We start from the raw sequence: 129,253 nt of genomic DNA on the forward strand, positions 1-129,253 counted from the left end.
CTATGTGCTCTTCTACCACTTGTCTACATGGGGCGCAGAACCACATTGTGTCTGAGTTGCTTAATATATCATATTCAGTTTTTGTTTTATTTAAGCATTTTATGCAAAAATGATCTTTACATCTTTGACATCCAAGAAGTTTAGCGTCTTCATTTTTATATATCTTTTGGCATATTTTACATTCCCATGGGTCTTCCCTTTTTTGATCGCTTGTTGCATTTGAAGTAGATTTATTCCTTCTTGTTGCCATTTCTACTATTATAATTATTTTATTTTTAGATAGGGCTTCCCTAAATGAAAATATTTTAATTTTTTTTTTTTTTTTTATTTCATATAATAGAGCTTCTCTGTTATTAAAATAAGAAATGAGTTATTATTATTTTTATCTAGTATTTTAAATTAGGGCTTCCCTTAAATAAAAATTTCTCTAGATAATATTATTAATTTTCCTGATATTAGATATAAGGCTTCCTTAATTAAGCTGCGCAGATTAATTATTTCGGATCTAGTATGTTAAACAAGGCTTCCTTATTTAACTATTCTTCTTGTTTTTATTGGCTTTTGTATTGGCTATTTAATTAACATCCTTGCTCTGACAGTTCAAGTGCTAAATCTATGAATTTCAGCATCCACAATTTATTAACAGCTCTTATGGGATGTACTCCGTCCGATGTTAGGTTGAAATTCTTTCTATATTTAACTTTGGTGTCTCTTTTTGTCTTGTTTGAAAGGATAAAATCTTGAGAAATTCTTGGTGTAGAGTAAAGGCGGTTAATCAAATTTAGGTGATCGTTAAAGTAGTCAATCTGTTCACTGAGTTCTTTGTCTATGTTTGTTGCCAGTTGGACTTTTCTGTGACCTTTGGTGGCTTTATTGACCAGGAGTGACGGATATATCTTTTTTTTACTATTCACATTTAAGTTAATTGAATCTTTAGGTTTATTGGCTCTTGTGATCGAATAGTATGGACACTCTATGAAAAGCACTGTGGCTGATGATTTTGTTGTTATGATTTGTTGTTTGAGATCCCTATATTGTGTTAAAGTTTCTTCTATATTTTGATACGGTGATTTTCTAAACTGGATGGTTTTGTTTTTCTTCTGTGTAATTTCGCATGTACCTAGCCAGATCAGTATTATTGTGTGATCCAAGTCTTTCACCGTGTCTATGAGTGATTTAATGTGTTTTGTATTGTCGATCGATCCTCCTCTCTTATATAACACTTTAAATTTTTGCCCAATTGATTCTGGGATGTATTCTTTTAGACCCACCCCTTTGCTGTCAGTGAACAAGATAGTGTCTCTTCCCAGGTGTGCTCCCCTAACCCTTTGGTATATCTTTTTCCTCTCTTAAATAATCTTCCTCACAGACATATATATCATGATTGTTACTACGACTGTATATTAATTTAATAGACTATAGCACAAGCGGTGTAAATGAAAAATAGGGCTTCCCTATTTTTTTGTACACAAACAATATTGTTCTAGGCGAACGCAAAAAACGAAGTATATAAATACAAAATATAATAATAGGGCTTCCCTTATATTTTAAATATCGGAACGGAAAAGCGCAAAATACAGAATATAAATGTCAATTAACAATATGAATGTACGACTTTCCGGTAACGTGGTTTAACCACCAAACTTTGAACGATGGATTATATAGTCTACATTTTGGTATTGGGATGATCAAAATTTTGTATATATGCTATATAAAGGTTTGGATGATACGTAAATGATGTTTTAGTTTATGGATGTACACTGATTACCAACAATAACCACGGATTTAAATCTGATTTCTCTTAGCTTTATCTTTCACAACTTCTTACCGGAACCGGAAGCAGTATATATTGTCAATATAAATAATATAAAAAGTTATTTGAGCCTTATTTTTGATAGAAATTTATTTATAATGAATGGCAATAATTTATTTAGAATTTATTGAACCATAAAATTAGAAGCGGATTATGTTAAATGTGAAGAGTCAAAAAATTATTTTATGGTTCAACCTCATCAGGTTGAGTACCAATTGGTCTTTTAAGGTGGTACCCAACACTTTCACTAAAATTAATTTGGATCGTTTAATTTTCATAAAATTTTGTCAAAGTATTTACTTTGACCCTTTAAACAAAAAAATAAAAATTTAAAAAAATTTGAACCAACCGTTTTGTCAGAAAAATTACACTCAGTCTGGTTATATATCAGTTTGACAAACACCAATTTTGATCATTGAGGAGCTTAATATTCCCTTAAGAACACAACGTCATTAAAACGTTCTGCTGATTTTACAGAGTTATCTCCCTGTAGTGTTAGGTACCACCTTAATTTAAATTTGAATTTAAAAAAAAATCGTTTTATTTATTGCGTTGCATTTTTTTTTTACGATGATGCGGTAAAGTGATCAATTAAAAAAAATATGAAATAAACGCTCTTTTATAAAATCCGACTGGTACCTTCCCTGTCCCAAGATTATTTGATTGTCTACTAGTGTCAAGCAATTCTCATCCTGCAATTCTCTTGCGATAAAGCTATCCTGCAATTCGTCATCCTGCAATTGCGTTCGAAAAAACTACTTGACTGACAATTTTATTTTTTTGTTTATACGAATCACATCCTGAACTAAACAGATTATACTTTGTTTGAATCATCATCATGATATTATTGTAAATGCTAATTACAAAACAGTAAATATGAGTTAGAAATTTGCAAACTAAATCTAGAATTTTGTTAATGGGATATACAAATCTTTGATTTTCTATATAAATCTTGTTTTCTAACAAAAAAGTCAAAAATTATGATTTTTTTTTAAAAATTGTCGCTCAAGTAGTTTTCCAAACGCAATTTTTGGATGACGAATTGCAGGATAGATTTTTATAAAGAGAATTGCAGGATGATAATTGCTGGATAGCTTGACACTAGTTACGTGTATCGGCTGAATATACTTTACACATGAAATTATAGCAAATAAAGTGAAACCTTACAGGTAAAACGTTGCCTCAATAATGTCTGCAAAACTAGAGAATACACGAGGGCATTTAATGAAATAAATCCAAAAAAAATATGCACTATTCGCAGAATTGATTTTTAAATTGTCTATAATCGAACCGATTTACTACTCGATATATGGTATAGACAGTTATCGATTGTCTAAAACTGTGCGTTTAACTCTTTATGTCCTTTCTTGTATTGTTATATCGTTCGGTTACTGTTGATGACATCTGTTATTTATATTTCAATATGGATCGATGTTACTATAGTGTAAGTGTATACTTCGATGAGTCCAATGTGTGTTTTCACATCATTCTAAGCTTTTTAATACGTAAAGTTTACGGTAATTGTGACTTAATTTGTAATTGCCATTATATATCTTTTTTTTCAAATATAGATACATGGGATTTCGCATATATGTCAACAAGACAGCTATCCTAAATGGTGAAATAAGGAGGCAAAAAATAATTATATATGAAATATATGGTATGGGGGATAACTCTAAAAAAATGCATTGTAAGTGTACATGCAAATTCATTTGTTGTAAATATATTGAATATATGTTGGACTTTTATTACGTTGTATTACATAAATGAAATCGGTGACCTGTATAGCAAACTAAATATTCAGAATTTTGAAGACAATAATATACATATTTATTTTTTCCCATAAAGTATGTCTATTCGTTTAGTTTCATTAAACGCAAACGGTATGGGAGATAAGTCAAAACGAAATGCGTTATTCCAGTGGTGTCAGAAAAAGAATTTTGATTTTATATGTTTGCAGGAAACTCATTGTACAAAATTTGTAGAAAATGAATGGAAAAAAGAATGGGGAGGGTTAAGTTTTTGGTGTAACGGGACTTCCGTTTCCAAAGGGGTAGCAATTTTAGTGAAACCAAATTTAGATATAAACATTACTGAAAAATATAAAGATGCGGAGGGAAGGAAATTGATAGTTGAATTCAAATTAGACTCAAACGAAACTATTAGAATTTTTAATATCTACGCCCCTAATAATGGCATAGAAAGAAAACATTTCTTTAATAAGTTAAAAATAGATAAAGAAAATGATATTGTGAATTACGTTATGGGAGATTTTAATTGTTGTCTAAATAGCAAATTAGATAGAAAACATATGCCCAAACGTGAAGATGCGGGAAATAATGAACTAAAACATTTCATTTAAAAAAATGAACTGACGGTTATTTGGCGTCTCAGATATCCAAACAAAAAACAATATACATTTTCAAGGGGTCAATCATACTCGAGAATAGATTATATATTCACTAGTGAAAATATCGATTGTAGAGTAAACAATGCAAAAATTGTTTATTTTCCCTTCAGCGATCACAACGGCGTAACAATTACTATGAACATCGTCGAACCAGAAAGAGGCCCGGGTTATTGGAAAATGAACAATAGTATAATTAAAACCGACCTTTTCAAAAATACTTTTGAAACATTCTGGAAATCTTGGAAACTTAACATAAATAATTTTAAAGATAAAAAGGAGTTCTGGGATTTAACAAAAACTAAAATAAAGGACATAACAATAACTGTTCCAAAGAAACTTAGGTTAAATGAAAATGAAGTTGAAAATTGGGAAGATAAAATAGAAAATCTGTTAGAAAATGATGGAACACAACAAAATCTGAATGAGGTTGAAAAACTAAAAAATGATATAAATATTACTAACAAAAAGCAGAAGCAGCACGCATAAGATCAAAAATAAATTGGTATGAAAAAAAAAGGTGAAAAATCCACAAATTGTTTTTTCAGATTAGAACAAAAACGAGGAAAAGAAAAACTATGGTCAAAAATAAAAGCCGAAAATGGCACATACAAAAATAATATTAATGAAATCTTAGGTGAACAATTAAAATATTATGAGAAACTTTTTACCTCGGGTGGTTGTAATAGAGAGGCTGGGGAAAAATTACTATATAATGTAAATAAAACTCTATCTGAAGCACAAAAACGGTTATGTGATAGTGAAATTACAAAAGATGAAATCTTCAAAGCAATTAAATTAATGAAAAGGGATAAATCACCAGGGGAAGATGGCATAACTGCAGAATTTTATCAGGAATATTGGTTTTTGATACAGGATGAGCTTACGCAAATATTAAAAGAAACCTTTTTTGATTAAACACTTTCCGAATCGCAGAGACTTGGAATGATAAGTCTATTATATAAAAGTGGGGAGAGGGAGGATATTAAAAACTGGCGACCTATAACATTATTAAATGTAGACTATAAAATTTGCTCAAAAATTCTGGCTGAACGTTTGAAAATAGTTCTACCATCTATTATAGAAACGGATCAAAAAGGGTTTGTTAAGGGCAGAAATATTTTTGATTCTAATAGAATGCTGCAAGATATTTTCGATTTTATAGATATGGAAGACGAAGAAGGATCAATCCTTTTTCTTGATCAAACAAAAGCTTTTGACTATGCAGAATGGGAATGGTTAGATGCATGTTTAGAAAAATTTCAATTTGGGGAAAATTTTCGGGAATGGGTTAAAATGTTACTAAAAAATGCTAAAACTTGTTTAATGACTAACGGTTTTCAATCAAGATACGTCCCAATTTCTAGATCAATCCGTCAGGGCTGTCCAATATCGCCGATGCTATACATTTTACAAGCAGAGCCGATGGCAGCCACAATTAGGGCTAATCCGAAAATTCAAGGAATAAATTTACCCCACCCTGACATAGAAAATGAAAAGAAAGAGGTTAAGATTAACATGTTTGCAGACGATACACAATTTTTTTAATAGAACAGAGGAATCAATCGAGGAACCATTCAAGGTTTTATAAATATACGAGAAAGCATCGGGTGCTAAGATAAATTATGAAAAGACTGTAGGGGTATATTTGGGTCGTTGGAAAAATAAAACACCAAAATATAAAAAAATAAGGTGGTCAAGCGAACCAATTAAAGCATTGGGAGTCATGCATGGATACAGTGTTGATATAGAAGCTATATGGTTAGAAAAAATAAAGAAGATTAAGGCGTGTCTTGAGGTTTGGAAAAAGACGGGGGGAAATGGGGCTGAGGTGTCTAACTGATTTTTTTTTATTATATTGGTTGCAAATTTACAGTCCCTTGCAAGAAGTTTGAGATTAACATGAAAAGGTGGCCCGGAGGGGGGGGAGGTTCTTTCGGAAATAATATATTTGATTTTGAATTCTAAGGAAGAAACTCTTATCTTGGATAATTACCACAAAAAATAGTGTTAAATTTTAGAAAAAAAATAATTTGTCGCGCCGCATAAATTTAAATGGTCGGTCCCTACTAGTTAAAATGTTTATTTTTAAACAGATTTATATTCAATATCTTCTATATGTTTTTCTTTCAAACACATGCACCGTGGTTAATTAATAGATTGTCCACATGATTAAATCATGCTATCATTCCACGTGACTATCAAAAGTGTAGAAGGTGACCACCACAGGTATACATTTATACGTACTGTTCCGTTTTGATCCGTACATAGGCACTTCGGTCCGGTATATAATTTAAAAATACATAGTCTTGTATATATCCATCCTTATACTTGAAAGCTCGTATTGTATCGTTGCTTTCTCATAAAGGGGCTCTGCGGGGTGTAAAGGGGTATTTTAGTCGATTATTCGATTTTAATAAACTTTACCCAATATAAAAATCACTGCTCCTAATACGTTCGTTCGTCATTATTCGTCGGTTCGTGATCTCACCGGTTACCTCTAATAAACCGTAAATAATCCGAAAACAAAGTCGACTTACCGTAGCAAATCATTAAAACAATTGAAACAAATGCATCCATCATTTACGGTTGTTTGTTAGCCGTTTACGGGTGGTCAAATTTTGTTGCGAGTAGTTAACGAGCGGTTTCAAATACTTACGATTGGAAGCAGATATTAACGAAAAAAATTATTCTTGGACAAGAAAAATGTGCCGCTTCGTTCAAGGATCATTTAGAGTAAATCCGAATTATTGCAATTTGTAACGAGTTATTAACGGATACCAGCTATTTACGTACAGATGTATGGTATGACTACGAGTTTGGGACTTGTAAGAAAATCCGCGTATGTGAAAGGGGCATAATGTGAACTTTTGAATCCATACATTTTCAATATTACTTACCCATTCTATTCCATTTGCCTCTGCTGCTTCCATAGACAATATGTTTATTGGACACTTCAGCTCTTGTATTGTGATATATGCTGCTTCCGGGTCCGCGTAGAAGTTGAATTCTGCACATAAATGTATATTTCCTCGTCCTCTAAGATGAAAAAGAAGTGCACACGTTCAAATGTGTCGCATGCTTTTCGTGATTGATTTTATGGTTACAGTTTTAAAGAATAAAATGAGTACATCATAAATATTATCATTGATCCATGAGAGTGAGGTCAATGTCTTAAAACCAAATCTAAAAAATGTGTACACTTTACAATCATTACATACACTACATATACTTGAATAATAGTTTACAAGAAACAGACCAAGCAATGAACACTTATCTTTGAGAAACTATGAAAATGAAGTCGAGGTCAGATGATACACACCTTACAATCATTTCATACACAAAATATGGTAGACCTATTGCTTTTAGTATCTTAGAAATAGCTTAAAACCAACACTTACTAAACCTATGAATTATGAAAATGTCAAAAATGGGACATGAAAGATGCCATACTGACATGTACACCTAATCGTCATTTCAAAAACCACATACATGTCTGATCCTCCTTCCTACTGTTTTTAGAAATGGACCTAAACAGGTAACTTTAACCTTGGTCACTTATCCTTCAAATGAGGTCTAGGACATGTAATCCGTGTCTAACAAGCATGTAGACCATTCAATGAACCAATAAACTAAATACAGTTATCAAATTACGTATTGCACGAGGTATGAAAAATACAGGGCTACATCTGTCCTAAACATAAAGCTAGCTTTATACAAATAGTGTACGCCGCCGCAGATTTGTAATCCTTATATCTTACATTCTATGACTTTCACTGTACGCTTGTCGCTGAACCCGATATCAATAGTATTGTCAATTTAGATCTTACCTATCATTGTATGTGTTTTTCGGTCTTGATTAAGTCATAACAGTATCTCATCATGCTTACTATTTACTTTTTATATTTTGAACTTCAAAACATTTGATCTGAACTGAAGTATCTTTTTTTAAGAAGCATGGTGTGCAGAAGGAAATCATATCAAAATTAATTTCGAAAGTTGCAAAACATATTTTATTATGTTTATGTTTACTTTATCTGTTCTAAAGACAAAATAGTCAACCAAAACATACCTGAACGTAAAAATGTTAAATCGACTTTTGCCCATTTTTGGGGATTTTTTCCTAAACAAATGTCGACGAAGCCGAGCTGCATATAGATGCTTCAAACTGATCAATTTTATCTTTTGGCAGAATTTTTGTCAGAAACAATCAATCAACGACATAGCAAACAGGAAAAACGACACAAAAAAACAGTAGTATACAAAACATTATAAGTTTGAATATAATGAAACATTACTTTATGAATGACTCTTTTCTACTTTAAAAAAATATTTACATTGAGAGAAGTTTATTTGGCTTAGACTTATATACATTTTTACTCATAAATAATCAGATAAATCGTTCCATGATTTTACAGATCTCATTGCAAGATTATTGCTGGCATGAATCGAAGCATAACTGAAATATTACCAAAAGTTCTGAAAGCAATAGATTTTATTGAGACCGTTACCTCACACAAAATGATATAATGCATTTATAGCTTACCCAAACCCACTCAGGCATAGCTAGCATTAGAAGAATTAATGTATACTGTTAAGATCACTTTTGGTTATATAGCTCCTCATACTTTGTTCATGGTTAATACATCTTTTGCTTTCAAAAACGTGTTTTGAACCTTCATTTTGAAGATAAATCTAGACATGCTAGTAAAGCGATTCGGATGTACAAAATCTATAAAATTCTATTTTCATATAGAAGTAAGCACTCACCTTCAATGTTTCCTCCCATTATGAATACCTCTTTTAACTTTCCGCCAAAGTCTGGATCAAAACGTAAAGCCAAGGAAATATTTGTTAACGGCGCAAGAGCTATCAGTGTAATTTCCCCTAAAAATATAATTGAATTTTGCATGATTAGATTCGAAAAAGCTCTCAAACTTACATGTAGTGTAATAACAACAAACACGTTTGATATGATAGAACATACAATTATTTGATAAACCAGATTGAAATTAGTCTCCGTTTGGAGGAATATTTTTTCTTATAATTGCAAAATAGTATAGATTCGAAAAAGCCCTCAAACTTACAAGTAGTGTATGAACAACAAACATGTTTGATAAAAAGTAAAAACACAAAAATACTGAACTCCGAGGAAAATTCAAAAAGGAAAATCAAAAATCAAAAGGCAAAATCAAAAGTCCAAACACATCAAACGAATGATATGATAGAACATACACATATAAGATAAACAAGATTTATATAGGTCTAGGTTTGGCGGAATATCTGATAGCAAGTTAACTACTTTTATGATATGTTTCATTTTCTCGGATTTACTTCTAAGGTAATATTAGATCAATACATATGGTATAACCCTGCTGCATATTTAGCCATGGTTACCAAATATCATGTTTAATAATAACATACAAACAATCGTATATGATATTAGTACTCAACACATCGAATATTTACTAATTTAGATTTGATAAAAGTTGAACATAATCAATTTTCTGAGTGTGTTATATTTTACCGTTATCATATTTATTAGAAGAAAAAAACATTAAAATTACAAGAGGGCACATGTATTAAGGATGTTAGCTACTCTGCTTCAAAATAACAAGCTTTTTAAATGACTTTTCTAAAATTATAGTATAAATAAGGAACGTAAAAAGGAAGAAAAAAATGAAAGGTCCGTGTGCTTGTTTTCGATGCCGGGAAATGATTCTCCCTAGATTTTTCATACTTTTAACTTTGGCCATTTTTTTTTGTTTCAAACTCCATGAAACAATAACAAGGGTATTATAAAATTTTCAAATACACCTTTTTATACTATATGTAATAAAATTAAATAAAAGTAGGGGTTAGCGGGCAAAATGTTTTAATGGCAATACATGGATAAATCCAGAGGATTTCTTATATCTGACAAAAAGTCAAAAACAAGAGGAGCAAATATCCTTAATTCATATTATGCTTATGGTTTACATCAACAGTAAAAAAACAATAGTACGTTCCTGAATGTGGCTTATATGGTTTTATAGTTAAGATTATAACACAATGTTGACTGCTGTACCCCTAATTTTTACCTAATATGTCTGTTGGTTTTGATCACGCATCGTTGTCAATATAATGGAATTTGATGCAACTGTCATACAAGTGAGAGGTTTAGATAGCTATAAAACAAGGTTTAATCCTCCTCTTTATAAGAAAATGCCTGTACCAAGTCAGGAATATGACAGTTTTTTATCCATTCGTTTGATGTGTTTTATCTTTTGATTTTGTCATTTGATTAGGGATTTCCGTTTTAAAATTTCCTCGGAGTTCAGTATTTTTGTGACTTTACTTTTTTTCCCATATTTTCGTACTGTTAGATGCAATATGTACCAGGGTTCTCGTCAGTAATTTTCAAGATAGCCTTCACTGCATGTTCTGATTGAATTAGAGACATGTCAATCTTTGAAGAAAAATATACATTCACTAACATTTTTTTATAAATCATAAATTTTACAAAATTGTATGATTGATCGAAGAATGATGAATTTGATCAGTGGATTTATTTGAATTGTAGTAGTTGTGTTATGAATATTTTTGTTATATTTTTGGTCAAATTCATGGGCAGCATAAATAGTGGTTTTTTTTTTATTATTCTATACAATAAAGGGGACTTATTCCATAGTTTCGGTTATATAAAAAAGAAGTTGTGGTATGATTGTCAATGAGACAACTCTCCACAAGAGAGCACATGACACCAGGAATTAACAATTATAGATCACCATACGGCCTTCAACAATGAACAAAGCCCATACAGCATAGTCAGCTATAAAAGGTCATGAAATGACAAATGTAAAATGATTGAAACGAGAAAACTAACGGCCTAATTTTTGTACAAAAAAAGGAACGGAAAACAAATATGTAACACGTCAACAAACGACAACCACTGTATAACAGGCTCCTGACTTGGGACAGGCATGTGGTGGAGTTTTAGCGGTATCCCAACCCTCCCCCTAACCTGGGAAAGTGGTGTAACAGTACAACATCAGAACGAACTATCAAAATCAGTTGAAAAAGGCTGAACTCATTAGATGGATACAAATAGAAATACATCTTACAAAAACACAGCGTGGACGTGGCCGGGAACTTGTTTATCCCAACAAAAAAAAGACACTCAGTACAGATCTGAAAGTACTCGTAGTTACTGACAGCTAGTTCAAAGCCACTAACAAATAATTTTAAAAAATCATGCATCTAAGACTAAATTATCAATTAGTATACATCCATCATCTATAGGTTACCGTACAACATTATCAGTTTGTTCATATATAGATTATCGGCAATTATCCATGTATACATACATTTTTTGGGGTTAGGGCGTTCCTTGATGAAGATAAAACCAAAAGAGGTCTTCGATCGCACAAAGCCTATAAAGTGTTATTTTCCTTAACAAACGGATTCTTGTGAAAAAAAATATATATAACTGTTCCTTCCGGGGAGGCTCTTTGTAAAACAACCGGCAGGAATTAATGAACAACTAGCCTGCGACTTTTATACAAAAATCGTAAACAATCCGTTCCAAAGCACTCATTGAAGTGCCCTCATACTTACATCTAGTCGATCACAAACTTTCAGGACCCTCAGGGTATTTCTACATACGTTGTCAATATCAACATTACCATTTACGCACGTGATAGCAAAAATGTCTACGTCAGATCTCGAAAGAGCAAGCATTAATGCTTTTGAATCATCAACGCCAGTATCCACGTCTATAATCAGTTTCGTCGCCATATTTTCAATTATGTCTTTATGTTAAAACATATCTATCAACAATAAATGTAAATGTTAATATAAATATGGACAGTCAGGTAAATGCAAAACGTGTACGATAGGGCCCATATGATTACCTAAAGTCAAGTTAGGTATTGTTTATCTTCAATGTTATTGATATTCAGTTTTGTAAGTTACATTGTTCATTTATACGTTATAATAGTTTTCTATAAGACATTTAGGGCAGTTGTGTAATTACCGTTAGTATATTTTTTTTATCAAAATAAAACAATTAACAGTAATTTAACTGTATAAATAAACAAAAAATACGGTACGTAAAACTGAAATGTATATTTTGAAACGGCTTTAATTGCTTGTACATGCATCCACTCTCAATGAGGGGGGGGCAAGGTGTTTAACTGTTATGCTGTTATGGGGCATTTTAATTCTTTGTTATCTGTTATTCTGAAAATATATTTACTGTTAGCTGTTATTGTCTTATTCTTTGTTAGATGTTATAGGACTATTATCTATTTTGTTATATGTTATTGTGAGAATCTATTTGCTGTAAACTGTTATTGAAAATTGGAATGTTAGCATTTTGACAGCCAATCTTCCGTAGAAATTGAAGATAATTGAAAATTGTGATTTGAATGGATAATAGTCTCATTGGCACGCTTACCACATCTTCTTACAATGTATATCTATTGGGGTCTTTCTACTGGTAATATCGGGTGGCCCTGTATTTGCAGAAGAATTTCAGTAACATACATCACATAAACATATTAAAATAAATTGGACCCAGGACCATTCCAGTATATATTATTATTATCCTTTGTAATAAATTCCGTTGTCTGTAAACATGTAGCATTTTGTACAAATTATAATTCACTTATTACTTGTACAATAACTTATAGTATGGATTTTGTTATAAAAAAAAAGCATTGGTACACCCTATAGATTTTTTTTATTCAATGACCACATAATAATCTTTATGCTGTACTATTACACCACTGTCCCTGATTAGAGGAGGATTGGACACCAACTAGCATGCTTAAGTTGACGCAGTCACATTCTGTATGTGCCTATTTCCAAGTCAGGAGCCTGAATTCAGTGGTTGTAGTTTGTTACTGTGTAACTAAGTTTCTCGTTCACTATTTTGTGGATAAATTAGGCAGTTAGTTTTCTCCTTTGAATTGTTTTACATTACTAAGTGGTATGGGTTTGAATTATGGCTTTGAGAATTATACAACATCTTTTTCTTTTAGCATTTATATTATAAGTGCTACTCCCTCTCTTTTCATTTACATGAAAGAGAACCCTGACCCTCAAATACCCTAGATTAAAAATATCCGTATATCAAAAACAGAAACTAGTTATTTCGTTCAGAAAACATTCATGCTATAACTTATTGTACAAGTTACGGAAAAAAACACAACCAAGGCAGAACTGCCTCAACGGCCGAAACGTCTTGTTTACACAAATTACAATTTTCTAGGTCCATACCACAAGTTATATACTAAGATCTACGAGTCATCTACTGGATTGGTCCTGGACAGATTTATTTTCATATTTCAATTCCTTGTTATCTGTTTTTCACCAAATCAATTCACTGTTTTGCTACTATGGGACCCCCCCCCCCCTCAATGATACAACGTGAAAATACAAAATAGACATTCGCATTTTTTTAAGAATTAAGACACTTTATCTGTTTTTATCTTCTTGCTTTAATTTGAAATTACTGTCAAATTGCTGATTGAATATTTGTTTATTCTGTTTGATAAATTCTGAGACGAATGTGTAACGGACACAGTTCACAGCTCAAAAATGTTCAAGCTGTTGAATAAATATAAATCATTCTGTCTGGTACTCTCTTCGTAGATCTCTAAGATCACCCCAGTTAGTGTGGGGTTCCTGTTGTCTTCAGTGTTCTATGTTGTCCCACCGGTATCTTTCGCCCCTCTTTTAGTAAAAAATAACAAGAAATGCTAATTTTCATTCAACATATTGAACAATTAAAAGTACTGGCAAAGAAGAAGTATGGTTTCTTACACATAAAATAAAGCGTCTACGTCATAACGGTAAATATTAAGATTTACAAGATAGACAAATGTAGCAGCAGCATATGCTGCTTAGCTCTATTCATACAGATGAGTATAATCAAAACTCGGAAGATACTAGGTTCATGATTTGCACATTTCTACGGGCGTTTCATTTACATACGACTCATCGGTGACGCTAAAATCAAAACAGTTTGAAGGCCAAATCAGATTCGAAGATGGAGAGATTCTTCTCCGGTTTTTAGTGGGTTCTTGTTGCTCAGTCTTAAGTTTGCTGTGTTGTGTTTTGTATACTGTGGTTTGTCTTTTCGTCGTTTTCGTCTTTTTGCCATGGTATTGTCAGATTGTTTTCGTCTTTTTGCCATGGTATTGTCAGATTGTTTTCGTCTTTTGAGTTTGCATATCCCTTTTGTACTCTTCGCCTCTCTTTTTCATTCAATTATTTTCATAAAAAGCTTTATATATATGAGTTGCAGCTGATACCTTTTAATATTTGTCCTACTCTTAAGTGTTATATATTATATAAAATGTTTAATATAATATTTAATTTTACAGTCTTACACAACATATTTTGGTGATAAGAAAAAGAACAAAGATAATAATTCATCTTGTGTACGCATGTGTTCACTAAAACCAAAGGTAGGCAATGGAATAGTAATGTACATATGAAAGATTGAGGCATGATAATTTGACCCTTAAATTGTCAAAATTATTCAAGCCTTTCAAATTATGTTGATTTAATTAGTAAAAGAACAGGCGTGATAAACTTTGCAGAAAAGGCACTTTGTGATGTCGTAATGACGTCATAAACAGGTCGAAATGGTTATATTTGATTTATTATTGCCGTTCTACGCGTAGTTTTTTGTTGTTGTCAACATAGATATTAGCCAATTACTAACCAAAAAGATATTTAAGTGTATACCTACAACTGAATCTTTGTAAAATCTACCTCGTAGCAAAAGGTCTTTTTGCTGATAAGTCTTGGCTGATATCTTATGACACGATTTGGAAATAAGGCTTTGTTGGCAATTTTGCAGTTTTGAACTAAATGCAATTAAAATAGAATATGTATGACAAAATTCAAACATCAAAAAATTCTGATGATAGACTTTATAGACCACATGTAGATCTTCTTTTGCAACTTTCTATTATCCTTTGATTTAGATTTATTTTTTCAATTTAAACTCATTTTCTTCACAAAAAAGGTACGTAGAACTGAAATGTATATTTTGAAACGGCTTTAATTGCTTGTACATGCATCCACTCTCAATGATACAACGTGAAAGTACAAAATAGACATTCGCATTTTTTTAAGAATTAAGACAGTTTATCTGTTTTTATCTTTTTGCTTTAATTTGAAGTTATATTACTATTGACATAACTGTATGGAGGGATAACCCCTAACATATTGATTGATTGATTGGTGTTTAACGCCACTTTCAACACTATTGTGCTATTTCATGGCGGTCATTTTTATTGGTTAAAGATTTTAAGAAGCCGGTGTGCCCGGAGAGAACCACCAAACTTCGGTAGAAAAACTGACAATTCTAGTCAATTCAGATTAGAGTCGAGCTTACCTGCCACGTGCGGGAATCGAACTCACAACCTCAGTGTTGACAGGCTATTGATACAGTAGTTCGACTACTTAGAACACTGGGCCACCGAGTCCCCCCTTACAACAAATAATTAGACATATGTTGATGAGCATGTATCAATTCATGAAGCGCATCAGTTCTTGTGCATAGGCGAATCCAGGGGGGGGCGGGGCCGGAATCCACCCCCCCCCCCTTGTGGGAAAAAATAAGCATGACTAGAGCGGGCCCCCTCTTAGGGCAGTCAGTGCCCCCCCCCCCCTTTAAGAAAATTTCTGGATCCGCCACTGTTGTGTCTAGTTATAACTTGATGATTACCTTGCAATATTAAGGCTTCTTCAATTGTTTAAACAGTATAGAGTTACTCTTCGCATTAGGAAGAATTTATCAAGCTATTTCATGCATAGTTGATTTTTTTTTATCTCATGAAATATCTCTGGACGTATTTTACCGTTACAGCAGATAGATATTAGTATATGAATAAGAATAGGATGTAAGTTTCAAAATATACTTTTTTCATATTTCATATGTTCATTGCATTCTTAACGTATGATGAGGTAATAAATAATTTCCTGTTTTAGCTAGCAAACAAAGTGGATATCCTGTTTCTTGCTATATACTCTAATACATTTTCTGTAAACCTATAAGAGTACAAACCGTTGAGAGTTTACGCATTTTGATCTACTTTAGGTTGTCGTAATTAGTTTGACCTACCAAACTGCTAAATCCGAGCGCCACTTACGAGTCTAATGTACACGAAACGATAGTCTTGCGTATTAAAATATACGGCTATCTGTTGTATCTGTGGATATTTAACCTGTACTTATTTGTCTGTAGGGTTCAAATAAGATTTACTTTTTTTTCGAAAATGAGGGTTAAAATAATATTATGGTTATGCATATGTTCAACATTCAATCGAAAGGTTAAGTGTCCCATTTCTTTCTTAATGTATTAAGGAGAACAGAAACATCAATACACGTTGATATTGTTAACAGATAATCTAAATTGAAAATGAAATTCTTAAATATTGAATGTAATCCGTAGTGTTACAAAATGTCGATATTAACAATTGAAAAATTGAAAATGAGTAAAAACATATATTTTATCAATTCTATTTAAATTTTCGCTGTTTAGTTCAGTTTTACAAATAAGACACTAATTCTTGTGAACCCTGATTCTGAAGGAATAGACTCCTTCATATTAGATAAAGGAAGATATGGTGTGAGTGCCAATGAGACAACTCTCAATCAAAATAACAATTTAAAAAAAAATAAACCATTATAGGCCTTCAACACGGAGCCTTGGCTCACACCGAACAACAGGCTATATAAAGGGCCCCAAAATTACTAGTGTAAAACCATTCAAACGGGAAAACCAACGGTCTAATCTATATAAAATTAAAAAAAACGAGAGACGAGAAACACGTATAAATTACAAAAACAAACGACAACTACTGTACATCAGATTCCTGACTTAGGACATGTGCAAACATTTGTTTGCAGAACTGGTTATTAACTTTGTAATAAAGCTTATGAAAATAATGGTATTAATTATTTTTGGAGTGTTAAAAATTCTTTAGAGGTTTTAGATAAAATACATGCTTTCAATGGTCCTTACAATTCTGTTGACAGTTATTATTTGTCTACTCTGTACACTACACTTCCACACAATCTTATAAAGAAAAAGTTTTTGTATTTGATAAAATGGTCTTTCGAAAAATCGCATTGTAATTTTATTTGCTGTAACTCGTTTAAAGCCTTTTTCTGTAACGAAAAAGGAAAGTATGCTAGATACACTTATTTGAAATAGGTTTATATTGCAGTTAAATATGGTCAATGTAGACATTAATTTTCATTAACATTTAAAACACAGGTTATCTTACATATCTCTGATACCTTATACGGGTTTGGTTGCTTTCTGTTTTATCACCTTTTAAGTATTATTAGGATTTGGATTTAAAAATTTTGGCAGCGTGCTTCACTGAAGAAACATAAATAGTCGAAATGCACATATACCGCAGTAAAACTGGTATGTACTAAACTCCTAACGGGAAGGATTGTGCCTGATGTTCATATGATGAAATCCTAACCTTTCAGTCAGTTTAATTGAAGTCTGGAGCTGGCATGTCAGTTAACTGCTAGTAGTCTGTTGTTATTTATGTATTATTGTCAATTTGTTTATTTTCTTTGGTTACATCTTCTGACATCAGACTCGGACTTCTCTTGAACTGAATTTTAATGTGCGTATTGTTATGCATTTACTTTTCTACATTGGCTAGAGGTATAGGGAGAGGGTTGAGATCTCACAAACATGTTTAACCCCGCCGCATTTTGCGCCTGTCCCAAGTCAGGAGCCTCTGGCCTTTGTTAGTCTTGTATTATTTTAATTTTAGTTTCTTGTGTACAATTTGGAAATTAGTATGGCGTTCATTATCACTGAACAAGTATATATTTGTTTAAGGGCCAGTTGAAGGACGCATCCGGGTGCGGGAATTTCTCGCTACATTGAAGACCTGTTGGTGACCTTCTGCTGTTGTTTTTTTTCTATGGTCGGGTTGTTGTCTCTTTGGCACATTCCCCATTTTCATTCTCAATTTTATGTTAAATGTTATTATCTAAAACAAGCAGTGAAAATGTAATATAGAATTATATTGTCACACTATTTATATTTATGAAAAAAATGCGATGAATCTATAAATCGGAATTATGAATAAGGAAGTTACAATAACAATTGCAAAGTGTTTTTTTTTTTCTATAAAGGAAGTAAAAACGTCAATAAAGTAAACTGAAATCCTGTGATGCAATTTACTTTTACACATTATATCTGGACAAAACACAGAGAAGAAGATGATGATATAGCTTTGAATATAAATTATCCTACTAAAGGTCAGTATTAAGCTGTATTGTTTAAATTCTCCGGAAATTGAATTGTTATTGGTAATTGGTTTTATTTAAATAATTATGTGGTCTTTTAAAACTCATTTAGATAGACCGGACGGTTCTATCTCTTAATTAATTATCTTAGAATATGGGAGTTAGATAAACTTACTTAAATAATTGTTAACTGTGATTTATATATGTATTTATATATATATATATATATATATATTGGCTGAATTTATAACCGCGATCTTCGATATCTAAAATTGGAACCTGATATATCCATCCCGTGATTTTGGATTGTAATTAGGATACTGAATTTTAAATGCAAAATCATGAACTTGAAATATGTCGATGATTTCTTTCCACAAGTCTATAAAACAAAAGTATTCAGATATCAATTTGTTTATAAGGGCTGTCAACAAACTTCATCAACTTTGAAAGAGAATTTAAAAGCTTTAATAAACTAATCTGAAAATGCTTTTGGTAGTGGAAGCGTCGTTGACGAAGTCGTTTGTCAAACAATCATTTTCGATGAAATTAGTATAGCTTAACGTATCAACAAGAATTGAATTGTTCGATTTTTTTGTTGTTTATGTCAGGCTGATTGTGTTAAACAATATGGCATTATAAATAATTTAATATTTTTTACAGGCAAGTGCATGAAGAAAGATCGAAATGAACTTCATAGTAATTCTAAAGTTTTGGTTAGTGTTATGTTTCTTAATACATACAATCAAAACAGAGTCCGTGAAATCTGATCTGATATTCCCCTGTGCAAACTTTACCGACCAAGAAGAACTGTATGTAGACTGTTCTTATAGAAACCTAACAAGTATTCCACGTTTGCCAGACAATACTATTCACCTTTATTTACAACACAACTTCCTGATGCAAATACCAGATAATACATTCGAAAACATGACAAATCTTATTACGTTAGATTTATCATTCAACATATTGATATTATATACCAAGCAGACGTTCACTGGTCTTCGACACCTGCAAACTCTTAAACTCGGGAACAATATTATCAATCGTATACCAAATAAAACCTTTGGCGGTATGAAGAATCTTAGAGAACTTGATATATCATATTGCCATGTATCATCAATAAATGAACAAACATTTTATGGGCTAAATAACCTCGTACATCTCGCTCTCGAAAAGAATGGTTTGTATTACAATAAGAAACAACTTCCGAAGGGAAGCTTTCAGCCTTTAAAATCCTTGAAACAGCTCTCTGTTCGAAACAATAATTTTGGAACAATTAATAAAATTTTCCCAGATGAGACAATTGCAGATTTAATCCTGTTAGAAGTATTAGTATTAGATGTTAGCTGTGTGAATCATAATATGCAGTTATTTGGAAAGGGGTTTTCCTCACTTCAAAATCTCCGAACACTCAATTTTAGTATTTGTGATACCGTTTCCCTCCATAATGATACATTCAAGTATACACCATATCTGACCAATGTCTATATCAGCAAGTGCAACATTCTACGGATCGATGGGTTAGGAGCATTTATGAAACTCGGAAGACTGACAGTTTTAGAATTGGATATAGATATCACTGAAGGATTAATGCCAGCAGTTCATACATTTCCATGGGACAAAATAAATAATGCACTCTACAATACACACATTCGTGAATTGTATTGTACCAAGAATAACGACGTGCTAGTTTTCCCAAAACAACGTAGTATACGGGCCCCACCTAATCTTCGAAGTCTAGCTTTCAGTAATTTGGGTTTTAGTCAGCTATTGCTTAATCTTACATACGTGACAACCCTTAAAATCGATGGAAACAAACTTGGAAACTATTTAGCGAACAATACCTATATGATGACCAAATACAATAGACTTGAATTTATCTCGCTCTCAAATAATTCAATTTATAAACTAAATTCTGAATTATTCAATGACCAACCGCACTTGAAAGTCATTGACTTAAGTTATAATTTCCTTAAACATATCAACTTTCACTTGAAACATATAATTCATTTAGAGATGCTAAATCTTTCAAATAATTCAATAGTTTATTTAGATGATGATTCAATAGCGAATATAGATCAAATTCTTAAAGAAAATAATAATCTAAAAATAAATCTGGGTGGAAATCCCCTAAACTGTGGCTGCTCTTTACTCCCTTACTTGGAATGGATGATTAATGTTCGTGAACATTTTGTAAATTTTAATCAATACAAATGCGTTCTAGAAAACGGGAGCATGCCAATGTCAAATTCGTTTGAGGACTTAATACATCATCTTCAAACAGACTGCATGAATTACTCATATTTGATAGTTGGCGTGTCATTCACTTTATTTGGCTTCATATCATTATTGATAGCATCTCTCATTTATAGACACAGGTGGAAACTCCGCTATTTATTTTATACAGCAAAATTGAGATATGCCTCTCAAAATAACATGGACAATCGTGGACAATACGTCTACGATGCTTTTATATCTTACTCCGACGAAATTAGAACGTTTGTAACGAAAGACTGTATTGATAATCTAGAACAAGATGGACATTTGAAACTATGTATACATCATCGAGACTTTCTACCGGGCGCAGCCATAACTGACAATATCACCCAAGCCATCCAAAGCAGTCGAAAAACAATCTGCATCATAACGAGGTCTTTTATCGAATCCGACTATTGCATGTTTGAATATAATATGGCAAGAATGGAAAGTATTCACAGAAAGAAAGACAAAAGTCTAATTTTTCTTGTGTTTTACGAGCAACTGCAACCTGAGGAGTTACCTTTAGTATTATATGAAATTATTCAGAAAAAAACATATATCGAATACCCAAATGATGTGCACGGAAATTTCATTTTCTGGGAGAAAATCAAAGACGCTATCAATGCATAGAAGAGGAATTATCAATCTGACTACAATTAAAAACTACCGATATCAAATATATCCAAATGAGTATCAACACATGACAAATTAAATAAATCGTTTTTTTTAAAAAGCAAAATATTTTGAAGTTGGAGAGTTTGAGACAGAGCAGATGATACTAGGACTGAGTCTTAAAAAAATCGTTATTTTATTTATTTATAAGCTTAGAGAGGAGATTTAGAAAGAATATTTTTCGTCATAGTAGCTAGTAGAATTGGTACAGCTTTATAGTGTACTCAATGCTATTTAGGCAATATGGGAACAACTTTAGATATATATCATTTAACATGACACCTATTCGATGGTCCTTTTCGTTCAGATTCTGATGCTTAAAAGATTCATTATCGGAAACAATTGTTGAAGGGAAATTCATTTTGAAATTTATCTATCAAAACTTATTGCATAAACCTATCATTCATTTTGTCTCTGTTTTGTTATTTAGTGCATTTTTTGTCTTATAAATACCGTAATTTTAAACCGTGACGAAAAAGATACTAAGAAGTGTATTTCGATGCGACATTTTTTTTTATATGTATTTCATGTCAAAAAGAGTCGGGACAATCAAAATTCCCACGTCAAAGAAAGACAGACAAAAGCATGGAAAAAACGAAAAAAGACGAACAAACAATCAAGGAAACAGTCAAGAAAACACTACACAGAAAAATCAAGACTGAGCAACAAGAACCTCACAAAAAAGGGGGTGTTCCAACAGACAAAATGATCGTGGGGTTCAATTTTATCGACATTTTGTTGCATAATGCATCTAGAATAATTTGTTAATTCTAGGCAATGCATGTGTGTTAAACGCATTAAATTAACATGGAAACAATGTACCCGAACTAGAAATAAGGGAGCGTTCTTGAAATAAGGAGCAATTCCATCAGATTATGTTACCATTAGTATCATATCACTGAAGTGCATGAATCTTGTATTATATTTAAAACTCAATTAAGCGTTATTTTGGCGAGGTAGACTTGGTGCTAGTTTATGGCAAACGGAAAATGTTTGTCAGATTTGTTTAATCAATCATGCTTTAAAAGTATACTTCATGCTTCAATTGTACTAGCTTTCTTATATGTTCTTAGTCTTTCGTGTTTTATAAACTGTTAGTTTTTGCCATGGCATTGTCATAGTATCCTTTTCTATGTTTGTTTGTTAGAACATTAAATGTTTAGTGGAGTCATTACAATACTGTTTTTTTAAATAATAAGATTGTAAATTCCTGTAAGATTAAGCTTCACTGTTCGACAACGAAAATTGAGCATTTCAATGAAAGGTAAGAAGCATTATTATATGCCCCTTTTTCGGTTGCCTCTGTTATTTTCCTTTATTTGTATAATAGCTAATTGAAAAAGTGTGTTATACATGTTATATATACTGAAGCGGTACCTGTTACTGTAAATTCAGAAATTATTGCGAGGTTTTAATTAATGAGATTAATACGACTTGGTGAGTATCGCAAACATAAGAAATCTAATTCTGATATCAGATACACATAACTGTATGCAGATTTTCCTAAATTGAATCATCAATCTCGTATTTTTGTCTATTCTTCAAATTAAAATCGACATAATAAAATACACGCAATAATTTCTGAATACGTTTTAAACTTAAATTGAAATCCTCTGTTTTTGAACGTTTTCTTTGTTGTGTTTTATGGAGATTTTGAGTTTAAAATATGATAGGCATGTTCGTGTTTAAGAGTTGATGAAAAATTAAAAAAGAGTTGAAATTCATTGCTCAGTGTCATTGTGGCTGTGGTCAAAATAGAGGTTAAAAAATTTAAAAATTTAATTTCGGCTTACTTGGTTTTATTAAATTTTAAGTATTGTGACTATTGAACCAAGTTTTTATCTATTCAATGAACATGTCTTTTGTTTTTATATCCAGCATGCTTTGTTTACTATCTCATTGCGATATTAAACGAATCGCTATAAGCATTCGTTGAATAGCAGTGGGACATGAAAAAGCCAAGTTATATAGAGATGTCCATATACATTTGAGCTTTGGCTTTTCGTGAGTTGTTTGTTAAGTAGTTAACATATCTGATACCAGGTGCGCTACACCTGATATGTTTAAATCTTGATTTGTATGTTCTTAATTAAATTACGAGATTTAGTAAACTCGTCGATCAACTAATAGTATTCAAAGACGATTTTTCTAGATTAAAAAATAATGTTCAATTCAATCACAGCCAATTGTATGTAAAGCAAGAGGTTGAAATAAGATTGAAAAAAAATATAAGAATCACTGTATAAATTTCGCGTGTCCGAAGACATTTTTCTGGATTTACCTACGGGGTGAACGATCAAAGCCACAACTCTAAGAAATTCCGGGTTGTATAAATACTTAGAAACTTTGGAAGCAATATGAAACCAAAACTACAAAACAAAAAACCAACATGTTCTTCGAAAAATGTAAGATACCAAGACACAATTAGAAACCATACGTTAACGAAATGTACTAAACCAAGACACAACAAAATTAGAGAAGGTACTGCTTTAGGTACCAATCATATTACTTGTGCAATGAAAAATGATGCTGTTGATCAATTATGATGGTTGTCTTTCATTTAATGTAGACATTTAAAAAAAATTACCATTGTTTGACAGTGTAAACTTTATTCAATGAGTATAAACTACAGACTTACATTGGTTAAAGAACCATGGACATATAGTATTCTTTAGCTTTCTCGATACTAAATTTCTTTACTATTCTGACGTTTGGAGGATTTTTGGTTTTATTTCTCCAGTCAGAAATTAGCTGACCCCTGGTATGAACTCCACCCAATTCCACAGTTGACCATACATTTAAATACTCCGTAATTATATTATTATCAATAGCTAATGCCATAGCTAATAGGTCACACAACGAAAAGTCTTCTGTTTTGATGATATTTCTGTTCCGTTCAGCTGTCATACGGCAGATATTTTTAAAGAAACGTGCTTTATTGGTGTCCACCTCAACCCATTGATTATACCAATCCTGTGAAATAAAACCAGCCATGAAATTGTTTTCTATTTCATCAAATTTCTTAAGATATCATAATGATTTAATTCCATTTAAATAAATAAAAATAAATGTTGAATTATAAACTAAAACATAAGAGGGATTCCAGAAGTTTTAAGAACATAAATACAATTCATAGATAATCATTATCCAATATTATAAATAAGCTTATCAAACTAACGTGGGTGCTTATTCTTTGTAATAGAATTGTTTTGGAATGAGTAACAAATATATCCGAAAAGCTATCCGAAAAGCTATTATTAAATTCAAAGTTGTATATAGATCAAATATAAAACGTATTCTTTACATTGTATAAATCAATTTCAGGGAGGCGATTTATAGATTTTATACTACCTTATGATGTGTTAACGTAACACAAAACTTGTCGTGTAAAAGTTGACCCTCAAAATCACAAATATATAACTTACCCAAGAAACACCTGCACCTACAGATTTACACAGTTCCCAGGAAACAATCGTAGTTTGACAATGGAGCTCTTGTAATGTGACATAGGCCGCTTCTGGATCAGCAAAGAAATTAAATTCAGCTCCAAGTCTATCTCCTCCTTTTCCTTAAAATAATAAAAAGTGATCTTAATAACCACGTGTCGAGGAGGTTGTAATTATCCACTTCTGGTGTTAACGAGTATGTGTTTATTATATAAATTTTGTGTAATTTTTGATTTTATAAAAATGGATAATTACCACGTGAATCACTGTTTACATTTACTCGGAAGAAATTGTTCCGAGTATTCCTTATTTTGATTGGTCAATTTGTTACCTGGATACAGGACGCTCATATATATTTCTTTGTTTCGGGATTCGCGGTACATTTGAAATTTTTCATTGAAATTATTTTCATATTTTAACTATTGATCAGTTTAAGTCTGCCTATTGTAATTTAATTTCTACCGCCAAGTTGTTGTTTCCTTTTATGGTTATTGCTTTGTCTGGTATTCTTCCGCGTCCTGTTGATTTTGAGGAAACAGGTCAGAAGATAAAGGATGTTAATATGGCTTTGTTAAATTTATGTTTGAGTTATGAAGTCGAATTCATTCATTCGTATAGAAATTTTTTGAAATGTGGAAAGCCAAAGGTGGAGCTATTTGCGTATAAAGATGGTGGTTTACATCTCAATTGTGATGGTACAAGGCAGTTAGGTTTATATTTTAAAAGAAGGGTTGCTCATTTAATTTAGATAGGTTAACTTGTCATTTGAGATGAATTTCTCAAGTGGAGTTAAAGGATTAGATATGGTTGAATTTCATGTTTCTACCATACTTCCTTTGGTTTTTTTTAGTTTATGGTTGATATTATTTCTTCCATACTAAAATTTGGATTATTTTTATTTTATTTTCCTTAATATGTATTGGTATTATTTAAGATTGTTTGGTTAAGATGTAGTTAGGTTTATTTATATTAATATGTACTAATATTTTTATTTTATATTGCAGGTAAGGGACTCTTTTCAGTGAGTATTGTTCACACTGTTGGGTGCTGTTTCTTTTCATATGAGATATTGTTTCTTGTATGGAGAAAAGTTTATGTTCAGGGTTGATATTGTTTCTTCCTTAATTGCTTGCTTTAATTATTTAGTTTTTGCTTGATATTATTTCTTGCATGCTAGATTAACAAGCTTAAATTGTGTATTGTTTATATGATAGTTAAAATTAATCTGCTTAATTCTTTGTTCAACACAGTTGTTTGTTTATTTTTTTTGGCGGCCGTTGGCTTGGCGGCTAGCTCATGTGTTTATTCGAGCTGTTTGGATGAATATATTTATCATTTCTAATGGCTAGACGCTATATTTGCTCTTGAACATTAACTTTACATGTTATATGTGACTGTCAGTGGTATAGTCGAGTGTTTGTCCTGTGATGTGAAATATATCTGTTTGTCTTGTGTATATATTGTGCCGTAATAAAATTGAGTAACTTTGATTTCTTTTGTGAGAAGCCTGGTAATTGTGTAATTTTTGATTTTATAAAAATGGATAATTACCACGTGAATCATAGCCTGGGTCCTGGCTACTGATTAGCTCCGCTACATGTTAGCCTGGGGTCCTGGCTACTGATTAGCTTATCGACGCAGTATGATTGGGCCAGGTTTCCAGGCTACGTGAATCACTGTTTACATTTACTCGGAAGAAATTGTTCCGAGTATTCCTTATTTTGATTGGTCAATTTGTTACCTGGATACAGGACGCTCATATATATTTCTTTGTTTCGGGATTCGCGGTACATTTGAAATTTTTCATTGAAATTATTTACCCTCCCACCCGCCGCATACAACTGTGTTAGTTATGAATTTTAATGTATTTTATGTACTTATTTATAAGATGTGCTTGTGTATACTGTGGCTAGCTCATGTGTTTATTCGAGCTGTTTGGATGAATATATTTATCATTTCTAATGGCTAGACGCTATATTTGCTCTTGAACATTAACTTTACATGTTATATGTGACTGTCAGTGGTATAGTCGAGTGTTTGTCCTGTGCTGTGAAATATATCTGTTTGTCTTGTGTATATATTGTGCCGTAATAAAATTGAGTAACTTTGATTTCTTTTGTGAGAAGCCTGGTAATTGTTAGAAGATTCAAAGATTCAAAGAGCAGTTTGACATATATTTGCTCGATCTTGTCTTCAATATATAAACACGAAAGACGATTAAGAGTCCGTTGTATAAACAGGTGCATGTTGGCATATTTCTTTGTTGTTTTGGGGTTTCTGACTCATTGAATTTTACTTATCGCTCTTTTTTCTGTCTGATCTGAAATACTGCATTAATTATGTAATATTACACTTAACATAATGTATACCTTCTATATTTCCTCCCATAATGAAGACTTCTTTTAACTTGCTGCCGAAATCAGGGTCAAGTCTAAGGGCTATTGCAATGTTTGTTAACGGCGCCAAAGCCACTAATGTTATTTCTCCTAAAATCAGAGATTGCAAGTTTTAAATAATGAGTAATCTTTCTTCTTAGTTCCCTTGAATTCATCTGTCCAATTGTGCCTTACAACATTGCCATACGGTATCGAAGGTGTGAAAATCCTACACCTGGTGATTTCAAGTACTAGAAATTATAATTTATAATCATGATAATATAGTGAAGGTTTTTACTAACATCATATGTCAAAATAGGTGCATTCTTTTAAACACACAATAATGACAGAAATGGTATTTGTTTCGAAGAAAACATTTTAGAGAAGATCCGAAGATAGCAAGTGGCAATGAAAACCACAATCTCCGTACAGCGCTTGTTTCCTTTCCGTATACTTAGTACACTACAATACAATGTTTAGTGTAGTGATACGAAGTAAGTACGGAACGGATGTGAGCTCTGCGCCGGAGATTGTGAAAACCATAGGTTGATTAAAACATACATAACAATAGCCTACAGAGAAAACAAATATGTTCAACGTTCTATATTTGTTTTTTTGTATAAAACCCTTCACAAAAGGTCTTCGATTTCAGCAGCGCATGTTTATTTCTTTTGAAAATTAATAAGGTCTGGGGCGATATTAAGATTGTAGTTTGGTCAGTATGACCATTGGTTTATCGTCGTAATCTAGAGAATAGTAAGTTTTTACATAATGACATTGTGAGACAAGTGACTCTAGCTCGCCTGCTAAAGCGGAGGATACATATAACGTGATTCGTTCGTTCGTCCGTTCGTCAATTTGTCCTTCTGTACCACTTTTGTACCTGACTTTGTGATACTTTCACAGATTTTTACTCACAGGATGGACGTTTGCACCTTATTTTCATCCCTTCATCTGCATGGGTCTTGACAATTTTTGGGTTTACGTTGTATATATTTGTAATTATATAGAATATTAAAAATTGCCATAAACTTGTTGCTTGCTTATTGTTGAAGGTCGTACGGTGACCTATAGTTGTTAATTTCTGTGTCATTTGGTCCCTTGTGGAGAGTTGTATCATTTATAATCATACCACAACTTCTTTTTTTATAATGAATCACGAGAAGCATATGAGTCAATGTGTCAATTGCAATCCTTGTTTATCCTATATATTCTCTTGTTTGCCTCTATACGTACTTACCTGGATTCTCGTTAACCAATTGTAATAGAGCATTTACGGCATGTTCCGTTTTAATCATGGTAATATCTACAGGTTCGTGATTCTGCGCATCGCCTAGTCCATCGTTGCCATGGTAATGTGAAGCTCGTTCTCCTTCGCCCAAAATAGATTTCTCTACTCCTTTGTAAACTGGTATCTACGAGCAAATATGATATAAGTATAACCTGTTACCTGTTACCTGTTACCTAGTCTTTATCTTCCTCCTCTAGCAGGAGCTTCGATCGCTTCTATAGCGTACTTCTTATTTGCACCCTAACCCTTACACACGGGGCACTCATAAAATCAGTATACGTAATTATTATAAATTAATAAAAGTAACATATATACAGCATGCGGACTAATCCATCACCATGTAAACGAAGTTAACCTCATCAAAGATAATCAAATAAACCAGATGGGCGTCTAGTCTACAAAAGACTAATCAATGATACTCGAATCAAAAAGTTTAATTGGCCAAAAATGAAATCAAGTTAAAGAGCAACAATTTATTCATAAATTAATCATCTTAGAATATTGAGAAAGGATTTAATAAATGCTGATATGGTTACAATGTACAATTTTAATTATCGAAAGCTGTTTTTTTTTCAATAATCTTGATTAAGACTATTCGGTTGATTCTCATGAATCGCATGGTTGCTCAGAGGTATATAAAGAACAAGATATAATGGATATTATGGATGATGATACGTTGGTTCTTATCAACCAGTGGCAAATATAACGCATTTCAGTATGAGGACAATTTAAATGTGTTATATGAATATGAAACCTGAATTGACTCGGCCAGGGATAGAACCCACGATATCTAGCACAATTATATAAGTAACTTTTACATAGAGCTAAACAAAACTAAAAAAAAGAATAATTATGTAGCAATTTTGGGTAGACGTGAAAGAGACCAACTAGGCCTGAATCGTTTATCATCTTTGAACACCTGAAGGGTGGTAATGTTATTTAAACAAGAATTGCTTCCCCTTCCAGAGCGCCTACGTCCATTGTGCGTTTTCTATCAGATTATACTTGCTACTCATTACATAGCAAGTGTCCCGCCAAACTCCCCCATCGAGCGTTAAACGCAGTGAAAATAAAGAATTTCAATAGACAACTTTCGAGTTCGATGCATTTCCGTCAAAAACTATGGTTTTAGTGAACGTCATTTGTGTGTTTAGGGGCGTCGTCACTTCCATTCCAATGTTGAGCGAGTGGTTGGAAAACTATAATTCTATTTTTTACGAATTATTCGGCAAATTGAATTCTCAAAATTGACAAATCAGCATTGCTGTCATTAGTGAATTGTCATTAAGTACCTACAGAACAACCATTATTTCTAGTTAATCCTGCACAATGACGATCACTAAGACGCTTGATGAACGTAAATAGTGCAGGGATACAGGCGACCCCCTCTTTCTGGTAAATGACGTCATAAAGGCGCGTATAATTTTTTCCGGTGACGGATGAACTCGAAAGTGGTCTATTGGCATAGGACCAAGAAATAGAACATTTCTTTTTATGATATACATGTACTTACATCGAGTCTGTTGCACACTTTCAGAACTCTGAGAGTATTCCGGCATACGTCATCAATTGCAACATTGCCATTAACACAAGTTATTGCCACCACCTCTACTTCCGGTCTGGACAGCGCTAACATTATGGCTGAAGCGTCGTCTACACCAGTGTCCACATCTATTATCATCTTCATCGTCGCCATCTTGATTTAAGTTTATATTATCCTAATCGGAGGTTTAGATAATAAGAAAGTAATGTATACTAGTACAACATCATTGTTCTTATTATTCTATTACATATGTGGTATATATTATTGGGAAATTTAAATATTCAATCGTGTGCTTGTGAATACATTTCTATAAATATAAGTACTTCCTAAAAGTGTTAGCGCATAACGTGCAATCCGGTAGTTATTTTAATTCAATTTATTTAAGGAAGATTTATGGTATACCGCCATCTTGGATTGAACAATCACAGTAAAAAATCGGTCTAGTTATTTGCCTAAATCTGCAAATTTGGAGACAGATTTGCAATTTGATGGTTAGACTGTTTAATAATATAAAGAAAACTTGGCAATTTATTGTATAATTCAAAATAATTAAACAAATATCATTTTATTTTGCTTTTTGAATCATTTTTTTCAAATGAGCCATTTAAGGGAAGATAACTCTTTTAGTAAAAAATTTATACTGGACCTGTTTCTTGTAATAATCGACGATTTCTAATATTAAATTAACCTTTTCAACGTCAAATACATAATTAAAAAGACCTAGATATAGATACAATAAAAATTTCCAAACCATCATCCCCCATCTCTCAGTACGATACGCAAAAGAAAATCCAAACAATAATGACGTTTAGAGGTTACTTAAATAAAACTTTTATTTTGAAGCCTCCCTGTCAATTTAGTATCTCCAATGATTTTTTTAAAATACTGTCGTCCAACGTCATAATCATGAGGACCACTCATTCTTTAAGTTTCGCCTTAACATGCTTATGTCTTCTTTTTTCTAGAATCAAACATGATTGGTTTAGAAGTTTGGAATGCAGTAAGTTTCAGTTACAATAATCTTTGTCACAGATTTTTATCAAATTACCGAAATTACATAAACAACATATATTTTTATATATATATAAATATAAGAAGAAGTAATAAGAACCATGTGAAAGCTCTCACACAGGCAAACAACCTATAGTTGTAGAATATAAGGTCATACACCACAAGCATGGGTCAGTATGGGACACATTCTACGCACGACTTAACATTTGAGATTTGATCATTTTAAGACAAATTTATGAACTTTTTATACCAATGTGAGACAACAGTCCTTCTGCAGACTCTAGCATTGACCAAATGCCATAGAAGTTCGCAATTATACATCTCAGTATTTCCTTATTACTGTACCCTGACCTTAATGTCATAATACATTCAACTGTTCTACTTGACTAACAACTTTTAAGCAATCTCCAATATATGTACATTTTGTGGGTCATCCTAAGGTATTAGACTAGAGTGAAAATCTCGTCTAGATTAAGATTTCATTCATTTTCTAATATAGTTTATTCATCTTAACACAATTTTCATCATTTTATTTTTTAAACTATTATCTATAGTAATCATGTAAATCATTCTAGTGCTATATCTGTGTCATTGTAATTTATTGTATCTGCACATGTATTCTGTCAAATGCATACCTTTTATCTTGAATAACTATAACCCAAATGTTATTCGATGTAAAATTATCAGAAAAGATGTGTTGATTTAATACAGGCAACTATCTATAGTATCTAGTAGCTCTCATGACGCACCATAACTTTATTGTACACAACATTTATTTAATACTCGACCTAGTTAAAACTCTTACTTTTTGTGGTGACTATCGATTTATTCTTACCAAATTACTACTGTACTTTACAAAATCTTTTAAAGAGGCATTTATTCTTTTTAAATAGATATATAGGTAGTAAACTGAATTTGAAAATTGAGCACTGGTTACTAAATATATCAATAGCAGTTTACATGTCGTCATTTCTTTTCAGTTGTTTTCGACAATATAAACATAGTGAGATATGCATAATGTCATCACAATAAGTAGTATAGCAATATATATTTTGATACATCATATGAAATATATACTTTACCTTAACAGAAGACGCAGTATATCACATGTGGATTGTCAGTATCCAATCACAGGTTCGTCAATGGTCGTCAATCATCAACTGTGATCAACCTATTCGGAGACTTCAGCATGTTCAGTACGCACTGACTGAAGAGTGAATACAAATAATACATTATCGTTCAATACATCTTTTAAAAACTATCGATAGACCTGTCAATGTTCCAGTCATTAGACAAAGATTATATTGTAAGGGGTTGATCCTTTGATTTTCGGGAGGGGAAGGGGATGGGGTAAAAAAAAGGATTTTTTTAGCATGGACATCTTGGCCAGGTACGACCTGATAATCAATAATTGTATACAGAACAGGATGCAAAATATACTTAATGACGCCACATTTATAGACATGTTGTGCTTCTATTATAATCTCGATAATAATAATGTTACTCTTTGTGTTTTCCTAGTAAAAAATGTATCGTATGTAGGCGTTTAAAAGTGCAAAGGTCAACGTTGATATATATATGTTGAGATTTTTAGAATATTTCATCACAAATGATCTTTTTTGGAAATGGCGTTTTGCTGATATGCTTGTCTATATGTCTTTGTGTGCTTCTTTTTTTGCGTATTTATTTGTTTTTATAGTGATTAAAATTATAACACATTGTTGACTACTGTACCCCTATTTTAACTATTTTATATATATATATATGTTTATTTTGTTCACACATCGTTGTCAATATAATGGAATTTGATGCGACTGGTATACAAGGGTACGTACTGAAACCCGGACCGGACCGGACTCCGGACCCGGACTTTGGTATGAAACCCGGACCCGGACCGGACGCCGGACCCGGACTAAATGCCGGACCCGGACTAGGTAAAAATTATGAATTTTCTTAGAATCACCTTTTCTTTTTTTAATCAGGAGAAGGAAGATAATTTTTTGAGAACTGTAACACAGTACATTATAATAATGATAAGATAATCAAATTTTGCTCTTACTCTTGTATAGTCTAGAAGAGAAGACAAGCATGCAAGTTAGCCTTGCAATGATTCTGTATCTTCAATTTACAGTTGTGCAATTACTTTTTAAAAAATCATACATACAGTATGAATGTTTACAAATGACTTTAAAAAACATGGAAATATTTTTTTATAAATTATAGGGAGAAAGTGGATTTTCTTAGAATTATTTTTTCCGTTTTTTATTAAAATTATTCGGAAGGAAGTTAATTTTGGCAGAAATAAACAAGATGCATTACATATGTATAATAATTATGAAAATTAATCAGACCTGTATAACCGCATAAACCCCATATACTGATATATACCGTGACAGTAGCAGCATATGAGCAGCAGTGACGCGATGCATGAACACGCATTACGTAATTGTGTACTATATGTGTTTTAAAGTCCGACAGGAAATCACTAGAATACCTGGTCATGTCACCTCACAATAACTCTGGCAATAATTCCGTTAGTCATACTGATAATCAAATTAGGGAAGGACCGGATCATAAACAAATGTATTACATAAAAGTGTTATGAACGAAATGATATTTGGAAAACTGTTGAACTATGAAATGATTTAAAAAAATAATCTTATTTATAATCCCATACATGTATTTGCATCATAAACTTAGAAAAAAACCAGTTTAAAAACGACTGACTATAGTTGGCAGTAGTCCTTTTGTGACAGTTAATGTTTTTCAAGGGTATCATTTGCGCCATTTTTTCTTTCAAATATATCAATTGCGCCAATATTCGGAAATTATTTGCACCAGTTTACTTGTGACACATTTGTATCATACATAATAACGATAGACAAATATTTGATGATAGTGCGTTGGTTTCACCATCCGTAAGGGCTAAAATCCCATCTACCGAAAGACGTACAACTAATAGAGCAGAGGCATTCTACAACAATTACAATGAACTGTTTATGGATCCCATCCGTCAATATTTGTGTTTTTTTGACAAAATAGGCAAGCGACAAGCTACTACATATATTAAATTGCGAAATACGTCAAAATTATCTCCCCATTACGCCAGTTCATTTTCACAATCGTAGAAGTCATTGTAGGGATGACGCGCTACCAATTTTGCTCTTGGAAACCGATAAATTTATCCACATTGCACCATTACGATCCTTATATGTCAGTTGTATTTTAAAAGACAAATGTATCAACTAGCTAATGAGCATCAGTTAATGATCTAGTCTGCATTGGTTCAACTTAAAACTATTGTCTGATCGGTTTTCAGGTGGAATTTTCGAAAATTCATAAACATTTAAAAAAATTCTAATTTAATATTTCGTGAAAGGGCAGACTAGATTTTTTTAGTGGTTGAAGACTATAAACCCTAGTTATCACACACAAACAATTCGAATTTTTCGAAGATATGCATTTTCATCATCCAACTTGAAAGACTGTCGTCAAGTACTTTCAGTAAAAAAAATAGCTATTCGAACACACCTACTCTGTTTTTGTGATTCATTAATGGAGATGAGAGTATATCACTTGACCCATATATTTCATCTTTTAGTACTGTGATTTTTTTTATGTTATAAAGTCAACCTGTAGCTTTGATATATAAAAATGATAGAATCTGAAGCGAGACGATGTATGAAATATTCTTGCTTTGTACGATATCAAGACAAAATATTTAACTCAAACACGCCCTAACATAAAAGGGTGCACTCGATTTTCTCTTTTCGATACATTTGTTACCCATTTTTTTGATTTTTTTCTTGAATCACACAATGGAAGGGCAGACACGAAAATTACTGAACTAATAGATTGATATGTTTTCCGTCCGTGTTAATTTTATTTTAAAAATCGAAGATTATGCATTTTCTACATCCAACTTGAAAGATACCCATGTCGTCGACTTGATATCTAATTGTTTTGCTCAACTATGTACTAAATAAATTTAAAACTTATGCAAATGGTGTTTTTAAAATAAAACACTTCGTAATTGAGAAAGAAAATTGTAATTTTGTTTGTTTCTATTAACTTTAAAAAAAAATTTCACTATAGTAAACATTACAGTAAACATTTCTCGCCTTCTCTAACAAAGAGCTTCGATTCGTTTGTTCTATTTCAACTGGGTTTCCGACTGAGTAAGAAGTAAACATGTTTCAGAGTAAATGGGGAATGTGTCCATGGGACACAGACGATGCACCCGCTTGCATATCATATATCATTTTCATTATTCATTTGTAACGGAGTATAACAACTCCGGGATCCAGAACGGTTTCAGTGACGCTACCAAAATTCGAACTTATCTCTGTGTTGTGGTACTAAGCATAGTGTATAAGTTTCCTAACATTTGGTAAAGTCAAACCTTCATGTACGTAAGAAAACTGAAACGAAAATTTCAGCATTTTCCCCATTTGTAAAAGAACATAACTCTAGAATGGTTTAAATGACACCTACAAAATTTAAACTTGATCTGTGTTTTTGTGGTCACAAGCATTGTGTATACACAGTGTGGGAACGAAACTGCACGGTTTTCTCATTAGTTTAAACATATTTTATTGTCTAGATATACAATAGTATTGAATTCCAGTTATAACAAAAGATAATCCTCTCCAAATAAGTACAATCTACAAAGTTTCAAGATGACAGCAATTATATATTTCAGTCTAGTTTGAAAAATATATACAATAAATATATTATGTTTACACAATAACAGCTGGATACGAGTACACTTTAAAATACAGTAATATTAATCAAAGCATCTTTTTGTATGGCGAATATAACTATGTACATTTCTGAAAAGGATTGTGTTTTGTTCAACAGTAATTTCGTCTGTTCAAAATAAAATATGATTTATGGATATAACATCTAAGTGCTGACAGTTTTCTAATTTTTTTGTCATTTGGGAGACTGTCAAGCATAGCTCCGACATTTGAAAAATAAGTTGCTTGATGGAAACTTTGATGAACTCTAATATTACTTAATGACGTTTCTGCTTCAAATTTTGGTATCTAAATCATTTTCTGTGTAAATATGAACCAATTAGATAATAAAAAAAAGATATTTTCATCCAAACGTTTTTCTTAGAATGGTGGAGCTCCGAGTAAAACGATTGAAACTGTCTCACAACAGCGATCAAAAATGTCAAATAAACATCGAAAAACAATCGTTTCTACCAGACTTTTCACGTGTACCTTTTCTGATATATAGTCTCATCTGTCTGAAAGTTTCAAAGCCATTGTCCCCGAAGAATTCCAAATATATTCCTTTTCTCTATGTCAGATATGTTTATTGACTGTACAATCGCTTGCACATCTACTGTACAATCACTTGGAGCTTTCATACACAATCGATTGACCCTAGTTTTATTAAAAACATAGAATATGCATGTCATTGGTTGTTCCTGGTCTGTCCTATAATATTCATCTATGGTGTTTGAAATGAAAATTAATTTATTACACACAGGTATAGAAAACTTCAAGCTAGTGTGGGGTCATGTCAGGTCACAGGCCTGACTCACCTGTTCAAGATTGTGTATTGCATGGTTGATTGCTGCTTTAGTGTCTTTTATTGATCATTCCGATCATAGTCAAATAACTACAGAAATAGAGAAATAAATGAAAAAAAAAAAGAAAAAGGAAAAATGGAATAAAATCTTTCAATTAAACACTTAATACAGTATATGTATATATAACCCGTATACTCCCAGTCCGGGGTTATTTCAGGTCACGATCTGGACTCGCCTAGTATTATTTCGTTGCTTCTCGGATAAAAGTCTTTTGTTAATTTTTTCGATGACAATTTGATAAGGAAAAAGTTGAATGAATAAAAATGAATAAGTTCGTCTCATCAAATAATGTGTGAAGTTTTATATCTCTATCGATGTCTATAGTTTGCGAATACACCTAGTCCGGGGTTACTTCAGGTCACCATCCGGACTCGCCTATTACATTTCATTTTTTCGTTAAATGTCGGATAAATATCTTATAACTTTCTTATGTATTACATGCTTGATCAAATGTCCCGTCAATATACTTTACGACAATAAACAGTTTACATACAGTTAGTCGTCGTAATGCAATACACGCAGGTATAGTAAACCTCAAGCTAGTCCGGGGTCATGTCAGGTCACAGTCCGGACTCACCTGTTCAAGAATGTGTATTACATTGTTGAACGCCGCTTAAGTGTCGTTTATTGATTTTTCCGATGACAATCGAATAACTAAAGAAATAGAGAAATGAATAAAGGAAAAGTAAAAAGGAAAAAGGGAAAACAAATCTTTCAATTAAACAAATAATTTAGTATATTCATATACAATCCGTATACTCCTGGTCCGGGGTTATATCAGGTCACAGTCCGGACTCGCCTAATATTAATTTGTTGATTCTAAGGTAAACGTCTTTTATTAATGTTTCCGACGACAATACAATAAGGAAAAAGTTGAATGAATAAAAATGAATAAGTTCGTCTCATCAAATAATGTGTGAAGTTTTATATCTCTATCTATGTCTATAGTTTGCGAATACACCTAGTCCGGGGTTACTTCAGGTCACCATCCGGACTCGCCTATTACATTTCATTTTTTCGTTAAATGTCGGATAAATATCTTATAACTTTCTTATGTATTACATGCTTGATCAAATGTCCCGTCAATATACTTTACGACAATAAACAGTTTACATACAGTTAGTCGTCGTAATGCAATACACGCAGGTATAGTAAACTTCAAGCTAGTCCGGGGTCATGTCAGGTCACAGTCCGGACTCACCTGTTCAAGAATGTGTATTACATTGTTGAACGCCGCTTAAGTGTCGTTTATTGATTTTTCCGATGACAATCGAATAACTAAAGAAATAGAGAAATGAATAAAGGAAAAGTAAAAAGCAAAAAGGGAAAACAAATCTTTCAATTAAACAAATAATTTAGTATATTCATATACAATCCGTATACTCCTGGTCCGGGGTTATATCAGGTCACAGTCCGGACTCGCCTAATATTAATTTGTTGATTCTAAGGTAAACGTCTTTTATTAATGTTTCCGACGACAATACAATAAGGAAAAAGTTGAATGAATAAAAATGAATAAGTTCGTCTCATCAAATAATGTGTGAAGTTTTATATCTCTATCGATGTCTATAGTTTGCGAATACACCTAGTCCGGGGTTACTTCAGGTCACCATCCGGACTCGCCTATTACATTTCATTTTTTCGTTAAATGTCGGATAAATATCTTATAACTTTCTTATGTATTACATGCTTGATCAAATGTCCCGTCAATATACTTTACGACAATAAACAGTTTACATACAGTTAGTCGTCGTAATGCAATACACGCAGGTATAGTAAACTTCAAGCTAGTCCGGGGTCATGTCAGGTCACAGTCCGGACTCACCTGTTCTAGAATGTGTATTACATTGTTGAACGCCGCTTAAGTGTCGTTTATTGATTTTTCCGATGACAATCGAATAACTAAAGAAATAGAGAAATGAATAAAGGAAAAGTAAAAAGCAAAAAGGGAAAACAAATCTTTCAATTAAACAAATAATTTAGTATATTCATATACAATCCGTATACTCCTGGTCCGGGGTTATATCAGGTCACAGTCCGGACTCGCCTAATATTAATTTGTTGATTCTAAGGTAAACGTCTTTTATTAATGTTTCCGACGACAATACAATAAGGAAAAAGTTGAATGAATAAAAATGAATAAGTTCGTCTCATCAAATAATGTGTGAAGTTTTATATCTCTATCGATGTCTATAGTTTGCGAATACACCTAGTCCGGGGTTACTTCAGGTCACCATCCGGACTCGCCTATTACATTTCATTTTTTCGTTAAATGTCGGATAAATATCTTATAACTTTCTTATGTATTACATGCTTGATCAAATGTCCCGTCAATATACTTTACGACAATAAACAGTTTACATACAGTTAGTCGTCGTAATGCAATACACGCAGGTATAGTAAACTTCAAGCTAGTCCGGGGTCATGTCAGGTCACAGTCCGGACTCACCTGTTCAAGAATGTGTATTACATTGTTGAACGCCGCTTAAGTGTCGTTTATTGATTTTTCCGATGACAATCGAATAACTAAAGAAATAGAGAAATGAATAAAGGAAAAGTAAAAAGCAAAAAGGGAAAACAAATCTTTCAATTAAACAAATAATTTAGTATATTCATATACAATCCGTATACTCCTGGTCCGGGGTTATATCAGGTCACAGTCCGGACTCGCCTAATATTAATTTGTTGATTCTAAGGTAAACGTCTTTTATTAATGTTTCCGACGACAATACAATAAGGAAAAAGTTGAATGAATAAAAATGAATAAGTTCGTCTCATCAAATAATGTGTGAAGTTTTATATCTCTATCGATGTCTATAGTTTGCGAATACACCTAGTCCGGGGTTACTTCAGGTCACCATCCGGACTCGCCTATTACATTTCATTTTTTCGTTAAATGTCGGATAAATATCTTATAACTTTCTTATGTATTACATGCTTGATCAAATGTCCCGTCAATATACTTTACGACAATAAACAGTTTACATACAGTTAGTCGTCGTAATGCAATACACGCAGGTATAGTAAACCTCAAGCTAGTCCGGGGTCATGTCAGGTCACAGTCCGGACTCACCTGTTCAAGAATGTGTATTACATTGTTGAACGCCGCTTAAGTGTCGTTTATTGATTTTTCCGATGACAATCGAATAACTAAAGAAATAGAGAAATGAATAAAGGAAAAGTAAAAAGCAAAAAGGGAAAACAAATCTTTCAATTAAACAAATAATTTAGTATATTCATATACAATCCGTATACTCCTGGTCCGGGGTTATATCAGGTCACAGTCCGGACTCGCCTAATATTAATTTGTTGATTCTAAGGTAAACGTCTTTTATTAATGTTTCCGACGACAATACAATAAGGAAAAAGTTGAATGAATAAAAATGAATAAGTTCGTCTCATCAAATAATGTGTGAAGTTTTATATCTCTATCGATGTCTATAGTTTGCGAATACACCTAGTCCGGGGTTACTTCAGGTCACCATCCGGACTCGCCTATTACATTTCATTTTTTCGTTAAATGTCGGATAAATATCTTATAACTTTCTTATGTATTACATGCTTGATCAAATGTCCCGTCAATATACTTTACGACAATAAACAGTTTACATACAGTTAGTCGTCGTAATGCAATACACGCAGGTATAGTAAACCTCAAGCTAGTCCGGGGTCATGTCAGGTCACAGTCCGGACTCACCTGTTCAAGAATGTGTATTACATTGTTGAACGCCGCTTAAGTGTCGTTTATTGATTTTTCCGATGACAATCGAATAACTAAAGAAATAGAGAAATGAATAAAGGAAAAGTAAAAAGCAAAAAGGGAAAACAAATCTTTCAATTAAACAAATAATTTAGTATATTCATATACAATCCGTATACTCCTGGTCCGGGGTTATATCAGGTCACAGTCCGGACTCGCCTAATATTAATTTGTTGATTCTAAGGTAAACGTCTTTTATTAATGTTTCCGACGACAATACAATAAGGAAAAAGTTGAATGAATAAAAATGAATAAGTTCGTCTCATCAAATAATGTGTGAAGTTTTATATCTCTATCGATGTCTATAGTTTGCGAATACACCTAGTCCGGGGTTACTTCAGGTCACCATCCGGACTCGCCTATTACATTTCATTTTTTCGTTAAATGTCGGATAAATATCTTATAACTTTCTTATGTATTACATGCTTGATCAAATGTCCCGTCAATATACTTTACGACAATAAACAGTTTACATACAGTTAGTCGTCGTAATGCAATACACGCAGGTATAGTAAACCTCAAGCTAGTCCGGGGTCATGTCAGGTCACAGTCCGGACTCACCTGTTCAAGAATGTGTATTACATTGTTGAACGCCGCTTAAGTGTCGTTTATTGATTTTTCCGATGACAATCGAATAACTAAAGAAATAGAGAAATGAATAAAGGAAAAGTAAAAAGCAAAAAGGGAAAACAAATCTTTCAATTAAACAAATAATTTAGTATATTCATATACAATCCGTATACTCCTGGTCCGGGGTTATATCAGGTCACAGTCCGGACTCGCCTAATATTAATTTGTTGATTCTAAGGTAAACGTCTTTTATTAATGTTTCCGACGACAATACAATAAGGAAAAAGTTGAATGAATAAAAATGAATAAGTTCGTCTCATCAAATAATGTGTGAAGTTTTATATCTCTATCGATGTCTATAGTTTGCGAATACACCTAGTCCGGGGTTACTTCAGGTCACCATCCGGACTCGCCTATTACATTTCATTTTTTCGTTAAATGTCGGATAAATATCTTATAACTTTCTTATGTATTACATGCTTGATCAAATGTCCCGTCAATATACTTTACGACAATAAACAGTTTACATACAGTTAGTCGTCGTAATGCAATACACGCAGGTATAGTAAACCTCAAGCTAGTCCGGGGTCATGTCAGGTCACAGTCCGGACTCACCTGTTCAAGAATGTGTATTACATTGTTGAACGCCGCTTAAGTGTCGTTTATTGATTTTTCCGATGACAATCGAATAACTAAAGAAATAGAGAAATGAATAAAGGAAAAGTAAAAAGCAAAAAGGGAAAACAAATCTTTCAATTAAACAAATAATTTAGTATATTCATATACAATCCGTATACTCCTGGTCCGGGGTTATATCAGGTCACAGTCCGGACTCGCCTAATATTAATTTGTTGATTCTAAGGTAAACGTCTTTTATTAATGTTTCCGACGACAATACAATAAGGAAAAAGTTGAATGAATAAAAATGAATAAGTTCGTCTCATCAAATAATGTGTGAAGTTTTATATCTCTATCGATGTCTATAGTTTGCGAATACACCTAGTCCGGGGTTACTTCAGGTCACCATCCGGACTCGCCTATTACATTTCATTTTTTCGTTAAATGTCGGATAAATATCTTATAACTTTCTTATGTATTACATGCTTGATCAAATGTCCCGTCAATATACTTTACGACAATAAACAGTTTACATACAGTTAGTCGTCGTAATGCAATACACGCAGGTATAGTAAACCTCAAGCTAGTCCGGGGTCATGTCAGGTCACAGTCCGGACTCACCTGTTCAAGAATGTGTATTACATTGTTGAACGCCGCTTAAGTGTCGTTTATTGATTTTTCCGATGACAATCGAATAACTAAAGAAATAGAGAAATGAATAAAGGAAAAGTAAAAAGCAAAAAGGGAAAACAAATCTTTCAATTAAACAAATAATTTAGTATATTCATATACAATCCGTATACTCCTGGTCCGGGGTTATATCAGGTCACAGTCCGGACTCGCCTAATATTAATTTGTTGATTCTAAGGTAAACGTCTTTTATTAATGTTTCCGACGACAATACAATAAGGAAAAAGTTGAATGAATAAAAATGAATAAGTTCGTCTCATCAAATAATGTGTGAAGTTTTATATCTCTATCGATGTCTATAGTTTGCGAATACACCTAGTCCGGGGTTACTTCAGGTCACCATCCGGACTCGCCTATTACATTTCATTTTTTCGTTAAATGTCGGATAAATATCTTATAACTTTCTTATGTATTACATGCTTGATCAAATGTCCCGTCAATATACTTTACGACAATAAACAGTTTACATACAGTTAGTCGTCGTAATGCAATACACGCAGGTATAGTAAACCTCAAGCTAGTCCGGGGTCATGTCAGGTCACAGTCCGGACTCACCTGTTCAAGAATGTGTATTACATTGTTGAACGCCGCTTAAGTGTCGTTTATTGATTTTTCCGATGACAATCGAATAACTAAAGAAATAGAGAAATGAATAAAGGAAAAGTAAAAAGCAAAAAGGGAAAACAAATCTTTCAATTAAACAAATAATTTAGTATATTCATATACAATCCGTATACTCCTGGTCCGGGGTTATATCAGGTCACAGTCCGGACTCGCCTAATATTAATTTGTTGATTCTAAGGTAAACGTCTTTTATTAATGTTTCCGACGACAATACAATAAGGAAAAAGTTGAATGAATAAAAATGAATAAGTTCGTCTCATCAAATAATGTGTGAAGTTTTATATCTCTATCGATGTCTATAGTTTGCGAATACACCTAGTCCGGGGTTACTTCAGGTCACCATCCGGACTCGCCTATTACATTTCATTTTTTCGTTAAATGTCGGATAAATATCTTATAACTTTCTTATGTATTACATGCTTGATCAAATGTCCCGTCAATATACTTTACGACAATAAACAGTTTACATACAGTTAGTCGTCGTAATGCAATACACGCAGGTATAGTAAACCTCAAGCTAGTCCGGGGTCATGTCAGGTCACAGTCCGGACTCACCTGTTCAAGAATGTGTATTACATTGTTGAACGCCGCTTAAGTGTCGTTTATTGATTTTTCCGATGACAATCGAATAACTAAAGAAATAGAGAAATGAATAAAGGAAAAGTAAAAAGCAAAAAGGGAAAACAAATCTTTCAATTAAACAAATAATTTAGTATATTCATATACAATCCGTATACTCCTGGTCCGGGGTTATATCAGGTCACAGTCCGGACTCGCCTAATATTAATTTGTTGATTCTAAGGTAAACGTCTTTTATTAATGTTTCCGACGACAATACAATAAGGAAAAAGTTGAATGAATAAAAATGAATAAGTTCGTCTCATCAAATAATGTGTGAAGTTTTATATCTCTATCGATGTCTATAGTTTGCGAATACACCTAGTCCGGGGTTACTTCAGGTCACCATCCGGACTCGCCTATTACATTTCATTTTTTCGTTAAATGTCGGATAAATATCTTATAACTTTCTTATGTATTACATGCTTGATCAAATGTCCCGTCAATATACTTTACGACAATAAACAGTTTACATACAGTTAGTCGTCGTAATGCAATACACGCAGGTATAGTAAACCTCAAGCTAGTCCGGGGTCATGTCAGGTCACAGTCCGGACTCACCTGTTCAAGAATGTGTATTACATTGTTGAACGCCGCTTAAGTGTCGTTTATTGATTTTTCCGATGACAATCGAATAACTAAAGAAATAGAGAAATGAATAAAGGAAAAGTAAAAAGCAAAAAGGGAAAACAAATCTTTCAATTAAACAAATAATTTAGTATATTCATATACAATCCGTATACTCCTGGTCCGGGGTTATATCAGGTCACAGTCCGGACTCGCCTAATATTAATTTGTTGATTCTAAGGTAAACGTCTTTTATTAATGTTTCCGACGACAATACAATAAGGAAAAAGTTGAATGAATAAAAATGAATAAGTTCGTCTCATCAAATAATGTGTGAAGTTTTATATCTCTATCGATGTCTATAGTTTGCGAATACACCTAGTCCGGGGTTACTTCAGGTCACCATCCGGACTCGCCTATTACATTTCATTTTTTCGTTAAATGTCGGATAAATATCTTATAACTTTCTTATGTATTACATGCTTGATCAAATGTCCCGTCAATATACTTTACGACAATAAACAGTTTACATACAGTTAGTCGTCGTAATGCAATACACGCAGGTATAGTAAACCTCAAGCTAGTCCGGGGTCATGTCAGGTCACAGTCCGGACTCACCTGTTCAAGAATGTGTATTACATTGTTGAACGCCGCTTAAGTGTCGTTTATTGATTTTTCCGATGACAATCGAATAACTAAAGAAATAGAGAAATGAATAAAGGAAAAGTAAAAAGCAAAAAGGGAAAACAAATCTTTCAATTAAACAAATAATTTAGTATATTCATATACAATCCGTATACTCCTGGTCCGGGGTTATATCAGGTCACAGTCCGGACTCGCCTAATATTAATTTGTTGATTCTAAGGTAAACGTCTTTTATTAATGTTTCCGACGACAATACAATAAGGAAAAAGTTGAATGAATAAAAATGAATAAGTTCGTCTCATCAAATAATGTGTGAAGTTTTATATCTCTATCGATGTCTATAGTTTGCGAATACACCTAGTCCGGGGTTACTTCAGGTCACCATCCGGACTCGCCTATTACATTTCATTTTTTCGTTAAATGTCGGATAAATATCTTATAACTTTCTTATGTATTACATGCTTGATCAAATGTCCCGTCAATATACTTTACGACAATAAACAGTTTACATACAGTTAGTCGTCGTAATGCAATACACGCAGGTATAGTAAACCTCAAGCTAGTCCGGGGTCATGTCAGGTCACAGTCCGGACTCACCTGTTCAAGAATGTGTATTACATTGTTGAACGCCGCTTAAGTGTCGTTTATTGATTTTTCCGATGACAATCGAATAACTAAAGAAATAGAGAAATGAATAAAGGAAAAGTAAAAAGCAAAAAGGGAAAACAAATCTTTCAATTAAACAAATAATTTAGTATATTCATATACAATCCGTATACTCCTGGTCCGGGGTTATATCAGGTCACAGTCCGGACTCGCCTAATATTAATTTGTTGATTCTAAGGTAAACGTCTTTTATTAATGTTTCCGACGACAATACAATAAGGAAAAAGTTGAATGAATAAAAATGAATAAGTTCGTCTCATCAAATAATGTGTGAAGTTTTATATCTCTATCGATGTCTATAGTTTGCGAATACACCTAGTCCGGGGTTACTTCAGGTCACCATCCGGACTCGCCTATTACATTTCATTTTTTCGTTAAATGTCGGATAAATATCTTATAACTTTCTTATGTATTACATGCTTGATCAAATGTCCCGTCAATATACTTTACGACAATAAACAGTTTACATACAGTTAGTCGTCGTAATGCAATACACGCAGGTATAGTAAACCTCAAGCTAGTCCGGGGTCATGTCAGGTCACAGTCCGGACTCACCTGTTCAAGAATGTGTATTACATTGTTGAACGCCGCTTAAGTGTCGTTTATTGATTTTTCCGATGACAATCGAATAACTAAAGAAATAGAGAAATGAATAAAGGAAAAGTAAAAAGCAAAAAGGGAAAACAAATCTTTCAATTAAACAAATAATTTAGTATATTCATATACAATCCGTATACTCCTGGTCCGGGGTTATATCAGGTCACAGTCCGGACTCGCCTAATATTAATTTGTTGATTCTAAGGTAAACGTCTTTTATTAATGTTTCCGACGACAATACAATAAGGAAAAAGTTGAATGAATAAAAATGAATAAGTTCGTCTCATCAAATAATGTGTGAAGTTTTATATCTCTATCGATGTCTATAGTTTGCGAATACACCTAGTCCGGGGTTACTTCAGGTCACCATCCGGACTCGCCTATTACATTTCATTTTTTCGTTAAATGTCGGATAAATATCTTATAACTTTCTTATGTATTACATGCTTGATCAAATGTCCCGTCAATATACTTTACGACAATAAACAGTTTACATACAGTTAGTCGTCGTAATGCAATACACGCAGGTATAGTAAACTTCAAGCTAGTCCGGGGTCATGTCAGGTCACAGTCCGGACTCACCTGTTCAAGTTTGTGTATTACATGGATGATCTATAGCCGCTTAAATTTTATTGGAGCAACTCCAACTTTGTATCATCCAATCAGGAGCCGCAGAAGATTTTATTCAGAGTACCATCTTGGGGTAAAAAATATCCCGGTTAACGTATACGGCCTTGTAAACTTTTGCCACTCATTATATATAACACAAGATTTTTTCTGGATATCTTACCAAAGGAATACTACTGATACGGAGATTACGAGTGAATAATTCATAAGCGATGTATCTTAGTTTATTTTGACAATGGCTGCTGAAATAAAATTATTTCACTATATTGAACATTTTTATTTATTATTTCATTATATCTCGGAGCTAATGCCCCTTTAAATCTAACTTATATACATGCTTGATTATGATTGCTAGTGTAGTCTTTGACATCTTTTGCGTGAAACATTGGATTGTTGAATTATTTTAATAGACTTTGTGATGACAATCAAATGAGCAAGTAAATCTTTCTTATTATTATTATTTTACGGCAGAAAAAAATGGAGTAATTAAAATAACATGGAATTTGAAAAAAAGGCAGGACAGGAGTATTGAGTAAAATTAAATCAAATATTAGCTCCCTTATTTAAACACTGAATTACCAATAGCCTTAATGTAATGTATTTTGTAAGTAATTCCTGGTTGTGTCTTCTTTTTTCTTTTTCTTTCAATTAAACCAATATCCTAAAGCGAGTGTAAACCTTTGTCAATAATTTATTCTGAGGAACAGTATTAGAGATCATAAGAATTTAGAGAAACAATTAAAAGTCATAAGAATTCGGAGGAACAATATAAGTCTTAGAGATTATAATAAGTCGGAGGAAGAATAAAAAGTCACAAGGCTTCTGAGGAACAGCAAGAGATCATAAGAATTCGGATGAACAGTCAAAAGGCATAAGAATTCGGAGGAACAATAAAAAGTCATAAGAATTCTGAGGAACAATAAGATATAAGAATTTGGAGGAACAATAAGATATCATAAGAGTTCGGAGGAACAATAAGATATCATAAGAATTTGGAAGAACAATAAGAGATCATAGGAATTCTTATGATACTAGTTGACAATTCATAACATATATACAATTGGCTAACGAAAGAGGTTTATATTGATGAATAGAAAGTGACATTCACCTGCAATTTACCTGTGCACAATCGGCGCAAATGAAAGATCGAAAGGTATAGAGAAATACATATTTACAATATATACAATATTCAATAAATACAATTTGTACAAGACATGTTACAAAAATAATTAATAGGGGTGGCGTCACACTAGATAAAGCCAGGAGTTCACACAGATTTATTTATAGTTTTGATAAATTTGCAGAGTTAAATCAACTTGACCTTCTTTTTTTATGACATTAATAATTTATACTTTAAATATTTGGCTTTGTGTAGCTATACTTTTTTTACACAGAGTACAGTTTCTATTTTGTCTGCTGGTGTTTAACCATCTACCAGCTTCAATGGGTAATTTATGATTCGTCGTTCTAAATCTGCAAAATTCTACAAGATTTTTGTTATCAAAAATATCTAAATAAGCTTCAGAACTAAAATTATCTTTAAATACTTTCTTCTAACAGTAAGTGCCAATTCTGTTCAAATTGATCTTTTAGGTTTCTACTAACTGTAAGACGTAGCCAATTCAAATTAATAAAAGTTTGTGAATTCCAAATATGTTAAGCCACATTCATTCAAAATATTTTTTATGTTATCTAACCATGCAAATTTGTCTCCATTTACTAATGACAATTGAAAACATAAGTTATAGACAATTTTAATTTGCTTTCATTGATAATAAAAAGATTTTATTAATTTCCATAAAACAATAACGACAAAGGAATTATTATATATCTCTTTCTTACTTTACTTTACTCTTTTTTGTTCAATTTTACGCTCGGAATGTGGATTGTTTTTAATTTATATATACTGTAACTTATTATATGACAGTAATCTTAAAAAAAATCAAAGTGGTAAAAAACCCACAGTCCGGGTCCGGCATTCAGTCCGGGTCCGGCGGCCAGTCCGGGTCCGGGTCCGGGTTTCATACCAAAGTCCGGGTCCGGAGTCCGGTCCGGTCCGGGTTTCAGTGCGTACCGTATACAAGTAAGAGGTTTGGATAGCTTTAAAGTGCTGTCATGTTTAATCCATTATTGTAAACATAAGAAAATGCTTGCACCAAGTCAGGAATATGACAGTTGTTTTCCATTCGTTTGCTGTGTTTGAGCTTTTGATTTCGTCATTTGATTATGGACTTTAATCCTTTTTGAATTTTCCGCGGAGTTCAGTATTTTTGTGATTTTACTTTTCATTTAATTTTCGAAAAATTGGGGGGAAGGGGGGATAAGGTGACAATATTAAGTAAAAATAAGTTAAAACTTAACTTAAGAAAATCGTAACACATGCTCTTCAACTCATAATTCGTCTGTTTCGGTTAAAGAAAATCCAGTTAGAGAAAACGCACGATAGTATTAAAATAGATCTACAGGTATAGGTTGAAATCATGCTCTTCACATTTGAAAGTGTAAATGCTCTTTTGTTCCGATGTTGGAAAGTTCCGGGCAGAAAGAACTAGCTAGCCGAAAAGTTCCTGAGGGCTGAAGAGGGAAAAGCTAACTCAAATATTTTTAAACCAAAATCAACATCACCATTAGGGAGCTACCATTTGATTTTTATGGGGGGGGCTAGGATGAAAAATTTTGTCCTGCATTTTTTTTTAGCTGTAATCTCTGTCCTGCCTTTTTATTTTTCACTCTGTTCGGTCCTGCCTTTTTTTTTTTTAGTTTATTCTGACTTTTTTTTTTGTAAGTGTCTCATCCTGCCTTTTTTTTTTACTCAAAACTCCTGTCCTGCCTATTTTTTTCAAATTTTACGATGCTGACAGCGTAATACATACATAGAACTACCAACAACATTATAGAAATAAAATACCAAACGTATTTGGGCTAGCAGCTGATCATTTTAAGAATGGATCAGACCTTATGTATTTCTAATACAAATTATAAGTAGCTTTCGTGAGGGAACTGAACTGCTTCGATGTAGCAGTTTATTCCAGCTTAAACAGAATTAAGATCTTCTTGGTCGACGTCAATGGAAAGCTGTGGACCCCGACATATATATTAGACCAGGGAGCCATATCTGGATCAAGGGATCATGAAGTTACACAACTTTTGCCATCCTACATGGAATCAAATATAGAGAATTTCTCAGCACCGACCTTAATAAGCTGATTAATTAAATAAATGAATCTGGTATAGATGCAAATAAAGGTACCATCCCTTGTACTGGACTAAAATGCATAATACCTGATATCATAAATATCACAGATAATTTTATTGAAATTGACCCAGATGACGAAGAGAAGATTATTGTACAAATTGACGAAGACAGAAAATGGACAACAATAAAATTGAGAATGGAAATGGGGAATGTGCCAAAGAGGCAACAACCCGACCATAGAAAAAAACAACAGCAGAAGGTCACCAACAGGTCTTCAATGTAGCGAGAAATTCCGCACCCGGAGGCGTCCTTCAACTGGCCCATAAACAAATATATACTAGTTCAGTGATAATGAACGCCATACTAATTTCCAAATTGTACACAAGAAACTAAAATTAAAATAATACAAGACTAACAAAGGCCAGAGGCTCCTGACTTGGGACAGGCGCAAAAATGCGGCGGGGTTAAACATGTTTGTGAGATTTCAACCCTCCCCCTATACCTCTAGCCAATGAAGAAAAGTAAACGCATAACAATACGCACATTAAAATTCAGTTAAAGAGAAGTCCCAGTCTGATGTCAGAAGATGTATACATAGTGAATGGATACATAGTGATAGCAGTAGCACATGTGGCCCAAGGATTAAGATGAGCATAAAACAAGGTATACAGGACAAAGATAAAACAGCCTTGTCAAATCTTCAGTATGTTTGCTACTCTAGTTTTGTCCATGAAGTGCCATTCAAAATGCTTTCTTGCTAAATATTGCTGTTTCATTACTTTATCACATATAGTTTGGAAGCCACTTTTGAAAATCTTTTTAAACCCTTTTTATGCCCCACCTACGATAGTAGAGGGGCATTATGTTTTCTGGTCTGTGCGTCCGTTCGTCCGTCCGTCCATCCGTCCGTCCGTCCGTCCGTTCGTCCGTCCGTCTGTCTGTCTGTTCATCCGTCTGTCCCGCTCCAGGTTAAAGTTTTTGGTCAAGGTAGTTTTTGATGAAGTTGAAGTCCAATCGACTTCAAACTTAGTACACATGTTCCCTATGATATGATCTTTCTAATTTTAATGCCAAATTAGAGTTTTTACCCCAATTTCACGGTCCACTGAACATGGAAAATGATAGTGCGAGTGGGGCATTCGTGTACTGAGGACACATTCTTGTTATTTTTATTTCAAAGTAATTTTATTAAATTAAATGCATGTAGAATCAAATTTTATAAATTGTTTATATCTCAAAAACATGAACACAGACCTGTCTTTTTTTAACACTTTAAATTTTGGTATTTTAAATATAAACTTTCTATTTATACCAGACTTATAAACTACTTTTTATTTTAAAACAGAGGACTGTGAGTACTCTCAAGTTATGTAATTTTCATCTCATTTGCTTTTAGGGATGTATAAATACCCTGCCAATTTTTGTCTGTTTTTAGTATTGATCTGAACATTTCAACTGATATTTTGAAAGTTTGTTCTTATGTAAGAGTGTACTATTACACCAGTCCAAGGTTCAAACATGTTCCCCCTCCATATTCTATATGTACCTTTTACAAGTCAGGAGCCTGGTTTTGTTGGTTCAAGTCAGTCATATTTGTTTTTCATTGACTGTTTTACAAATAACTCTTGTTTATAAGCATGATATAATTGTTGAATTCCAACGAATGTTTATTTTAAAAGGAACAATAGATTAAAGCAAGAATTTTTTAATCTTTTATTTGTACTTTAAATACAGTTGACACAAAATATAAAGCTATGCATTCATTGTAGGTATTCAATTGTTTAAGATTATTACAAAAAATTAAAACAGAAGATCAGTACACATGTTCCCTGATGTATTAAATGCCTTCATATATAAATGAAATGAATAAACATATAAAAATATTGATATATTTACAAGAGAACAAAATTAATATTCATTATAATATACAAATAAAAATATTACTTATTACAAATATACAATTCTTCTAGACTAAAACAAAATGTTTCATTCGACAACAACAATGATATTCTTGTCAACATTTCATGTTTATAAAAATCTCACAACCAGTATTTATTATTTGCTTACAATTCTATACAGAAACACATATCTGCCTTCTCATTGGAAAAAAAATGTTTACTTTACAAATATTATGCTAATATAATATAACTTTTGTAAATGGATTTTTTTAATGAATGATTTGGAATGGTATTGATATTTGAATTGTCGAATATTGTTATAAGTACTTAATATTTTTTAGAGCATCTGAAAAAGAGTCTCCTGTTTTTATCAAAGGTTAACACTTGTGTATTTTAGACACTTCTATTCCAATGTAACTTAGTTACATGGACAAATACTTAAAACGCAGATAGTCATACACAAAATAAGGGCTTTGTACTATCTGAAATGATATTCAGATCATTGAATCAACATTTAAAATGATCAAATATTGTCATAAAAAAAAGGAACCTTAGAAAAAGAAGGTAATAGATGAGAAAAGGGATATAACTCTTAAATTCACTTACTTTCATGGCAGTTTGACTTCCAAATGTAGAAAAATAACATAAAACAAAACAAAGAAACATAAATTTTGCTTCCATGAATGTATAAACTGGTAAATATATGAATTTTAGACATTCTCCATTTTTATTTTCATTTTACTTACTAAGAAACTAGAGGCTCTCAAGAGCCTGTGTCGCTCACCTTGATGCATATTAAACAATGGACACAGATAAATTCCTGACAAAAATTGTGTTTTGGTGATCGTGATGTGTTTGTAGATCTTACTTTACTGAACATTCTTGTTGCTATAATTATCTCTATCTATAATGAACTTGGCCCAGTAATTACAGTGGAAAATATTTTCTAAAAATATACAAAAATTTATGAAAATTGTTAAAAAATCACTATAAAGGGCAACAACTCCTTAAGGGGTCAACTGACAATTTTGGTCATGTGACTTATTTGTAGATCCTACTTTGCTGAACATTATTGCTGTTTACAGTTTATCTCTATCTATAATAATATTCAAGATAATAACCAAAAACTGCAAAATTTCCTTAAAATTACTAATTCTGGGGCAGCAACCCAACAACAGTTTGTCTGTTTTGTCTGAAAATTACAGGGCAGATAGATCTTGACCTGATATACAATTTTACCCCATGTCAGATTTGCTCTAAATGCTTTGGTTACAGAGTTATAAGCCAAAATCTACATTTTACCCCTATGTTCAATAATTAGCCATGGTGGCCATCTTGGTTGGTTGGCAGAGTCAAGCCACACATTTTTTAAACTAGATACCCTAATGATGATTGTGGCCAAGTTTGGTTAAATTTGGCCCCGTAGTTTCAGAGAAGATTTTTTAAAAGAATACTAAAATTTTAGAAAAATGGTTAAAAATTGGCTATAAAGGGCAATAACTCCTTAATGGGTCACTTGACAATTTTGGGGGCAGCAACCCAACAGTCCATTGTCGGAATTGTCTGAAAATTTCAGGGCAGATAGATGTTTACCTAATAGACAATATAATCTCATGTCAGATTTGCTCTAAATGCTTTGGTTTCAGAGTTATAACCAAAATCTACATTTTACCCCTATGTTCTACTTTTAGCCATGGCGGCCATCTTGGTTGGTTGGCAGGGTCACGCCACACATTTTTTAAACTAGATACTCCAACGAGGATTGTGGCCAAGTTTAGTTAAATTTGGCCCAGTAGTTTCAGACGACAGACGCCAAGTGATGAGAAAAGCTCACTTGACCTTTCAGGTCAGGTGAGTTAAAAATAAATAATTATTCAATATCTGAATGTAGAATATGCAAATCTTTTTGTTGCCATTGCTTTTATGGGCATTTGTTTTTATTCATTTATTTAAAAATTTGACCAATAATGATATTTTTCAAATTTAAGTAATTAAGGTCACATAACACCCTAGATTATTTTTTGGTAAAAATATGGTCATTTTTTTTTTAAATCTTAAAAAATACAATTTTTCTGCATTTATAAATAAGCTTTATCTAATTGATTCTGTTTACAGATTTTCATCACCATCAAAAAATGTTCTATTAAAATAAAAAGTAGTGTCTAAATCTGAAATGAGACTTAACAATAGCAAAATGACATCCGAACCAGTTTACTATTTGACTAACTAAATGAGATTCAATTCAACATAATTATTCATATTTATAAAACACATCATGGAGTAAACCCCCCTCCAGATACGTCACTATCATACACAGCCGGACTTGGAGACCGCACATTCCTGAATTTCTGATGCATACCATTGATTAATGCTTTGTATAGAGGGGTTGCTGTACTGTAGCCGTTACATGTACTAGAGGGACTCCCTCGTGATCTTCGCTTCTTTTTTGGAGTGCCACCTGGTGATCTAAAAAATAGCCCATAATATAAAGTCTGTTTCTTGAAAAATAACAATAACAGCCCATAATCTAAAGTCTGTTTCTTCAAAAATAACATTAAAAGGTATTCATTTTAATGGTGGTAATGTAGTTTATCATTAGACAAGAATATTTTTAGGTACAGGTAGTCAAGTTGACAATATTGTTTATTATCAATTGTCCCAATTTGAAAATTACAATTACTAGTAAGAACTATATATAGAAATGTATACTGTGTCATTATTTTCCATATTTTGAACTTTTTGTACACTTATCTGTAGAAATTCAGTAATATGTGATAATATTGTATATATATGTTAAATTTTCAGGTTTAGGCTATTTCCGCATATATAGAAAATAAAGCAAAATGTTCAAAATATTTCCCTGCATTAGTACTTTGTACCAATTAATAATATCAAGAAGACTTATTTTGTGAGATTTGTTATACTGTTAAGTATTTCAGGGAAATCCCTGCTGTTCAATTTGATAAATGCTGTCACTTTAGAATTTCAGGCACACCATTTTAATTTCATCAAATACATCATTCCTACCTTGGATGTATACTGGGTCTCAACAATTTATTTGGATTGATGGACAGGAGTTCTTCATGAAGACTACTTAATGATCCAATGGACTGCCATGTACCCATAGAGGCTATAGACCTGAAGTGAGAAAAGTTTAATTTTAGTGTTCTATCTTTCATGTCTTTCTTAACACTGAGGGCTGTTCAATAAAATACTATGTTCCCGTGCCCAGGGAAGTCAATTTCATTTAATCTTATGTGGTTGGTTGTATTTGATAAACCAAAATGCAAAGGGTGTGTTGTTTTAATTTGTTTTTATTTCTGTGGGTGGTGGAGTTTAAAAAATAGTGACGTCAATTGAGGGACATAGTATTTTCTGTAACAGCCCTGAACAATAATATCAATCTATAAAAGAATTTAGATAAGCAATTCTGGAATACTTTATTTCGGATATCTGGTTTACATCAATTAGACAGCAACTATAAAACACAAAGAAAAACAATTACACCTATGCTCAGCAACCAGTGTATAATACCACATGCATGGCAGGGAATTCTATCGAAGCCAGTAGCCGGCGGAAAATCGTCGTTTACGGTGGCTTCAAGTGGCGGCTACTTCACTGACAAAAATATAAATTCAAAAAGAAAAAATATATCTTTTTCAAATGTTTACAGGCAGCCCAGAGACGTATTGTCGCAAAGTCGCGTGAAGCGGCCCCCAGACCCCCTGCCATAAGGCACGAAGCTTACAGCTTGATGGGTGTCCAGCTTCGACGAATGCATGTTACAGCCTTCTATAATTTTAATTGAGCCTTCTATTTCAATTTCAAGGGAAAGCCCTGTGCATGGTTAAAAGATTCAATAGATTTTTTTTACCTCCCTTGTTTTGCATTTTCTGTGCTTTCAATCAGTTATACTGTGGATTCATGAATATTCATGGGATACCAATTTTCGTTAATTTCATGGTTACAGGTGAACCATGAATTGAAAAGTTCAACGAAATACAAATTTTGTATACGCTTGTATGCAGACTTTAGTGTAACCCCGAAATCAAATATCCCCGAAAATACAAAGTTCATTCAATCAACAAAAATTAGTAGCCACGAAAATGATTGGATCCACAGTCATTCAATGGTCACAGTAATGCCAAATTCTATCATGTTTTGTAGCATTGCCATTGTGCTGGAAAGAAAGAGGTAACCATGTCTAAAATTATTTTGAATGGAAAATGAAAATATTACATTGCAATAGAATGAATCATCCGTCAGAATCTTATTTCTGTGCACTGTTGTAGTCCAAAAGGTCAATAGACAAGAAAGTTCAAATAACTGATTTATATGTAAGAAACCAGAACCAATCAACCTTTTTTCTTCTTCACTAAAGTATCAATATTAAATTTTACCCTCTTTTGTCTTCTTTTCTTACTCTCAAGCTTTGAGGTGTGTCTATCTACAAAATAATTATTGAAATCCATATACTGTAAATTCAGAAATATTGCATGCATTTATTATTGTGATTTTGTCATTTTTTACCACAATGCGATTTAACTTTTGTGATATTGAGAACAATCCTGTTTAATTCATATAAAAAATTCAAAATGCGAGTTTAAATTATTGTGATTATAACCCTGTTGCATTTTTTACAATAATAAAAACATTGCAATAATTTCCAAAATTTATATTATATCATAAAACAATATCAATTTGCAAGTGTGCAAGGTAAATCTTTTAAAAATCTAAGCCTGTAAAGTTTGTACATGTATTAACTTTTTTCTTGATTAACAATTCAATATTTTACTTTTATAATTTCAGTATTTTTGATAAAAAGACAATACATGGAAAAAAAAAACAAATAAATTTCAATATATTTCAATCATGTTTATCAAATAGATTCTATATTATGGTTAGGAAATAAAATACAAAATCAATAATACAATGGCAGAAAGGCTTAGAAAACTGAAGAGGTATTACAAACTTTAATGTAGTTTGACCCTTTTTAGAACTTTTTAAAAGTTTTCCTCAATGTGTTTATTCATAATAGTTCTAACAAGTCTTAATCATGTTAATACAGATCTTGTCTATTCTTGCATGATTTTTCTTTTTTTTATTTGACTAGCTAGGTTATCCCCCATTTTATACCTGATTTCTATCTTTTAATGGAGTTCTCAACTTTGTCGGAGTGAATTTTTCTTTATCTGACTGACTTGTCTTTCTGGCGACCTTTTCAACTTTTGACCCTGGTGGAGGAGGTAGAGGTGGAGCAACAGGAATGGACAGAGCCACATTTTCATCGTTTGATGAAGATGATGATTTCTTCTGTTTTTTGGCAGCCAACCTCTCTGAATACCGTCTTCCTTTGGATTCTGTAAAATATTTGATGCAAGATAAAACAAATGTTTCTATTCAGTGCCACTAATTCAAGAAATATCAAATGTGTGATTCGTCAAAAGAAGACATTTGTTGCCTGCTGTTTTCAAATAATATATGCAGAAAAAGGAGAAACAATGTTTTGGTATAGGTGACACAAACACCACTCTGATAGAAAATAAAAGCCTGAAGTAAATTTGGTCCCTTAATTTCTAAGCGTAGCTATGACATTTTTTACTTTATCAAAAAACAGCATGGGAAAAATAATCACATTATAAACTACCATTATATTGTTTCATTATAATATTGTCCTGTTAAGGTTAGCTCAATTTGAGGTGTTCACATTATATTTATTACATAACCTATATTGTATAGTATAATACTTGAAGGTGCAGAGGTTAAAAATAATTTATTGCAATATCCTGTATTTTCCTAAATTTGGTATTTACTATACTTATCATGCTTATTAGTGTCATTGTTAAATAAGGCATCCATGGACCACAAACATTAGTAACATCAATTACATTTTAAAAACATAGGTTGAACAGTTCTCAAGTTGTTCAAAACGCATACCACCGCACAATACAAGGATCCAAGACAGATTTTTCCTTTCCAGTGGTGTCTATAATGCATGTTTGACTGTTTTATATCTATTAAATATATATACCTAATGAATACATGAATGCTTTGGACATTCCATCCTTTAGCTGACTTATTTTCTCTTCACATTCATTCTCTGTTACTGCATATCTAGCATCTATATCTCTACCCATCATACTCAACATCTTTAGCTAAAAAAAGAGGAACCACATTTCATGCATATAAATATGGTAATTTAGTTAACTCTTGCTAATTGTTTCAAAATTATTTCTTGTAGATCAATGTATAAATTGTATATAAAGAGAACATTTGATTGGCCTGAATTTTCAGAAATCATTTCTATCAAATATTTTTTCATATGAACATGATGAAGGTAAAAATAAGATTAGGCCAATTACACAATAGTCATGTATAGTCATTCAGGGGTACTACTTGTACAAGTTATTTTTATTTACTTGAAAAAGTAAAAAAAAATATACATATTATATAAGTAAATTAATAGTGTTTAAATAATCTCCCTTTAATTTTCTCAAAAATTTACTTGTATAATTAAATTTTTCTTACAATCCTACAAAAATTCTCAAATTTTGAGATGTAAATTCAGGGCTTTTTAAAATGATTTTTCCCAGGTTAGCTCATATTTTTTATTAGAGTTCAATGTTTCATCTCATTAATTCAACAAAGATACTGATTGCGCAAAGATCTTAAGTATTTGCGCAAGGCCTTCAAAAATTGCTCCTTGGGGGCTTGTAAATGAGCAGTGTTATGAAGATAACAGACAAATGGGATTTTTATTGCCCATGAAATTACACATAAATGATTAGCAAAGACATCTGCAAAGGGCAGATAACTTAAAATTATATTAGAGCAAAGAAATTCTAAGAATTCAATAAGAGAAGATAGGATGACTTTTTTACAAGTAAAAAAATCTTAATGTCTAAGGGACATAACTCAGCCAATATTTTTTTTTACCTATATAAGTAAATAAAATTCACTTGTATAAGTAGCCTACAAATTTACTTATATAAGTATATTAATATTACTTCTTCAAGTAATTAAAAATAACTTGAACAAGTAGTACCCCTGACTGATAGTTCCACATCAAATATTGGTACATACATTTGTGATTTTATTTTTTGTATAATTAGGAACTTTCACAAACACTTAGCAGGACATCAACAGCTCTTTTCACAAAAAAAATTAAGAGAAAAACATAAAAGTTTGTAAGTCATACACATTTTAGTATGACTTACTATCAATTTTAATCGTAAGATTTTTGTGAAATGTGTCGCTCGACCACCACTGCACTCATACTATCAAAAGTGTTTGATCAGGACAGACAGGACCCCCAGTTTTTCTGGCACTTATTGATTTCTTGTAGATAAAGCACTGATCATCATACTATAAATTCTGGGATGGCACTTACTGTACAAGTATAGTGAGTATTGTCATGATTGTACTTACTTTCATATAGGACATAAATCCACCTTCTTCTTCCTCTTCTCTCTTTCTTTTCTTCATCAATTCTTGTATCAGTTCAGGATTGGTGTCTAAATGTTCCATCAATTGCTACAAAGAAAGTTATTGTGCATTACAATAGAAGAGCAGGTTAAATTCTAATGACCTAATAAATCCCTTAATCTATTCTTGAGCCATAACAAAACTCCTTCTCATTTTCAGTTCATGAATATCAAATGTAGGACTGTGACTAAATTTTTTTGAAACTTCAGTCTTGTATGATTTATGTTATTTGTTAATTCAGATTTTTTTTTTAATTAAGTCAAACTTCAAACAGAAACTAAAATCAGACAAAATTAAGGCTATAAACTTGTGGGGGTGAGAGAAAATCACCATTTTTTAGGTTTAAGTTGACATTCTGTTACCTTCATGTCAGGGCGAACAGGTACTAGGGCGAATGAGAGTCGGGGCAAATGGACCCGGATTCCATCGCAAGAACTATTATACACTTGTCACTGTCAATAAAGACAACCTTCATCGATGTCCTAAGACGAAAGAACATTAAAATGATGATTGAATCCTTAAAATAATGAATATGGTACCTAGTGCCATTTTATATTAATATCATAATTAATCAAGACTTTTGTTACCAACAACAAACCTGTAAAGCCTTTTCTGTTTCAGTTTGTGCTTGATCTTCAAACTGTTCTTCTGATATCAGTTGACAGAACCCAGTCTTCATGGGAAAGGCTTCATCAAACTCATCACAATTTTCTAATCTGCTGTCTTCCATAATGAGAGATTGACTAATGATTCAGTACTGATGTTTTTTCTGTGAAAGGAAGGAAAAGTGAAAACAAAATATAAATAAAATAATACACTTCTTTAGGTCATAAAAATTACAAATAATATATTGTAATCAACCATACAACAGTGTATGTTCTATCTGACATATATGATCCTAAAGAAAGAATAAATAGGAGGGTTAACTGGAGTCATACCATTAAACATTTGCTAACAACACTCTAAGAACTTCAACAACATGGTGACAATAATAAATGTTGATACTTATGACATTCATTTGACATTGCAGTTGAAAATTAAATAATTAACATGGATGATGCAAAACCTTCACGGCAACTTGAGTAACCTTTGGGAGATCATGAGGTTATCCAACTTGCCCCAATTATCATATATAGTAAAATCCTGACAAATTTTGTCTTGCCACCTCGCCCACTGTCTTATGAAAAAGAATTTAAGAAATCCAGTTTAATTTTATTCTGAACAATGTATGAACTATTTGTCTATAGACATTGAGCAATTAATCAATTACCTTTTAGTAACTTCCAGTACCCTCAGATATAAGTGTAATGTACTTATTATTCATATTCCAATTGTAGAGATTTTACTGTGCGAGTTCAGGATATCATGGATATGTTGGAAAATATGAATTTCTTTAATTTTGTTAGATAGTATGAACAGAAACCTGAAGATGTAGGCAGGTGTTGCAGCAAAACATTAAAATAGCATTTCTGATTCAAAATGTCATAATTATTATTTGTTACCATACTCACTAGTCCAAATAATTGTGTAATCTGGCAAGGCTATTTTTAATTTTTTCTGGGACACCTTCTTTTCTAGCCCTGCTAGACGTCATAATTATTTGGACTACTTACTCACAAGTGCCGTGAACATGGTGAAGTGGGCAACTTTCTTTTACTAGGGGAGTTGGTGGAAAACTAGGGCAATTGATAGTGGAGCCAGTTAACTGAGTTGTCTATCTTTTCTATGTTCTCCTTTCTATAAGTCTTTTTTTTAAATACTTTTCTTCAATCGTTTTTAATTTTTTTAAATACTTTGATCATTGTTGATGTGACACCATCATAAATTATTTTTAATATTTTAAATAGCCTGTTAAGAAATCATAACTATTTGGACTTCAGATAGAACCTGTCTCCTATCAATGACTGTCACTCATTCTAACATGACGTCCTTCAAATGCTTTGAGTACACACCCCTGGTAAAATATGAATATATTGTTAGGGCTGTTCTGATTGTTATGTAATGTTTATGTGTCGTAAGGTTACAGTTGAGTAGAATCTTTAGTGTAGAAATGCATGGTTTACGCTAGAGAAAGAGTTTAGACGTTTGGCGGGAAAATTAGTGGTGCCTGGTCGGAAGTTATAGGGGTGATCGTAAGGGACTCTCTATGCTCTGTAAGGGTTAACATTTAGAGAACACCCCTGTCAAGTAAATAGTGGTAACGACCACGGGTATATAAGAGAGTGAGAAACGGCACTCAAGGCTGTCGGTTGGCTGACGATGATCCCGGTCATAAGTCAACAGAGCGTACGTCGGTAATATTAAGGGCTGAAAGTTTTAATATTGAGAGGACACTTTGTACTGGGTACAAAGTAAACGTACAAGTTGATAGGATTGACAAGGCAGACAGGTTGTACCAGCACACACTGTCTGATTCAGACAGACTGTACCAGCCATACTGTCTTTAAGTGACACATCGTCCCATCTTGAGGACAGGCTGTTTTATTGTATTATATTTGTATATATATAATTGTCCATTGTTACTTTATATCGGCAAAGAGTCAGTGTGTATATTTTAGCTCATTGTGCATACTATACACTGATACATGCTATATAGATAGTTGTAGTTTTTAGTATTATCGTATTGTTTGTGGACAACTTGGATCCAAGTATTTACTGGAACAGACGTTTGAGATATAAATTCCTGGTTACACGCAGGGGCGGATCCAGGATTTTGGAAAGTGGGGGGCGAAGTTTTTAAAATTTTTGGGACCTTTTTTGGGCCAAAAACATAAAATATATAGTGTAATATGCACTTTTTAAGGGGGCTCGCGGGTCTAAACGAAATTTTTTATTTAATATAAGATTTCGCTATATTTTTCTATAAATGAACTTTATCTTATCCTTAATAGAAAAATGAAATAAAAAAATGGGGTCACCGTTCATTTACGCTCACAATCTGCCTTCGAAAGAAGCATACATTTTTGTTAATGTCTTTTTTTTCTGTTGAACTAATAGGAGAAATAGCGGTAATATAGAACCAAAAAAAGATCTAAATTACAGAAATCGCTTAAATTTTACAATTATTTAGTTTATGTACAGCTTATTCGAAAACAACAATAAAAAATATAGGTCACCGATGAGTTAAAAAAGATATTTTTGTTTTAATGCCAAGAAATGGCATTTTTGCACCAAAGGGAGATAATTTAGAGCTTTTTCAATGATATCGACATTTTAAAAGTCACCTGGGGTCAACACGAATTGATTTTTTGGAATGATTTTTGTACCATATGATAAAGTAACAACTACTATATATATAAAGGTAATTTATCTAATTTGTTATGTAAAATAAAAGTTTTTTTTTTTTCTGAAAATCTTATACCCGCGAGCCTCCTTAAACGGTTCCTTTTGCAGGGCATGTATATTTTGTAGTTACTGAAAAGTGTAAGGGTTGAATATTTCGATGCTGTATTCTCCCTATTATTGTCTATCATTAAATAATACTAGTAGTATGGATCCAAAGCTATGTTCTAATAAAGTTGATGTGCATGGGACTTATCAGTAAAAATTAGACAAGAAAATTCTCACCGGTTTGTTGCAAGTACTTAATAAGTTTATCATAATCTCACAAATTTCGTGTTGTAAACAAGATATATGCCGGGCTATATGATTAAGTTTAAAATATGACAGTCAAGAGTTAAAAAAAAAGACAAACAAGCATTTTTTATCTAAATGTTTGGTTGATATATTTCACCCAACAAAATTAAGAGAAATGAGGGTTTTCAAATCAACCAATCGCTAATAATGAGTCTGAAATGACAACGAAGTTATAATTGACGACCAACAAATTGAGACATAAAGGCCACACCCAGCAGGCAGGTTGCAGTCTGGTCTTGAAAAAGTCTTCAATATATCAGTTCGGCGAAACAGATATATATGCCAGACATGCAAACTCTTGCCACAAAATAAAATCATCATGTTCATGGAATGCTTAATAATTCTGTTTGAAATTTTCGTTTCTAATAGCAAAAATGTGGACAAGATTATTGTTTTCAATCCAGATACGACCAGAATTTTATGTTTGAGGAAAAAATCTGAGTCATTTTTCTCTCTAATATCTAAGACTGTCTCCTCAAAAGAAATTTTTCGTACATTAGACTTTAAATTAATGTATAGAGCTCATACTGACTGGGTATCATTATTCAGCTATGTTTTTTTAAAATAGGGTGGGGCGTTTGGAGTTAAACATGTTTTCGTACGTGTTTAATATTGATGCGGAACTTTTTTGTCATGAGAGTGTAATAGTATATATATATAGAGTATTTCTTTCATTTGGTGGAATAATGAAATAGAAGTCCATACGTTCTTGCTCAATCCTGTGTCGCTTTGAAAGTGTCATGATTGTCATCCTCAGCAAAAGCAATGTGTAACTGTAATTTGAATATTAAAATGACTGATCAACGTTTTTTTAGATACACTGGTCATCTCCACCCACCATAGCGAATCACAAACACATGACTTTGACAATCAGTAGATTCCAGCTAAAAATATCTTTATAATAAAGGAATTTTTGCATAAATATAAAAAAAAAAAAAGAGCACACGGGAAATGGCAAAGTTCAGGAAGTCTGATGATCATTTTACAAAAAAAAAAAAGTCAGAGTAAAGGGGGGCGTACGCCCTCTACGCTCCCCTCTGAATCCGCCACTGACACGTTACAGTGTACTCCCAAGTCATATGTTTTTTTTATGATTTAGCTATCCGACGTCATTACGCTTGTGAAACTGAAAATCAAGGAATTGTAAACAAATGATGCTAAAATGTGTTATATTAGCCATTTTTGTATAAATACGAGACATATAAGTACAATAATCATGTACAATGAATGATGTAGGTTCATCCAAACTTATCTAAATAAATTATTATAAATAGTTTAAGCATCATCATTTATTCAGTTTGCTCCATTTTTTTACGTCAATTTGATAGTGCGTTAAATTACGGGAACGGCAATAAATGTCATCACCTAGAGCGCTTAATACAAAAGAATTGCCATATTTTTCCTATCAATATCGAAATAATTCATGGGGCTTGAATATATGCCGATATTACCCCTCACTATCGCTCAGGGTAAAATATTTGTCATAATTAAAGGGCCAACCTGTGGTAAAATCACGATATATTCCAGCCCCCATGAATTATTTCTTAAGAATGATTTGGGTCTCATTGGGGTCAAAGTGTGACGTGGGATTGACGATTTTTTGTAAGCGTGACACGTGAAAGTCAATTATTGTGCTCTGAAAACGGGAAATTACCAAAATAATGAGAATTGCTTGCTTACATAGTGTAAGCGGGATACAGAAATCTAACAAAACAGTAAGCAGGATCCTGGATCAGAACCCCCTGCCCCTACCATATATCATAATGTTATCATGATTTAGTCTTTAGTCTCTAGAAGTGTCAACTTGACACTATGATCTCTCTGTAATTTCGATCACCCTGGTAATTTATTTGTATTTATTTCAGAAAAAAATGGTTAATATTCAAAAACTTTTCTTGTGTGCTGCCTATCGTGTCTTGTTTTTTTTTGTTTTTTTAGAAATTGGCTGGTGTCAAAGCTTACATATTTGTCTCCAACTAAATAAACATCATAAAATCAACAGAAATGCTAAAAATCTGTGTTCAAAATTTCCGCCATTTCCGGTTCTCGCACCTGAAAACTCGCGAGGTAACTGTCTCATCCGGGTTACTTGGCGATTGATGGTCGCCATTTGTAAGATTTCTAAGCGATCAAAGATCGCTGAACTGCGTAATTCCAAGCGCATCAAAGCTTTTGGGGGCTCGTGTTCCCCAAGTTGTTTATTTAAATTTCACTAATTCTCAAAATATTTACATTTAATTGATCAAAATTCTATAAGAATTTTGTTTTTTTCTCTTGAATTGTGCAATCATGGAGCTGTAAAAATGGTGTCTGTGAAAATCTATTTCTGTCAAATTCCAAAAGGAAAGGCCTGTGGGTCAAACCTCGGTACAACAGAGATTGATGTTAGAGGAGAGTGCTATAACAATGGAAAAGAAATCAAACAATCGTCCTTCTTCTGCTCCACAAAAACAAAATGGTCCAGAATCTAAAAAAGCTGGTGAGAAATTATCTGGGCTATAATTTTGAACTCAAAGTCAAAGAGGTAGCTATGGGGGTGCTCTCGGTCATCTGATGTTGCTTCTCTTTAAATGAAATTAAACCGATATTGCCTTAGTTGTAGAGAAAGCTATGACCAGAAAAATACTATAATTTATAAATCTGAAGATTCCACTAAAGTCAAAATATAGGACACTTCAATAAACGTATTTACACTTTTGGTATTTAGCTGTATCCTGCCTCCAAATGACCTTAGATCGACTCCGAATCACCTTTTGAAGTCGAGCAACAATCTCTTTTAAATTGTGACGTCAAATATTTTAAATTATGATGTCAAAGTTTACGGGAACCTGTGTGATTTTACGTAATGGCGGACATATTTGCATACAAGTGTAAATACATCTATAGCATCAAAACCTCGGCTGTATTTTTCAACGTAAAGGTATAATGAGGGTAGTAATGCCCTTTAATGTTCGGTGTCAAAAAGTCATTTAAGCGTTATCGTCAAATAGGTTAAAATTTTACCATGATTTGTCAAAATATCCTTCTCTTGATTCGTCAGAGGTCTGAAATAATTATTGCTACTGTCATTTTTGGAAAATATTAACGTGATTCGTAAAAATCAGTTGATTTTTTTTTATTCTAAAAGAAAGTATACATTTCAGGGGTGTGGAAATGCTATGCCTGACACAACCGACTTGTACATTTGAACAACCGGCAAGTAATTATTTTGTCTTGGTTGCCCGTGGACAAGTAAATAAATATACAAGACAAAGTTCAAATCCAACAAAAACATAAAATTTAATTTCAAAACCCAGGGGTTCAAATTAGCGGTGGTCCGAGATCCAAGGTCTGCAACCTTCCACTATTGCAATCAGACTTTTGTTTTTGTTACTAGCTACGCCCGACGGACCTTTGATTTGGAAGAATAAAAAAATTAACTTTGCCTACCTTTTTAACCAAAATTTCCCAACGATCTCAAAATGTATTTTTATCTTTATAATTTATGACAGCGATGTTCATTTTGTTCAGCCGCTAGTTTTATACCGAAAATGGCCAACAAGTAATGTATAAATCCGATTGAAATCGTATTTGACTGTTATAAACAACATTGAAAATCAATGCATGCCATTAACCGGAAGTGAAGACAATTACAATACCGGATCAGATTCCGGTGGCGGATAAGTATAATTCCGGATTTGCCGATCAAATACATTAAAAAAAATAATAATTCCAGGGAGGTGACAAAATACATCTTTGATGATGAAATATAAAGACTAGAATTGAAAACCAAAAGATATATTGAAAAGAAAGTGAAAGAAGGAAAATATTTTTATACAGAAACTCAAAATTACTTTTAGTTCTGACACAAATTTTCGTGTCAAAATCCAACAAAATGTGACAGTAATTTTCTTCATCATTAATAAATGTTGATATTACATGTAGATGTTTTTATAGTGTGAACATATTACTACAATTCCAAGAGGTAATTTCTTCTCAATTTTGAAGGCCAGTAAAATCTGGAAGTTTTTTATTTTATTTTCACAGATGAACTAATATAATAGTGCAACTAGAATAGATGTGACACACTTAATTATATATAAACAGCTTTGAATTTGAACTTTAATTGTATTCTCGGGTATGAATTGAACAATATAAAATAAGAGATACATATGGCCCTTTATATTATAGCAGGGTTTAAGCTAGGATTTTGAGGGCTTTAGTCACTTTTGCGCGCTATTAAATCAACCTTATTTTGTGTAAAAGCAATGGAACAATGATGTATATTAATACTAGCTTCATCTTTTGACTTAGTCAGATTTTAAGGGATTGAGGCACCAGCTTGATTGGCAGTTAATGTATGATTTGACTGTATTGGCCATTATTATGAAAGATTCTGACATGGAATCCAGAAATTTAGTTCACAATTTCTCTTCAGTTTGTTCCAGGGGTCATTCCTGATCAACAAAAGTTGGATTCTATTTTTTTTTTAAACAAGGAATCACAGCAGAAATTAATTTGCAATGATTATTTCACTGCATAATTATTATCCTTATAAAACGTCTAAGTCGATATTTGGAAATCATTTCTATCAAGTTGGAAATGTATAAAAATCCTTTCTGGATCGATTATAATGACTGAAAGGAGGTTGAAAACAAATCAACACTAGATCACGTTTACTACTTTCGGTTTTAAAATGAAACGAAAACGGGAAGTGACACGTGGATAATAAATTCAAAACGAGTCCGGATTCATCAGGAAATTATCATTTTTCGATTTAAATTCCTTTAGTAGGAGATATATATTTGTCTCTCTCGTTTAATTGATTCTAAATGATTTCGTATTTTACGTTTTTAATGTCTATAAATAGTCAAAGGAATACTTTCACGCATGCGTAGAACACAATACAGGAAGCACCTGTTTAAAACATTTTCTCGTGAACTTTTTGAATAAAAACATTAAAGTTCTTTATTTTAGAAAGTTTTTTAGGAAAATTTAAATCAAATATGACGAAAATGCCTTCGAATGACGAATCTACGACAAACTATCTTCAGATTGTGATCGTTTAGGAAAATATTGAAATTCAAAGGTTGTTACATTTTTGATTAAATGACGAAATTATACTCCTGGTTGTTGAAATGCCGACTGACTGATTTTCCTGGTGAAATAATAATGATGGTCATTCAATTATGGGGTTAATTAATAAATAACGGATAAGTGACCCATCTGATGGCGATAAGCGGATTAGTTGTAATCACAACTTGAAACACCTGTTGAAAATGTTAATTACCTGGAGGTCATAAACTTGTCAAAAACATGAAGACAGGTAGATTTATAGTTTTTATTGCGAAATTCTTTTTACACTTTCAAAATTAAAGTGACGAAATTGATTTGAAAAACTTTCGTCAATGAGAAAACCCTTTCGTAAAATACGAAAGTGACGAGCGCTAGCAAAATCACTGATTATAGTATAAACTACAAGACAACACACCCACCCACAGTGACACCCTCCCCAATACAAAAAAAAAGATTATGTGAATTCATATACAAGACAATTACATTTATTATTTAACATGTTATACAACAGTGACACTGACAATTAAACAAGCTAACCTAACACCAAAAGCACATTAATTTTGTATCTTACTGAGTTATGAAATATTTCAAGTAAAAGCAGGACCTGTAATTTAGGTTGTGGACCTTTCAGTTTGGAGTGTCAAAGGTCCTGGACCTTCCAGTACCAAATGTTAATTTGAACCCCTGGAACCTATGAATATGTTTAATTTATGTAAAAGAAACCAATGTTCAGCAAGTAAAAACATCAATGTTCATGACGAAAAATATTACATGATACCTAAAATAGATCGATTACCAAAATAAATAAAAATAAGTATGCGAATCCGAGTCGCGTAACATTGCATTGGCTTTGTCCATTGACCATCGATCGTCGATTAGGTTTTATCCATCATTTACCGGAAGTGTTATTTCTTTAAATTTTGTATCGCGATTCAGATTGATAAATACTTAATAAAAAGGTGGGCAAGCAAAGCAAAAAGAATCATGAGTCAAGTAGAAAACCTTAAATGCAACACACAGAGTATATAAAAAAAAAAACAGAAGCGAGAATTTCAGACATCGTGGATATAAGATTGCCCCTGGCTATCTAGGGAAATTCGGAAATAAAATAAGTTTTTGTTTTATTTATAGATGAAGTCTTATTTATAGATGATGCCTGAAAACCAAAAAGGAGTAGGCCCAGTAAGACCCCTTTTTGGCCCCACAATATAGCAGTTTTACAAAATTGATAAAACATAAACTTTTAGTTCTTTATTGGACAGTAGAATGCTTCTGCTACATAAAAATGGGATGTTTTTGACAATCCATTGCACATTTATCGGGTATTAGCACCATAAAGTCATGCTTAATTACTGAAATCTTCACAATTCTAGCATTTTAGTTACATTTTAGACGGTTTTCGTGTAAAACGAAAGTCGTGTTCATCCTTAATATTGAAATGCAAGTTGTATTTTATGATAATACTGTGTATTTTATGATAATACATAACTTATATAAAGGTTGAGGATGAACACGGATGGGGCCACTTTCATTTTTGACAAAAACCATCTGAAAAGAGACATTTTTTCGGCATATTTGGTAGATATTTCATACTTGAGCTTGAATCGGATCGTTTTTAATGACTAAATCAGTTAAAATCTTTCACATAAACTAATTGATTCAAATGAATTAAACACATGAGTGTTTAAAAAGTGGTCAAAATCTTTCATCAGATGAACCTGAAAATTGAGGCCAAAATTGGTCCTTACCGGACCTACTCCTTTGGCAGGAAAATGGTGAAATTGGGTGTAATGTCATTTTAAGTCTTTCACAGATACACATAATAAGGATAATATTTTTTTAGTGACAAAAGTACAATGATTTAACATTTTAAATCAATCAAAATATTTAAAAAAAAATAATAGTGAATTTAAGTCACAAACTCTTTGTGAATGGTACTTCATGCGTGAAATTATGTGCATTTGAATAGTCTTGATCCACCTTAATTACTAGATTACTGTTCATAGGAAATAACTCATTTTTAAAAAGATTAGTAAAAGACATTGTACTAAGATAAATGACATTTTTGATTTTTTTCCTTTCTAATAAAATTGTTTATTGGTAGGGTTCATTGTTATTTTATGTACATTTGTAGTTAACAACATGACAAGTTATAGATCAAGTTAGAATTTTGTTCAATTACAATGAATGTTGAACTTGTAGGGTACTATATTTGCCATGCAATACTCACAATGCTTGTTAAAATCCTGGGCCTGATGCATATATATACTGGGCACTCCAGCTTCCTCCACCAATATAAACTGGCTGCCATGAAATAAATAGCCTAATTGCGGTGCTTAAAAGTAGCTAAAACACCAAAACTAAAAATAGAATGAAGAACAGTTAATTTCAGCTATAAAGTTACTAATAGATATTAAATATATATTACAGACAATGGAAATCAAAATAAATATGCAAAAAGGAGAGAAACTAATAGCAGTAAATCTTATTATCAAGAATCAAGTCCACGACGTCCGACACCACAGAAAAATAAATATGCTGTGGATAAGAGACCTAGACCCAGGGGAGGAGGAGGATATCCAAGAGAAGACGTAATTTAATTTAATTCATTATATTTACACTTTTGCTTGATTATATTTTGTTTAATTTCTAATTATTAATACCTTGTTCATGTTGTTAGTGAAAGAAACAAATTATTTTAAACAGATTTTCAACCTGATATGTGTCTAGTATTTTAGAATTCAACACTTAATCTTCAGTTATTCAGAGAAATTTAATCAATAGTTTAAAATACTTCAAAAATAATCTGAACACATATTTTGACCTTTAAAGTTTAAATAGGAAAAGGGAAGTAACTATGTTATTAATGTAAACAGTTATATATTGCACAACATATTGCAACTTCCTTTAAAAATTTCAAAGTTTAATTTGAAAGAAAGAGGATTAGAAGGAACAGGGATGACTTTTTGGTTGAAAATTCTAAATTTTGCAAACTATTATTATAACAGTATTATTTCTTGTGGTGGCTTCTTAGTACATGAACTGTTATTGGGTAAGAATTATATTTTTTGAAGTACTTGAACATAAACTTTTACTGGGTTAGTTTATAATTTTTATTGTCAATACTTCACTGTTGGTAAAGATACTTTTAAAATTGTTTGCAGTCTACATAATAAAAGTACTATGACTTTAGATTTTAATTTAAACAAGTATGTCGGAAGTACAATTTTACGAAATGAATTATAATTTATAGGGCATAGTATGTATACATAATTTGACAGTAGTCAGTATGTAAATTATTTAAAAAATTGAACATTTCCAAAAATCTTAATTTTGAAAAGAACACATACATGACATATATCATGTATATTCTGCAGGTAAATATTGTAAGATCAATGTAGCATCAACACTTCAAGAAATACAGGGACCTGCCTCTGTGGCTGAGTGGTCTTAGTAGTTGATCTACTGTTTCACTAGCCAGTAATTACTGAGGTTGTGAGTTTGAATCCCGCACTTTGCCTGTGCACTCTACTCCAATATTAATTAACTAGGATTATCAGGTTTCTGACCAAAGGTTATGTTTTTTCCAGGCACTCTGCTTCCTCTGACAACTAAAACTGACCTGTTGTAGATAGGGCAATAGTTTTGAAAAGGATTTTAATTGCTAATTAATCAAACAATCAATCCAGAGATACCACAATCAATTAAAATTTTCAAATTGAAAAAACCTTATTATGATTATTTTTGTATTTTTGACAGGTGAACGAGGAGTACCCTGTTGATTATGGTTCACCTCTATTAAAAGGAAAAAAGGTTAATTTAAACCATTTACTCAATTTCTCCTATGCTCGGAATGATTCTTATGAAGAACCCCCTCACTGGAGTGCAGGGGGAAGGGGCAATGTCAGGAGAAGGACTGGTGGAAGAATTAGCTATAACAAGGAACAGTTTCTACAAGCAAAGTAAGTGTAGTTTTCATATTTAGATCATAGTTATATTCATAGGAATGTATTGTTGAAATAAATCCTGTTCCAGAATTAAATGCTCAGGAGGCACTATTTTTTTAGACCTTAACCACCAATTATCATGATTAAATAAAATCAAAAATGCAACCACCTACTATTATTTCATTTGTGTGCCTCCAATATTCAGACTAAATTATCAAATGAAATTGATAAAACTTATAAACAGCACAGGAAATTTAAAAAGCATCAGGACAGCCCACATAAAGCAGTCAGAGGCATGTTAGGTACTGTTTACATATACAAATTTAAAAAATTTAAATTAATGAACCAAGGGAAAAAAAATCAACATATTTTGTTACAGAAATGTTATAGAATTTTCATGAATTATTTTTATTTAACAGCTATCAGTTTATTGTAAAAGAAGCTGGGGATTATGCCATACATAACATTGATCCAGATAAATTAGTGGATTGGGATAATGTGGAACTCATTGTAAGTACTTCTACTTTCCATTTTGAGTTGACTGAAAACTCTGTGTTATTTGGAAGATTGATGAAGAAATATATATTTATACTGCTAAATTGCACAGTGGTGAAAACAAACAAAAGAGAAGACTGACAGTCTTCATGAAAAAAAATTGATCTACACTGTCAAAAATTAGTGTTGTCATAAAATTTTATTAAAAAAATATGGCTTGTACTGTCATGACTGCGGTTTCTTTTCCAAACAAAAAAACAATAGTCTTTTGGTATAGGATTTGTGATTAATTGTCAAGACAATCACTAACAAGACAATTACTGAAAAATGCACACAACAACAAAAATAACACAAACAATCAAAACTACAAAAAAAAACTAAAGCTTGATAAAATTTATTTGTCTCGAAACTGACTGTAAATTATTCCCTTTTTTATACGACCCCAAAAAAAATTTGGGTTCGTATAATGGTATGATGTCGTCGTCTGCGTCGTCATCCGAAGACACTTTGGTTTCTGGATAATAACTTTAGTTTAAGTGAATAGATCTTAATGAAATTTTTTCAGAAGGTTCAATACCACAAAAGGAAGGTTGGGATTTATTTTGGGGATGATGGTCCCAACCGTTTAGGAATTAGGGGCCCAAAAGGGGCCAACACAAGCATTTTTCTAGTTTCAGGATAATAACTTGTTAACAAGTATTTCAATTGCTCTGAAATTATACTGCAATGTTTAAAATCACAAGTAGAAGGTTTGGATTCATTTAAGGGGTTATGGGGCCAAAGTTTAGGAATTAAGGGCCAAAACAAGCATTTTTCTAGTTTCCAAACAATAACTTGTGTGTAATTGCATGGATCTCTCTGAAATTGTACCACAATGTACCATATAACAAAGGGGAGGCTGGGATAAAGTTTTGGGTTAAGTGCCCAAAATATGTAGGAACAAAGGGCCAAAAAAGGGCCAAAAAGAAGCATGTTTCTAGTTTCCAAACAATCATGACAATAACTTGTGTTTAAGTGTATGGATCTCTCTGAAATCGTACTACAAGGTTCAATATTACAAAGGAAAGCATGGGATTGAGTTTAAGGGTTATTGCTTCAAGGAGGGGTTTCAATGAATTGGGGGGGGTCTCAGTTTATCATTTTTTTAAGGGATTTTTTTTTTTCAACATTTTTCAAATTTCGAATTTTGAAAAGTTTCAAGAAGAAATATATTCAAATGCACAGTATTGTGCGATAGATGTGTTAGATCTTTAACCACATTAATTTTGTGGCAAATACCTATATTATGTCAAAAATTTGATCACAATCAAAATTCAGACAGTATCAAGCTCGAATATTGTGACAAAATTTGCCCCAACTGTTCAGGGTTTGACCACTGGGATCGTATAAAGCTGCGCCCTGCGGAGCACCTGGTTTATTTCTATATAATTTATCTGGAGAATGCAAGATATAATATATGGCTAGAGTAAAGTGCATTATTTAAGATAATACATTTCTCTAAATATTTTTAGTTACAAATAGACACATTGCACTTCCATTAACAATTGCTTTTAACTAAATATCTGTTCTTTTCAGAAAGTAAACAGTCATGAAATATCATCTTGTCCTATATGTTTGGACAAACCATTAGCAGGTAAGAAAGTGAAATACTGATGTGTAATATGTGTGATTATCTCCCTTACAAGTGCTAAATCAGAGGTATTTCAGATCAGTAGTCAATTGTTTGAGCTGTGACAAAATTGGGCCATAATAAATAATAGGTTTGTTTGCCAAAACCCTACCCAGGAAAAAGCTGCCTACTCAAATTCTTTTATTGTCCTGATTTGAAGAAGTTTTTTTTAATCAAATAGGCATGAAGACTAATAAACATCTGATACTTCAATTTCTTATTTGAAAAAAAAAGAAAATGCCTACCTACCTACCCACTGTCTCAACCTTTGGGTAGGGTTAGGGCAAACCAAAATATTTTTAAGTGTGGCCTTGGTATGAAAATTAGATATTTTAAATTAAGTTCAACTCCACAATGAGGGTTGCATGCATATAAATATTTTATATATTTGGCTTTAACCACTTTTCAATCAGTGTACCTGATGAAGGTAAGGACTGTTCAAATATTAAGTGGACCCAGACCTAGTTTAAAATCAGATCTTCATTAAAGTTTAAAATTTTTAGAAGATATGAGCAATAGCAATAAAATTGAGAATGGAAATATGGAATGTGTCAAAGAGACAACAACCCGACCATAGAACAGACAACAGCAGAAGGTCGCCAACAGGTTACATACATATACTGGATCGGAGTAATCATGGTTACTGAGTAGTTGAGAAATTTGATTAAACTATAAACATGTAAACATGAATTTTAAGATTAATACTTTTGAGTGTCTAATATTTTATAACTATTTGTTCATATATTTTATAAAAAAATGATTTGACTAATTTCAGCCAAAATGACCAGATGTGGCCATATTTACTGTTGGCCATGTATTCTCCACTATCTGGCATTAGGAGAGAAAACTTGGAGGAAATGTCCCATATGTTATGAAGCTATCCATGATAAGGATTTGAAAAGGTAGGCTTAACTATTTAAGATCATGCATGACATCACCACTCACGTTATGTCAATATACTTAACAAAAGCATCATTGAGTTAAGGGTTCTTACTAAAGGTAAGTCCATGAGTTCTGTCTCATCCAAATCTGTTGCGACTCATCAGTTTCAATATTTGAGAGACCAAAGATGCAGAAAAATTTAAAAATGTATCAATTAAGCACACATATCGTCATTTTATAACCTTTATATTCCTTGCTTTATTTTGTCAATGAGGCCACAATTAAAAATATATTGGTTTGCCCAAACCCTACCCAAAGGTTGAGACAGTGGGTAGGTAGGTAGGCATTTTCTTTTTTTTTTCAAAAAGAGAAATTGAAGTATCGGGTGTTTATTAGTCTTAATGCCTATCTGAATAAAAAAAAAACTTCTTCAAATCAGGACAATAAAAGAATTTGAGTAGGCAACTTTTTTCTGGGTAGGTAGCGTTTGGGCAAACAAACCTATTCTTTTTTATGGCCTGAGACTGAAATCACATCATATGTCAATAGAATTTAATCTTCTTATGCATAAAGCTGGACAAAAAATGACAAGTTCGTGGAACTATGGATTTAACATCAGTAGACTTGACCTTTAGTCAAACTGACTTAAAAATTTATATGCACAGTTCAAGTTTTTGTATATCAGAAGAAAGAGGATAAAGCTATTGTTTTGTACAAGAATTGAAAAGATGTAAGGAACATTTTGAATTTGTTTGACAACTGTTGTGAACATAAAGTGTATTCTTTGTAGTGTTGTAACACAGGAAGTTCATAAATACAATACAGGGGAGACAATTACAATGACACTGATGAGGAGAGAGAAAGGAATGACTTATGCCTTGCCCAAAGCTCTGTGGGAGAAGAAGGAAGGACAAATACATAGATACACAGGTGATAATTAAGCTTCAAATGACATGTCATTCATAACAGCAGTATATATTAATATTAGCAGGGATTAGCTCATGTGAGAGAATCTTAGCATTGATGTTGGTATTGATCTTAGGTTTCAGTTTTTCAGAGGGCTTTTTCACATGGTGAAGTTATTGTTTAATGAACACTCTGTTGTGTAGAATATCTGCAGGATAGTATCATTATAAAACTGGGTTGTCATTTTTGCACAGATTATTTGGTCATGCATATATGCTTTCCACTTCTGAAAATTTACATATTATAATTTTAGCTGAGTTTTAGTCAGAATATATCTACATCCGAAAAATTATGACATCAAATGATGAAATGTTTATTTTGTAATAAAATATTTTAAGGGAACTGTGACTTTTAGCAATGGCTGAAAATTTACATCCATATGTAAATTTGTCTATAATTACCAAACAGGAATTTAATGATTATCCAAAGTGAATTGAGTGCTAATTTTGGTCAGAGGAGATGACATTTTTAGTTATTGGAATTTTATTTTGTTTAATTCTTATTTTAGATGATGTAAACAAAACAAACTTCCTGAAGTTGTTATCCATGTCAGAGGAAGATATTCAAAAGTTTGTTGTAGAACCAGAGAGATTGACATTACAGAATAAACTTAAAGATGCAGAGGTAAATATCAGTTACTTAATGGATTTATGTTATTGTTGTTCTGAAAAAAGTTGCTGAACTTCATAAGGTGTTCCAAGAAAAAATTAGGTTAATTTTTTTCCAAACAAAATCATCCATGAAAAAAGACCAATGAAAAAATTCTTCTAAATTAGATTTGCCAACAAAATACACATATGTTATTTCTTCTATGAGATATATACGTCTTGCTGAATGTGCATAATGAAGGAAAAAAACGGATATTTATGATACAAAATCAGAACAGACACAGTAAATACACATTATAAGCTAAGTAAATAGCTTTTATTGATGTTCTTCATGTTTAAGTCACGGTGGGGCCTTCAACATACAGTGGACTCATTATTTGTTGGATACCAATTTTTGTGGGTACAGGTGAACCACAAAATTAAATAATCAACAAATTACAATTTTTATATATATAATATACTACAATGTACTATAGACTTTGTATGCAATATGTTTGACATTAAATCAAATATCCATGAAAATGCAAGTTTTCCTCAATCAACGAAACTTGATACCCACAAAAATAAAATGTCTCATTTTATTGGAAGTTTAAGACAGGCCCTAGCTCCAGTTTGAGCAAAATTTGAAAAATAATTGGGAAAGGTTTATACATGGTTATAATTCATTTGATCTTGTTTAATTTTCAGACATCAGAAGTTGCTTTTATAGATTCTGCACTCCATTTATTGAAGGTAAGTTTGTTGTTTCTAATAGATATTACATAGATATAAAAATATAAAAAGATGTGGTATGAGTGCCAATGAGACAACTCTCCATCCAAGTCAAAATTTGTAAAGTAAACCATTAGAGGTAAAGTATGCCTTCAACACAGAGCCTTGGCTCACACAAAATAGCAAGCTATTAAGGGCCTCAAAAATGACTAGTGTAAAACAATTCATGTATGATATATAAATGTAAGATTAAGAAAGACAAAAAAGAGGAAGTCAGACAAAGGATATATTGTGACAGCTTTGCTATGATAATATTAATGTCCAAGAAAAAGGTAAACCATATAAAAAAAATGCCCCTTATGCTTATGGTAGGAAGTTTCAACAAATTTAAAATCAACACATCTGCTAAGGGCCGTTTCAAAAATAAAATTTTGAGGAGGTCACTTTTATTTTAGCAGATCTGCAATGAATAAAACATTAATTATTTTTTTCTTACAATTGTTGAGGATAATTTCCATACATAATCTCCACCCATAAATGACACTTGAATTTTAAAAGAAGTACCTTCCAACATACAATTACAACCTTACCTGAAAATATCTAGTTCATTAAATAATTTATTACAGACAAGACAGCAGAAAACAGATGGTTCAAGCAACAATAGCAGCAGTAGATCAGAATCAGAATCTTCAACTGAAGAAATACCAGAGTCTGCTGTGTCTGTACCTAAAATGCTACCATCTACTAAGGTAAATACTTTATTATATCTACCATGGCTACAATACTTAAAACTGTTGAAGAGAATTCAAAAAATTAAAGGCCAATTTTAAGTATCACTTTCTTAATCATATGGCATTCACATTGTATTGTTTTACACATATTTTAAGTCTTCTAGTAGCAAAAACTAACATAGAAATATGTCTAAATGATTCCAAAGATATTTACTACTGTAGATAAAAATTGTTTTTGATTTTCTGATATTGATGCGTCATAATATCTGCTAAGTATAATATTAGCTGGTCTACAGTTATTATGATGTAAAAATAAGGAGAAGTGGTATGATAACCAAATTATCTACCAGAGTTCTAAAGAGGTTGATTAAGGAGAAGTGGTATGATAACCAAATTATCTACCAGAGTTCTAAAGAGGTTGATTATATCCATTAATAACCACTATAGTCTATACAGGTGTCTTTAATGCTCATTTATGTTCTGGATACCTTAATTCACCAGAAAGAAAACGTTTTCAAATAATTTGATGAAAATAGATAGATTGTAGTATTTTGTTCAGGTATCAAATGGAAAAATGAATTATTTACAAGGAATATTCAATACATATATTTAATTTTTCAGGCAAAAAACTATGCATCTGCCTTCTCTGATGATGAAGAAGACAGTATGGATGTATCACAAGACAGAAGCTTAAGCCCTTCTGAGGCTGAAGTTACTGTACCAGATAAAGAAAGAACTCCTAGTCCTCCTTCAGAAGCAGTGGCGATTGCCAGTAAACCTGAACCTGAAGACTTGTCAGCCGTCTGTGGTTCCCCTCAGGACCCAAGACAGTCACCACCTGTTGATGTTCTACCTGATTCCTTACCAGTTGAGGAAGCAGCTGAATATCTAGAGATGCCAGTCGTAACTGACGACCAGCAAAGTAAAAAGAGACAGTTCAATGACAATGCTTTCTATTTTTACCAAGGTAAGTTTTAACTCACAAAGGGTGCTAGTCTTAAACTTGCAGTGACTTTAAGATGAAGAACAGCTGTTCCTTTGCGAATTGTGTTGGTCTTTTTTTTTGTTGTGCATGTACTGATTATGTGTCATGAATTCATACCTTTTGTTTTTTGTCGAGCCTGCAACTTTTGTTGCAGAAAGCTCGACATAGGGATAGTGATCCGGCGGCGTTAGCTCACTTCTTAAAAGCTTTATATTTTAGAAGGTGGAAGACCTGGATGCTTCATACTTTGTATATAGATGCTTCATGTTACGAAGCTTCCATCAGTCACATGTCCAATGTCCTTGACCTCATTTTCATGGTTCAGTGACCACTTGAAAAAAAAGTTCAAATTTTGTAATGTCGAATTCTCTCTTATTATAAGTAATAGGATAACTATATTTGATATGTGCGTACCTTGCAAGGTCCTCATGTCTGTCAGACAGTTTTCACTTGACCTCGACCTCATTTCATGGATCAGTGAACAAGGTTAAGTTTTGGTGGTCAAGTCCATATCTCAGATACTATAAGCAATAGGGCTAGTATATTCGGTGTATGGAAGGACTGTAAGGTGTACATGTCCAACTGGCAGGTGTCATCTGACCTTGACCTCACTTTCATTGTTCAGTGGTTATAGTTAAATTTTTGTGTTTTGGTCTGTTTTTCTCATACCATATGTAATAGGTCTACTATATTTGTTGTATGGAATGATTGTTAAGTGTACATGTCTAGCGGGCAGATGTCATGTGACCTTGACCTCATTTTCATGGTTCAGTGGTCAAAGTTAAGTTTTTGACTTTTGGTCTTTTTATCTAATGCTATATGCCATAGGTCAACTATATTTGGTGTATGGAAATATTTTATGATCTTTATGTCAGTAGAGCAGGTTTTATTTAACTTCACGGTTCATTGCACAGTGTTAAGTTTTTGTGTTTTGGTCTATTTTTCTTAAACTATAAGTAATGTGTCAACTATATATGTTGTATAGAAGCATTGTTAGCTGTACCTGTCTGCCTGGCATGGTTCATCCGACCTGGACCTCTTTTTCAAGGTTCATTGGTCTTTGTTTAGTTATCTTGGTTAATGTTAAGTTTATGTGACAGTTGTAATAAAGCTTAGCTTTATACTTAGGACTATCAACATAATATCAATGATTAGTATAGAAGGCGAGACATTTCAGCGTGTGCACTCTTGTCTATTATTAACATGATTTGAAAATTGTGTAATTCACAGTGCACAGAAAAATGTTCTAAGATTTCAAAAAGATTTCTATTTATTAAAAGATACAGGATTTTACAATATAAAAAAGTGAATCATTGTCAACCTGCTGTATTATAGAGGGGGGATAGGACCTTTATCTGGACTCCCGGATCGGGTGTTTTTAAGCTCGGGATTTCGGGATTGACCCTTTCGGGATCCGGTATTCTATTTTTCGAATTAAGGGACTTCGGGATTTCGTGTTTTTAAGCCCAGGATTTTGGGATCAGGGCCCCTCCTAACCCCCCTCATTATACAATCTACTTAATATAGAAAGCTGACTGTAGAATATTTCTATTAAGACCTGCCTAAAGTGAAGGGACATAATATTTTCTTGTTGTGCATCCGAATGTTTTGTACCTTGTTGGTTTTAATGTTGCACAACTGTAGAATATTGAAATCAGAGTTTATGATTAGAAACAAAATTGTATATTTTTTAACTTTCAGCTTCAGATGGACAGCATATCTACCTGCATGCCTTGAATGCCAGGTGTCTAGTGAAGGAGTATGGTTCCCTGTCTAACTGTCCAGAGACTATCACTGCTAATATAGTACAGATGGAAAACATATTTATGTCTGAGGTAAGCACATGGGGAATGCATTGAGATGGGAGCTTTAGTTTAATAAGTATTCTAGACAGTAGGTTTTTGTTTGAGATTCAAAAGATTGCAGTCTGTGCCAAACTGTATTATGGTTTGTCTGACCGAAAAAGAAATTTGACATTTTCTGCTATATGTTCAACAGAAATTTTTATGCCCCACCTACGATAGTAGAGGGGCATTATGTTTTCTGGTCTGTGCGTCCGTCTGTCTGTTCGTTCGTTCGTTCGTCCGTCTGTCCCGCTTCAGGTTAAAGTTTTTGGTCAAGGTAGTTTTTGAAGAAGTTGAAGTCCAATCAACTTGAAACTTAGTACACATGTTCCCCATGATATGATCTTTCTAATTTTAATGCCAAATTATAGTTTTGACCCCAATTTCATGGTCCACTGAACATAGAGATGATAGTGAGAAGTTCAGGTTAAAGTTTTTGGTCATGGTAGTTTTTGATGAAGTTAAAGTTACATCAACTTGAAACTTAGTACACATGTTCCCTATGATATGATCTTTCTAATTATAATTCCAAATTATAATTTTGACCCCAATTTCAAGGTCCACTGAACATAGAAAATGATAGTGCGAGTGGGGCATCCGTGTACTATGGACACATTCTTGTTTTAAATTTCTGTCTGACTGAATGATTTTTTGTCTGACATTTCTTCGGTCAGACAGAGTTTGGGATACACTGGATTGATTAAGTTTTTTAAGCACATGCCTACATATTCCCTTGTGCACTTTGTTTCTAGAATGACTCTTTTTTAAAGACTAACTGCAACGAACAATACTGTACAGAGATAATGATTTGGCTGATGTTTTCATTTTAATTTATACTAATTGCAAAAAACTTTTAAGATGACAGGGAATTTAGATTTTCTTAATTTTTTTTAGGAATTGAGAAAGAGGTTACGTTACCTAGGACACTTACCATTGACATGTGAATTTGAAGTAGCTGAATTGACATTAAAGCCGCCTGTGTTGTCAAAAGAGACACTGAAATATTTCACTGGTAAGTACTGTGTTTGGTCCTTGTCAGCAATTTACAGGGTTTTCCAATAGATTTGTAACAATGAACAGAGCCAAAATCTCTTTAAACAAAACAAATTTCCTAATGGTTTGTATTCAGAATTGGTTTAAAAAACACAATAATTCATATCTACAAGATAAGGATTTTTCCTCAGTCAACAAAAACCAGTATTCTCAGAAATAAATAAATTCACATTTTATAGTACTTTTTGTCCAAATCTTTTCGTTTATTTACAAGGTGGACTTTTAATAAAGTTAATTACAAATCTAAAGAAAATAAAACTTGTGAAGAAAATGTTTTAAATTTAATATATTAACATTTTTCTTTAAATAAAAGCAGATCTAGGTCTTGTAGTTTTCAAAGTAAAACAAAAAAGCAATGAAAGTAAAATTATTGATTTGTTTACGTGTAGATGAAATTGAAAAGAGAAGACGTTTACGTCAGAAGAAAAGCAGGGAAGAGAAAAGATGGACCAGGAAAGTACAAGATGAAGAAAATAAAAAGATGGCTAAATACAATATCTATGGTAATTGAATTAAAGTAGTTAAATTAAAAATAAACTAAAGTATTTATCATATTCATAGGAACTGTTGGGTCAAGCAGACAAGGTACAATTATCTGTTTTGAAAAAGAAAGATCAACTTTACATGTTTCTCAATATTTTAATAGATTGCTTTTACTATAATTAACAAAATAGACTTACTTTCAATAAATAACATCATGTGATAATCCTTGAATAACAATGACTGCCATTTGTAGAACATTTAGGCTTGTAGAATAAGAGGCAACATGTGTTTAACTGTCCAAAACTTAAAATAAATACATTTTGAATACATTAACCTTGAGAAAAAACCTATAAGGAATCAAATGAATGCCAAACAGAGCATTGGCTGCACTGATAAGCAAATCATGCCAGGGAGTGAATTCATCACCGCTAACTAAATAGTTAGTGAAAACAAGATCAATGAGTAAGCACTTTCCAGTATATTTAATCATGAAATTTATTTGATTATATTGTATGAAAAATGAAATGGTAATATAATTTCAGGAACTGATTCCTTAATTGTACAGAGCCAGTTCATGCCAACAGCAATGTCAATAAACAGACCAAGTTCACCAGCTGGCAAGAGTGATGATAGTTCATATAGCATGTCATCCATAAACACCCCTGTAGGATCACCACTAGGTGAGTAACTAATGTTTTGTTTAAATTGTGATGTAGAATTAGCATGGTTAACTTTAATGTTAAAACAGTGAAATTATCAGCCAAGATCAACAAAAAGATCAACAACTTTGCTCTATATTGACTGGTATTCCCATATTATTTTTTTTTGGGGGGGGGGGGGGGGTAAAAACTATAGTAGTCTAGATAGAGAAATATACAGAGAAAATGTTCAGCAATACAAAATCAACAAAATTAAGATTTTAGTCCAGAATTAAATTTAAAACACTGTTAGAGAGTGGCTTTTCAGATAGGTTACTTTTTAAAGGCTATATATATATAGAGCCTCTAACTTGTTCCTTCATCTGTCATGTTTGGTATTTTCAAGCAAACTGTTAAAAACAGGAAGTTACCTTATATGTAACATATGTTTGTATTCATAAGAACTTTTCTTCCTTATTTCAGCTGATCCTGCTGGCGAAGAGGATATTGATGGACTTCAAACATCAAATTTTTCATTTGCTCAGGTAAATCTTTGATGAACAAATTATATTTTTGAAAGTATCAATAAATCAAAATAATCAAAGGGGTTCTTCATCTTCAGAGATGCTTGAAGGACTGGCAGTACAAAGTCATCAAATAAACAGACATCAGACATTGAAATAAGGTTTTTCTAAGAAATTTGTTTTGATACAAAATATGATGATCTAAATCAATATAAAAATAAAAAGATGTGGATTGATTGATGAGACAACTATCATCCAGAGACCATATATAGTGGATGTAACAATGTGCAAAACCAATGAGCTATAAAAGTGTCTACATGACGAAATTAGAAACAACTGAAGTGAGAAAACACACTGCTTCATTTAATATAAAACAACTAACAACAAAACAAATCTGACCGAAAACAATCAAAGATAATAACTTGAACTACAGGTTCTTGACTGGGCACTTACAGATTATGACATGGTTAAACAAGTTTGTGAGGGCACAAACTCAACCTTAACCTTGAATAATGGTTAGTGGTGTAACAGCACAACTTAAAAACAAACTACAAATCAATTGGAAAGGGCCTAACTATAAGATCAACACAAAACTCAACAATTATATAATAAAAGACAGACACAAAGTACCAAATCAATGTAAACAAGATAAAACTGAAGGTACACTTATTAACAACAGATATCTCTCTAACATTACCGCAAAAAAAATTTATCTGCTAAGATTTCATTCATACTCAACTCTAAACTTTTTGTAGATGCTAAAAGCAGGCCAGTCTAAGACACCCACTTGGCCCAAGGCTAAAACTAAAGCTGAGGCTCCTATACCCAGCAGTGTGTCTAGGTCTAAGGATAGTGATGAGAGTGATAATGAAGACAAGGTGCCCATACCTATGTTCAGGGAATCATTTGGTGATGCCATACAAACAGCATTAGATTCACACATGGCCAAGTCTAAAGGTAAATTTATTTTGAATTAATAGTAAATCTTACATATACTTTATTCTTGGCATTGCAGGTTATTTATTTTTAGATACAACACAGACTTTGTAATAATTATATGCTTGAACAGGGAATAAATCAACCAACCAACATTTTTTTTTTACATTTCATAGCTTAACATATTGTAGAGACATTTCAAAACTCAATCTTTAAGGTTATCTTGTGTGTAATTTGTTTTTTTACATTTTTTATTTTTCTCTGAATCATAGAAATCTGAACTGATAATGTGATTTATTTTAAAGAATGCTTAATGCAATACATTATGTAGACATTTTGTTAATATATTCATATGGACTGATCAGATATGATGAGAAACATTCCCAGACTGGTTAAGTATGACTGGTTGCATTTTCTTTTGATTTTGTAAGTAAATAAAAATGTTATATCATAGGACATTCAGTTCTTTAACAAGGGTGCAGGGATTTCTCCCTACGTTGAAGACTTGTTGGTGACCTTCTGCTGTTGTCTTTTCTATGGTCGGGTTTTTGTCTCTTTGACACATTCCCCATTTCCATTCTCAATTTTATTCTTCATCCTACTGCACACTTGTTTAATTTTGGACCAGCTTCAAGTTAAAACTATTTACAGACAACAGCACAGTTCACTGGTATTGTTTATTGTTGATTAATAATAATGCAATCATTTCTTTTTTTGTCAGATGATGTCTTACCTGTAGAAACAACAGAAAAGTCAGGTGGAAAGAAGAAAAAGAAACAGCAGAAACTTCTCTTGTTTACAACATCTATGGCTCGTGGAGGGAAATAGTCACTTTTGGTCATTAATGATACTGTATAGTTCAACCTTGCTGAAAAAAAAATAATCAGTATTCTTTAGAATGGTCATCAAAAGATTAAATTATTTTGCAGCTTAATGTCAAATGATATTTTTATACTGACTAAACTAGTTTTTTCTGCTTGTTGGTGGCGATACGACTGACCAGCTAGGACATTGAAGGCCTTTTATTCTACTTTCTGATGAAGAATTTTCAGTTTTGAAATGCCATACTATTTATACTTTCTCATTATTGTTTTGTAATGGTAAACCCATTCTGTTCATAAAGTTACGTAATAACCTAATCAATTAGGGGGAAGGGGGATATGATTTCTGTAACATAATTGCAAACTTTTTCATGTGAGTTGGTGTGCAAAAATAAAAGAATTAATAAGAAAAGTAAACAAAATTGGAGATTGGAGGAATTTTAAAATACATTCTTGTTTTGAAATGATATAGTAATTGTGTGAAAAAGTATTTTCCATGAGGAAGATTTGTCATTTGTCAAAACATCAAATATTTATGTGGAGAAAACAAGTTAAGTAATGCAATTTATATTGTTGTCATTATGTATGTTCCTATTCATTCCATCAATACATAAAAACATGGTCCTCTCACAAACCCAGTACTTAATGTTTTTCATGACAGTAGTAAATGAAGAAATCAAATGATACTGGCATGTTGAAAGAGTAGTGGATCACCTTTTAAAAAAAAAAGTTTTTACATCCATAATTTTCTTCAGTATATCAAAAATTAATTCTGGTCTTATTTTTGTGTTAAATTGCAATAGCTATATTTGATACGTGGAAATAATTGAAACGATTTAGAAAAAATACATACATATATTTAAAATGATTTAAATTTTGATCATATTAAGTGTTTCTGAACATTGTACTGATGTGACCATTATCATATCCTATTGCTTACATTTGTAGTTTTTGTTATAGAATTTGTGATTGGTGCATAATTTACTAAATATTTATACATTGTGATCAAATTGAATTGAATCCATCATTGCATTATATATTGTCAATTGTTGACATGTGTTAAATATGAAATGGATATATGGTCTTGCTATGCATAGTGTTTGTTTATTTTTTTTACTTTATATGCATGTCAAGAAATTAAAACAAATAAATTTGACATCTGTAACTAATTGGATAATAGTTCAGGAACAGTTTGTCATCTCAAAAATATATAACAAGATGGGATACAAAAAATGATTGAAGAGTGCTTTGAAAAATTTGCATGATAAAACAAGTGTTTTCAATGAGTGAAACATCAGTATACAACTCTTTATACAACTGCCAAATTGGGTGCAGTTAGTATGTTTGGAAATGACTAGTTTCACGGTGAACATGCTGCCAAGTTGGGTGCAGCAGTAAATCAAAGTGAAAGCAGTTAAAAAAAATTATTTTACTTTTTGGAAGCATATGTTATGTCTTGCAATGATGAGAAGTATTTTTGGCAATTCTAAAATGATTTATTTTTATAATTACATATATAAAGTAAACAAGAAAGAGATCAGATAATACATTATTTTACTAGTAATTTGGGAAATTTATTGGTGACAGATATGATAATAAACACAAAATGATTGCTTGCAAAAATTAAAGAAAAGTATCGCAGTTTGAAACGATGAAATGTTTCTTCTGTTAATTTGGACTGATCTATCAACTCCACAAATGATTATTAATTTATACAACTTACAAAATGTCATGTCAAATATAGAATGGCATTAAACATTCTTTCATCGATTGTTTTAAAAGATATTTGTAGTGAATATCTATCATAGCAATAATTCGTATCTATGAAGTTATTTTGTATATTTGTAAGCATTGTTTGGTTATTTATTGGCATGGTATTGTTGCCTTTAATATTTGTTTTGTTATTCCAATTGTTCTGTATAGGCATCCCTGAATATTAAAAGTTTGAGCTTATCATTTGTTGTTTTCCTTGTTTGAAAATTTAATTATACCATCGTAGATTTCAGGCAATACTTGTATCCCAATTAAAGTAATATTTCTGTGTAGATCCTAGCAAATAGGTTGTCTGTTATTTTCGTACTATGGTAAACCTCTAAATATATAAAAGAAGATGTGGTATGAGTGCCAATGAGACAACTCTCCATCCAAGTCACTATTTGTAAAAGTAAACCATTGTAGGTCAAAGAAGGTCTTTAACATGGAGCCTTTGGCTCACACTGAACAGCAAGCTTTAAAGGTGCCAAAAATGAAGTGTTTAACCATTCAAACAGAAAAACCACCGATTTAATCGATATAAAAGACAAGAAACACCTATGAATCACATCAACAATGCGTGGAACTATCGTGGACATGCCGTAGCTGATGTGACCACTCGAAATATTTTACATTTTGCAAGACAGCGCCACGATAAATTGTTCGATAAGGTCCTAAAATGGCCCCCTTTTTAAGCGTAAATTTCAAATTGGAATGTATTGACTGATATCACGATAAATTATAGCTAATACATTGACTAGATAGGATATAAGCCATTTTGTTGAAAATTTTACGTTTCTGCGTTTCATTATGACGTCACAAGTTGTACTCATATTGATTTTTCACGAAAAAATCAATGACAATGGTAAATTTCCAAAGATTATTTGACAGGAAACATAGAGCGCATACGTCGACAACAAAGATCTTTTAAAATAATGTTTGTGAAGACATTTAACATGTCTTATTTAAATATTAAGCTTGTCGACGCATGCGCTCTATGTTTCCTGGTCCTTTATTTGGTTGAAATCCAGCTGATTTTGTCAAATTTCACCAAAATCCCTCATCTTGACCTTTTTGGGATGTAAAAATCAACGTGTTAGAATTAAACTTTGACAAAAACAGCTCTGTTTAACATTCACGCATGTCTTTAAGGCAACTTAAAACAATCATTGTCTTGTAACCATGAACTTTATAATTGGGGCCAAATATGGCACTTACCGAACTTACTCCTTTAGCGTTTGTACCAACTTCAGATTAAAAAATCCCCAAAAAAATCTTAATCTCGTAGAATTGAATATGTCAAATGTCTGAAACATATTATTCTTTCCTTTTCTCTTGTTGTCTCCGAAAATAATGGGGTGTGTTTCAATTTGAAATGATTAATTATAAATAAGAAGATGTGGTATGATTGCCAATGAGACAATTCTTCACAAGAGACCAAAATGACACGGAAATTAACAACTATAGGTCATTGTACATGCTGTACGACCTATTTCTTCACTGTGTTTGCTTTTTCTTTAAGAATGTTGGTCGTACTTTCACGTATACATTGAGTACATTCACATTGGTATGCATTTCACAATTTTTGAATTGAAAGTTAGACTAACTACGGAGGTTGCACATTTAAATGTAGGTTTACACAATATTAGATCGAAAACGAAATAATGAAGTAATTAGTAAAATTAAATCTCATTACTGATTTAAAGTTACTGTTAAAAAACATGTTTACTAAATAAATTATGTTTCTTAAAGATCCTGCCCCGAACTCTAATTAAGTCTCCCAAACAAAGTTTGGAGACTTATTGTTTTTGCTCAGTTCTTATTATTTTTATTATTCTTCTTCTTCCACTTCCTCTTCCGCCACTTTAAAAAATGAACTTATCCGCAGCGTTTCTCCAAAACCGCTTGTCAGATTGACTTAGGATTTCATAATATGGTAGACTAATATGTCTAGGTGAGCCATCAATCTTTCGTTTGTGCATTGGGGTCTATTAAGGGGTATTTTGGGGGCTAGAAAGGAGGAAGGGGTTTACTATAGAACCCTATGGGATTTTATTTTCTAAAATTTTCAAATGAATATAACTTGAAAACTGTAAGTGATAGATACATGCAGTCTTCAGAAATGATTATAGGACAATAGAACAAATCACATGATATATAGGGGAAGTCCCTGGGGGGGTCATCCCCACCCCCTTCAATTTGAGAATATGCTTTTATCTTATAAACGGTCCAGATCCCCACCCCTAAATCATATATATTTTTGAATGGAACGACAAAACAAATCAAATGAAATTAAAGGGAGGTCCCTGGGGGTCATCCCCACCCCGTTCAATATGAGAATATGCTATTATCTTGTAAACGGTCCAGATCCCCACCCATAAACCATATATATTCTTGTAGGGGACAATAAAACAAATGAAATTAAATTAAAGGGAAGTCCCTAGGGGGTCACCCCGACCCTTCTTGTTTGAAAACTTGTAAACGGTCCAGATCCCCACCCCTAAACCAAATATATTCTTGAATGGAACGATAAAACAAATCAAATGAAATTAAAGGGAGGTCCCCGAGGGGTCATCCCCACCCCGTTCAATATGAGAATGTGCTATTATCTTGTAAACGGTCCAGATCCCCACCCCTAATCCATATATATTCTTGTAGGGGACAATAAAACAAATGAAATGAAATTAATGGGAAGTCCCTAGGGGGTCACTCCGATCCCTCTTGTTTGAAAACTTGTAAACGGTCAATATCCCCACCCCTAAACCATATATATTCTTGTATGGGACAATAAAACAAATCACATTAAATTAAATGAAAGTTCCTGGGGGTCACCCCCACCCCGTTCAATTTGAGAATGTACTATTATATTGTAAACGGTCAAGATCCCCACCCCTAAACCATATATATTCTTGTAGGGGACAATAAAACAAATTAAATGAAATAAAAGGGAAGTTCAGAGGGGGTCACCCCACCCCCTCTGGTTTGAAAACTTGTAAACGGTCAACATCCCCACCCCTAAATCATATATATTCTCGTAGGGGACAATAAAACCACTCAAATGAAATGTTGGTCAAGTCCTTGGGGGTGACCACCACCCCCTCCTGTTTCAAAACTTGTAAATGGTGGAGATCCCTACTTGTAAGGCATATATATTCTTGTATGGGACAAAAAATCAAATCAAATGAACATGGGACCATATGAATAGGGAGTTATTGGAGCTTTGTTTGGGAGACTTCGTAACAGCATCCTGTTACAATTACTTCTTGTTAATTTTATGTTCTTAGGATTAACAACAGCAATCAATATACTGGACAATTGATCTGTCAAACTAATTACCACGACGACAATTTTTAAATAAAACATAACTATGTAATGATTTGATTTTCAACACAAATTTATATCAAATCTATCGAAATTGAAAAAAGTCCGGTTAACCGGTTAGCGTTTTTGGTATTCGGTATTCGGTCGTTCAACCGATTAACCGATTAACCGTTGACAACACTAATTAAATATAGTGAGACATCCGTCTGTATGTCAACACTTCACACCATAACTTAAAATTTGCTTTACCGATTCTCATGAAAATTTTAACAATTCATTAAGATAGTAGAAAACTTTCTTTATACTTTTACAAATTAGTTAAAAAACCAATTTTGTCATTACAAAATCATGATACTTTATTCTGACATGAAAAAATTGACATTTTCACAACTTTCCTGCAACACGATGTACAGTACTGAAACTTTATCTTAGAATTAGAATTGATAGAAGTCAGATCCTGTCAATTTTGTATTTGATGAATTTCATCAAAACCATACATGGTTGTTGACATTGATAAAAAGAAGGTCCTTTTTGGTTGCGAAAAAATTTTAGTTTGTCCTTTCAGACTTTAAAAAACTACAACTTTACAATTTTATTGAGATAGGTGAATGCAGCCTTGCTTTTATTTTGAATTTTTCTCTTCAAAGTTGTGGGACTTATTCCATCTTTGCCTTCCAAGGGGACTGGATCGTAACACTTAGCTAGCTGTCGTTTTCGGTTTTCGGTTTTCGGAGGGCAAACTTAAATGTAAGACGTAAGATTACCAATGAGACAACTCTTAACAAGAGACCAAATGACCTAGAAGTTTACTACAGATCACTATATGACATTCAACAATGAGCAAAACCCTTACCCCATAGTAAGTTATAAAGGTCTCGCCGATCTGACACTTAAAACAATTTAAGTTCAGATTGAAGAATATTGGTTGCTTAATGAGCTTACTAGATATAATAAGATGTGATATGAGACAACTCTCCATCCAAGTTACAGTTTATAAAAATAAACCATTATTGATCAAAGTACGATCTTCAACACGGAGCCTTGGCTAACACCGAACAGCAAGCTAAATATTTAAGATGAGAACAAGTTACATATATCTAATTAAGCAATAAACAGAGAGAATGCATGAAGCTTTGCCTGCTACTTGATAAGAAGGGCGTAGAAGGTAAGGAGTCGTGGACAGAAATGTATCTGTACAACAGGTTACCCCCACGAATGGTGCACATATTCTATAACCTTAAAAGAGATTGACATTTAAAAATGGTTTGATGGATAGACGTGTGTCTCATTTCTATCAGCAAATATAGCATTCTCTCTTTCCATTCTCCATTTTATTCAATATCATATTGATTTGATATGAAAATGAACCTGCTTTGTAGAAGATAACATACTGTAAGAGTGATATTGTTAACCTGTAGCTTACAAGTTCTAATAATCTGAAGGAAAACATACCATTTCATTCATACATTCTAAATATTTTTGAAAACGGAAAGGTTGTTTCTTTCCATATCCAATCTTCCTCCTTACATAATATTCACCTACAAAATGGTATGGAAGATATTTCAACTTAATACAAATGCTCAAACCTGTGATTATTTTATAGAAAAGGGACGAGGAGGTCGGTATAGTAGATACAAATTGAAATTCACTATTAATGGGGTCAAATGCAACTTCTCCCATATATTGTAGAGGCTGGTTCTTATTACTAGATCTGTTTTAATGAGTTCAATATTATTTAAAATTATTTCAAATCTCTACTTTTCGAACACCTTAAACAAACAAGTTACCGTTGATTGGAGTTTATACTGATATGAACAAAATAAGAGTGGTTTCAATTATAAATTTTAGGTAATTGATACTAGTACTCAAACGTTTGGTATCTTTTAAGCTTTAGTTTACTAAATCAGAGCTATACCAAACCATTGGTTTAGTTAAACGTCTTCACAGCAAGGAAATTATTGGTATTTGTTCATACCAAAGTATTAAAAAGGAGAGGAAAATAAATGATGGAGAACTTTGAAAAAAGGTTAACATAAAGATTGTGAAATGTTGATATACGAATTATACTATTGCTATCTATTGCATTTAGCAGTGTTGCATGCACTGAAAGCCTAGTTTCTGGTGATTAACTGAGAAAGTCTTATGTCATATGTTGTGGGAAGTATTTTATGTTGATAGCAGATCTGTGGTTATAATTTCTACGTATTTACAACATTTCAGACTCGATCTAGAGCGTGATATATTTTTTATTGACGCAGACTTGCATGGAATTCTACATTTTCTGTTTTTTTGTTTCGTTGGTTTGCTGTGTTGTGGGCGCTTATCCACGTCATTTTTTGGTCATTTGCATTTGATCCTTTGATATACTTATTTTTTAATGGTCAGAATAGTCAAATTAAGTAGTTTGGTGTTCGTCTCGAGCAGATTTAAAGCTTTTTGTCTCGTCATTGTATCCTTTCTAGCAATGTTATTGTCTTGCCTGCGACAAAAGTCGTGAAAGACAAGACATAGGTATTGCTTTTCCGCTGGCGATAGCGTCAAACAATTGGTATGGCCGGGTTTCTTTGATAAGAAACTCCTTGCGATAATTTCTATAAAGTTTCATTACTTTCAAACTTGCATATCAATTTGAAAACTTTGTCGAGGCCCCGTCCCCTATAGGTCCTGGTCCAGAGACATTAAAGTCAGGCAGTGACTCGGGCAGTGGTCGATACAAAAGGAGGGTCCAGGGGTTGTAACCCCCCTTTTTGACAATCAATGCATAATCATTTGAATAAGGACATATAGTTGGAACTCTCCCTTTATCCTGGGTTGGGAGCCCCCTTTTTATAAATGGCTGCCTCCCGTTAATTGTATAGAGTCATGTAGGTAGTTGTCTCCTCTTTAAAGCCAACAAACCGCCCCTGTCAGAACCGTAGAGTCATGTAGACAGTTGCCTCCTATTTAAGGCAAACAAAAAAAGAAAAGTAACAAATCAGAAAAACAAACTGATTTAATATTTGATAGTTATAGTCATATCACCTGTCCCGAAATAGCAGACACACATATATATCGTACCCAGGACCTCTTATCATGTAAATTAAAAAATAAACTATTCTTGATTTTGTTTAGTATGCTTGCAGAATACTGTTTCTGCATTGATTTGAAAAATCAGCAGAAAGTTCATGTAACATGACAGTTGTTGCTTATCAAGAGGAGATATATATATTCAATACTTTCACTTTTGAACTTTTGAAGAAGACTTTTTTTTTGTAAACTCGATCGCACTGCCTAAATCTTGTCATTGTCGCGAATTTAAAAGTCTGATTGATTCGATATACAAAACCTTATTCCTATACAGATTAAATCGAATATTAACATATTGTTTTAACCTATGATATGAAATCAAACAGACCGACAAAAATCCAATTGCACGAGTTCGCTTTCTATGTAAATCTTATCTATGTCTATGTTTACCACGGGACTGATATAACCGTCGGCAATCTACTGAAGGTCACTTCGACGGTTAATTAGATGATGAAATGTTGATACAAACTATCAACATGATCAAGTGCATGTGTCATACATTAATTGTTTATTTTAGATTTTTTTAATTTGGAAATTCATTTAAGTATGTTTTAATTCGAATATGAGAATTTGAGTCAAATCGGAATGATCGGTGAACATGAATTTGCCAGCCAGTGCCCATTTAAGTCTTATTTTATTTAATTGGAACTTAAAAAAGTACAGATTGATTATGTAGGTAAAAAGCGACGAAAAACATTAGCTAGGATTGCTTAATCTTTCCACATGTCATAAATTGTTTAAAATGATATCTTTAAAAATGTTAACAATATTGCTGTGCAGATTTCGCTAAGTAGAATGAAAATATTAGGAATAACCAGGTATGATCAGGTATGTGTTGTAGACTAAGTCATTATATTTAATTAAGTGATATGAACAATAACGATATTGTTTTCGTTCTGTAAGCAGGTGGGCACTATAACGCCTATTAAGTGGGGCCCCGCTTCGGTCATGCTTCAGTGATTCCCTAAATAATCTACCAAGTCTTTCAACAAAAATGGGAGGGCCTAAGAAACCATCAAAATCCGACTCTAAATTCGATCAGATTTGATAGGTTGATCGATGTACAGTTTTTGAATTCTCCGAGTATCAAAATATGACGAAAAAAATCTCTATCTTTATCACCCATTCGCAGTACTATACAATACTAGCTGTTTTGAAATTATAGTCTTTTCCATCAATGGGGCATCACTATGGAAATTGCTTCAAACTCTCAATTTTACACCAGTAATGAAAACCATCCTTTACGGGTAGATTTTACATAGATAAATAAAATCGTATAAGATAGGCAAAATGAGGATGTTTAATTTGGTGTATGCCTTTTTGTGCTTCTTCGTTTAAATACATTTGTTGTTTTATAGTGATTAAGATGATAACACAATGTTGACTGCTGTACCCCTATTTTTGACATTTTTACTTATTGAGTATGTTTGTTTTGTTCACGCATCGTTGACAATGTAATGGAATTTGATGTGACTGTCATACAAGTGAGAGGTTTAACTTTTATAAATTAGCTAGATATAAAACCAGGTTCAATCCACAATTTTCTACATAACAATTATTTGTTATATTCATATGAATAGTTTCTAACAATTTAACTTAAATTTTATTAAAAATTGGGCGCGAACATGTAGGGTGCGAACGGACGTGGGCGGCGAAAATGTGAGGTGCGAACGTGTAGGGTGCGAAACTATATTGGGCGCGAACGGACCTGATACCATAAGAAAATGCCTGTACCAAGTCAGGAATATGACAGTTGTTATCCATTCGTTTGATGTGTTTGGACTTTTGATTTTGCCATTTGATTTTGGACTATCCTTTTTGAATTTTCCTCGGAGTTCAGTATTTTTGTGTTTTTACTTTTTTCATCAAATTATATAAGTTTACATCGGAATATTTATGAATGAGGCCCGCCTCATGGTATTGACTAAGTAATCATTCATGATTGGCCCCTGCCCGGGTCACTGGCACATGACATAATGAAAAATGCATGTTTTGCCCAGATAATCCGATATAACGAATCAGTTAATTATTTTTTAAAACAAGATAATCAAATAATAAAAAATCCAGTCCAAGATTATCAAATAATCATAATCATGAAATATTTGGCGTGGTAATCAAATAAACACTAAAAAAATAACCAAATAATCACATATAAATCAAATTCCCCATTAATTATGAGCAAAATCTTTTGAATAGTTAACAATTTGTTAATAGTTTCACTCCCCTTACCAATGGTATCCCTTGTTTACAAAAAAAATGAACAGCACATGTTTTAAAAGACCGATGCAGATGCCAAATTTAAACCAGCCGTTACTACAATCATAAAAGTGATTAGTTTAACTGCAAATGACACTGTTTTGACAAGGAATTGTCAAAGGCACATGTCTTTTATGACTTCTAGATGCTGTTCAACGATTTTGAAAAGGGGGAGGGGGTCAAACTAAGCAACGTTTGGAGTGGGACATTTATCATGTTTATAAAGACTTTTTAAGTCTATATATTGACCATAAATTTAGCTCTATATCAACTACTAAATTCAAGTCTTGTACTAATCTGATAATTGAAAACGACAAGTATCAATAATTTTGCATGAGTAACTTTGCAATGCGGGACCACAGGCATTATTGTCTTTAAAAAGTAAAATCAAATTACAGTCAAACCTGTTTTAAGAGACCACTTTAGAGAGAGCAAAAAACTGTTCTCTTAAGACAGGTGGTCTTTTAATATCTATAGACTGTTCAATCTATACTGCTATATGAAATATTCTACAGAGGGATCTAAAATTGGTGGTCTTATTAGGCGAGTGTAATATTTGAAAAAGACGTCTAGTTAAGGACTTTAATGCACCCACCTAACACACGGCTAATTTCTTTTTTAAATGAAAGAATAATGATTTAACTTTGATTTTTGCCCGGTCGTCACAAAATCGTACGGTGCAGTTTTTGTAAAATTGACGTTTATTTCGGAAATTAGTTGAAAATTATAAAACTACGACATGTTTTTCAAGCAAAGGAAATTAGTCGTATCTCTTCTTTTAGACAGAATAATTAAGTGAATTAGATTCTTAGAATAATGAAAAACATTATTTACAAATGCAAATCCGCATGCTTTTGCATTCCTTCTAAATATTTGACATTTTGTACGAAAATTTTCATAATCCTGACCTTTTCGGATCTACAATTAAATTTTTATTAAATGATTTTGCACTCTATCCGTTTTAGAACACACCAAATTACTCATCAGTTATCGTTTTTTCATTCAAGATCAAGACTTTATCTCAACATTTCTTAAAATCACGAGTTTCTGTAATTTTATGATGTTGGGTAAAATCACTATAGTTTCCGGAATCCCTTATCTATTTCGTTATCGTTTTTTTACTGAATATATTAGTCGATTTCCGTGTACTTAATAGTGCTATTAGAGTACTATAAATCATATTTAAACGGTTCTATTTCTATCTTTAACATCAGTGTAGCTTAAATAGATATGAAATCGTCCGAAATTAAGATCAAATTTAAGTAAAACATAATTTTTGAGTTCTGTAGAATTACCCCTTTCTAAAAAAGGAATCGTATCGGAAAATTGTAGAAAATCTTCCGAGTCGTGTCAAACTTTTCACAGTCCAGTTCACAATGAAACCATTTCTATGCTAAAAAGCAAAAACTATCCATTGATTGACATAGATATGCAAAGTCTGTCATGTATTTACTACATAGAAACTATGTAGTTAAACACTTAAATGATTGCCGCTGTGGGAAAACTAAAAGATGAAGTTTACAGAAGACTGGTCGATGAATATGAAAAAAAATTAAAACATCCCATTTGAAAATACAAAATATCATAAGATTTTCTATAAATATTTTAAAAGTAAGCACAACCTATCATCTTCTGTTTTGTCCGCTGTACAAAGATTTTGTACTTCATGTACCAATTCTGCCGACCAGTCTCTTCTCATATATCAACGAGGGCAGTAGATCTATAACTCATTCTGATTTGTCTGTTTGTATATTTTGCAAATTTATAAAGCCTATAAGCAAGGTACACAACTTTATAAGGTATCCTTTGAGGAGCAAACTCAAGCTGTATTGAGTGTTACTACATATATCTCCTACAATGATCTGATTTACAAAATAACTCATGATAATTTTACTATTAAATCTTTATACCATCGAGCTTGCATCGCTAAATATTTGTTACAAAATTTGAAATCAGAAAGTAAAGAGCTATTTAATTCTGAACATAAAACAGCTTTTACTAACATTTCGACGATTAAAGATGACGTGCCTGTACACAAGGAAGTATTCTGGTTAACAACTTTAATTACTTGGTCAGTTAACCGGGCTTAATAAATTTCTGCCCCAGAATAGCCGACGAGAAAACTACAGAACATATTATCAGCTTCAACAAAAACTAAAAATATATGGTCAATTTATAGTTACATATATACAGCATCAACGAGGCCAAGGTACATCCAATATTGTATACAGTAGCTCTATAATTTTGTCTTATGCCGTAATGACGGAAAATTACTCGTTTAAAATGACAGTTATATACAGTCTGTCAAATTCAAAGATCTGAGCAGTGACTGCGAAACTGGTTGCAAGCACTTTATGCAGCTACTAGTATTTTACGGAAGCATATATGGGGTAAAGTTGTAATCCAATCAGATGAATATCCATTATCTAAAAACATTTCACTGGATTATTCAATTAAAATTATGCCACCTGCTTTAAAAACATTTCTGTATTGTCTTTTGGATGATGGCGCATCTGCCGCAGTTAATAAAGCGTACGATATTCCTATTGACAAAGTTCTTAGATGTATGGCGTTAGTAGAATGTATGTATATCTATAAATATTTTTTTTACTCTTTTTCATTTAGGTTTATTATTACAAATGCACCGTATTTATGGACACACCTTTGATAACTATTAACAAGTTTGACTGCTCAAGAGATTAGAAAAATTGAAAATGGGGCATACATTCTACGTGGCATTATTTTTCTTCTGGGGGTCAACATTTTATCCAAGACAAGTCGACCTAACTACAGAAACAATAAAAGTTCTCCGTATGACTTTGGTTTGGTAAAAGGCAACATCGGTCCGGTATGATGTCATCCAAATTGCTACAAGATTTGATCTGTTCACGCATTGGTATAGGTATAGGGGGAGGGTTGAGATCTCCAAAAACATGTTTAACCCCGGCGCAATTTTACGCCTGTCCCAAATCAGGAGCCTCTGGCCTTTCTTAGTTTTGTGTGATTTTTTATTATTATTTCTTGAGTATATTTCGAAGCTTAGTATGACGTCCATTATCATTTCAAACTAGTACATTTTTGTTTATGGGCCAGCTGAAGAACGCCTCCGGGTTTGGGAGTTTCTTGCTGCATTGATGACCCATTGGTGATCTTCGGCCGTTGCCTGCTTTTTGAACGGGTTGGTGTCTCTTTGACAAATCCCTCATGTCCATTCCCAATTTTTAATTCAATCTGTATATAGTAGATCTTGTGTCCGCTTTGAGCAAAACCTCTGCTGTACTGATATATGCCCATGCCAAGGAAGTTGTCTTTGTATGGATATGTTGACCGATAAGAATGGTGAGATTACAAGTTAAAATGAAGCTATAATATTCCGATATCGCAAGATTTCGACACCTAAATGGTCCAACATCCCATTGGTCCGACGTTTCGATCATTTAGGTTATACTCTAACGGAATTTTAACATAAGAAAGCCAAATAAAAGGTTCAATATTAGGATAACCGTGTCCTCCGTTTGAAACGGTGAAACAAGATATAAAAAAGTAATACTTAGTGCCAAAGAAGCCGAACGTCATCACTAGCGTAATTCAAAATAAGTACAAACTACTTTGTCAAGTGTTGTTTGATTAGTTAGATATCTCAAGATACACGGCGGCCGACTAAAGTAAAATCAAACTTAGTTTGATGTACAATGAGTGATCATATTTTCCTTGTGATGTTTTATATTAAAATTGTCACAATTTTGTTGATATAAATATACTAGTAGCACTTTACTCATTTTAGTAATGTTAGTTAGACTACTCTTATCATATCTGATTTAGTGATGTAAATGAAATTGCGATATGATCCAGACTCAACATATTGCACTACAATAATAAAATAATTCTGCCCTATGGTTGTCTGATCTTGAAGCGGTTGACAGGCTTTCAAATTAACAGGAGACCATACACTTCCTCAATTTTAATGTACAGCTCATCATGGGACTTTTCTAAACAATTCAAAATATGTCATATGTTATATTTCCCCCTTGCTTCAAATATTTTGTTTCGGATTATTTTATATCAAATTTGCAGATATGTGTTTGTAAATACGTGCAATCAAATGATATGGAGGTATTATAAGATTTAGATAATGCAAGGGCGACTACATATACATTTGTGTGACTTAATGGTTGATTTTCAAATATTCCGAGAGAAAACGTTACGTAACATGCGTTACCGTTAAAATCAACCAAAATTAATTAATACTATGATAGAAATATATTTTTCCAACAGTAATACAGCATTCCTGTAAAATTGTTTCGTTTTTGCATTTGTTTTGACTAGATTTTTCTACTGGAAGTATCCGTGAATTGAAATTGCACCCATGACCTTTGACCTCGATTTAAAAAAAAATGCACCATAATTTCTTTTGACGACCGGGATATTTAGAAAGTACACATTCTTAGCTTTCCAGTGATATACAATTTAGCCGTGTGTTAGGTAGGTGCATTAAAAATGTAAATTTGGCTCTCATATCACTCGCCTATATAATACACCTTTATATTGCTGTTTAGTCCAATCTGGGAAAAGCAGTCATTTACACAACTTCCTGTTTGGGTCATGCCGCGGAAAATAGAGGTCATCAGTAGTGAGCTGATGGAGGGAAAACTTTAGAAAGCCACCATTAAAAAACTTTGATAGCCATGATAGAGTATGATCCACTTTCTCGAAATGAAAATTGAAGTAAAAAAAATATTTTGTTTGAAGTATTTACGGTAGTTTAAACAGGTCTTATTAAAAAGTATCATGCATGGTGCATTGTTTAAACAGGGCCAGATAGCTTCAACTTGATGAAAAAAGTTGTGTAATTTTAGAACTTATATCTGGAATGGAATAAAGAGCGATTAGGTGTATGTTCACAGGTTTTTGCTTGATACACATGATACAGGTGGTCTCTTAAAGACCAAACAGCCTATTCATTTCTACCAGTTTTTTTTCTTTAAAATTTTGTGTGAAGGTATTTCATGATTTGGAGAACAAAATGTGATGAAAAAAAATGGAGGTCATCGACTTAGTTTTGTCACTATAGCAACCCCAGTTTCGTGTTTTCCTGAATATTAACATAATATTTGCTTGTTATCTAAACTCTCAAAAAATCCTTTATATCAAACCTACAAGCATAATTCTTGTTTCACGTTAAACAGTCAGGGGACTTACTGAAATAAATGATTTTCAAATCACTTATTTGAGTAGCAAATTCGAGGTTTTGTCACAAATTGGGATTATGTAGTTTTTTCAAAATTTTAAACACATAGGTTTAAATAATATCTTTTAATTAGTAAAATTAAAAAAAAATGAACTTTTTGCTTCTTTTAAGTAGCAAGGTTTATGCCTTTGATGCTATCATTTAGCTGAAAATTCTATTTTAGTTGAAATAATGCTATAATAATCGCTTTATATAATGAACTGATATTTTCCCAGCAGTGGAAGTATTTTTCCTGTGAAGTTCAAGGTTTCATCTTTCATATTATGTAATAAAATTCTACTGTTCGCGATAACAATTTCACTGTTCGGGGGTGTTGAAATTAGTGGGGGTTATAAAAAGAATGATACTTAAAGAAGTGATTTTTGGGAAGGAAATTGAGATCTGATACTTAAACAAGTGATTTTTATGTCATTATCCTAGATTCAGTACAAGGTCATCACCTGAAATGACCTGGTCATCCTAGACAACACAGATGTTGGTTCTGATAAGTTTAGAAACATAATTAGTCCCTGGATCATTAGTATATTATATTTAAAGCTACAATAAAATTAAATCACTTCTTCTAGTGATTAATTTGTACTACTTAAATAGGTGATTATTAAAGAAAGACAACTCTAACTTCCAACCTTTATGGAAATAATGTTACTTGAATCAGTGATTTAGAAAATCACTTATTTAAGTAAGTCCCCTGACTGTTAAACAGTAGATTTGTATCTGTCAAATACAGGTTCAAGAGTTTAAGACTCATATTGTTTTGATCTTTAAAAATATGATTTATTTCATTCCCTCCAAAAATAAAAAGTAAAAATGAAAAACGTTTCCCATACAAAAAAATATCTACCTGTGATTTCTTCATAAAAATTTCAAGTAGGAAAGTGCCATGTGTTCTCTTCAAAATAAAGTAAAAAAAAGTGTATGTCACCGAACTTTCAAAAAAGTTTTGGGTAATTTTCATGTTTTTTTCTTGTTCGTTTTGAAGATAAGAGTTGTCTTTCTTCAGAACATTGCATCTGATGTCATAGTACAAACTTTCCTTGCTGGCGAACTATTTGAAAAAAATCGCAAATTGGACGTTTGAAACCAACATTTAAATTTCCAAGAATAACGACTATATATTCACTTACTTTCTTATCCGGTTATACAAGAGATTAAATGCATGTATCAGTATCAGATCTTATGATGTTGTTGCCGCACAATATTAGCCCTCAGAAACACCAACCGTCGGAATAGAAAATGTTTGAAATAACCTTTCACGCTTCTTTTGTTAGGAACGTATGTTCTTATCCTCTGTCCCTCATTAGCATAATTATTGAAAATAAATAAAGAAATGAAAGATGGCGCTTGCTTACTTACAGAGTATTTGACTATATATATATCAGACTACATGTGTGGGGGGTTTTTTCGCGTCAATTTCAGAAGTTTGCTGTAACGAACTCATTCGACAGATGGACATACAAAAGCATGAAAGGACTTTTTTATACCATTATTTTCCCAGACTAAGACGAACGAATAGAAATTATTCCATCTAGTTTGTGAAATCATTATTTCTGAATATTTAATATACAGTATATAAGGAAATTAAAATCATAGGTATAAAATATGAATTAAAGTTTTTGATTCTAAAACGTTATACATCTATCATAAAATACAATCCCTGTTATTACTACCTCACATGTTTTGAATAATCGAGACAGTAAATATAAAATTCAAAAAGTTTTTAATTCAAAAATTAATTTAGAAATAATTTTCAGTTCAAAACTACAAAGTAAGATTTATCCAACAGGATAAAATATCATAAATCTAAATTTTGGAAATTAAAACAAAGACAAGATTGTTGACGGCATTGAAAATCTAAATACGTTGTCAATCTTTCCGGTCAAAGTTGTAGCTAAATGAAAGGTTGGATATCATTCTTGGAGCAATTGTTTTTGTCATTTATAAGTTAAATTTACGACAATTTAGTTTTAAACACAGAAAATTTTGAATTTAATTCACATTCGCTGAGTATTAATTTTATTAATATGTTTTGCCTTACAGCTAATTTCCTAATGCATGTAGGATAAAACTATGGTTGGCTTCCTTGCTTTGTTTGTATAAATATTTATCCAAGCTTTGTAATTAAAATTGACATCTTCATATATAGGTATGTAAACCTGTATATATCATATTTAAATCGAATTGGACGTTATCAAAATATCATTATAAAAAATATACAAATAAAGCAAGCAAGCTAACCAAAGTGTTGATCTACATACAGTAGGAAATTAGCTGTAAGCTTCAGTGAGATCAGGCGAAATGCTTTTCCAACCATTTGATTTTCTGGGGGGGGGGGGGGGGGGGGGGGGGCTATGGTTTTTTTTTGGAAAAAAAAGTTTGTTTCCAGTTTTTGGAGAAAAAAATAATTTGTTTTTGATTCTGAGAAAAAAAAATTGTTTGTTTCACCCTCAGCTGCCACTATATGTAATGCTAAAATTGAAGGAAAAAAATTGTTTTCGATTTGTCGCGAAAAATATAAATTGTTTTTCGCCGCAGGCGAAAAAAAAAATTTGTCCAGAAAAAAAACCCATAGCCCCCCCAGAAAATCAAATGGTTGCTGCCTTAAGACAATTTGAAATGAAACAAATGACAAACGACAATGATCCTTTGTCATAATTTTATTTTGACTATAAGATTTTGTCAAATAAGCAGAATAAATAGATTTTAACTTCATTGCAAGATCGGACATTATTTTACGAGAATCATCCAGACATCAGTTACATCCATACGTTGCCAGTATGTCAAAACTTCTAGGAATAATTGTTTATCGGCCTAACCTTCTGAATTCTCAATTTTTGAAATTTTGAAAAATTGACATTAAAATTAGAAGGATCATATAAGGAACATGTGTACTAAGTTTTAAGTTGATGAGACTTCAACTTCATCAAAAACTACCTTGTCCAAAACTTTAACCAAAAAATTTGACCTGAAGCAGGAAAGACGGACGAACAAACGGACAAACGGATGCACAGACCAGAAAACATAATGACCATAAATGGGGCATACAAATAACTTTCACCTATCTAATTAACCTGTACACAATCGGCGCAAATGAAAAACAAAATCTACGCAGGTGAAAGAATAAAAAGAAATGAAATGCAGATCGGCGCAAATATACGCATGTGAAAGAATAAAAAAAAAAGAATTGCAGATCGGCGCAAATGCAAAAAGTAGATAACAAAATTTATATTTTATAATTTTTATTAGAACGAAGGTTAAATATAGTGTAGTATCTTTTGTGTCCATTTGTGTTATATCCACAAGATATCAGCGCGACGCTTATATACTTCCTCTTTTCTTGGGAGACGTATTTTTAAGTGTACACCATGTTGGAATCCGTGAAAAGTGCGAAATACGACGATATAATTTGACGTTTTTTCATTGCTAGAAACAAGGTCATAGATCTTTAATGTCACTACCAAGTTGCGTTAGTTGATGCGCATAAACAATAGGCTGTTTGGTCTTTAAGCAGATTTGACTGTACTTAATTAGTATATCAGTACAACTTTTTGGAGAAAAGTGCTTGTGTATTGGAGATTGAAAAGAAATGCAAGTTGTATTTTAAATTCTTCTAAATTGTCTCTAGATATAAATTTCTATTAAAAGTTTTTTTTTTCTTTGGTCCTCATACAATGTCATATGTCTAAGGAGATATTTTGGATAGAATTCTTTATAAAAATAAGGAGATGAGGTATGATTGCCAATGATAGAGGATCCGAGAACTATACACCAAAGTTCAAATAAAGCAAATGTAAGCAGTTTAAAGGCAACTGTGTCAACGTATATTTGTTCCGAACTAACGGAAGTTCCACTGGAAACTTTGTTATAAACAATGTCATAATACCTATTCCTGTTGGAACAAATATTCTATACCATTTATTCCATTAGGACCTTATACTGTAATATTTATTCCTGTGGAAATAATATTCTAGAATATTTCTTCCTTATATTATGAAGGTATTTCTATTCTGTGACAACTGTACAGTCATCAACATTGTGAAAAGCCCTTACCGGTCGGTCATGACTGTATATTTGGCTTCCAAAGGCCCAGACATGAAAAACATAAACGAATCCAAATTAGAAAACAAACGGCCCATAGTATAGCATTTTTAACAATTTACGAAAAACAACTATGACAGACATCAACCAATGACAAATGACTGAATTACATGTATATTAGCTTCAATGAATGACTTTCTTTTATTTTTTTTTAGATTTGGATTAAGAGTTTATGACTATGAGGAACCTGTTTAGTGTATCATTCTGTATTGTGTGCAGAAGAACATTCTTTCCATGTAGGATCCAGCTAAGACAGGCAACCAGTAGTGTGAAAACAAATTATCATAAGTATGATTGTATAGAATTAATATGAGAACAGGAAAAAGTTACTTGGAATATAGGTTAATATTCCACAATGCTATACATTTAGATCTCATTTACAAGACTTTGATGTATGATTGAGAAAGTTTGCATATCTCTAAATTTTTAAATCAGCCATTTAAACAGTCTTTAAGCCGTTCTTATGAAATAGTTATATTAAAAATTTTAAACCCCCAAGCTTGAGTTAAAAAGTAATCAGTAAGCACCATTCTATCATGACTACAGTGGATTTATTATTATACGATGGATACCAATTTTCCAGGATTTCATGGTTGCCTAGGAACCACACATTTCAATGTCCAATGAATAACAAATGAACTGCGTCAGATAGAAATTGACCTCATGCAAGTGCACATAAACCTGTATATAAGACTTTGATTGATTTTGAAACATTTAGATACGTAATAAAAGATTACTTTTGATCTATTTTGTGGGGTTCTTATAGCAACTAAATTTTCAAACAGTATAAAACTTTGCATCTAGAGTTTTTCTTCAACCCGAAATAAGTTTACAAATGCATTGATATGCCTATGAGCATTAGGCCGATTTCTATTCGACCCAGCTCAGATGTTGTAAAGAAATGTATGCAGACTTTGGCAAAACCCTGAAATCAAATTTCCACCTAAAAATGAAAATTTTTCCTCAATCCAAGAAAATTGGTACCCACGAACATAAATGAATCCACATAGTCCAGTCAATCTAGCATAAACTTGACCCTAACCTTAAAGTAATTGCAACAGAAGATTTTTTAGTTTTAATCTTTAGCATTATACCTCAAATATACACAGACCTGTCGGTGAATCTTCTGCTGTTGTTTTTTCTATGGTCGGGTTGTTGTCTCTTTGACACAGTCCCCATTTCCATTCTCAATTTTACAGAAAAAAATCCCATAAAATATAACTTGAGGAAAAATAAAACAGTTTTGTACATAACATAAGCATACGATTATATAATAATATCAAATAAGAACTTATAACCCCATCAAAGTATCATACTTTACATCCAAAATCAACCAAAAACAGACTAAAAAAGATTCATTTTTGCGGAGTTATCTCCCCTTCAAATGTTAATTTCCATAGGAAATTTAAAATGCTGATTTTGAGATTTCCTCAAGTTAGATTTGATGGGACTTTTTTCTCTGTATATTTCGGGCTTAATGCTATAGCTTAGAACTAAACATTTTCTGTTGCAATTAGTTTGTGGTTAAAACTTAGTTTGACTGGACTAACAGTAAAATCTGTCATTTAAAAAAATAATTCCAGCCTGATTCCTATTTTCAATTGTTGATATACATGAATGAGACTCTTATTTACATTTTGACTATGAGACCTGTATTGAATATTGCTTCTCCAGATGATCCCACAGTGACACTGGTGAGGTTGAATAGATAAGGCATCTTCAGCATTATAACAAATTGTTAATTAGAATTAATGTAGATGGCTGTTTGGAACATATTTTTCTTATTTGTTAGACTGTAATTAGCAGTACTTTTTCGATCATTACATGCATTTTAACTTGATTTTTTAAATAAAATAAATGTTTACATGTGACATTGCACATTTATTTTTCTTAAAAGTAAAAAATGTTCGATATATTTATTTTTCAGAAAGAAGAAAAAGTTACCGTTTCCTATTAAAGGAGAGATTATATTCGGGATACATCCAATAGAACTAGCACTGTCGGCAAGGAGAAGAAAACTGTTCACCTTATTTGTGAAGAATACACCAAATCAGGAGACCGGGAACCAGTCATTTATCAATGTATCACTAAGTGCTGAGGGTCTGGTGGAGAGAAAAGAATTTGTAAACAAACAGATGTTAGATAGGTTGTCAGAGGACAAGCCTCATCAGGTATTTGTTTATGCCCCAACTAGGGGCCTGGTGTTTTCCAGATTGTTTGTCTATCCGTCTGTCTGTCCCACTTCAGGTTAGAGTTTTTAGTCAAGGTAGTTTTTGATGAAGTTGAAATCCAATCAACTTAAAACATAGAAAATAATAGTGCAAGTGGGGCATCCATGTACTATGGACACATTCTGGTTTCATTTAGTAAGAGCGATGCCTTGTTAAACAGAGGTTGGGGATTGAAGACCCAGTGGAAAAGAATGTGAAATTCCTTTAAATAAGAAACATAAGTCTCTGGTTACATTTGGTGTCCAACTAAAAAACTCATGGTGGTTACAAAAAACGAATATAACAGATAGTTATATGCTTTGGCAGTTCATAGTACTATGATTATGTAAATTTATATGATTTTTATTAAAGCAACAAACAATCAATCAATATTAAAACATATGATATTTCAAATGTTTACATTATTGTTTCAGGGAATATGTTTAGATGCCAGTCCTCTAATAGTTCCAGAACTAGACTTCCCAAAGTATGTCAACACGAGGTATGGATAACAGTGTTAATGTTGTAATATAAAGAAAAGCTTTTTTAAGGTTGAGAGAGGTATTAGATGCACATTTAAAGGCAACATTATTATTATATGTACAGAGAAAATGTTAATGATTTTATAGCATAAAAAATTATCAGAAAAAATCCTCTGGAATATAAAGATCAGCATGTTTGCTTACTGACAATTTCAAAGTCAACAAATAAACATTTAATTCTGCATAAAAATATAGTAGATATGCCAATACACATAATTTACAGTGTCTGGTGATGTTTCATAGCCTGACCGGTTTCGGTCCAAAACAGACCTTTATTAGAGGCAGTATGGTGGATTAATGTTTTTGTAACAAAAAATATGTTCCGGCGTGACATTTGTTCCGCTGGAACAAATTTCATAGGAAATATGTTCCGCCGGAACTTATATCACAGAAAATATGTTCCAGCACTGTAAAATTTGTTCCGGAACTTATTTTTTGACCAAATATGAAATAAGTTCCAGAACAAATATCATAGCTCCATGAATTTTGTTCCAGTTAATATTAAAAGTTTTAAATAAGTTCCTGTGATATTAGTTTAAGACCAATATGTACATATTTCAAAGAAATCAATGAATAAGTTCTTCTCAAACCTATTTTCACTGAAATAAGTACCTCTGCAACATATTGCACAGCGAAACATTTTCTTGTTACACTTAAATTATAAAGCAAGCTAAATGCTGTACTGAGTGTGCTGGCATGGGATACATGTGCAATTGTTAACTGTCATGGCCCTGTTTCTAGTCATACATGTACTTGTCATGGAACAGTTTCAAAAGAGTGTGTCTTTTGTTTCTTCATGTCTTTTGGAATCATTAATCAGTTATTTTGTCCTTTTCAAATTAGTTCATATGTTCATGTTCATCTTTGACTTTAATTTTTTCTGAAAGATTTTTCTTATCCTACTCTTTTCTGGCTCAAAGTGGGACTGTCATTTTGATATTTTGCTATAGTCCACAAGATTCTTATTGGATGATTTACATTTTTCATTTATTATATTATCAATATATTATACTTATTTTTATAATGCACTTGAATGATAACTTTAACTCATTGATGACAAATGTTCAGTATATATAAGATAACCTGTTTAACCAGTGGAACATATTTCACAAACTAGGAACTTATTTTACCAGGTGAGGAACAAATTTCACAAACCCAGAACTTATTTCACCAGGTAAGGAACAAATCTCATAAACCTGGAACCTATTTCACTAGGTAAGGAACAAATTTCACCAACCCGGTACTTATTTCACCAGGTAAAGTGTGGAACTTATTTCATAGAGATGGAACAAATTATATTGAAATTATCTATGAAAAAAGTTCTCCCAGAACATATTTCCTGTGATATTAGTTCCACTGGAACTTTTTTCACAGGAACAAATTTTGGCTCACATTTACACCCTATTTATATAGATTCGGTATCCAGTAGCTAGAGTTTTGGACCGAAACCAGTCAGGCTATGAAACATCACAAAACGCTGTTAATTATGTGTATTGGCTATATTACTATATTTTTATGCTTTTACATTTCCCCCCAGCTGAAGCACATATAATAAATATGGCTTCTACTAACAAAAGCTCCATTTGGAGTTAATGTGTTTAGAGACCTCTTATGTCAGTACATCTTTCCTATACATGTATTGCATAAACATTTGCTTCTGCCTGAATACATAGTCCTGACTCTCAACTTATCAATTTTTGTTCAGGACAGAAATAATTTGTGTTTACCAAGTAGAATGTATTATCTTTGGTTTGACTAGATCTGCTATGAAACTGTTTGCTTTCAGCATGTTCAGCACTAAATGCTTAAGCATTTTTATTAGATTACTTTTTAATTATGTTAATACTATAGGAACTTCAAAGATTGATAGATATGAAAAACCTTTGTCATTAAACCTTCTTTGATTTTTTCAGGAAAGAAGATATGAATAACAATTTTCCTGTTTGGTTACTGCCCTATAGAGTAAAGGTATGTTGTAGACCTCAAAATTAAAAAAAGCTTCTTTCTCTAGTATTTGTTGAGTGTGTTTACTGATTTATAATGATGTTTCTTAGTGACAGATCAATAGGCATACAAAAAGTTTTACCTACATAGTTACATAGACTGTGTTCTTATCTCTTTCAAAAATAATTTCAACTTTTTATTTTTTTTCACTCATAAAGTTTTAGAGGGGCCTCTTTGGTTTGGTCGAAATAGTTCATCTTCTGTATTACTAACCTGTCAACATTGAGGTTGTAAGCTGGTATCCTGAACGAAGCAGGTGCACTCAATTCCATCTTTATTAACTAGGATTGTCAGTTTTCCTACCAAAGGTCTGTGATTCTCTCCAGGGCACTCTGGCTTCCTCCACCAATAAAAACTGACGGTTACAAAACATCTCAATAGTGGTAAAAGTGGTGTTAAACGCCAATCAATCAGTAAATCAAATAAAGTTACAAAACTATTGATAAAAATTAGAATGGGAAAAAAATATAATTAAGTGGATACAGACTAGCTGTCTAACTTAAAGTCATATGAAAAAATAAGTGAACTTCTTCTAAATGTGGACAAATGAAAGAATTTTCTTCAGAAAAAAGTATATGTGCATAAGTTGTATAATGAAAACTATCTATTTAGTTATGAAAAAACATATGCATGATTTTTTTTGATTTGAGGTTTCTTATGACTTTAAAAACTGAAATACTACAAAGTATTTATTTACCTCATTTTGTTACAGGATGTGCATAATTTAGGAGCAGTACTAAGATCCTGTCATTTCCTTGGTGTGGAAAATGTTGTCTTACCAACAGTACATACGTAAGCTTGTGTTTATTTGTGTTTATTTGTATTTCTATAATTTAATTTATATTTTTTTGTGTTAGATCATCTGGTATAAAAGGAGATGTTAGGCCTCTGTCATCACTGATATATGTAACAGTTTCAGGGCTGAAGCTAATGTCTCTGAGGGGAGTTATTTGGGGAAATCTATAATACTAAAATTACGAGGTCCAATTTGTCAGCCGTCATCACGTAAAAAAGATGAATCAAAGAATTCAACTTTATATATAACAAATATAGTACAATGCTGTTGATTAAAAATTACACCACTCCAGACCCTTTTGTTTTCCACATAATTAAAATTGTCAATAATTAAGAAGTTCCGGGTCGAATCCGATACCGATACTAATAGTATATTCACCTATTACCTATTACCTTATCTGTACGTTCCGCATCTGACAGGCGCACCAGCAAACGCTGTATTTAGGATTTTGCTATATACACGGGTCGTAATCACAGGGTTGACACTACTAAATTCAATCATTGTCACATTGTTCCCGATTGTAGTATTTTAACCAGTATGACTTTCTAAATAAATGCAACAGTAGTATACCGCTGTTCAAAACTCATAAATCCAGGGACAAAAAACAAAATCGGGGTAACAAACTAAAACCGAGGGAAACGCATTAAATATAAGAGGAGAACAACGACATAACACCGAAACGTAACACACACAGAAACGGACCAAGCATCAGACAAAACACCACGAGAATAAAAAATATAACAAGAAAACCAAATACATGAATTTGGGATAGACAAGTACCGTGCCACGTCTGATCTCAATATCTCAAAAATAAGAGAAAACACAAACGACTCAACGTTAAAATGCAACACACACAGAAACGAACAATAATATAACAATGGCCATCTTCCTGACTTGGATAACAATACGAATAATAAAAATCTGGACTTAAAATAAGGCATATAGGTTCAGCATGTACAGTTTTCAATTTGTTAGCCGGAATGACGTAAAACAGTGAATCAAAGAATTCAACTTTATTTATAACTCATAAAAGACAATGCTGTTGATTAAAAAAAACCTTTCCAGGCCCTTTTGTTTTCCAAATAAAATTAATAATACCAATAATTGATAAGTTCCAGGTCGACGGGTTCAAACAGAAAGATGTTGAAAGCAGAGAAAACTGTGCATCTTATAATAGGCATGACTTTATCAGATGACAAAACCAATACTAAAATAAGGCTTACGCATAGTTATATTCTTTAATTCAGTCACAGACCCGCGATATCACGGGTGTGTTCTAGTGAAACTTAATAATCAAACTTCTTTCTGAATGTCAATTTTTATAGTCTTTACTCTTATATTTTGTTTGTGCAAACTACAATAACATTTGTTGACTAAGGAAAAGGCCATCATTTACAATGTCTAGACCATGAAATAAAACACCAATTTTGATAACTTTATCTTAAAAATTTATGTAGCCCCTATTGATTGCAAAATGTAAGAAGCTAAGTTCTAGAATGCTTTACATTAGAAAGAAATGTAGTTTGAACCCTCTTATTTAAGTTCAGGTTTGGTGACCTTCAGGATAGGGACTCATGAATTCTCAAATGTTCCTATCAACATATTTTTTTGTCTTTTGAAGAAGCTTAGCTTAATTTTTATCATTATAATGATAACTTAGGTTTTTTTAAAATGTGTAATTAATAAATTTTCCAAATGAATTTCTGATGTTATACAAATGAATTTAATTTAAGAAGTAAAAAAAGCAGTAGAAAGACTGCCTTGTTTTTTTTTTGTATAACAGATTTCTATATTTATGAACCTTATTCAATTTAACTATACTAAAACTGTTTATTGTGGATTACATATTACATTGTTGTAGCATACAAATTGGATGGGTTTTTTTTGTGCTTTAGATAACTATATTTGGAGTTTTTTTTACAGATGTTCTCTAACACCTATGGTCAGTAAAGCTAGTTCTGGTGGTATGGAAGTTATGAACATATCACAAGTTAGAAATGATGAATCTATAGTAAAATTGATAAAGGTAAGTTTTTGTTAGGGTTGTCCCATTTAATAAAATTGAGAATGGAAATGGAGAATGTGTCAAAGAGACAACAATCCGACCATAGAAAAAACAACAGCAGAAGGTGACCAACAGGTCTTCAATGTAGTGAGAAATTAAACATGCATTGAACTTTAAAAAAGGCACTTCCAAAATGTGGTAAACTATGTATTAAATTTTACTTTCAATTTAATTTACTTGACTCCCACCTGTTGATGAGATTTTAAAGTGCCCTCCCTGGGTCTAATGTATGTTTTCATGGAACAGTTCTTATACTCAATTTTGATTTTACTTATATGAATACTGGTAGCAAAAAGAAATTTGTATTTTTTTTTTGTCAAAAACTTGAGGAAACTGAATTAGACAAACAACATCACTCACTTCCCACATTTTTCTTACAGACACACATGTTATTTCTTTTTAGCAAGTGATTGATTCTCATCATTTAGAGTTTGTCATTGCCCAGTGTTGTCATCTCTTGTTTAAGAACACTGGCCAACTTAAATAGAACTTATACTGATTGATTTTAGGGTACCTTGCTTAAAGTTACATGATTTTTGTTCCTGAAAATCAACCAACATTGCCACCTGCCAAGTTTAAGAAAAAGATTTGGATAAAACACAACTTATTGTTAGATATCTTGAAAACCATAATAGATTGAGTGAGGAAAAATTATCAATGAATTCCTATATTAGTGATTGTCCTTAGAGTTTTGATCCTTAAATCACAATTTGAACTTTTTTGTTGCATTTTTGAAAATTATCTTAAAAAAACAGATAAAGAGAAAATATGAACAGTAAAAATGATCTGCAAAGCTAGATCTATAAATAAGTCAACATTAGGGAAATCCTATTTTTAGTTCTGTAATCATGATGTTTCATTCAGTTTAATATATCTTTTTATATTTTATGTAGGAATGGAAAGATTTTGGAGGAAGAGTTATTGGAGCAAGTTTAGATGAGGAGAACATAAGCATACCTATAGAACAGTACCAAGTCAGACACCCAACATTACTGATCATAGGTTGGTATTGATTTTGAATACAATAAAAAATGTTTTATATATAATATGAAATTTAAAAAAAAGATATATGAAAAAATCCGATTTGTTTTCTGATTGCATGGATCACTGAACATGAGGATGATTTGGGCTAAAGTTCCGTGTTTCAGATAGTTTATCAATAAACAACTTTGAAACCTGATTCATATATTCCTGGTGAAGAAACTTTAGATGTTCTAAGTTTAGGAAGCGGTTTTTCATTCATGCAGTATGATTTGGACTTATCAAAATATATGTAAAATTAGGGTTTTGACCCAGATTTTGCAGTTTACTGAACAAGGAAATATGGTATTAGGTGCCGAGCATGATGTACCATATTCATATAATTCATTACTCTATAATATATATTATTGTAAATTCTTGTTATCAAGTGTTTAACTATTATTTTTTCAATAAACTAATTGTATTTTTTTTGTATTTGAAGGAAATGAAGAAAAAGGAATGAAGTTTAAAATATCTTCTTTGTGTGATGATCATGTTTGTGTACATCCTGCTCCGACCGTGCACCCACTCGTGGACTCATTAAATGTTTCAGTAGCTACAGGAATTATATTGCATCATTTGACTAAGAAGAATAAATTATGATACAGTCTGAACTAAACCCTTTTGTGATTGAGAATATATTATACATTAGACAGGTGTTCTGTGAAAACAGGTAAACAAGTATGGAAGAACAATCGAAATATGTTGTGATAAAATTGTTTGGTATAGACAGATTTAGCTATGTATAAAGTCAAGTCCGTTATTCTCTTTGAATATACATAGAAATCGCAGAATGAGATGAATGGATTTATTATCAGGCAATGTCTCAATATTGAAGGTGATATTTGAATATTTTCAAGTGAAATAGACATAAATAAAATACTTTTAAACATTTTTGAAATTGTTATAAAGAACTTCCATAATAGATAGAGAAATTGGCACAAGTAAACATCACGAACATACTTAACCCTGCCACATTCTGTTTATTGCTGTCCCAATTTATGAGCCTGTAATTCAGTGGTAGTCATTTGTTGCTTTAAATCAGATTTGTTTATTGTTTTGTACATAACCCAGGCAGTTAATTTTCTCATTTGATATTTATTTATTATTTTTCTTCTTTAGCTTATTAGCCTACTGGTCTAATGGTATGAGAGATTTGATATGATTTTTGTTGTTTTAACCCCACTTAAGCACCACATTTAGGCGGCAAGTTTTTATTGGTGGAGAAAGCTGAGTGCCTGGATAAAAAACCATGATCTTCCATAGGAAAACTGAAAATCCTTTTCAATTAAGATTGGAGTCGAGTGCACCTGCGAGAGTGGGGTTAGAACTCACAACCTCAGTGTTGACTTGTTAGTGATTTGCAGTAGTTACAACTTAGACCACAAGGCCACTGAGGCCCCTGCTAATGAGAGAAAAACTTTAAATCTTTAAAAACTGTTAACAATTCTTGACGTGCACAATAGTATCAAGTACAATAAAAAATATTGCTGTTACATGAAGATGATTGATAGCTTTTATAGAATAATAGTAATTTGCAAGTCCTATAACAATGTATTGTATCAATACACAATATATGAAGCAAAACATGAGGTTATATACAATGTACATGGAGCATTTTCGCCATCGTATGTGACGTCACATTTTTGTAATTACGTTGACGCCTGGACTGATTCGGGTGTGTCTATTCTGTGTTAAACTTTAATAGCATTATGTATTCGGGTTTAGTTTTCTGTAATTAGTTAATACTTCAGTTTCATTATGTATATCTCTTTCATATTCATTTGTCAAAATTTACTGTTTGCAATAGCATGAATTGTTCTATATAATAAGGATGTTCTTATCCCGGGCATAAAAACAATGCCGTATTTGGCAAAACCTTTTCAACTTTTGATCTTCAGTGCTGTACAACTTTGTACCTTTTTCACTTTCGATCTTTTATATCTGGGCGTTATGTATTCGGGTTTAGTTTTCTGTAATTAGTTAATACTTCAGTTTCTTTATGTATATCTCTTTCATATTCATTTGATAAAATTTACTGTTTGCAATAGCATGAATTGTTCTATATAATAAGAATGTTCTTATCCCGGGCATAAAAACAATGCCGTATTTGGCGAAACCTTTTCAACTTTTTATCTCCAGTGCTGTACAACTTTGTACTTTTTTCACTTTCGATCTTTGATATCTGGGCGTCACTTGTAAGTCCTGTGTGGACAAGGCGCGTTTTTGGCCTATTGAATTTTAAACCTGATGCTTTTTGTTATCTATTAATCATGTTTTTCTTTGTCTAATATGTTCTCCTATTTATTTGTAATGTAGTCCTGTAATATTATGTTGTCATTTCAATGTTATATTTAACTTTGCCATTAAAGTGCGAGGTTTGGCATGCCACAAAACCAGGTTCAACCCACCACTTTTATTCCCCTTTAAAAGTGTCCTGTACCAAGTCAGGAAGATGGCCATTGTTATATTATTGTTCGTTTCTGTGTGTGTTGCATTTTAACGTTGAGTCGTTTGTGTTTTCTCTTATTTTTGAGATATTGAGATCAGACGTGGCACGGTACTTGTCTATCCCAAATTCATGTATTTGGTTTTCATGTTATATTTGTTATTCTCGTGGTGTTTTGTCTGATGCTTGGTCCGTTTCTGTGTGTGTTACGTTTCGGTGTTATGTCGTTGTTCTCCTCTTATATTTAATGCGTTTCCCTCGGTTTTAGTTTGTTACCCCGATTTTGTTTTTTGTCCCTGGATTTATGAGTTTTGAACAGCGGTATACTACTGTTGCCTTTATTTAATATTGAAAGTTATTTTTTTGTTGTTGTTTGATTTTACATTTGATTTTAATCTTGCCTGACCCAAAAGGCCAATGGTGCTTAACTCAACGCTTGGTGTCCTTTGTCCATTGTCCCTCATCATCTGTTAATTTTTAGAGAAATCTTCTCCTAATGACATACAGGACTAAACTTGGCAATTTTTTGTTTGTTTTGGATATTATCTTAAAATCTCTTATAGATACAGAGAAATGTTAAACTGCAAATAATAAGATTGACAGGATCTACAACTAAGTCTTACATGGTCAAAATCATTAGTCGAATCCTTATTAGTGTTATTGCCCTCAGTTTTACCAATTTGTAGCTTTTTGCCTTATATGAAAAATAGAAACTTAAATGTTAGGGAAGGCAATCAAGCCAAGGTATTAACCCTATTGTTAGAGACTGTCACTCTTGATAGGAGTGATTACCACTAAATGAGTATAATCTGGTACTTCAGGATTATGTACCCTTGTGTCGATTCAATGATAAACATATTGAAATTTTATAGAAAATCCACAGCCTTAACCTTGTACTCTCATATTTTTGATTATCGCATGCAGTGCTAGCATTGATTTCCTTCAAACAAGTTTATTAATGTATTTATTGGTTAAAAAAATTATAAATATGGACCTAATCAAGTACACCTTTTAGGGTGCGCTCAACTTAAGTGACTCAGCACGAGGTGTTTTGGAATTTACAGGTTGCTTAGAAAAAAAAATAAAAGCTAGCACATCATAGAAAAGCAAGTGAGTAATCTATGTTCCAATTTTTATAACGAAAATCTCTGTAAAAAAGGATGTGGATTTTCTATAAAAATCAAGGTTTATTTACCACAAAGTCCTCCTTTTCTATTAAAAATACAATGAAACAGTAAATAATAATGCTTTGCATCAAGTTTCTCCATTTTTTCAACAATATCTTGCTGTGGTCAATTCTCTTCAAAAATCTAGAAAAGCTTATTTCATATGTTAGATTTTACAAAGATATGATATGTTTTTTTTATAATATATTATTTTCATATTTAGCATTTGGTGAAAAAATAACCAGTCAATTATGGTTTTATTGATCCCATAACTTCATAAGGGGACAATATAATATATATCTGTCCGGCTGTAGGAAGAATTTATTAAAATATTCACATTTGTATACCTTGGAACTTCTATAACTTCACAAAAGTTTCTAAAATGACTTAATGAATATATTCATATTGGCAATGTTAAACATAACGCCCCATTTTAGTCCTCATGGGAACAGTAGAAATCTTTAGAATCGTAAATCAAATTGTTTGTAAATATTTTCCCTGTAAGTATTTTTTTATCGGTTGCTTTCTGTCTCCTTTCATTCATCGGCTATTTTTTTCCCTATCTAGTGATATTCTTGGTATAAAAGATATACCTTCAGGTATAACAGTGGAGCCATGTTCAAAATTTCAGTCATGATGGCAATTTGTTCAAATACTACAAACATATTGTATTTGTAATAAAATAGAATTGAGAATAGAAATGGTTAATGTGTCAAAAGAGATAAGAACGTAAACGCTACCAAAGAGCAGAAAACAGTCTACGCCAACCATTGGGTCTTCAAAATGCGAAGAAACCCCACCCGGAGGCGGGTTTCAGCTGTCACCTTTACAAAAATGTGTACTAGTACAATGAAAATGAATTTCACAACTCCAAAACATATAAATGAACTAAAATCAAAAACCAAACACGACTGACAAAGATTAGAGGCGCAAACATGCATATGTCAGATCTGAAACCCCCTTCCTGTAGGCAATGTTGAATAAACACAGCAATACGCACAGTGAAACTCCATTGAAGATGAATCCCAAGTCCGAAAAGGTAACAAAAGAAATTAAGCACAATTACAATGGTGCATACTGTAAGAAAGGACTTCTAGTAGTTACTGACATGTCATCTCCAGACCGGAATTAAACTAATTGAAAGAATATGTCGCCGTCATATGAACATTTTATTAAAATTAGCTGTTTTTATACGACCGCAAAAATTTTAATTTTTCTTCGTATTTTGCTATCACGTTGGCGTCGTCGTTTGCGTCGTCGTCGTCGTCCGAATACTTTTAGTTTTCGCACTCTAACTTTAGTAAAAGTGAATAGAAATCTATGAGGTTTATGACCACAAAAGGAAGGTTGGGATTGATTTTGGGAGTTTTGATCCCAACATTTCAGGAATTGGGGGCCAAAAAGGGCCCGAATAAGCATTTTCTTGGTTTTTCGCACAATAACTTAAGTTTAAGTAAATAGAAATCTATGAAATTTTGACACAAGGTTTATGACCACAAAAGGAAGGTTGGGTTTGATTTTGGGAGTTTTGGGCCCAACAGTTTAGGAAAAAGGGGCCCAAAGGGTCCAAAATTGAACTTAGTTTGATTTCATCAAAAATTGAATAATTGGGGTTCTTTGATATGCCGAATCTAACTGTGTATGTAGATTCTTAATTTTTGGTCCCGTTTTCAAATTGGTCTACATTAAGGTCCAAAGGGTCCAAAATTAAACTTAGTTTGATTTTGACAAAAATTGAATCCTTGGGGTTCTTTGATATGCTGAATCTAAAAATGTACTTAGATTTTTGATTATTGGCCCAGTTTTCAAGTTGGTCCATATCGGGCCCAAATTAAACTTTGCTTGATTCATCAAAAAATGAATAATTGGGGTTCTTTGATATGCCGAATCAAACTGTGTATGTAGATTCTTAATTTTTGGTCCCGTTTTCAAATTGGTCTACATTAAGGTCCAAAGGGTCCAAAATTAAACTAAGTTTGATTTTGACAAAAATTGAATCCTTGGGGTTCTTTGATATGCTGATTCTAAAAATGTACTTAGATTTTTGATTATTGGCCCAGTTTTCAAGTTGGTCCATATCGGGCCCAAATTAAACTTTGTTTGATTTCATCAAAAATTGAATAATTGGGGTTCTTTGATATGACAAATCTTATTGTGTATGTAGATTCTTAATTTTTTGTCCCGTTTTCAAATTGGTCTACATTAAAGTCCTGGCAAAGGGTCCAAAATTAAACTAAGTTTGATTTTAACAAAAATTGAATTCTTGAGCTTTTTTGATATTCTGAATCTAAACATGTACTTAGATTTTTGATTATGGGCCCAGTTTTCAAGTTGTTTCAAATCAGGATCCAAAATTATTATATTGAGTATTGTGCAATAGCAAGAAATTTTCAATTGCACAGTATTCAGCAATAGCAAGAAATCTTCAATTGCACAGTATTGTGCAATAGCAAGAAATTTTCAATTGCACAGTATTGCGCAATAGCAAGAAATCTTCAATTGCACAGTATTGTGCAATAGCAAATATTTTCAATTGCACAGTATTGCGCAATAGCAAGAAATATCTAATTGCACAATATTGTGCAATAGCAAGAAATTTTCAATTGATTGGAGTTATCTTTCTTTGTCCAGAATAGTAGTTGAATCAACTTAAATCATTGTTTTATATAATATACAATGTATATTCACTGTTACTACCAACTGATAAATTAAAACAATCTTTACCGTTCAGTGATAACAAGCACCTTTTGTTACATTTTAATATTTTATGATGTATTTAAATGAGTAGTTATTGTTGCAAACTCCATTAGAAATTTGAATTGAGATCAGTTTTGGAAAAAGGGAAAGGGGGGGTTAAATTTTTCTCATTTCAGATTTCATAAATAAAAAGAAAATTTCTTCAAACATTTTTTTGAGAGGATTAATATTCAACAGCATAGTGAATTGCTCAAAGGAAAAAAAAGTATTTTAAGTTCATTAGACCACATTCATTCTGTGTCAGAAACCTATGCTGTGTTAACTATTTAATCACAATCCAAATTTAGAGCTGAATCCAGCTTGAATGTTGTGTCCATACTTGCCCCAACCGTTCAGGGTTCAAACTCTGCGGTCGTATAAAGCTGCGCCCTGCGGAGCATCTGGTTTATGTTTGTTCTTGATAAAGAATTTATCCCTTCTTATTTAAGTGCATAATTGAAAGAAGTCATTTGAGTGATACATTATATACATTTATGTAAATACGTTTTACCATAATTTTATTAAATATCTCGAGACGACTCGTTGATTTGGATCAACGCAATGAAATAGGTGTATAATATGATAATGGTTAGTATTGATTTCCATTGGTTACCTATATTGAGAGATTTAACACCTTCATGTAAACACTTCTTAACCATCTGATTTGGAGACAATTTGTCAAAAGCTAAATTAAGTTAAGAGTCTAGATTGATGTAAGGATAGTTTAACTTATTGTTAACATGAAACAGAAGCCAAGGTTGATATACAAGGAAAGTGAGTATACGTTCGGTTTAAAATTTACAAGTCTTAAATTTATAAAATTAGAAATAACTTATTCAGAGGACGACCATTTGATTTTTTGGTGGTTAACATATCTTTAATATAAGTAGCTATACATTTTCATTTATTGCGTTCAAAATACGGCTAATTATTTTACCTCTTGTACACCAATCCTGTATTGTTTTTCATATTGTTTTGCAGAATATTTATTTTCTTAATTTTTTGGACGAAATTATTCAATTTCAGTCAGCACCCGTTAGTGAATTTGTACTTAAAACAATTCTACTGACTCCGTTCGTAGTCTCTTCCAGTATATCAAACGATTATGCATTTAGTTGTCTCCTTGATGTCAAGATGCTTTAGTTAGCCGTTGTCTTATGTTATAGCTTATTGTTTGTTTTTTTAAAGACATATTTGGTATCGATTCTAGATCTTTTGATTTCTTTTCAATTTATTAATATGTTTTATTGGTTCGGGACTATTTAGATATACATGTAATTGTATATTCTTTTTTTGTATAGAAAATCTACAGAAACAAATATTAAAGGGTTATTAACGGTTTGGCTATCATAAACCAGGTTTAACCCACCATTTTTTTCTTAAAATGTCCTGTTTCAAGTTAGGAATTTGGCAGTTGTTATCAAATAATTCGTTTCCATGTACACAGCTACGTTTACAAATTTTAGAATTTTTTGAAATACTAAGGCTTTTCTATCTCAAGCATAGATTACCTTGGCTGTATTTGGCAAAACTTTTAGGAATTTTGGTTCTCAATGCTCTTCAACTTCGTTCTTTGTTTGGCATTTTTTTTTTTTTTTTTTAACTTTTTTGGATTCGAGCGTCACTGATGAGTCTTTTGTAGACGAAACGCGCGTTTGGCGTGTATACTAAATTTAGTCCTGGTATCTATGATGAGTTTATTTTTTTTGCATAGGTACTATTTCTTTACTAAAACTTTGTAGTACTGGAAATCTACTTTTAATATTCAGTACTATTTTGTTACTCTAAAATTATTGTAATATTTAGGTACCTGTATTTTACAGTACTTTATTTGTACTTGAAATTTAGGTACTACAGATTTTTGGTTACTACCGTTACATTTTCAGCATTTTGAAAGTTTTTCTATTCCAAATCTCTTAAAGATAAGATTTCCAAACAAGGAATATTGTATTATTTCTGTACCAAAGTATTTAGTACAAATCAAGTACTGTAAAATACAAGTACCTAAAGATTACAATAGTTTTAAAGTAAAGACAAAGTACTTAATATTAAAAGTAAATTTCTAGTACTGCATTTTTTAAGTACAGAAATAGTAACTATGCAAAAGTAGGTATGTATGTTGGCATTTTGTTTTTTTGCACTTCAGTGTTCATGTTTTCCTCTTAAAGTTCATGTTCGTCCCTCAGTTTTATTTGTGAGCCTGATTTTTCCCCTCTCAATCGATTTATGACTTTTGAGGAGACAGTAGACATCTCTAAAATTGTAAATCAAACTCGATAAATAAACACGCTTTAGTGTCACTGCGTTCTTTTTTTTATTTTTTTTTCGTTTGTTTGCTGTCTCGAAGCCGAAGAAGGATATATCAAATCTTCTTTTGATCATCGAATTTCTATTCTTCTATAGATACTTTAGGTAGAAAACTACACTTAAAGGTGAAAAAATGGAAGCCATGTTAAAAACATCTGATTCAGTAATTCTGGCATTTTGTCCAAATAATATATGTAATGGATTCATTATAATAATTCAAAGCTTACTATAATTGCTTTTTACAGTTAAATGCATAATGGAAAGAAGTCATTTCTGTCATTCAGACATTTGACAATTGATATGTTTATCAAATATTAAAATTAAAGCGTATTGTAGATATATAAAGTCAATTTTAACAATGAAAAATATGAATTAAATATCATGAGAATACTAAATCAGGCGTTAACTTAGATCATCGTGAATATAAAGGTATCCAAGTCTTTATTACAATGGTTAGTATTGTTATCCATTTGTTACCTTTATTTAACACATAATCAGCCAAATAGTTGTTTATCATCTGAATTCAAAGGTCATTGCAGACAAGTTGCCAAATTTCGAGTTTAATTAAAACTTTAGTTTGATACAACCTTTATGCAGCGCCAAAAATATTTTTAACAGTATCGGAAAATAATAGTTTAATATTAGCACATATTAAACAGAGAACAAATAGATTTATGAAGATTTGGTATTAGTGTCAATGAGACAACTCTCCATCCAAGTCACAATTTATAAAATAGACCATTATAGGTCAAGGTACGGCTCACACCGAATAGCAAGCTATAAAGGGCCCCAAAAACTACTAGTGTAAAAGCATTAAAACGGGAAAACCAACGGTCTAATCTATATAAAAAAACGAGAAACACTGAACAGAACATAACTTACTTAGGACAGGCGCAAACAATTGCAGCAGGATTAAACGTTTTAATGGTACCAAACCTTCTGCCTTTTCTGAAACAGTAGTATAACATCACAACACAGAAAGCGAATATGCATACAAAGTAATTAATACGACACTTTCCCATATATTAGTTAGGTGCACTATCAAATATCAAGTTGAATTCAACAAACGAATGGAACGTTTTATTATAGGTTGCACTTTGTAAATACAGCTGTTTCTCAAAATACACCTCTTTTGGGGAGATATATATTATTCATAGATTATTTGTGTTGTTTACGTCCTGATTTCCAGATATGATATCTATGTTTCATCTCATAGAGACATAACTTGAAATACTACCAGTATAAAAACACGATGTTGCATGACGGGGCATGAACATGTTTTAAAAATATACCGCACTGTCTAAATTTACAGAAATACAACCCATAGAAGACAACAAGTTTTGGATTGATTTCATTTGTTTCTATGGCAATTACAATATGAAAAAGATTAAATGAATCTGTACATAAACTTTAAAAAACTGTATGTCACGTATTTATTTGTACCCAACGTATCTATAGAGCGTAAGATATAATGCACCTTTTATCCAGACAAACACAACTCTCACATTCGTGCATATTTCCGATATTAAAATGCTTTTTTCGTAATGTACAGTTCATTACATACTTTGATTAATATCTACCATCTGATACATTTGCTATTTACATCAAGTTGTTAATGTAAGGTGTCATCAAACATAGATTAAGGCAACAGTAGTATACCGCGTTCAAATTGTGTGATTGGCAATAATCTAATTATAAAAAGGTTGCTTAATGATATTCGATAGTTTTGATTGATAATCACTCAGTTGTGATAATATCACCCTGCATTAAAACTTTACAGGTAAATTGTGATATTTTTTCACTTTATTTCTCAATTATCTAAATTTCAAAATGTGTTATTTATATTAGAATTAGTGGTTAGAAACTAACAACACACTATTAATAAGAATAGAGTCATCTTTATTCGGCGTATGAAATAACAGATTTATCATTCTTTATTTTTCTTACGATGCAAATGAAGACGAGCAAATCAATAACAGACCATCGTACGCACTTCAATAATGACCAAAATTGATACCGTATAAACGGCTAGTAAAACCGCCGACATGCAAAATGACAAACCATACGTATTATCTTCTATTGTAAACAAATTACAAATTCGGGCCGTGAAATATCAAAGAGGAAATTTATCAAATATTTTAAATGTTTTTAAAATATGTTTATGCTAGTGATAATTGTACATGTTGCCTTATTCCTAAACGGTTAGTACCACACAATCGCTTGTGATGTAACACAGACATTAAAACATGTCATATTTTACGTATTTGACCATATATGGTCATTTCATGAATAGTGTTCAATAAAATAAGCTATACAGTACTAAAGTCATTCGAATTCAATGGGTCCAAAAAGTGTTCATACTTTTCCCTTTAATAATCATCAAATAATTCATAAGAAAGCATTCATTTGCAGTCAAAGTAGCATATCTATCATTATCAAATGACTGGCAACATCGTGCCTAGAATATATATCCGTACATGATATGTATCTAAATTAGATAATTTTCTTCTTACTATGCTAACGAAATATTCCCAAGGGCAAAAAGAATGAAATTATTTAAGAATTGGTCTTCTGTATATATATAAGGAATAATGTATAAACTCATTTGGACTTTTTGTTCGATTTATTTGAAGACTTTCCATTAGTTTACAGGGGAAAATAGTGTTTTTGACTTTAGTAAGGACCTATTGGTTATTAAACATGTTTAATGAAATCATGATTTTAGTGGATTTTTGTATCGTTATCCTCACAGGTTATGCATTGAACTCTTATATATTCATGATAGTCCTAGGTTAAGTATAATAATGAAACTGAATTACAATACTGAACGAATCCATTGTTTAACCCAGTTCAGTTTAAATATTATCAGTTTTTTGAAAAAAGACACCAAAATTATACGAAGAGCGAAGAGTCTTTAAAAATGTTGTAAAAACAGTGTTATGATGTTTAACTTAACATCAGTTTACACTATGCATGCGATGGTTAAATAATTTCTAGAATAATTTCTGTGTCCTTTTTTCATTATGCAAATTGTATAGGCTAATAGTTTTGATTAAAACAATAGAACAATTTATCGATATGACACATGCATTCAAAAGAAATATAAACACTGTATACATGCCATTTTGATATTTAATCTGAAATAAATATCAATTCATCAATTCAAATCGTGTTAACAGATTTAGATACACATATTCAAGAAATAGAATTCTAAACATTCTGTTATCATAACGAACATATATATCATTTGTATATAAAAAGGTAAAACACAAAATAAGAAAATACAGTATTTTTTTTGTAGCATGGAATAATAACTTTTGATTCCTTTTACGGCGTTGGTGATGTAATGTAAATGAATGTATATAACACAGCTGATATAAATTATATTTGTAACACTCACTAAGAAGATATAAATCCAATTTAGAAGGTAAGAATCAAACTTCATCATATTCTCTTTTCTGATCCATTAAGGTGGTACCTAACACTACAGGGAGATAACTCTGTGAAGTCAGCTGAACGTTTTAATTACGTTGTGTTGTAAAAAGAATATTAAGCTTATCAATGATCAAAATTGGTGTTTGTCAAACTGCTATATAACCAGTGTAATTTTTCTGACAAAACGGTTGGTTCCAAATTTTTGAAATTTGTTTAAGGGTCAAAGTAAGTACTTTGAAATTTTTTTATAAAAATTAAACGAGCCAAATTAATTTTAGTGCAAGTGTTGGACACCACCTTAAATCGAAATAGTAAACAACCATTCAACATGTTCAATGCATATGAATATAAAAAAAATAATAATAAAGCCGAAAGTGGTAAGCACATATTTATCGATCAAATTAAGATTCTCAATATGAAGATTGATTTTCTATGTTGTGTGATGTAAACTTTTGTTTATATTCAGGTTTTTTTTTTCGTTTGTTATTGTCATTTTGTTTTCGACTTGTAAGTTTGAATATCCCAATGACACCCTCTGTATCTTTTCCCCGCCGAACATGCATAAATATTGGAGAATTCATGAGCATGATTATCAGATTTTATTGATGTAAAGTTAATTAAGGTCTTTCCTCTCCGTGAGGAAAGACCTTATTGTTTTTCTCCTGTTTTTTTTTTTTTTTTTTTTTTTTTTTTCATCCAGCATTTGTTTAACATAGCCTCCCCTTGTTTCTATTGAAGTTATCAAGACCAAATATGGACCATCGGTAGACCTCATCATGAAGTATTACCAGATGAGGCTGTGTAGGATTTCATCATCCTCTTTAGAAGTTATCTCCCTTTTATTGGTTTTTTTCGACATGGCCCCCCTCGTTGTTTTTGAAGATATCATGACCTTATTTGGACAAAAGTTAGATCTCATCATGTGTTACCACATGAGGCTGCTAAGGATTTCATCATTCCCTATGAGAGTTATGTCCCCTTGAAGCAATTTCTTTCTTTTACATTTTTCTCAAAAAGTATTCAAGATAGAATCGATTTGAAAACGGCAACATGTACAGGACCAGATGGCAATGTCAATTAACATATACAATCATTTTGTTGTTAACCCTTATAAGGAGTTATTTCCCTTGAAAAAATATAAACAATTTTTGAAAAATTGTATATCGAGAACCGGAAGTCGTAAAGACTTGGGACCTACACCAATAATCTTAAGTTCGTGTGACCTTTAATTTGCACCCAAGGTCAAAGGTCACCGAGTGCAAAAAAAAAATTACGCTGCAATTTCAAGCTTTCATATTAAGAAAACGATAAGAGTTTTCCGCATACTTACAGCGTATAAAATGTTCCTCTCGACGAGCTCTACATTTTATACTCGACCTCAAAAGAGTCCGACTGTATGTTCAAAAGTTACGACGGGATGATTCTTAAAAGTATAGTATTGTGTGTAATTCTTTTTAAAGGTAACAGATATCAACCTACTATAAACTGCAAAGATGATCAGTAGTTCAAGACCTTCAATTTGAGGTCAATGTCAGGTCATGATGAAATTTCACCTTGACCTTCATATTTTACTATGACCTTGACCTTGTAATATTTGAAAGGTCAAGTAGTCCTGAGTTGAATGGTGATAGTCCCATGTCTCTTCGACTTCCGGTTCTCAAGTTTTGTATTGCATCATATATTTGATGATTAATTGTGACCTTGGTGAACTTTGAAATTGTCCCAATTCTTTTTCTATAATGTTGTCCTTCAACTGTAGATCATTTATCATTTAACAGATTTGAGATATCTATTGTCGTTTTAGAGATAATGCAGTTTGAAGTTTTTCGAGCGGAGGCATGTATTTCTGAATCATCAAGAGCTTACCACTTAAAATGTTTTAGAAATTGAAGAGGTTGACATAGTTATATGTTTGACCAAATACCAAAAACATTTCATGGAAAAAAATACCAAAAAATCAATTTGAAATTTTCAAGTTTTGCATTGACTTTGTAAGTTTCATAACTTCTATTTATATAGTTGATATTGCATCATTATTTGCACTTTGTCAAATGGGGTCATCTGATATATCAAATTGAAGGTCTTAATAAACTCTACTTAAAAATGAAAATTTTAAACCCCCTTTTCATCCCAGGGGGACGGGTGGGGTCATTTAGTGCAGACATTGAAATTTCTCAGATGGTAAGGTTGTCGCATATCAAATGAAAGAACATAAAGCGTACATTTCAAATTTCAAATTGAGGTCTCCCAAAAATGGGTTGGATGGGGTCATTGAGTGCAAAAAATAAATGTTCTTTTAAGGTAAGGTTGTTGTATATCAAATGAAAGGTAATGATGTGTACATTTGAAATATCAAATTCCCGACCTCCAAAAATTAGTTGGATAGGGTAATTAAGTGCAAAAATCAAACTTTCTAGAACATGGTGTTGTCGCATATCAAATGAAAGCTCATCTACTCTGTTCCATATACCATAATCCGATCTCAAAAATGTAGGCGGATGAGGTCATTAAGTGTAAAAAGCGAAAAGTTTCAGAAGGTATGCTTGTCGTATATCAAACGAAAGGTCGTACAAAGTACAATACGAAAACATCTCTTTTACAGGAAAGACCTTTCAATTGTTTTACAAACAATTGAGATACTAGTTTAGTTTGTATTTCTATCCATTTAAAAAAACAAAGTTTGCCAAAAAATTCGTTTTAATTGATTTGTTTCGGCTTTTAGATTCTTAGTTAAATACCTTAATGGAAATCCAAATGTTAGAAAATTCTTGTTGTTCAATTATAAACGGTTGTTTATTTAGACAAAAAGATCTAAGTGAATGATTTTCATTATTTAGATGAATACAATGAGAGGTTTTCGTTTTTTTTTACATAACATCATGTGTAGGAACATTTTGATTTAAGTAAGCTATGAGCCATAATGTAAATTTGATATAGTTTCTGTTTTATAGTAGAAATCATTCTAAATGATGGCACCACTATCAGAAGAAGAAGAGAATTATATCCGATTAGCTTTGTTATTGAAAGGAGTGTCACCAAGAGCAGTCCGTATTTATTTTGATAGAGAATTCCCACCTGTTCATCTACCGTCAACGCTGAATAAAAACTACAACACTCTTTATGACTTGAAATTAAAGAGAGTTCTGAACCAGGCTCAGTGGGGTCTTCTTTTTCCAGGAAAAGGTATGGTTTTTTTCGACTGCAGATAAGTGAGATTTGTATACAGGATATAAACCAAAAATGCTACAGTCCCGAAAGAATTACCCTCGACAGCAATTGACCAATTGTCTACAACCCACCTAAATCTTTTAATTAGTTAGTGTAGACATACTTTACAAGGTGTGAAAAGATTTGAACAAGACTATATAAATACTATATTTGTCATAAACACCAAAAGGCAGAAACATAATGTATAATCACAGACAAATTTAATCCCACATATATTTTGAAGTTTAGACAGGCATACACATACTATTACCAACTAAAAAAAATGCAGTTAGTAAATAATATTAAAATATATGCCTATCATAAAATTGAG

At 32.2% G+C, this 129,253-nt stretch overlaps 4 protein-coding genes and 1 long non-coding RNA gene across 6 annotated transcripts; 3 read left to right on the forward strand and 2 right to left on the reverse strand.

Moving 5' to 3' along the window:
- Nucleotides 1-18,389: 18,389 nt before the first annotated feature.
- LOC139526940 (uncharacterized) lies at nucleotides 18,390-22,537 on the forward strand. Its single transcript, XR_011665224.1, has 2 exons — nucleotides 18,390-18,512; nucleotides 19,161-22,537. It is a non-coding gene; the product is annotated as an uncharacterized lncRNA (long non-coding RNA).
- A 1,483-nt stretch (nucleotides 22,538-24,020) lies between these two features.
- Nucleotides 24,021-32,316, reverse strand: LOC139526933 (nucleoside hydrolase-like). Of its 2 annotated transcripts, none has more exons than XM_071322117.1 (6): nucleotides 32,180-32,316; nucleotides 30,057-30,261; nucleotides 28,493-28,667; nucleotides 27,247-27,363; nucleotides 24,857-24,999; nucleotides 24,021-24,404 (listed from the first exon to the last, which is right to left on the reverse strand). In XM_071322117.1, the coding sequence occupies exons 2-6, from the start codon at nucleotides 30,237-30,239 to the stop codon at nucleotides 24,075-24,077; spliced, it is 948 nt and encodes a 315-aa protein (XP_071178218.1). In that variant the 5' UTR covers nucleotides 30,240-30,261; nucleotides 32,180-32,316; the 3' UTR covers nucleotides 24,021-24,074. The 2 variants fall into 2 exon arrangements, with proteins under 2 accessions (XP_071178218.1, XP_071178219.1); XM_071322118.1 differs by having other exon boundaries at nucleotides 30,057-30,239; nucleotides 32,180-32,258.
- Nucleotides 32,317-53,152: 20,836 nt separating this feature from the next.
- Nucleotides 53,153-64,962, reverse strand: LOC139526935 (uncharacterized). The gene is made up of 8 exons (XM_071322120.1): nucleotides 64,862-64,962; nucleotides 59,862-60,032; nucleotides 59,207-59,311; nucleotides 57,810-57,933; nucleotides 56,915-57,138; nucleotides 56,179-56,225; nucleotides 54,806-54,916; nucleotides 53,153-54,244 (listed from the first exon to the last, which is right to left on the reverse strand). Exons 2-8 carry the CDS (start codon nucleotides 59,991-59,993, stop codon nucleotides 54,052-54,054), a joined length of 936 nt encoding a protein of 311 aa, XP_071178221.1. The 5' UTR covers nucleotides 59,994-60,032; nucleotides 64,862-64,962; the 3' UTR covers nucleotides 53,153-54,051.
- Nucleotides 64,963-65,085: 123 nt separating this feature from the next.
- On the forward strand, nucleotides 65,086-87,200 carry LOC139526932 (E3 ubiquitin-protein ligase RNF10-like). The gene is made up of 18 exons (XM_071322115.1): nucleotides 65,086-65,378; nucleotides 70,385-70,545; nucleotides 71,714-71,916; nucleotides 72,321-72,411; nucleotides 73,972-74,029; nucleotides 74,841-74,967; nucleotides 75,738-75,877; nucleotides 76,422-76,537; nucleotides 77,209-77,253; nucleotides 77,859-77,981; nucleotides 78,585-78,930; nucleotides 80,650-80,783; nucleotides 81,687-81,804; nucleotides 82,235-82,348; nucleotides 82,871-83,008; nucleotides 83,450-83,511; nucleotides 84,246-84,447; nucleotides 85,148-87,200. Exons 1-18 carry the CDS (start codon nucleotides 65,282-65,284, stop codon nucleotides 85,252-85,254), a joined length of 2,382 nt encoding a protein of 793 aa, XP_071178216.1. The 5' UTR covers nucleotides 65,086-65,281; the 3' UTR covers nucleotides 85,255-87,200.
- An 8,404-nt stretch (nucleotides 87,201-95,604) lies between these two features.
- LOC139526936 (uncharacterized) lies at nucleotides 95,605-114,421 on the forward strand. The gene is made up of 9 exons (XM_071322121.1): nucleotides 95,605-95,713; nucleotides 105,141-105,273; nucleotides 106,913-107,156; nucleotides 107,630-107,697; nucleotides 109,651-109,705; nucleotides 110,454-110,533; nucleotides 112,461-112,563; nucleotides 113,496-113,604; nucleotides 114,065-114,421. The coding sequence occupies exons 2-9, from the start codon at nucleotides 105,158-105,160 to the stop codon at nucleotides 114,223-114,225; spliced, it is 936 nt and encodes a 311-aa protein (XP_071178222.1). The 5' UTR covers nucleotides 95,605-95,713; nucleotides 105,141-105,157; the 3' UTR covers nucleotides 114,226-114,421.
- Nucleotides 114,422-129,253: the final 14,832 nt, after the last annotated feature.

This window comes from Mytilus edulis, chromosome 6 (genome assembly GCF_963676685.1).
Source record: "Mytilus edulis chromosome 6, xbMytEdul2.2, whole genome shotgun sequence".
In the NCBI taxonomy this organism is placed as follows: Eukaryota; Metazoa; Mollusca; class Bivalvia; order Mytilida; family Mytilidae; genus Mytilus; species Mytilus edulis.

Excerpts from the sequence above, each read along its gene's own strand:
- LOC139526935 (XM_071322120.1), bottom strand. The coding sequence starts at position 59,993 with ATGGAAGACAGCAGATTAGAAAATTGTGATGAGTTTGATGAAGCCTTT. Across the intron at positions 59,312-59,861 it reads AAACAGAAAAGGCTTTACAG|CAATTGATGGAACATTTAGA; the intron begins GTTTGTTGTTGG and ends CTTTCTTTGTAG. Across the intron at positions 54,245-54,805 it reads AGACCCAGTATACATCCAAG|ATCACCAGGTGGCACTCCAA; the intron begins GTAGGAATGATG and ends GCTATTTTTTAG.
- LOC139526932 (XM_071322115.1), top strand. The coding sequence starts at position 65,282 with ATGTTAGAGGAGAGTGCTATAACAATGGAAAAGAAATCAAACAATCGT. Across the intron at positions 75,878-76,421 it reads ACAAATACATAGATACACAG|ATGATGTAAACAAAACAAAC; the intron begins GTGATAATTAAG and ends TTCTTATTTTAG. Across the intron at positions 83,512-84,245 it reads CAAATTTTTCATTTGCTCAG|ATGCTAAAAGCAGGCCAGTC; the intron begins GTAAATCTTTGA and ends AACTTTTTGTAG.
- LOC139526936 (XM_071322121.1), top strand. The coding sequence starts at position 105,158 with ATGACTATGAGGAACCTGTTTAGTGTATCATTCTGTATTGTGTGCAGA. Across the intron at positions 107,157-107,629 it reads CAGAGGACAAGCCTCATCAG|GGAATATGTTTAGATGCCAG; the intron begins GTATTTGTTTAT and ends TTATTGTTTCAG. Across the intron at positions 109,706-110,453 it reads TACTGCCCTATAGAGTAAAG|GATGTGCATAATTTAGGAGC; the intron begins GTATGTTGTAGA and ends ATTTTGTTACAG.
- LOC139526933 (XM_071322117.1), bottom strand. The coding sequence starts at position 30,239 with ATGGCGACGATGAAGATGATAATAGATGTGGACACTGGTGTAGACGAC. Across the intron at positions 28,668-30,056 it reads AAGTGTGCAACAGACTCGAT|ATACCAGTTTACAAAGGAGT; the intron begins GTAAGTACATGT and ends ATTTGCTCGTAG. Across the intron at positions 24,405-24,856 it reads TAGGTGCAGGTGTTTCTTGG|GATTGGTATAATCAATGGGT; the intron begins GTAAGTTATATA and ends TTTATTTCACAG.